Source organism: Myxocyprinus asiaticus, chromosome 1 (genome assembly GCF_019703515.2).
Source record: "Myxocyprinus asiaticus isolate MX2 ecotype Aquarium Trade chromosome 1, UBuf_Myxa_2, whole genome shotgun sequence".
Lineage (NCBI taxonomy): Eukaryota > Metazoa > Chordata > Actinopteri > Cypriniformes > Catostomidae > Myxocyprinus > Myxocyprinus asiaticus.
In genome coordinates, this window is record NC_059344.1 from 52,416,723 (window position 1) to 52,559,593 (window position 142,871).

Sequence of the window (142,871 nt, forward strand, 5' to 3'; positions counted from 1 at the left end):
CTAAACAACCTTTTGCCACTACAAAGAAACTTTTGTGCAATGAGAAGGTTCCATGGATGTTCCAAGGTTCCTCAAGGAAACATACATGCCAATTAAGAATCTTTATTTTCAAGAGTGTAATGTTTATATGCGACATGTGGACCCACTCGAGAATATTCTTTTTTTTTTTTTTCTTCCTCAATGCATGGTGACATCTCTCTGAATTCTTTTCCCATGACTGTCAAACATGCTGATCTAATTTGACCTTTAAATTTGATTTAAAACCACAAAGATGCACAAACGTATATATAACACATAAGTTATGAACTAATATGCCTTTTGACAGATGAAGCATAGCATTAAGGCCAAAAACCACAAGATCTAAACCACATGTGACCATGGAGGAAATCAGAATGGAGTCTTTCAAGAGTTAGATAAATATTAACATGGCATTGGGGCGACAGATGACTGGCTCTGTTTGGGTTCAGCATATTAGCATGCTGTTGTGGATGAAGTGTTATGCCAACACACCCAAGTGGTTCTATTTGGAACGGATGTTCTCGTCTACAAGTTGGGTAAATAAAGACATGGCATGAAAAAAATAAATAAACAAAGATGTTGTTACAAAGGGTGTATATAAAATTCACCAATGCAACTTATTACTAATTACAGATGCCAGTGTACTGTATAGTCATTGGTTTCCACCTAAAATCACAAAACAGTGAAACAGATGGGTTTGAGACCAAAACAGGTTTAATTAACATCTGTTTTATTTATAAAGGATCATTTTCTTTCAACATTTACAAGTCCTATGGCAGCAGTACCATGGTACAGTTATTATATTAGATGGCAATGGATCTTTGATATATATTAGCTACTGAATTATTACCATATTTAAATACCAATATATTTAGATGGTACTACAAAATACTTCAAAGAATATCTTGGTAATGTCATGGTACAGTATATGTCTAAACAGTGTTGCCTGATTACAGTAGATTTGTGTGGATAAATTCAAACAGGTTTGGCTAATGCACATCTCAGATGTTTTCATTCAGCTACTGTGAAGTCTGCCACAATGTCGACCCAGCCAACACAAATGCCCTACATGCTTTAGTCTCTAAACCTGACCATCAATAAAAACAGCTTCCCAAAGAAGCTAAAGGCTGTTAGGTTTGTGTGTGTGAAAGTGTGTTAATTCAGTAAGGCGTGCTTATGCTGCTCCAGACTTAAAACTGAAGTGTACACTGTTGTCAAAGGCCATCTTTCGAGACCTCATGTGAATGCGTGGAATGCAGTCTCTTGTTTTTGGAAGAGAGACAAAGAGATAAAGCTACAAAGAATAAGACAGACAACAAAGAGAAAAAGTGCAGGCAATTACATGAAATGGAGACAAAGAGATGATAAATATTTCCACACAAAAAATCAGTACCAATTTTGCAAAAGCACCTTTGAATTCCTGCATTTGTTTAACCTTGTTCTTTATCTATATTATTAAGAAAAACCATTAGATTTTCTCTGGCAATTGAGGATTAAATACCATGGCCACACTTGAATCCCAAGGATGAGGGATGTTGGGTTCTGACATCCTCAGTCACCATGCACTTTCATTGTACGGCAAAAGGTTGCAATGAAAGTCAATGGTGACTGAGGCTATCAGTTCCGGGTTCAATACAAATTAAGCTAAATCGACAGCATTTGTAGCATAATGTTGATTACCACAAAAATTAATTCGACTCATTCGTCCTTTTCTTAAAAAAGCACAAATCGAGGTTTCTACGCTGACTACCACCCCTGGAGTTGTGAGTTCGAATGCAGGGCGTGCTGAGGGACTCCAGCCAGGTCTCCTAATCAACCAAATTGGCCAGGTTGCTAGGGAGGGTAGAGTCACATGGGGTAACCTCCTCGTGGTCGCAATTAGGGGTTCTAACTCTCAATGGGGCACGTGGTAAGTTGTGCGTGGATCGTGGAGAATAGCATGAGCCTCCCGTGCTGCGAGTCTCCGCGGTGTCATGCACAGCAAGCCACGTGATAAGATGCGCGGAATGACTGTCTCAGAAGCGGAAGCAACTGAGACTTGTCCTCCGCCACGCGCCACCACGAGGACCTACTAAGTAGTGGGAATTGGGCATTCCAAATTGGGAGAAAAGGGGATAAAACTTTTTTCTTTTTTTTTTATTGAGGTTACAGTGAGATACTTACAATGGAAGTGAATGGAGACAATGAAATTGAATGAGGCCAATTTTTGGAGTGTTTCAACCACTGATATATAATATAGAACTGGATTGCTCATGACATCATATGAGTGAAGCCACTGCGCCACCATATTGCTATGCCCAAACTTTCCAATGTCCCTATTGACATCTTATTTCAGCGAGTTACCATAAGTCATTCAATCACCGATTTTATATCTGAAATCTGCATGTACATCCCTACAACGCAAACGTCCAACACATGTAATTATTTATTTATTTTAAGTCTGGAATTTCTCCTGTTTCTTGAAAGCCCGAGCGAGTTAAGTCTATATCAAACAGTATCCACCTCTAACAAACTTCATCAGCAAACAAATCAGCTGAATGTAAACAAGTTCAGTGAAACCGAGGTAAGATCCAAACAGACATTTTCAGACTTATTTATTGTGAACATCGAAGTGTTTGTTCAGAGTTACTTGTTTTATGTTTAAATCAAAAAGTGCCTTGTTATCAATTGAATAACAACACATGCTCTCTCTCTCCCAGTATCGCACGTGCAGCAGTCACAGAAATTGAGGGAGACACGCAAAGCAAAGTTGGTTCAAATGAAACTGATACGCTAGATTTAAATTGCAAACAAACTCATATTTATGACATGTATCTATGTATGACTACAGAGAGCACTTCAATATGAAAACAAGCAAATCCCGGGCATTTAAGGTGATTTAGAGATCCCAGTCTGCCTTTTTTAAAGACACTTTCGGGGGTAAGGACATATTATCACCCTAAACAAGCAGATATTACAGCTTTTCCTACTTACTTTACAACTTGCGGACAGTGCTGCCGCTTCCTTTGGTGGTTGTTGTGCTGCACTGATAAACTGAACACCGGGGCAGGTGAATCCTCTGACATCGTGATCCACGTATATCTTCACTCTCGTAATGAATATTATCCATAACAAGCAAATTAAACATTAAACATGATTGTCACCAGAGGGCAAAATGCAACTGTATCCGCAGGTTGGAGATGGTGAAATGGGGCGTTTTCACTTGTCAGTAATTGATGCTCTATAAGAGTTTGGGCATACCAAGATGACCGCTCAAACACTTCCGGTGGCTTCAACTCCTGCTGGCAGTTTACCGGTGTGTCAGCAATCCAGTTCTATATCTACAGTATATCAGTAGTTTAAACACATTTTATAAAAGCACTTACATTACTTCTTCTGTTAAAACTTTTGTATTATTTGAGCTGTAAAGTTGTTTAAATTGTCATTTTTACAGTTGTTTTAGGGTATGTTGACATTACACCATCATAGTAACGAAGTTGTAAAATTGGCAACTTTACACAGAAAAGATTTGAAAGTGATTTATGTCTTGTGGTTATACTTTTGAAAAAGACTATTTGAAAGTTAAAAAATTGGCCCCATTCACTTCCATTGTAATTTTTGTGGTAATCAACATTATGCCACAAATGCTTTCAGTTGAGCTTAACTTGTATTGAGCCTGGAACATTCCTTTAATATTCTGCCTAACATCTACTTTTGTGTTCCATAAAAGACAGAAAGTCATATGGGTTTGGAACAACATGAGGGTGAGTAAATGATGACAGAGTTTTCATTTTGTATGACAATAACTGTTACAACTTAATATGTGCGACAATGCAACCGCAGTGATGCATTTGAAAATCTGCTCTTTCTGAAAAAAAGATTTGCTCCATAAATCTGCCCACTTGCAGTATTCTGTAGATAAGATGTTAAACAATCCCACCTGCACCTGCACAAACCATGTGCTCCAACTTCACTGAAAAGCATAACATGAGAATAAGACCTGTGTTTGATCTGCTGATGCATTGCACTGTAATCTTGAAATGGGGGAATCCTCTCTGGATTAGTCTTCTGAGTACATAGTAACTGTTTATGTAGTTTGATCTTGGTTTAGTCTGAGATTTAGAATGTCATACATTGTCATCTGTTTGTTCCACGCTTTAAGGTGCTGTAAGTGATTTTAGCCATTCTGGAACTTCCATTAGACTGAGCTGTTGAATTAGACACACCCCCTCCGTCCTCCAAAGATTGTACCGTTGAGACGGTCACTGAGCAGCTATTGTCAAACACAACAGTAGCAATATAGTGCCATTAACTGGCAAATGTTATGAATCTGAACATGGCATGAAACCTGAATGATCCACTTCAACTACTATGAGAATGTGCAAAATGACTGACAGGCAGACAGCACATCAATGTCTTCTGATTGGATGATCAAAGAATGTGACCGCAGAGAGACCGGTGAGGTAATTTAGGACAATTATTTCAGTGATATCTTTCAGAGAGTATGTATATTTTCTCCATATCATTCCATAAAAATATATATATACATACAGTATATATATATATTTTCGCTTGCAGCACCTTTAAGCATCATACAGATGCTCTTACATATCTTCATTTCATGAATAAATAACACTTTAGTTGTGAAAAGTTTTCAAAATTATTTATTTTGATAAATGTAATATTTATACAGTGACATGTATGATACATCCATACAAGGATTTAAAATCACTGACATCCACAAATGTCATTCAGCAAAATCATAATCATACATATTCATTCCTCAGTAGACCTATATCAATGCTCTTATCAAAATGATGTAATAATATAAAATGATATACAATTACATTAGTATCTGAACATTGCTATTATGTTGAGAAATTAATGAGGTGCAATATCACTAAGGTGCTGAGACGTTTTTGTTACTACTCTTTGGTTGTTAGTGCAATAAAATAAATGAACACTCCCACTTTTATAGAATCTACAGATACAGGGCCCTATTTTAAGAGTGCTAGCGCTAAATGCAATGCTAAACACAACGCTATGCCATAAGTCGTAAGTGCAAAGCCAATAGTCAAGCCATGAAGTTTTGGTATTTTCCTGCAAGCGTGCGCTAAATCTATGCGCAAGTGGGTTTGGCGAAATTCCCCGCTCGACGCGCAAATGGGTTGGATTAAGTTCAATTTAATTCTGAGGTTCTTCTCAGGGTTTTCCACCATCTGCGTCCTATTTTATAGTCCATTCCTTAAAGCACCAGCGATATAAACAAAGACAGTCCATTCATGGACAAATGGACTAACGGACCAGTTATTTTGTTTCCTAACCGTTCTCCAGCGCTAGGAGTTACAATTTAGCTCGAAGAGACCCAACTACATATTTGTCACAACAATACTCAGCCCACCAAGATGGCCGTTCCAGAACATTCTTGCCCTGCATGACTGTGGACCACAGGTTTTTGTAGAGCTAAAACACATGAGAAGCAGACAAAATAACTTAAGTCATTAGTTACACCAAAAGACAAAAATATGGTCAATCCATGTGACTCACTATCAAAGAACATCTCTCCAATTCAAATACAAAACAATAGCAGTCAGACAACAAACATAAAGAGACCTTTCATAAACAAGACATCTCTTTTATCAGAACCTCAAGTGAGTCAGAAAATGGACTCCAGAGTGCCAGAGTAAAGAGCATTTTTCCAGTAAATTTCCACTCACCTAGAAATTAAGCATCTCACCCTGCAGGTGAAAAAGTAAAAAGGTCTTTGTGTCAGTGGAGTGTGTATAGGTGTGGGTGACTGTTCTGTCTAGCCTTTTTAATTGACAACAACAAAAAAAGGCCTGGCTGTTTTTTTAACTCAAAAAATTATGGTCTGCCAGACAAGAAATCAACAGTGTTTTGTGAATATGCTTAAATGGTTTGAGGAATGACTCAGTAACCATAATGTCTAGTCAGAATCATGTTTCTAACGAGGATAAAAATATTACACACCCTTAAGGTTATTGTCTAGTAAAGTGGATTGCTAATAAGAAAGGTTTTGCTTTAATTAACTGTGGTCTGCAGTAATGTTTTGCTTTGCGACAATAGTGGAAATTAATGCACTACTCAAAGGCCTAATAATTGTTGATTTTATGAGATGATGTTGAGTTTGCCCCATTATGTGACACACAGCTGTAATACTTTCCTGTAAACATTGCATCATCACTGCCTGCCAGTATCATAGGCTAACTTTTAAAACCCCAATTCCGAAAAAGTTGGGACTGTATGGAAAATATTAATAAAAACAAAGAGTGATTTGTAAATTCTATTCACCCTTTGCTATATTGAAAGCACTACAACACATTATTTGATGTTTTACCATATGAATTTAATTTTATATATACAGGTGCATCTCAATAAATTAGAATGTCGTGGAAAAGTTCATTTATTCCGGTAATTCAACTCAAATTGTGAAACTCGTGTATTAAATAAATTCAATGCACACAGACTGAAGTAGTTTAAGTCTTTGGTTCTTTTAATTGTGATGATTTTGGCTCACATTTAACAAAAACCCACCAATTCACTATCTCAAAAAATTAGAATATGGTGACATGCCAATCAGCTAATCAACTCAAAACACCTGCAAAGGTTTCCTGAGCCTTCAAAATGGTCTCTCAGTTTGGTTCACTAGGCTACACAATCATGGGGAAGACTGCTGATCTGACAGTTGTCCAGAAGACAATCATTGACACCCTTCACAAGGAGGGTAAGCCACAAACATTCATTGCCAAAGAAGCTGGCTGTATCCAAGCATGTTAACAGAAAGTTGAGTGGAAGGAAAAAGTGTGGAAGAAAAATATGCACAACCAACCGAGAGAACCGCAGCCTTATGAGGATTGTCAAGCAAAATCGATTCAAGAATTTGGGTGAACTTCACAAGGAATGGACTGAGGCTGGGGTCCAGGCATCAAGAGCCACCACACACAGACGTGTCAAGGAATTTGGCTACAGTTGTCGTATTCCTCTTGTTAAGCCACTCCTGAACCACAGACAATGCCAGAGGCGTCTTACCTAGGCTAAGGAGAAGAAGAACTGGACTGTTGCCCAGTGGTCCAAAGTCCTCTTTTCAGATGAGAGCAAGTTTTGTATTTCATTTGGAAACCAAGGTCCTAGAGTCTGGAGGAAGGGTGGAGAAGCTCATAGCCCAAGTTGCTTGAAGTCCAGTGTTAAGTTTCCACAGTCTGTGATGATTTGGGGTGCAATGTCATCTGCTGGTGTTGGTCCATTGTGTTTTTTGAAAACCAAAGTCACTGCACCCGTTTACCAAGAAATTTTGGAGCACTTCATGCTTCCTTCTGCTGACCAGCTTTTTAAAGATGCTGATTTCATTTTCCAGCAGGAATTGGCACCTGCCCACACTGCCAAAAGCACCAAAAGTTGGTTAAATGACCATGGTGTTGGTGTGCTTGACTGGCCAGCAAACTCACCAGACCTGAACCCCATAGAGAATCTATGGGGTATTGTCAAGAGGAAAATGAGAAAAAAAGAGACCAAAAAATGCAGATGAGCTGAAGGCCACTGTCAAAGAAACCTGGGCTTCCATACCACCTCAGCAGTGCCACAAACTGATCACCTCCATGCCACGCCGAATTGAGGCAGTAATTAAAGCAAAAGGAGCCCCTACCAAGTATTGAGTACATATACAGTAAATGAACATACTTTCTAGAAGGCCAACAATTCACTAAAAATGTTTTTTTTATTGGTCTTATGATGTATTCTAATTTTCTGAGATAGTGAATTGGTGGGTTTTTGTTAAATGTGAGCCAAAATCATCACAATTAAAAGAACCAAAGACTTAAACTACTTCAGTCTGTGTGCACTGAATTTATTTAATACACGAGTTTCACAATTTGAGTTGAATTACTGAAATAAATTAACTTTTCCACGACATTCTAATTTATTGAGATGCACCTGTATATATATATATATATATATATATATATATATATATATATATATATACATATAAATATATATACACTCATTTCAAATTAGACGAATGCAACATGCTCCAAAAAAGTTGGGACAGCCGACTGTTCACCATGGTGTAACATCACCATTTCCTCTAATGACATGTATTAAGCATTTGGGCACTGAAGACACAAGTTATTTTAGTTTAGAAAGTGCAATTTTCCCCCATTCATCCATTATACAGGTCTTCAGCTGCTCAGCTGTACAGGATCTATGTTGCCGTATGGTGTGCTTCCTAATGTGACACATTCTTAATTGGAGACAGGTCAGGACTGCAGGCAGGGCAATCTAGCACCTGAGATCTCTGCTTACACATCTATGCACTTGTAATCTGGTCAATATGTTGTTTGGTGTTGTCCTGCTGAAAAATGTAGGGACGTCCCTGGAAAAGATGGTGTCTTGATGGCAGCATATGCTGCTCCAAAATTTGAACATATTTTTCTTAATGGTGCCTTCATAAATGTGAAAGTTACCCATGCTATGACACCCCATTCCACGACAGAAACTGGCTTTTGGACCTGACGCTGATAACAGCTTGGTTGGCCCTTTTCCTCTTGGGCCTCTTTCCTCTTTTTTCCAAAAACTATTTGAAATGTGGACTCATCAGACCAGAACACACAGTTCCACTGTTCTACTTTCCATCTCAGATGAGACCGAACCCAGAGAAGTTGGCGGCGCTTTTGGACAGTGTTATGTTTGGCTTCTGCTTTGTATAGTAAAGCCTGAACTTGCATCTGTGGATGCAGTGGCGAATGGTATTGACTAACAAAGATTTACCGAACTATTCCCGAGCCCATGTCATGATATCCAGTACAGACAAAATACCGTTTTTAAGACAGTGGCGTCTAAGGGAGATCACACGTATTTAGAAATGGTTTTCTAGCAGGACAACTTTAAACCACATACTGCAGGTGCTAGATTGGCCTGCCTGCAGTCTTGGCCTGTCTGCAACTGAGAATGTGTGGCACATTACAAAGTGTAATTAGAAGAAATGGTGGTGTTTCACAGTGGTAAACCCTCAAAATCTTTTTTGGAGCGTGTTGCAATCATCTGATTTAGAATGAGTATATATTTTCAAAATAACAATTCAATTCACAAGGTAAAACATCAAATTATGTGTTGTAGTGATTTCAATATAGCACAGGTGAATAGAATTTACAAATCACTCCTTTTTGTTTTTATTAGCATTTTCCATACAGTCCCAACTTTTTCGGAATTGGGGTTAAAATAAACTGGCAGGAAAATACTCTCATTATTTTTCAAATCTGTATGATTTAAAAGGTCCATCAAGTAAATTTTTTTGCTTCTAAAAATTTTACACCTTAAGAAAAGAGTGGTACTGTGACACACCACAAGACTAAGCTGATTAAAAGTAACTGCAAAAATGGCTCAGGAAAGTAAAGTTAGTTCTGAGAAAAAGTGTTTTTAGTAAAAAATTTTTACTATGCCACTTGTCTTGATATTTGTCATCTAATGCAGTGAAATTCACAAAGTGGCTTAACTTACGGTAAGTGTCAAAATACATTAGAGGAACAATGTAAATTACTTTTGCAGACATATTCAGGAGTCACAACGGAAAGCTGGTGAGTCCCTTTTGTGTGCACATGTGCACTTATGTATGTGTTCTCTTACCTCACCATCAGCTTTGCCAGTGGGAGAGTTCAGGATGAAGTCAGGAGGAGCCACCACATCAACCAGTGCCACAGCATCATCCTTCAGCTACACAGGGAGAGTGACATGACACTTGCTATTACAAAGTGTTTCTGATATTTGCATCATAATGCATTTGTTTCTTTGGGGCTGTTTACACACAATGCATTCTTGCATTCTACTGCGCTATATTTATTTACATTTGTAAGGTCTTTGACTCTTGCTCTGTTTTTTCAGCATCTAGCCTCATCAGCGCCATATTGTTACAACACCATGTCTAGTTTCAAGAAGCTCAACTTTTAAAAAAATGTCTCTCTCGAGACCCCTGCATTCTATTCTATTCCAGCGTACTGTGTCTAGTCATTTTTGAACACAGGAATGCATCCTGTGTGAAAGCCCCCTTAGAGTGTCTGTTAGGACTATAGATATCACAATGCTAACCTGGCCAAAGAGACTGAGTATGGCAGTCTGTATTATGTCAACCGGCTCCCAACCAGAAAAATGACCTCCTAAACACAAGCAAACCATAATATATTTCAACTCATGTGTCTTATATATCCAAAACCAGCAGAGGTGTATAGAAAACCAAGGAAACCAGTGTAGCGAACAGTGAATTACCTTGATACAGGATGGCAATGTGGTTGGTGAGTGCCCACAGGCCATAAAGAGTACAGAGATGCTTCAAGACTGATCCGAGAGCAGCTGGAGTCTGTTCATCCTGACACAGGTCATGGAAGAAATGCAGCACTGTGTACTCAATATAGGCAATAGCCAGTGATCGGCAGTAATAGACCTAAAAAAGAGAGAAACAGGATAACACACAGACAGAGCTTTTTAGTTTTTGAAATAATTTATACAAGAAACCAGGACACAAACTTAAACAAGGCATGCCTAGAAAGAAAGTGCACACATTTACAGCGTCTCCCAAAGTCATGGGGAAATTGTAGACAGTTTAACCCACATTTTCACAAGCCAGGATATGACAGTAAAATAACAGACATGACACACAGATGGAACAATTATTGGGATAGTTATATAGAAAAACTTGGAAAAAAAACAAAAAAAACAACAACTTCGCAACCTTAGCAATTTACTTATGTTTGTGTCTGGTTGCTAGCTGGTGACGCTTTGTGTTTAGTGGTCGCTGGTTTAATATTGTGTGTCTTGTGTTTAACCCAACTAATATGACATATTTCCAAATGAAACGGAATATTCAACGATAAAAAAAAAAACATTTGGAAGGGCTTTATTTTATCCAGCAGGAATTGACTGGATTGTGAAAAGTTGACATTCCATGCCAAAAAAGGGGCTAGACATTAATGCAAGTTTGAAGTCGATTGTGGAGTACCATATTTTCAAATGCTAATGTTTCTTTTCAAATCTATCGATATTTGCCATTATTGTCGTACCATTTATTACATTTAGATTAACCAGAATGAAATTAATGTGTTAACTATCGAGCGCAACAGTGCTCGGCCACTTTTTCAGCGGCCTGGATTCCGGAAGTATTTTTCCCTTCCATTTTTCCCATAAGGATTTCCTAAAAGAATTCTAAGCCATGAACCAAACCAACCAACTCAGAGGTGAATCATAACAATACAAACTTTTATTTGAAGCAAAAAAGTATTTGAAAATCTGACCACAAAAAAAAAAAAAAAAAAAGGACAAGACTATATATTTAGTCTTTAATGAGGGAATGAACTACAGTATAATCCCATGAAGCATTGCGAATGACATAATCAAATGAAAAACTTTTGATTTAAAGCTGCTATTTATAAGTGAAGAAACATTCCATTTTAAGACTTTTACAAAATATTAAGATTTTTACAAATGTAAAAGTAGTTTGAGGGTGAAGGTTGTGTTTTTCACAGTGCATCAAAAGAGTCGCTGCTGAGCTCATTTGGCGGGCTTTGTTGGCCAGGATTCTCTGATTGGTGGATCTTTATCTGCTTGATCACAGGTAGAATAGTTCTTAATCAGGAATTCTGCTACTAAACACAATTTTTTAGTTAAGTTAAAACAACTTGGACTGATGGCTCCAACAGAAGCTGATACCATCCATTAACAGCCTCGTAGCTCACAATAGGTCTGTCTTAAAAGGTTTATGGTTATCGTTAGCTGTTGTTAAAAAATCTATTTGCCTATGGAGAAAATGAATGGGACTTTTCCTTCTGGAACCAGACAGTTGCGCTCTATTGGCAAGATTTTGAAAAGGCTGCATTACCAACAGCAGTTGCCCAAAACTATCTATAACTCGGATGCACAAGTAAATGTCTAAACCTTCTGGACATTACTGCCTGCTGTATGGCGAGTGGATAGTGCCACTTTAAAGGCTTCCTGGGAGAAGGAGAAGGAGCAGTCTACCCTTCCGTCGTTGTCAGACCGTGTCGAATTTTGAATGGGATTGATTGGGACTGCTGACGTAAGACTGGAGGCGACTTCACGGCGAGTGCACGTAAGGAACATCTACCGGCGGCGACATGACGGTGGCGTATATCAGAAATGTATAAAAAAAAATTATACGTGTACTAAGTACGTTGTCTCCAGGTACATCACCTTAAAACACATCTGACACACACACGCCGTCTCAGGTACGTTGCCTTAAAACACTTCTGACACACACACGTCATCTCAGGTATGCCGTCTTAAAACACGTCTGACACACACACGTCGTCTCAGGTACATCGCCTTAAAACACGTCTGACGCACACACGTCGTCTCAGGTACGTCGCCTTAAAACACGTCTGACGCACACACGTCGTCTCGGGTACGTCGCCTTAAAACACGTCTGACGCACACACGTCGTCTCAGGTACGTCGCCTTAAAACACTTCTGACGCACACACGTCGTCTCAGGTACGTCGCCTTAAAACACGTCTGACGCACACACGTCGTCTCAGGTACGTCGCCTTAAAACACGTCTGACGCACACACGTCGTCTCAGGTACGTCGCCTTAAAACACGTCTGACACACACACGTCGTCTCAGGTATGTCGTCATAAAACACGTCTGACACACACACACGTCGTCTCAGGTACGTCGCCTTAAAACACGTCTGACACACACACGTCGTCTCAGGTACGTCGCCTTAAAACACGTCTGACACACACACGTCGTCTCAGGTACGTCGCCTTAAAACACGTCTGACACACACACGTCGTCTCAGGTACGTCGCCTTAAAACACGTCTGACACACACACACGTCGTCTCAGGTAAGTCGCCTTAAAACATGTCTGACACACACACGTCGTCTCAGGTACGTCGCCTTAAAACACGTCTGACACACACACGTCGTCTCAGGTACGTCGCCTTAAAACACGTCTGACACACACACGTCGTCTCAGGTACGTCACCTTAAAACACGTCTGACACACACATCCTCTCCAGGTAAAAAAAAAAAGTTGTCTCCAGGCAGCTACATCAGTGTGCATTTAGCAAGTTTGCATTAGTAGATTTATTTGTTATAGGCTATTGCTTTTTAGTTATTTCCCAACAAGTGGCAATAGTGCATACTAATAATGGCGTTGAGCCTTTTTATTTAATATCAAATGTTAACTCCAACTTTGGCATCTCTAACTACACATATCGCAATAAATACATTGGACTCTTGAATAAGATGGCATCTTGCTTACTAAACTTGTAGGTTAGATCATTCATAATTTTACTAGTCTGCATTTGCACACAGGAGGCGTGAAGTCTGCCTTTCATCGTGGAATTTAAGAACAGATGACCAGCACTCTTTACTGAGCAAGAGGGAAGACTTTGTGATGTAATGTCAGCTGTGATAGTTGTTGTATGTAAATCCAAATTCTGAATTGAAATCCTTTGGATGTATTTCAGGTTTGTTCATCTGTAACAATTTTGTATTTCATCTGTGTGTAAGTGCTGGTAAAGAAATACTGTGGTATATGATAATATTGTAACAAATTTATCAGCAACCAATCTGATTTGTCATTTTAAAATTTTATTAGGTATCTGTGGAATTCAGTACAATTACAACAATCCCTTTGGTGTCCAAATATATGGGTCAGCTTGATCATTTCTCAACCCAGTTCTTCAGAATTTCCAAAAACAAAGGAGGAACAGGGGCACAGAATAGTGTTCTGTTTGTTTCTCACCAAACCCAATCATATGACTTCAGATTATACAGAAGGAGTCACATGGAATTATTTGATGATGCTTTTGAAGCTTCAGAAGATGCAGGCACCACTGACTATCATTGTATGGACAGAAACCAGCAGGACAAACTGGCCAAAATTAACCTTTTGAGTTCAGAAAGAAAATAATCATAAGGGGTTTGAACAACATGAGGTTGAGTAAATAATGACTGAACTTTTCATTTTTGGGCGAACTATCCCTTTAACCCTTGGTTTATATGCTCTGGAATGTTAATATACACATGATTCATACCGTTTTAATTTCAAGGCTTGTTCTAACTTTAGAACAACTTTAGTAAATTTACCGCATTTCTCAGAAGCATCAGTGTTGTCATTTATGCAGTAGGCACAACTGTGACATCCAAGATTATTTTGTAGCTTTCCTGTAGCAAAGCTTCTGTTTTAGGACCATTTGTTTGTTTTCTTGTACTGGTTCCTGGTATTTTGGGGCCCTCACAGATGCTGTTGTAGAATTAATTTCAGCCAATGAATAGATTGACAAACTTGACTTTTGTGGAAATAACACTGTGGGATATTCTGTGTGATGCTATTTAAAGAAAGTGTTAGAGGTACAGGACTAAGTCTGAAAATCAAAGTGCTAACTTGTGTGTTCATTCTGCTGAACACTGCTCATTTGACACATTTTCCAGAATGCCACCATCGAAAAGAAAACGTGAATGCATTTAGAGAACACTTGCTGCTTACCTGAATGAAGATCCCTCAAAACTCGTGAAGGAGTACATGGTAAGTTATTTAAATAAAAATTGCATGTTTCCCTAAAACAAACTCCCCCTTTCCCCACTGGTCTGTTGTTAACTTTCTTTTTGTATTTTACCTTTTTTTTTTTTTTTTTTTTGGATGTTTCCCATGATGAAGCCCTAACCTCTATGCGCAAGACCACCCTTGGAATCTATGTGGTCTCTTTGTGGACTTATGAAGTGTGTTCTCATTGACTTCTGGCTTTCTCTAAGTGCAACTTGAAATAATTGAAGAAAAGAAATCAGCAGTTCCTTTCTTTTGCAATCTGCCTCCTTTAAATTGGAAAAAAGCAGCTAACAATGCATCAGTTGTTCAAAAAAAAGACCAATATTTAAAGGACATGGTAACGTGGTCATACTTGAAACAAATATACTGTAACACAGCCAACAAGTATTTCAAGTTGCACTATATGAGTATTTTAAAATCCTTTCACTTAAAGGCAAGATGCTTTTATTTTTACTTTTTTTTTTTTTGTAATAAGGAGAATTACTTTTGGATTTTGAAGTCTGAAGGTAGTCTTTTATAGAGTAAAGATTAAAGATTTTGTAAAACTATTTTCCCTAAATGCATGCTAAACCTACTCATACATGTTCACTGAATGCATTATTCATTGAATAAACCCTCAAAGGATCCAGAATGTGGAAGTACTGCAGCAGCAGTTAACATACCACTTTTTACAGTTAAAATAGCAAAAAGAATCACTCATAATTTTCATTCTTAACTTTATTATTGAAGCTGAGCAAGAGAAGCTGTTTAAGAACAGTGCCTTAAAGTGATGACATTTAAAAACAACAAAATACTGAGTCAACAAGTTAGCCATTGTGTTTATCCTAAGGAAGCCAAAAATGATATCTTTGTGAGACATGGAAAAGTCTTGTATAATAAGTCTCAAAATATATGTTCCACAGAAGAAAGAAAGTCATACAGGTTTGGAACGACTTGAAGAGTAAATGATGACAGAATCTTCTTGTTTGGGTGAACTATCCCTTTAAGTAAAAGTACAAAAGTATTAGCGTCATATACTTAAAACATCAAGAGTAAAAATTCAGAATGGCACATTCCAGAATATTATATATTACTGGATTATAATTATTGAATTTATGTGTTCATTTTTAAAGTTGTTGCTAGTAATGGTGGGCTCATTTTAATTACTGTATATTACTTCAGCTCTGCTGAAGATGTATAATTCGCAATGTCACCTGTGACTATGTATTTACCAGATCAAATCAATCAAATCACTTTTATTGTCACACAACCATATACACAAGTGCAATAGTGTGTGAAATTCTTGGGTGCAGTTCCTAGCAACATAGCAGTCATGACAGTGATGGGACATACACCAATTTACAATAAACATCAGATTTACAACACAATTTAAAATCTAATATACACATAATTACACACAACACAATATACAAATAATAACATACAATGTACAGTATACAATACACACAATATAGATACACATTATTCACATTATTCATTATTCAACTTGATAGTAAGTTGCCAGTGTGTTGTTAAGAGAGAATATAATATAATAATAATATAATTTATGACAGTCCGGTGTGAGATATAAGAGTAAGAGTAATAAAGTGCAGTGCTGATGTATTTTGATCGTGGGAGATCAAGAGTTCAAAAGTCTGATTGCTTGGGGGATGAAGCTATCATGTAGTCGGCTGGTGTGGGTCTTGATGCTGCGATACCGCCTGCCTGATGGTAGCAGTGAGAATAGCCCATGGCCCGGGTGGCTGGAGTCTCTGATGATCCTCCGAGCTTTTTTCACACACCGCCTGGTATATATGTCCTGGAGGGAGGGAAGCTCATCTCCGATGATGTGTCTGCCAGTTCGTACCACCCTTTGCAGTGCTGTGCGGTTGTGGGCGGTGCTATTGCCGTACCAGGCGGAGATGCAGCCAGTCAGGATGCTCTCTACAGTGCAGGTGTAGAACCGTGTGAGGATGTGGCGGTTCATTCCAAACTTCCTCAGCCGTCTCAGGAAGAAGAGGTGCTGATGAGCCTTCTTCACAACGGCTTCAGTGTGGATGGACCATGTGAGTTCCTCAGTGATGTGGACACCCAGGAACTTGAAGCTGCTGACTCTCTCCACTGGTGCTCCATTGATGGTGATGGGACTGTGTTCTCTATCTCTTCTCCTGAAGTCCACCACAAGCTCCTTTGTCTTACTGACGTTGAGGGAGAGGTTGTGCTCCTGACACCAGTGTGTCAGAGTGTGCACCTCCTCTCTGTAGGCTGTTTCACCATTGTCAGTGATCAGACCTACCACCGTCGTATCATCAGCAAACTTAATGATGGCATTGGAGCTGTGTGTTGCAAGAGTGGGAATACAGGAGTGGGCTGAGAACTCAGCCCTGCGGGGCTCCATTGTTGAGGGTCAGTGATAAGGAGATGTTGCTGCCCATTCTAACCACCTGGCGTCTGCTTGACAGGAAGTCCAGTATCCAGCGAGCTGTTTAAGCCCAGAGCCCGGAGTTTCTCATCAAGCTTGGAGGGCACTATGGTGTTACTAGATGTGACAATAGCACATCAGTTTGCCTTCAGGAATTTCTAGCAGAAAGACTTTAACACGTGGTTGAAATTGTGAAAGGGTCTAGTATCTAAAACTAACCAAATTGCGACTGAAAACTAAAAATAAAATGTCAATAAGTTCTGGCTACAAATAAGACAGGAACTCCAGCCTCCTGAATGAAATAAAAGTCCATGACCCAGCAGTCAATAAATTTACACTTTCTGAGTTTTGTCACTCTATTTACAACCTCATCTAAACCCTTTGGTAGAAAGCTCTGACACTAGCTTTGCATTAGGTTGATGTACCTATCAACGACTTTATATAGCGGCGACGTACTTATCCACGACGCTGGAGTCACACGTCTATTGAGGCGACGTATCCTCTCACGTAAAAGTACACGACTGTCTCCTTCGGTAGGTAATCGTGGCACTATCCACTCACCATACCCCACCTCCCCCCGGACACCGGATCTTCTCGATTGCTTCTCGTTCTTGCTCTCCCACCAAGCCATTCCTCCTTTCCAGTCAAGACATACCTTACAAACAGGGTTCTATACACTCATCCCCATGAGCAGACCTACCCTATGTCCAAGGCCTCTTCTCTCTTAGAAAAAACACAAGCTATCTGTAGAGCCGAGGAGGGCGGGGCCGGGCTGGAATGACGCATGCCCGGTCCCCAATCAGCCTGATGGGGCGTGCGAGGGATAAAGGCGGCTGGGGACGACAGTTCGAGAGAGAGAGAATTGCAGGCAGCTGTACTGTGTGTTTATGGTTGTGTGTTTTTTGGTTAAGTTGTTTATTAAACTATTATTTATATTCTTAAGCCGGTTCTCGCCTCCTCCTTTCCACTGAACCCCCTTACACTGGTGCCGAAACCCGGGAAGGAGGAGGGATTCCCGTCACAGAGTCCTCGACACTGCCGTCCACCCAGGGGAGCGCCGCTGCCATCCGATGGGGGACGGAGTAGCCCGACCACCCGGATGCGGGGAATGGCCGCCGTCCGCGAGGCGAGTGGGGACAGGACTCCCCGACCGCCTGGAGCGAGGGAGCCACTGCCAGGGGCGGAGGAGTGTCCCCACGGGACGCCAGGAACGCGGAGGGGCGTTCTGTCCGCTGGGGGTCGGAGGTCTGACTCCAGTCCGCCCGGGGAGAAGCGGCTGCTGTCCGCCTGAGAGGGTGGAGGAGTGATCGAGGACCACACGACGGCGCATCAGAGAACCGGTGAGTTTCTTTTTCTCTCTCTCCTCTCTCTCTCTCTCGCTCCGTCTTGGCCTTTCGCCTATTTTGTTTTGTTGTTGTTTCTCCCCTCCTGTCTCCACCCAGGTCGAGGAAGGCGGGGATGACCCGCCGGCAGTCGGGGCGCAAGGCACGCCCCCCGGAGAGGAAGGGGGGATGTACGTCATGCCGGGGGCTCCCCGGCCTGAGGCAATGCCGGGAGGAGTGTAGAGCCGAGGAGGGCTGGGCTGGGCTGGAATGACGCACGCCCGGTCCCCAATCAGCCTGATGGGGCGCGCGAGGGATAAAGGGTCCGGGGACGACAGTTCGAGAGAGAGAGAATTGCAGGCAGCTGTACTGTGTGTTTATGGTTGTGTGTTTTTTGGTTAAGTTGTTTATTAAACTATTATTTATATTCTTAAGCCAGTTCTCGCCTCCTCCTTTCCACTGAACCCCCTTACACTGGTGCCTCCTGCAATTCTCTCTTTCTCGAACTGTCGTCCCCGGCTGCCTTTATCCCTCGCGCGCCCCATCAGGCTGATTGGGGACCAGGCGTGTGTCATTCCAGCCCGGCCCCGCCCTCCTCGTCTCTACACTATCAAACTCTGCCTTCCACCTGTCCAGTGCCCTTCCTTAAACCAATCATCCAACAAATTAAGCAGGAGAGTGACGTGAGAGGGGAGCCGTGAGAAGCCTAGCTTGGCCTGGTTTCGTTCCCCATATCAATCCCTCTCCAGCAGGCAATAGCTACTTTGCTATTTGTTAACATAAACCACCTCAGAAGATAAGTACAGTAAGTTATTATATTTTGAAGGAAGATCAAAACAAACATTTGTATTCTTTGGAATAACTTGCACTTATGAATCGTGCACATTGTTTTCTTTTTCCTTTCTATACTTATTTTACCCTCCAAAGCTGTGTTTGTCAGACAAGTGAGAGAAAGTTTTACTTGAGCACCAAAGCTGAGGGTGGGGACGCACCCTGGACAGTCTCCAAACTCTACTTATTATGTCATTTTGCCTTTTAACTGACTGCATGTTTTGGGAGGGATTATACCCTCATAGCACACACTCACATACTATATGTTCATGTGGTATAATGCCTGTATTCATTCTGTTCTATTACAATGTTAAGAGATTTTTATTTGGTCCAAATGTGCTACTTTCACATCAGAAACGTGATGCAAATAGCTTTGACACATTCTGACCCCATGGAGCAATTCCACTGATGTCAAACCTTTAAGAAAGTAGATATGTGTGTAAATGAATCTGATATAGAAGAAAGGCTTTAAATCCTTTAAGAGGTAAAGGTTATACTGCGGACCTTTGAAATGCCCAGTGTGATGTAGATTTGTAGCTCAGTGTAGCAGCTATTAAGAAAAGGGATACTGTATGTTTGAGCCAAATGTCTGTTCAGTGTTTAAGACATGCTGGAGGAACTGCAGTACTTTTTTTTATATGAGATGTAAATCATAGACTAGGCGGCACTATACAGAAGGTAGTAATGGGAAACGTAGAGTGCATTAAGTCCGTAATTCTTCCGGACACTAAAACATTAACAAAAAAAATTCCATACTCCCATGAATAACAATCCACATAATTCTTGAATGAACATTTATATATCATAACTATAATTTGAAGTCAGCAGTCTTTAATTTAACGTAGAGTAAATATAATTTGAAGTCAACAGTCTTTAACTTAATGTTACTGAACGTAACATAACATGATTTAACTTAACATAAAGTAACTTACCGTAATGTAACTGAACATAACACAAGTTAACGTAATGTAAATTACCTTGACATAACTTACCGTAACACAATATAATTTAACATGACTTTACGTAACGTAACTTAACGTAACTGAACGCAATTTAATGTAACTGAACGTAACTGAAAAATGCCAAAAGCCTTAAGGGACAATGCCTTTAAAATAACATTAAAACACTGAACATCTAAGAGTTTATATTTGTCTAGGCTGAATTCAGGAAAATTGGGCCAGGTTTTTTACATGAGAAGACTGTATGCCAAACAGGATCCCAATTTACTTGAATTCCGCTGCTGTACATAGTGTGTATAAGGTAGCATGGTATTTTACAAACCTATATGCTAGAGCTGTCAATTGGGCAGAGAAACTAAATTCAAAATTGTACCTTAATTTTCTAAATTCTAATTAAATTTGAATTTTAAAGACAGCTGATTTTTTAAATTGACGTTATTTCCTTAGTCCACAAGGGGGCGCATTGAATACATATAACCATCCAGCACCGTGTTATATTATTGCAAAGAACATTCCTGGTTGTTAAAAAAAACATTCCATTTAAACTAATGTGCATAAAATAAAAAATAAAAAGTTTTAGTCAGTTCATATTCTCAAATTTTTAGTCAAAAGTAAAACGAGGGGGGGAAAACGCTTCAATAGGCATTTCTGTGTTAACATGGTGTTACACTTGCACTGGTGCCACAGTATATACTACCACAGACTCAAACTTCATAACAGCGATATACCACAGTGTTTTTCATTAATTACAGCTGTATGTAGAGTAGAATTATTCACAGATAGCAGTGGTATTCGGCTGAACTCGGTGGTAAAGCGGCTCATGATCCCTGGTCAGGGGCTGTTCAATCAGACAGAACACAACAAAAAGGAACAGAACGCAAAGATCTGGAGACACACATTTCCAACTTGTACTCTTTTACAGACAAACCCATATCTTAATCTGAGAAATGCTGATAAGAGAGCAAGATGCAATGGCCAAAGACCTCCACCTGCTGTAAGGGGCTGTTCACACCGAACACTTATGTGTTCCATTTAGTTTTCCATTTAAACGCACTAGACGAACATCTTTGTTTCGCTTTGTATTAGTTTATTCAGCATCTTGTGCAGGAGCACTGTTTTTTAGATGCCATGTCAAGTTAAAAATAACTTTAAAATGCATCTCGAGACACCTGGGATCTGTTAAACTGTATTTTGTTGTGCTTCATCTAGCCTTTTTTAGCACAAGAATGCGATCGGTCTGAAATCACTGCCAGTGCGAATGCGCAGTTTTAACATGCGAATGTACGTTTTTCTTAAATTCGACGAATATTCACATTTTTATTTGACAGCCCTACTATATGCATACCTAGTCTCCTACTAAGCTGCCAATATATACCATAAACATAGCTATGTGTAATTTCCAGGATTCCTGCTGTGTGATCATTAAAGGCTTGATTCAAACATACTTGGCTGTTGTTTCGAGCCTCAAGTCTCCCAGTCCAGACAATTTCTCATGAAGGGGCTTCCTTTGGCTCTCACCCAGTAAGAAACACACCAGCCACTTATACACTGCCAGAAGCGCACTGAGGACAAAATTATATAATTTCATTAAAAATACAGACAGATGATGCAAGATACTGAACAAAAATTATATGACAGAATAGATGAATAATTGGATGTCCTGTCCAATTAAATGGCTAACTCTAAAATGTTTTTTAAAAAAAGGCTTGGTGCTGAAACACCAGCACACACAGATTTAATCTTGGATTATGTATTTGGGTGGGGACCATGACTAAAGAACAAAGTGTCTCATGTTTTGATGGTTCCATGTTGTAGAAGTGACCCAAACTCTGTGTTCACAGAGAGAATAACTTATGTGCATTCATGCTATATTAAAAGCATGAGCAAAAAAAAAAAAAAAAGTTGCCAAAAATGTAGGTACTTACAATGGAAGGGAATGGGACCAGTCCATAAACATTCAAATATGCACTGTTTCATAAGTATAGCAACAAGACCTAAACATTTTATGTGTAACATGATTTTAGTGTGATAAAATTGCTTACTAACCTTATCTGTGTAAAGTTACTGTATATGCAATATTGCAACTTTTTGTCTTGACAACGATTTTAAAATACTAAAATCATGTTAACATGTATAATGCTTATGTCTTGTGGCTATACTTTTGAAACCATACGTATTTTAATGTTTATGGACTGGCCCAATTCACTTCCATTGTACCAGATGCCTTACTGTAACTGCGATTGTTGCTTATATATATATATATATATATATATATATATATATATATATATATATATATATATATATATATATATAAACATGGGACGAGTTGAAACATTTTTTTTTTTTTTTTATGGTAATCGACATTGTGCCACAAATGCTGTCCATTAAGCTTAACTTGTATTGAAAACAGTACATTTGTTTAAATGTTAACATCTTTTAAGATTTATCAACAAAAATGAAGGCCAGAAAAAAGCTTTCCCATCTTCTCACGGAACTAGTAAATCAGAAAATGACCAAATTTCATCCTCCCTAAGTACATTTTTTTCTCCCCCACAACACTCTTGTCAAAACAAGACCACACAGAGAGTGAAACTCTGTTTAATGCAAAGATCTTCACAATGCTCAATCCAGCAAAGTAATTTCTGAAGAAATAAGCACATATGATTTTGACATATGAGGGGAAACTAGTCCCTGGATTTCTTCTGTAATGGTGAGCATTGGTAAATGGTGGAATATGAAACTGTAAAACAGCTAATAGACAGCATAATAACAGCATAGTAACCTTTAATTTAGGACTTTGGTCTAGTGTGTTACCAAGACATTATGTCGACATTGAGCAGCCTAGTGTGTTGTTAAGTTGGCATGTTGCGGATCGATTGCAGTTGAATTTATTACAGGCAAAGAATGAGAGTATTTAAACTTTTGATGTGAGATACTCTGTGTAACAATATTAAACCTGACCTAGCTTTTAAAAGCTCCCTAGGCACGTTAGTCACATGACGTGGTATATGACAAAGTCAGTTAAACCCCAAAAAGTCCAGTCCCTCTCCTCGTCAAATTAAAACGATGCCTCTCAGTGAGTTGAGTCACCAGCTGAGGAATGATGTCAGTAAAGAGAGCAGATGTTCTGCAGATGTGCAGCTTGCTTCAGGATGTAAACTCTCCCACTGGAGCCGTCTGTAGCATCAAGGAGCACTTTTAACAGTAAACCACACCACAACACAGCACGACACAGATTCTCGCAATCTCTGTGTATGGTGGTGTAATGCTCATTACATTACAGTAAAATATGTTTAGGAGAGAGAAGATTACACCCAAACATTATGGATTACACAAAATCAGAACTGCAAAGTGCAATATGAAATATATATGTGGAACAGTTTGTTTATCTGGCTTCTACTGAACGTCAATGTATTCGGAAACTTCCAGTAAACTCTTCACTGATTGAAAAAACTAATTAAAATACCGGGACTATATCAATACCGTTTATAACAATGGGCTCACTCGGTACATATAAATCTAACCATACATCCATATTATATGTATATACAATATACTGTATATACTGTATATATACACTGGTGGCCAAAAGTTTGGAATAATGTACAGATTTTGCTGTTTCAGAAGGAAATTGGTACTTTAACTCACCAAAGTGGCATTCAACTGATCACAAAGTATAGTCAGGACATTACTGATGTAAAAAACAGCACCATCACTATTTGAAAAAAGTCATTTTTAATCAAATCTAGATAGGCCCCATTTCCAGCAGCCATCACTCCAACACCTTATCCTTGAGTAATCATGCTAAATTGCTAATTTGGTACTAGAAAATCACTTACCATTATATCAAACACAATATTTGGTTTGTTAAATGAAGCTTAACATTGTCTTTGTGTTTGTTTTTGAGTTGTCACAATATGCAATAGACTGGCATGTCTTATGGTCAATATTAGGTCAAAAATGGCACAAAAGAAAAGAAACAGCTTTCTCTAGAAACTCATCAGTCAATCATTGTTTTGAGGAATGAAGGATACAGTGCTTGAAATTGCCAAAAAACTGAAGATTTCATACAAAGGTGTACACTACAGTCTTCAAAGACAAAGGACAACTGGCTCTAACAAGGACAGAAAGAGATGTGGAAGGCCAGCTGTACAACTAAACAAGAGGATAAGTACATCAGAGTCTCTAGTTTGAGAAATAGATGCCTCACATGTCCACAGCTGACAGCTTCATTGAATTCTACCTGCTCAACACCAGTTTCATGTACAACAGTAAAGAGAAACCTCAGGGGTGCAGGCCTTATGGGAAGAATTGCAAAGAAAAAGACACTTTTGAATGAGAAACACAAAAAGAAAAGGTTAGAGTGGGTAAAGAAACACAGACATTGGACAACAGATAATTTGAAAAGAGTGTTATGGATCTTAACCCCATTGAGCTTTTGTGGGATCAGCTAGACTGTAAGGTGCGTGAGAAGTGCCCGACAAGACAGCCACATCTATGGCAAGTGCTACAGGAAGCGTGGGGTGAAATGTCACCTGAGTATCTGGACAAACTGACAGCTAGAATGCCAAGGATCTGCAAAGCTGTCATTGCTGCACATGGAAGATTTTATGAAGAGTTCAACTACTTTGAAGTAGTTTAAGAAGTTCTGAACATTTTTTTCAAATTGTAATACTAGTTTTTCACATTATCAATGTCCTGATTATACATTGTGATCAGTTGAATGCCACTTTGGTGAATAAAAATTACCAATTTCTTTCCATAAGAGCAAAATCTGTACATTATCCCAAACTTTTGGCCGCCAGTGTGTGTTTATATATATATATATATATATATATATATATATATATATATATATATATATATATACAATATTATATTAATATGTTTTCATATCAATATATTGCGGAATAAATAAAAATATATATTATATAATATTCACATACCGCCAAGGTCTACTTTTACAAGGAACTGTACAATACACAGTTTTAATCAAATCTTAAGAATAATAATCTGAAACTGACTGATGAAAGTGCCGTAAGTGATTCAAATTTAACCGTCTACTCATGACAACATTGCACATGCGCATCTTCTAATGACTTTTTGGAAAATTTACCATAATAAAGTTTATCCAGGATACCGAATGGTTTTGTTTTTTCTCCAGAACTTCATGTGGTGACACAAGTCACACTACGTCACCAAAATGGAAATATGAGGAACAAAATCTAATATTGTTTCTTCATGCTTTTGTAACAGGTGCAGTTCCACAGACAGATAGAGACTGACTCATTTGGTATATGAGGCCACAATGACCAGTGCTACTTGTCACAAATATGCAAAGAAAAATATCCCAGCTATATAAAGACATTTTTAAATAATAATAATAATGCAAATTACAATTTCATGGCTGGTACATTTTCTCAGTTCACCCACAATTGGCAGGTGTGATAAAAAGTTAATTTTAGATCCTGTGTGCAGCACAAGAGAATAGAGTTAACAGAGGTAAAGTCAGTGCTAGATGACTGATGTGGTTGGTGTGCGTGTAGTTGTGAATTATGCACGTATGTGTCCTCGTTATGGAGAATCGAATGTTAATGTTGCATACCGGCAGAGTTCATGCCCTCTTCCATTGAGGCAGCTATGAACTTGCTCTGCAGAATGCTGCTCATGTCGTCTAAGAAGTTTAAAGTCTTAAGAGGGGATTCAATCTTTCCTTTACCTTGAGAAGCAGAGAGGGAGAGGAATTGAGGAAGAGAAAGAAAAAAATAGAGAGAGGAATAAAAAGAGATACTAAATCCTCTATCACATCATACACAAACAGAATCCTTAATATTCTGTACAGTACACCTCTACAAACACACTTTCCAATGAATGTTATGGATGTCACAGTCAATTCTAAACCAATGTCATTCTATTCCTTACTTTGCTGTACTTCTTACTATTTTTAAATCAATAATGGATTAAAATGGGTTCTCAATGTCAGATAAAGACCCCTAGTCTGTACAGACCTTGCTGATTTTGCTGAAGCCAGCTGAGCAGATAGTTGCTAGTCTGCTGGAGGAGGACATTGTTATCTCCCTCATATGTGCAGTTTGGGTCATTGTCATTGCGCATGTCTCCCAGGCGGTTCACTAAAGATGAAAAGATAAACACATGAGTTCATGGTGAAGGATTTGATGAAGTGCTCCAGTGCGTAAACTGCTGACAGGTATGGAATCAGACACCATGGATGCAACAAAATATGGAACATGGGAAGTGTCAAAAGACAAGTAGTTTAAAAAGCATGCACTGTGGGTTTTATTGATGAAGAACTTCTCTGTAGTATACTATCAAGAAGCACTTTATGTTAGATGCTAGAATTACATACTAGTGACATCATAAAGTGATGACCGGTTCATTAAAGCAAACCATTTAAAGAAACTGCTTCGCGGAAATGAATCGGACTGTGAGATTAGGTACTGTGAGTTGTTATAACAAGCCATAACAAAACAGATAAAACATGAAATAATTTATTTATTTAATTATTTATTTTGGTGGTTACACCCTATCAAAGGCCATTTACATTTCTCATCTTGCATTTTGAAGTTTTTCAATCTGATAATTGAAGTTTTTCAATCTGTTAGCTACATATAACAAAAAAAGTCTGGATTCTGCTTCAGCATACACATCCGTCAACAAATAATCACCATATTTTCCAAGATAAATTCTGTTAAAGCTCATCATGTGCAGTTAACTGATTTTTTATCATTTCACACTAAAATAAAAAAAGGCAGGCCATGACTCATGACAAAAGAATCATGACTCAGTCATTAGTATTACTGATGTAGTGATAGACTATTTGTTTTTAAATAATTTCATGGGAGAGTGTCAGTATTCTGTACCTTTAGGTGATATTCCAACACTGGAATCTCCACTTTGGGCCCAAACTGTCTGCTTGTGGCAGAAAAGCGCACAGCCACAGTCACAGCCAGATTCAGATTGACCAGTGCCATCCTTGTAATGCCCTCCTTGCCTCCTGACAAAGCCCCTAAAGACACCCCAAACTGCTTATTTGGGTCCTGCGAGTGTGTGTTGTGTGGAAAAAGACAGGGTGGGAAAAAAAAAAAAAAACAGATGAAGGCATTTGGAGACTAATAGCAGAGAGGAGACAAGACAAAACTAGAAAAAAAAAAAAAAAAAAAAAAAAAGATAATGTGAAAAAATAAAGATGGGGCAATGATAGTTCATTCATTCATAAGAAACACTCCAAACTAACAAAGCGACAATGGTAAATCAGTCATCAGTAAAGAGCTCTAAACCTCACTCTCTTGCCTGTTTGTTTTCAGAAAACCCCATTTATGTCTTTCTGTCAGTAAAAATGGCTGACCTCCTGGCTTTGCCTATGATTAAAAACTCTCTGTTTGTTTGAAATGAAAGCAAAGGGATTCCTCCTCTTACATCTTGCATAGCACAGCATAGCAGCTGGAATAACAGCCACTGCACCACTACTTTCTCTTCATAGGGAGCAAAGACATTATGGACATACACCAAAACAGCCCAGTTTCTCCTTTGATAAAGGGATAGTTCACCCAAAAATCTAAAATCTCTCATTATTTACTTACCCTGATTAAATCCCAGATGTGTATGACTTTCTTTCTTCTGCAGAATACAAACAAAGATTTCTAGAAGAATATCCCAGCCCTGTAGGTCCATACAATGCAAGTAAATAGTGGCCAGAACTCTGAAGGTCCATTAATTCAATTCAATTCAATATTTATATATACAGCACATTTAAAAACAATCAAAGTTGACCAAAGTGCTGTACAAAAAAAAAAATAATAACTACAGGAGATAAAACAGACAACAAAGTAAATAACAAATACTATGATAAAAGAAAACAGTTCACAATGATCAAGGAATATTGAAGGCCAGAGAGAATAAGTATGTCTTTAGAGCAGACTTGAAGGCTGAAATAGAAGGGGCTAATCTGATATGGAGAGGTAGACTATCCCAGAGTTCCGGACCCGTGATCACAAAGGCGCGATCACTTTGTTTTTTAAGTCTAGATCTAGGCACAGAGAGTAAACCAAGATCGCAAGATCGCAAGGTCTCAGAGTTCTCGAGGGAATATGTGGATGGAGCAAATCGGTCAGTCAGATACTGAGGGGCCAAATTATTGAGGGCTTTGTAAACATACAATAACATTTTAAAATCGATTCTGTACTTAGGAAGCTAGTGCATAGTGATTAAAATAGGTGTAACTGGCTCGTACTTGCAAGTCCCTGTGAGAAATCTGGCAGCTGTGTTTTGTACCAGCTGTAAACGGGAGAGGGAAGACTGAGAGACACCGTAGTAAAGATAGTTGCAATAATCTAAACGAGATGTTACAAAAGCGTGAATCACAGTTTGAAAGTTACTTGTAGATAAAAAGGGTTTTACTTTAGTGAGAAGGTGAAGATGAAAAAAGCATGACTTTACAACAGTACTAATCTGTTTATCAAATTTTAGATTATTATCAAACAGAACACCAAGGTTTTATATGGGGCAAGAGAACCAAGGTCAAGGTCAACAATACAGTTTTCCTTAGGCCCAAATAAAATAATTTCAGTTTTATTTTAGTTTAGGTTTAGGAAGTTACTTGAAAGCCATAGCTTGAGTTCTTTTAAACAGGAAAACAGTGGATGTAAGGCTGTGTTTAAATGAAAAGACCCACCGTACTTATTAAAAATAGAAGCCAGAGGGAGCATATACAGGGAAAACAACACAGGACCAAGGATTGATCCCTGCGGGACTCAATTGAGAGGTATGCTAGAGGAGGAGTGATGACCAATGCAAACAGTGAACCACCTGTTAGTCAAATAGGAGCGGAACCACTGTAATACTGTGCCACTGTCATGGATCCATCTGACCCTCCTGCCACATACACACAACCCTCCCTCTCTCTTGAATACTGATCACCTGCACCTGCCTCTCATCACCGCGTCAATCAGCTCCTCTACTTAAACCCCATTCTCCCTTCACTCGTTGTCTGGTCTCAACTCAGAATACAGACTCACATACCTGCGACTTACCTGCAATTTGTCCTCGATTCCTCTCAACCGTAACTCCAACAATCTCTCCAAGCCACCACTCCTATGTCTACCTTCCACTGTGTGTTTGTTACCCCAAGGATTATCACTACCTGCATCAACACGAGCCATCATAAGGTTTCAGTTCATCACATCTGCACAAATCTGCTTATTCACCACTCACCTGTTTTCACTGTTTGTGTTGTGTGTCAATAAATACCTGCCTTCGGGTTCAACACCATCATCGAGTCTGGGTTTCTGTGACAGCCATGAAGGCCCACTGATATTTCCAGACAGGTCAACAGGACCTCATGGTCGACCAAAATTCATGTTCAGAAGCATATTGTTTAAGTCTTGTGGCTATACTTTGAAACAATGAGTATTTTAATATTTACAGATTAGCCTTATTTACTTCCGTTGAAAGTGCTGCAATGTAAGCCAGACTTTTGCTTTTTATAAAGAAAAGGAGGGACAAGCCGAAACTAATTTTTGTGGTAGTCAACATTATTCCACAAATGATATTGTTTGAGCTTAACTTGAATTGAACCCAAACATTTTCCTTTTAAATTAGATATTTATGGAAGTATTGAAGGTTATCTGACAGTTTTGAATAAAACTTAAAGGTGTGAAATATATATTATATCTGTGAAACTGTAATTGGGCTTACTTTAAAAGGTGAAAAATAGCGCCCATCTGGCGTAACATCTGTTTTGTTTACGTTTTCCCGAGGAATCCTCACATTGTGAAACACTGCAAAACTGATAAAAGCAGGGGGGAGGGGATTCAATTACAAATTTAATTGGTACAAAAGTCATCGTTTGGGTTCAATGATTATGATGTAAAATGTGATACAAATTTCATGAATATAGTAAGAAAAGAGTACAAAATCATTCTAAAATGTAGGATTTCCCTTTGATTTTACCGCCATCTACTGGTCACCTGCTTTAATTGCAACAGCTCATTTTCAATCCACAGTCCAGGAGTTAACTCAACCAATTATCCAGACCATTCTGACCCAGTTTCTTCCTCATATCTCCAACCATCACTCCTGGCATGGCCAACAAAGACTTTGGATCCCAGCATGAGTGGCCGTCTTCCCCAAGTTCCCCACCCAGAACTTTGCTGCTTCAAAGTCTGGACTGTTTAGCACAAACTCCTGCAGAATCTGAAATAACACAAATGAGCAAGTATTATTTTCCATACATAAGCGTAAAATAAAACAAAATAAAAAATAATAAAAAAATGAAGCAGCTTTTATAATGGCACAACTTTGTAAAGGCAACAGCTTATAACAAACCAGTCCCTTACATATTCCATCGCTGATATACATTGTAATTAAGCCTGAAATGTGTTAAGAGCTCTGCATCTTGACACATTTCTAAAAGGGAACTGGACACAGTATAGAATCTGGCACAGCATAATGTATAGTGCATGGGGAGTGTTAAGAGTAAATATAGCTGCAAGCAGAGATGACGGGCCCAAGCACAACTGGTCCAATTCCACCCGGTGACTTTCGGTAAACAATGCAAGAGGGACACATGCATTTGACATTATTCTGAACAATTTTGAAGCAATTTGAGTAAATAAAAGAGGACTATTTTAAAGTCTGTTGTAAGAGCCACACTTCCTGCTGCCAGGTGGTGGCGCTATGACCGTGACCCAAAATAGTCAAATCCATGTGATTAGCCCCCAAGACTAAACATATATATTTTGATCTAAATCACACATTGCACACAGAAGATATGCAACACTTCCTGTTTCTCATTTTTCATCATGAATTTAATCCCTCACCATGGCAACACTGTTCGATATATCAAAATCTGTTCGCAATTTAGGGCATAATATTGTCTAAATGTGGTGACAGTCTCATGAATCACATAGGAGTAGTATTTAAATGTTCAGAGAATTCAGATAATCTATCTATCTATCTACAGTTGAAGTCAGAAGTTTACATGCACTCAGGTTGAATTCATTAAAAAAAAAAAATTTCCAATAGGAGGTGTACTGAATTGTTGGTGTACCTGTGGAGGTATTTTAAGGCCTACCTTTAAACTCGGTGCCTCTGTGCTTGACATCATGGGAAAATCAAAAGAAATCAGCCAAGACCTCAGGAAAAAAAACTGTGGACCTCCACAAGTCTGGTTCATCCTTGGGACAAATTTCCAAATGCCTGAAGGTACCACATTCATCTGTGCAAACAATAGTACGCAAGTATAAACACCATGAGACCATGCAGCCATCATACCGCTTAGGAAGGTGACGCATTCTTTCTCCTAGAGATGAACGTAGTTTGGTGTGCGAAAAGTGCAGATCAATCCCAGAACAAGAGCAAAGGACCTTGTGAAGATGCTGGAGGAAACAGGTAGACAAGTATCTATATCCACAGTAAAACGTGTCCTATATCAACATAACCTAAAAGGCTGCTCAGCAAGGAAGAAGCCACTGCTCCAAAATCACCATAAAAAGCCAGACTACAGTTTGCAAGTGCACATAGGGACAAAGATCTTACTTTTTGGAGAAATGTCCTCCGGTCTAATGAAACAAAAATTGAACTGTTAGGCCATAATGATCATTGTTATGTTTGGAGGACAAAGGGTGAGGCTTGGAAGCTGAAGAACACCATCCCAACCATGAAGTATGGGGGTGGCAGCATCATGTTTTGGGGTGCTTTGCTGCAGGAGGGACTGGTGCACTTCACAAAATAGATGGCATCATGAGGAAGGAAAATTATGTGGATATATTGAAGCAAAATCTCAAGACATCAGCCAGGAAGTTAAAGCTCATCGCAGATTGGTCTTCCAAATGGACAATGACCCCAAGCATATCTCTAAAGTTGTGGCAAAATGGCTTAAGAACAACAAAGTCAAGGTATTGGAGTGGCCATCACAAAGCCCTGACCTCAGTCCGATAGAACATTTGTGGGCAGAACTAAAAAAGCGTGGCAAGGAGGCAAGCAAGGAGGCCTACAAACCTGCCTCAGTTACACCAGTTCTGGGTGATCTGAGGACAAGTCTCAGTTGCCTCTGCTTCAGAGACAGTCAATCCATGCATCTTATCACGTGGCTCGCTGTGCATGACACTGCGGAGACTCACAGCACGGGAGGCTCATGCTACTCTCCACGATCCACGCACAATTTACCACGCGCCCCACTGAGAACGAGAACCCCTAATCGTAACCATGAGGAGGTTACCCCATGTGACTCTACCCTCCCTAGCAACCGGGCCAATTTGGTTGCTAAGGAGACCTGGCTGGAGTCACTCAGCACACCCTGGATTCGAACTTGCGACTCCAGGGGTGGTAGCCAGCGTCAATACTCGCTGAGCTACCCAGGCACCCCCACCACTACTATTCTTAATTTCAATCAGTTGCAATCAGTTCTCTGCACAGTTATACAAACATCTAAACCTCTTGCACCACCATCCACCCCTTACCTTTTTTTAATGACAGAGTCATTAAAATTCAGAGGTGTCTTTCTCAAGAGGGCTCTTACTGGCTGTAAAAGCAGAATCCTTCATTAATTTTTCTGCGTGCAAAACTCGGGATGGTTTTTTTTTCTTACACGGGAAAGATTTGAACTCAAAAAAGTGTTTGAATCTATTAATTTCCAGGATTGTACATCATACAAATGGAAATTCAATTGTGTTTGTGTTTTATTGCAAAATGTGTTTGTTAATTAGTTATATTTTATGCAGTAATCACAAACGACTGTGATTGGTGCAGCCTAAAAATTGCTGAGAAAAGGAACAGTTGTCACATGACAACACTCCCCACATGCATTTATTCGCTGCCTCAGAAGAGGTCGGACAATAATTTACATATTAATAATGATACTGAGACATTTTAATAGTCATTTAAATGAAAATAAAAACATAGTATAAAGTTAAAGTATTTTCTATGTGGTAAAATTGCCCAAATATTGGTCGGGACAATTACGATCTTCTGAAAGTAGGTAGGGACATGTTGTATCCATGGTAACAGTAGAATTTTATTATGGCAAAACCTTGCTTACTGTAGTAAATCCCTTAACGGTTTCTCTTAGCTAAGTGTATAAGGGATTATATGCAACATCCTCATGTAATTTTGTTAGGTAAGGGAAAATCACACTTTAAGTGTTATATTAAGGGAAAAACTTAAGGTGTTTTATGCAGCCAGGCATTGGGACTTACTTGTTATTTTCTTATTAAATAATATATTAATACAATAAATCTTTATTCTTTTTAGGCAATGGTGTGAGGATTCAATGGTTACATAGGCTGGCCGTTCTCTGTTTAGAAAGTGGCATCAACCACGTGATAATTTCGAGCTATCCAGCGGAATTATCTTGTATAATTTATGGCAGAAAATATATAATATGTTTGCTGAAAATTAAAATAGTTGCTGGCTCCAACTGCTAACAACACTTGCATTGTAACCAGTTATTTTAGAAGTTATTATAATATTTCTAATCTTGTAAACATCTTATATAATGTTGTGCAATAAAATGTTGTCACTTCACATGTGGTTTGAGAGGTGTTTTTAACATTAGTTTTGTTTAGATCCCAAATTTGATATCTTACTCTCCCACCTTTATTGCATTTTATGAAAAAAAAGACTTGTCCTGTCCTTAGAAAAAGCTTTTATATAAATTATCTTTTTGTATTATTGTTCTCAAATTCATATTGTGTTTTTATGCCAGTTCCTGCCAAGTTTACTCAGATAATTGTGCAGATGTGGTCTTTTGGGAATCATTCACCAATGGAGTTTGGCTGTCCTCCACTGGACATTTCTGGTACTGCGTTTGAATAAAAACTGCCACCAAAAGGTCATTTTTTGATATACTGACCTAAATTTTGGATCAGATCTGGGTTAGACATGCGGCTTTGATTTTCTAATATTTTTACATTTCAGTTTATATTTTTAGTATATTTTATTTATATAAAAAAATAAAAAGTTTGTGCAGTACATTTTCATTACAATAAACTTAAACTTCTTTATTTCACTTTAAAAACTATTTAAACTTGCACAATAAACTGCCAAGTATCTTCTTTAAAAAGAGGCTTAGGTCTGTACTCCTTAGCATTCATGAGTTACAACCGTTTAAGTTTACACCCAAATATAGGGAGAAAGGAATAATAACAATGAATGTGTTGCCATAGCAACACTATTTAAGATATCAAATATCCCTTTACAATTTTACACCAGCAGTGTCTTGGCATTATTCTAAATAATTTTGAAGCAATTCATGTAAACACAAGAGGGCTATTTCACAGTCTGTTAAAATTGCCTTACTTCCTACTGCCAGTTGGTGGCGCTATGACCGTGACCCATAATAGCTGCATAAATGTGATCAGCCCCATTACTAAACATACAGCTGAATTTTCATCAAAATCATACAATTCACACAAAAGATATAAGGAACTTCCTGTTTCACATGTTTGCCCTTAATTTATTGCCTCGCCATGGCACCACCATTCAGTATATCAAAAATCCATTCATAAATTAGCATCTTCAATGTCTTGGCATAAGGTTGCCTAAATTAAGTGAGAGTCACGTGACTCTCCTAGGAGGAGTATTCAAAAGTTCAGGGCCTGCAATTTTCAAAAAATGCACATTCTATCCAAAATATCCGACTTCCTGTTTGGCGGAGCTAATGACTGTAATTTTGAAAGTTGTCCAGGCTTGATGAGAACAATATATGTAGCAAGTTTGGTGACAGTAGAAGAAACTGACCCTACCACTTTTGTCAAAAGGTGGCGCTACAGATCTCCCCAGCCACACGCATGTATTCACTGTTTCCCAGGCCTAATGGCCGACAACTCTGATGTGTGTACAAAATATCATGAAAATTCAAGCAAGCCAAGTACCTCAAAAACATGATACATGGAAAGGAATAATGACATTTAATGCGTTGCCATGGCAACTCTATTTAAGATATCAAGAATCCCTTCAGAATTTTAAATCTGCACTGTCTTGACATTACTCTAAAAAACAATTGAAGCAATTCAAGTAAACATAAGACGGATATTTCAAAGTCTGTTTAAAGTGCAACACTTCCTTCCGCCAGTTGGTGGCGCTATGACCGTGGCCCACAATAGCCACATCAATGTGATCAGCCCACAAGGCCAAACATATGTCTCAATTTTGTTGTAAATCACACGATGCACGCAGAATATATGAGACACTTCCTGTTTCCCATTTTTTGACGTTATTTTGTCACATCGCCATGGCAACACCGTTCGATATATCAAAAATCCGTTCGCATTTTAGCATCATCAATGTCTTGGCATGATGTCGCCTACATTTGTTACCTGCAAACTTTCAAGTGTTTTCACGCATGTTAAGTACCCCAAAAGTACCGACAACCTTGAAAAGAAGAAGAAGAAGAATTAGAAGAACAATAGAGCCTCTGCACTTTCAGTGCTTGGGCCCTAATAATAATAATCCTTAGAAGAACAAAAGGTCCTCCACACTTTCAGTGCTTGGGCCCTAATAATCCTTAGAAGAACAATAGAGCCTCCGCACTTTCAGTGCTTGGGCCCTAATAATAATAATAATAATAATAAATATAGCCACAAGCGACTATTGTCGGGGGCCAATCACATATGGTGAGATGACCAAAATAATTAAATTTGACAGAAAAGATCCTGTGGATGCTGTGGACAACTATTTTGATGTAACATTTCACCTGCTTTGAGCAGAGTTGCAAAAATAGGATTTTCTTAAGTTATAGTGCCCCCTAGTATAAAAAAAATTAATGAAACTCGTTATGGTACCTCAGAGTGCTCCCTTGTCCATGTGTACAAATTTTGTTAAGCTTGAAAATTGTACTCACAAGATACGGGCTAATTAGTCATTATAGGCCATGCCCAATCCATATTTAATTATATCTTTGGAACGATTCGACGCATCAAAATTCTTTTGATTGCTTTTTTCAGGAGTGTCTGTAGATGATATATACCACATTTTGTGAAAATCGGGCAAACGGCCTAGGACGAGTTCGAAAAAGTAGGTTTTTCAAATAAATCGAAATTGTAAAAAGGTGCTGAAATTTGATTGGCTGTTGATGTCCATTTTTGTTAATTTGTCGAATCTATTTTTTAAGAATATGTTAGCATTTGAACCAAAGAAGAAGCATATTTAATTTGAACTTTGTCGCTCAAACGGCTGCAAAGTTATGACGGTTTTTTAGTTGTAGCACCCTGTAGAGATGGAATTGTACGAAACTTTTCTGACATCTTCTAAACGTCCTGTTGACTATGTGTACTGAGTTGGGTTACATTTGGAGTTTGCGTTGAGTAGTTATTGATCAATTACTCAAATCACGTTAAACCGAAAGAATTGTATTGTTAATATCTTCGGAACAATTTGACGTATCGAAATTCTTTTTGATAACTTTTTGTCAGGGGGGTCTGTAGATGATGTATACTAAATTGCATGCTGATCGTACTAACAGTCTAGGTGGAGTTCAAAAAAGTTGTTTTTTAAAAAATTCTAAATGGCAAAAGAAATTATCGATGGAAATGAAATCGGAGATAAATATTTTGTGGGGCTTGACTCAAGGAATGAGCAAAAAAATTCTTTTGATTTTAGCCCTTATGGTTGCAGATATATGAGTCAAAATGTAAAAGTGTTTATTATAGCGCCACCTAGGGTCAGATGGGTGTGCGTTTGTGCAAATGAGTAGTGGGGGGGGGGGGTGGGATTTGGGATCATCCTGCCAAGTTTAGTGTCTCCACGACTTACAGTCTCTGACACCCAGACAATTTTAGGGTGGAAAAAAACAATAAGAAAAAGAAAATCAGTACAATTACAATAGGGTTCCAGCAGCTTTACTGCTTGGCCCCCTAAATATAGCCACAAGCGACTATTGTCGGGGGGCAAGCACATATGGCGAGATGACCAAAACAAACAAATTTGACAGAAAAGATCCTGTGGATGCTGTGGACAGCTATTTTGGTGTGACATTTCACCTTCACAGTTACAAAAATAAGATTGTCTTAAGTTATAGCGCCCCCAGCATAAAAAATGAATGAAACTCATTATGTTACCTCAGAGTGTTCTCTTGTCCATGTGTACAAACTTTGTTAAGTTCGAAAATTGCACTCACAAGATACAAGCTAATTAGTCATTATAGGCCACACCCAAAACATATTTGCTTATATCTTTGGAACGATTCGACACATCAAAATTCTTTTGATTAATTTTTTGTCAGGAGGGTCTGTAAATGATATATACCACATTTTGTGAAAATCGGGCAAACAGTCTAGGACAAGTTCGGAAAATTAGGTTTTTCGAATAAATTGAAATTGTAAAAAAAAGTTAATTGCGCAATTGGAAAATAAAGTGACCATATCATTGTTGTGCACTAGTGGATTCAAAGAACCTACACATTTCTATTGTAGCCTATACGGTTCCAGAGTTATGAGCAAAAACATGAATTAGCTAATTATACCGCCACCGTGTGGCCAATTGTCACAAAATTTGATATGCAGTTTTGAGATGACACCCTGCTTGTGTATGGCAATTTCCATAACCCTTGGCCATTCCCAATATGAGTTATATGGTGCTGAACTTTGATTGGCCGGTGACGGCCATTTTTGTTAATTTGTCAAATCTATTATTTAAGAACATGTTAGCATTTGAACCAAAGAAGATGCATATTTAATTTGAACTTTGTCGCTCAAACGGCTGCAAAGTTATGACAGTTTTTTAGTTGTAGTGCCCCCTAAGGGCAGAATTGTACGAAACTTTGCTGACGTCTTCTAAACATCCTGTTGACTGCGTGCTCCGAGTTTGGTTACATTTGGAGTTTGCGGTGAGTAGATATTGATCAATTACTCAAATCGCATGAAATCAAAGGAAATGTATTGTTAATATATTCTAATCGATTTGATGTATTGAAATTCTTTTGATAGATTTTTGCAGGAGGGTCTGTAGATGATGTATACCAAATTGCATGCTGATCAGACTAACGGTCTAGGAGAAGTTTGAAAAAGTAGGTTTTTCAAAAAATTCCCCCCTAATAATCCTTAGAAGAATAGGGCCTCCGCACTTTCAGTGCTTGGGCCCTGATAATCAAGTACCTGAGTGCTGGGGTCATATCTGGCTGTTGTCCTCAGTGCTCTTGTGTTACTGCCATGGCTAAGCTCTGTCAATGCAAAGCATCCAAATCCCTAAACAGACAGAGACAACACTACCATGCTGTCAGTGGCTCATGTGGTTTTCCATGACTAATGTCTTCATGGGAACAAAGGCACCTCACTGGTTTACATCATGCCATATACACACAAATACTGTATATTTATATGTGTGTGCGTGTGTGTGTGTGTGTGTGTGTGTGTGTGTGTGTGTGTGTGTGTGTGTGTGTGTGTGTGTGTAAATTTATTTTTAAAAAAAGTCCAAGTGTCCTAAGGTAATGTTTACCACAGACCTTATTTTACTCATAAATCCAAAACTGTCATTATAAAAATCCATAGGAAAAAACCCAATGCTTATTCTCTTCCGAACCTGAACAGCCTTGTTATTCGAGTCATTCTGGCACACACACCAAGGGCTCTGTTTGTATCTGTAAAAATGACTTTGTACGGCAGGGGACGCCGCTGTGCAGCTCTACAAAAAAGATGGAAAAACATACCGTTTTGTACGAATTTACTTTCTTTACTTCTTTCAGCCTGGTAACATTATTTTACCATAACATGGCACCTGATAACACTAACAAGGGGTCTCTGCAAACAAATTTACCTTAATAACCTTCACCTCATATATGAAGGGAAGACAGAGATGACAAACAATCATTTTACAGTAAATCTAAAGACACTTAGTCTGGATTATTTATTATTTTAAGTAGAATATAACTGGAGTTTTGAATTTTATACTGAATGAGGAAAATTAAAAATATTTGTTTGAAAATGTGTTAGAGAGCTCACTTTAGGAGTCTTTAGAACACAACACACATCCTGTTTGGATGGTTCCTCTGCAGTCAGGTTAGAGGTTATTGACTTTCTGGCCAAAGCAAATGTAGACTTGCATGAAATCACTTTCCCTGCGTCAATACATAGGGCTATACAAGAGCTATAAAAAAATACAAATATATGCAAAAAAATATGTATATACAGGTGCATCTCAATAAATTAGAATGTCGTGGAAAAGTTCATTTATTTCAGTAATTCAACTCAAATTGTGAAACTCATGTTTTAAATAAATACAATGCACACAGACTGAAGTAGTTTAAGTCTCTGGTTCTTTTAATTGTGATGATTTTGGCTCACATTTAACAAAAACCCACCAATTCACTATCTCAGAAAATTAGAATATGGTGACATGCCAATCAGCTAATCAACTCAAAATACCTGCAAAGATTTCCTGAGCCTTCAAAATGGTCTCTCAGTTTGGTTCACTAGGCTACACAGTCATGGGGAAGACTGCTGATCTGACAGTTGTCCAGAAGACAATCATTGACACCCTTCACAAGGAGGGTAAGCCACAAACATTCATTGCCAAAGAAGCTGGCTGTTCACAGAGTGCTGTATCCAAGCATGTTAACAGAAAGTTGAGTGGAAGAAAAAGATGCACAACCAACCGAGAGAACCGCAGCCTTATGAGGATTGTCAAGCAAAATCGATTCAAGAATTTGGGTGAACTTCACAAGGAATGGACTGAGGCTGGGGTCAAGGCATCAAGAGCCACCACACACAGACATGTCAAGGAATTTGGCTACAGTTGTCGTATTCCTCTTGTCAAGCCACTCCTGAACCACAGACAATGTCAGAGGCGTCTTACCTGGGCTAAGGAGAAGAAGAACTGGACTGTTGCCCAGTGGTCCAAAGTCCTCTTTTCAGATGAGAGCAAGTTTTGTATTTCATTTGGAAACCAAGGTCCTAGAGTCTGGAGGAAGGGTGGAGAAGCTCATAGCCCAAGTTGCTTGAAATCCAGTGTTAAGTTTCCACAGTCTGTGATGATTTGGGGTGCAATGTCATCTGCTGGTGTTGGTCCATTGTGTTTTTTGAAAACCAAAGTCACTGCACCCGTTTACCAAGTAATTTTGGAGCACTTCATGCTTCCTTCTGCTGACCAGCTTTTTAAAGATGCTGATTTCATTTTCCAGCAGGATTTGGCACCTGCCCACACTGCCAAAAGCACCAAAAGTTGGTTAAATGACCATGGTGTTGGTGTGCTTGACTGGCCAGCAAACTCACCAGACCTGAACCCCATAGAGAATCTATGGGGTATTGTCAAGAGGAAAATGAGAAACAAGAGACCAAAAAATGCAGATGAGCTGAAGGCCACTGTCAAAGAAACCTGGGCTTCCATACCACCTTGCAGTGCCACAAACTGATCACCTCCATGCCACGCCAAACTGAGGCAGTAATTAAAGCAAAAGGAGCCCCTACCAAGTGTTGAGTACATACACAGTAAATGAACATACTTTCCAGAAGGCCAACAATTCACTAAAAATGTTTTTTTTATTGGTCTTATGATGTATTCTAATTTTTTGAGATAGTGAATTGGTGGGTTTTTGTTAAATGTGAGCCAAAATCATCACAATTAAAAGAACCAAAGACTTAAACTACTTCAGTCTGTGTGCATTGAATTTATTTAATACACGAGTTTCACAATTTGAGTTGAATTACTGAAATAAATGAACTTTTCCACGACATTCTAATTCATTGAGATGCACCTGTATGTGTATATATATATATATATATATATATATATATATATATATATATATATATATATATATACACATATATATATATATATATATATATATATATATATATATATATATATATATATATATATACATATTTTTTTGCATATATTTGTATTATATATATATATATATATATATATATATATATATATATATATATATATATATATATTCTTAAAAGAGTCTCCTAAAATTTTGAGCATCTTCTCAGTCATTTATATGGCTCTCATCACAAGTGGCACTAGTGATTCATTAAGTAGTGTTTCTTCTATACAGTACAAACTGACTGAAGCATATTTGATTGGATTAATGGCAGGTAGCCCAAGAAGGAAATGACCTCAATTACAGAGCTTTAATATGTTTAGGATTTATGATGGTTAGGAAAGGCTCAAGATTATGGATAATGTATTTTGAAAAAAATTGTCTACATTGGAAACTTTTGACTTCATTGAAAACAAATCTGACTTCTAAAATATTAATGGTAATGTGTTTGTGTCTATGGTTAAATGCATGACTTAAAAAAAAAAAAATTCTCTAGTACTTTAATGGTGGACTTAATGGTGGTATTGCAAAAGTGTTTCAGTTCATTTGAGTGGGAGAGATTTTTTTTTTTCCTGTTTTATTCTTGCAAACACTCACTCACTCTCACACACACACACACAAAATGATTCATGTTCAGTTGGTGCTAGCTGTAAGCAGTCATTGAATATTAATATTCATGATTAACTAATATTAAAACTAATATTTTTCTATTAATCTCCTCTTCACATTCTGAAAGTGTAAGTGAAACTGTAGAATTATAGTAAAAAATGACTTATTGATCTGTTTCTCACCCACACCGTATCGCTTCTGAAGATATGGATTTAAATAGTGGACTCTTATGGATTACTTTTTATGCTGCCTTTATGTGATTTTTGAAGCTTCAAAGTTCTGATCACCATTCACTTGCATTGTAAGGAACTACAGAGCTGAGATATTCTTTTAAAAATCGTTGTGTTCAGCAGAAGAAAGAAAATCATACACATCTGGGATAGCATGAGGGTGAGTAAATGAGATAATTTTCATTTTTGATTGAACAATTTTTTTTATATTTACTTAACATTTAGTAAACTACAAACCTTATTGATGAAGTAATGAAAATTGAAGGTGGTAAAGAACTACTATAAGAATAACAAACTGCTAATAAAATTATGTTCTTAGCAGACATTTTCTTACCAACAATAACAAAAGAGCACATACTGTTTTACATGATTAGCAATTATCAATACAGTATACAACAAAAACTAAGGCTAACCAAAGGCCTAAAAAAAAAAAAAAAGCTTAGGAGATCACAAAAAGAGAGAGAAAAAAAGAATCCCATAACATAATCCCATAATTTTAGATTGTATTCCTAACATGTGTTTTTACACAGACCCAGACTGGACCTTAATATCCATCATCACACCACTCTTTCTCACGCGGCCCTCTCATCATTTATCTTCCGCTGGGCTCTTTCGATCCCTCTCATCCTCTCTGTTTTGTTCCATGGGGAGTAATGGTACAGTGGATAATTTTGTGACCCACTTTTTGCCCCTCTCTCTCTCAGGCCCAAAATAGTGAACTCACATACACTAAACAAAACAACAGGAATTCAGCATGCATGAGTAAGCAATAAATCTGTCAAAGCTTTATGCATACTCTGTGAGCTAATGTGTTGCTCAAAGATATCTTAACACAACAACACACAACAAATACTGTAGTATCCTTTATCAATAAACTGTCAAGCAGACAGACAAAAAGACACAAACTCTACACTCAAAAAAGGATTTTTGCTGCATGTTTAATTTATTTAATTAAAATGAACTAGAAGCAACACAATTCTATAAAATTTGGTCACAACTTCATTTCATTGCGTTCTTTCCATTTAAATTTGCATAACTGATGTTTACTTAATGCATTAGAGTTGGGACCACATGAATACTTTTTGTGGTGTTAAGGTAGCATTGAGAGTTCCTACACTAATATATATATATATATATATATATATATATATATATATATATATATATATATATATAATTTCACTGAACTTAAACCAAGGAAAATTTTTGCACCCAATTAAATTACATTTTTCCAACAAAAAATAGAATTGGTTTGAACTGACTTATTCTAATTGTACAAACTCAAATTAGATCTTCTAGTTAAGAGCTAATTAACTGTCTAAGATGATTCAACTAGATTAATTTCATCAACCATTAATATATGCCAGGTGAATAAATATAATGACAGTAACTGTTAATAAAGCTAAACAGCACTCAAATCAAACAACACCAAATGTGAGAGTCCATCCTCAACCTAAGAACAAGTGCCAATCTTCACCGAATTGGTAACTCCACAAAAACCTCCAGCCTAACAAATGTTTGTTTTTTAAATGCCAATATAACACAACATTAAATATGAACAAATCTCCTCCTATTCTTATCTTACTCAAAAATGCACAAAATAACACTTAGTTTCAACATTTGTTCACCCTATCCAGTCAACTGCAAAGCATGCTGGGAACTGGAAATCTCCTGCCCAGTTTCATCAATGCTACAAAATGTATTCATGTAATGCTAACTCAGATTGATTGAATGAACTTCATTTATACAAATTTAATTGAACAGAACATAATGAAATCAAATTAAGAAATTTTTTTCTAGAATTGTGCTGCTTTTTTAATTGAACTGAACAACCTACACAAATCCTTTTTTTCTGAGTGTAGCATGCTTTGCATGGGACACAACAGGGAAAGTAAATGATAAAATTAAGTGTTATTTTAAGCCTTTTTGTGCAAGATGAATATAATGGGGATACTTGTTGGTGTTTAATGTTTTGTTATGTTGAGATTTAGAAGAGCTTCTGTTACGTTGGTGTTTTGGTGGTTACCATTACGGTGAAGAGTGGAGCTTGATCTTAGGTTGAGAACAAGCACATAAAACACATAATTCAGTTATTGAGGAATTGCTATGCTAAGTACTAACCATAGCCTATGACTGGTAAATATTGATATCATCTTGGGTAAGTTTTCTACAGTTCTGTACCTAAAGCACCCAATTCAGACACTGATTCACAAATTCAGATATGTTCTATGTGTGTAAAGCATATAAAGAGAATAGACTAGTATTAGTTAACTCACCAGAAACCATGATTCATCTTATAACAATTTAAAACATAATCTGCTTGCACAATAAACAATAAAATAAAATTCATTCACATCTGTCGACTGAAAAGTAAGTCATGTTTTAATAAAAATGTTATTTAATAAAATTAGTCATAAGCATATGTCCAGTAGGCCTACGTTTGGTTTGTTATGAAAGAAACTTACATTTTGCCCCAGGCTCGTTCAAGTCCTCAACACACGCATGCTCATTATTTCAGGATCAACTCTTTCATCGGCTTTTTTAGCATAACACGACCGAAAATACTGAGGCTACTAGTCGTCTGCATTTAATGTCGTTTTAGTATGTTGTTGCTGACACATAAGTTAATGAATTTCAGATTTCTTGAAAATGTCCATCTCAGTTAGCTACACATGTGGTAACTACTCATAAAATCTTATTAAAGTCAAATTAAAAAAATAGAAAACACAACTAGAAAACGAATATATTATTAAAATGTATATTAGTAACATCAAGTAAAAATGCCTACTTAAGTCTTGAGACCTTCATTTGTGAATATTTTTTAACTAATTAAAAAATAACATAGAAAAAAACATCTGTATGCTATGTATAAATGTTTTATTCGGCTACTCCCATTAACGTCTCAACACATAAATCCTCGTTAATACTCAGCAAACTTCGGCAGTTAGTGGGAACGGCTCATTCGGTTCTTTTTGAGTCGGACAGTTCGACGCTCTGCATGCATAGTCAGTACAAGTACTTCAGCTGCGTGTCTTGCGTCAATCAACCCGGAACTAAAGTTAGATTCAGTTTGATTTTGTGAATCAGCTCGACTGGTTACTTGCTGAGAATTGGCTCAAAAGAATGATTTGCTCAAGAATCACTAGCATGTATTTATCATGCTAATATGCATTATCACTAGTAGCCAGTATTTAGAGAAATAAAAGAAATTAAATGTTGTTGTTGTGTTATTGGGCTTTTCCACTGCACGTTACAGTTCGACTCAACTCTGCTCGCTTTTTGGGGGTTTTCCACTGTGGATAGTACCCGGTACCTGGTACTTTTTTGAGTACCACCTCGGTCGAGGTTCCAAGCAAGCTGAGCCGATACTAAATGTGACGTCAACCCTGCAGATCACTGATTGGTCAGAGAGAATCATCACTACCAGCGTCACTGGATTTGCGACACGGGACAACAACCCGCTAGTTTTAAAGTTAGCAACAGCGATAACAATATAATTTGTTCACGCGACTTTCGAATTGTAAAAAGAAATGGCTGTGCGCAAAACCACGCTGTGGTCAATAAACGAGGTGCAGACGTTCCTCTCGTTAGCGACGAACGAAATGACGTGAAATTAAAAGTCTTTCAGGAAGTGTCTCAGCTGTTGGCTGCACACCGCTACCACCGGACCTACCAACAGTGTAGGGAAAAGTTAAAAAACCTTAAAAGTGACTACAGAACCATCAAGGACCACAACAGCAGGAGTGGTTCAAACAGAAGAAAGTGGAAATGGTTCGACCAAATCGACGCTGTCTATGGCAATAGACCGGTGAGCAATGGGAGGGAGAGTGCCCTGGACTCACCGTTGTTGGAGTCCACGATGGAGGATGGTACGTTTTGTTACGTTAACTCTATATTCTGCTTGAAAGCTTCACTTTATTTAGCTGACCAGCTACTGGAAAGCTTGCTTCTAAAACAACCAGGCCAATTTAACTGTTACATTTGTGTAAAATCACCATGCAACAGCTGCTTTATGCAGCATGAGCTAGTAGCTAACAGCTAGCGGTCGTTAAATTGTTTATGGTCAGTAATGTTTGTGTTGCGTTTAAGATGATGTCACGGCAGTAGAGGCGGCGCAACTATGACGATCAGTTTATAATCCCACCCACGTTGAGGAAGTGCTAAACTGCAGTGGAAAAGCAAGCTCAGAAAAGTAAAGTGAGCAGAGTTGAGTCGAGTCGAACAGTAACGTGCAGTGGAAAAGTGCCATTAGGTTTCATCTACAGGACATATTTGAGTTGAGATTGCATAATAATTTTAAATTCAGAAAACTCATCTCAAACATGTGGGACCACTGTCCACTATTAAATCAAGTTAAGCCAAAGAGGTTTTTTTTGAGTGATTATCATCAGTTGTATATTTTATACTTAAATGCCCCAGTTACAACTTTAAACTTTGTAATAAATAAATAAGTTCAAGACAGCTTTTAGATTTTAAGATTAGTATTTTCAGTTTAGACATGCACTCATTAGATGATGGGAGAGGTTGGTCTACATACTGTACAAAGCAAAATATTGGAGAACTATGCTATAATCATCTTGTTAATGTACTGTTTATGTACTACATTTCCTTCTCTCTCTCTCTCTCTCTCTCTCTCTCTCTCTCTCTCTCTCTCTCTCACACACACACACACACTTAGTGCACATGTCATGTTAATAGATGTAGAAACAGAGAAATGCTTCGTGATATAAGCTTTGTCTTGCTGTTGTAAATGTTTTCAACATTTTTATCAGAATGCATCAATATGTAAACAATGCAAAATAATGTTGTTCGCTATGAACTTCTTGCGTATTGCAAAACCTCCAGGCGACCAAAGGCTTTATCATTTCCCCGTTTCGATGACTGCAGCGCTTTGAGCCCATACGTACTGGGTGTGGCCGCTCTGTCAATCAAGACTTGCTCAATCCCGTAAACTCCGCCCCTCCCGTTTATGCTCTCTCCAGTAGCAGATTGACTGTCAACTCATCGCTCCGCTGCCTTGAGCGCAACTTTACTCAGTCACTGGATTTAACGTCACTTTTGGAGTACAAAAACTTACTTCCCCGCTGGCAAACAAAACTGGAGCAGCTTCCTTGGATAAAATGAACGTTTAGAAGGGGTGCCTGTTGTTAAATAATTAGTGTTTGATGGCTGCTGGGGATGGAGCCCAGCTGCCGGCGACCGTAGCGGCCAGCAGGAGTGTTGAGAAAGCGCTCGAGGAGGCTGCGTCCAGCGGCGCGCTCATCCTCTCCAACCGTAAACTAAAGGAGTTCCCCCGCACCGCTAGGAACTATGACCTGTCCGACATTACACATGCAGGTAAGGGATTTCAATAAGGCGGTCAGGGGATCCGCGAAGGGGGAAGGGAATGTGTTTCAGCACATTTAATATCCTTTGTTTGAGCGTCTTCACCTGCGCCCAAATCTGCATCATCACGCCGACCCAGAAAAAGCGGATCTTTCACTTTCCTTACCGATATAGGAAGCTTATCGCCTCCTAAGTTATTTACGGCCCTCGCTATCTTTTCTAAAGAACTGTATCAATGATCATGCACGAGCTTTAGGGACTCTGTTGTCTTTTTAAAGTTATGTTATTGAGTTTTGAGGTTGGTTTGACTGGAGTTTGCGTTGTTAATTGAATACATCTGTGCTGCACTTCTCTTCCTGTTGTCGAAGTGGAAACTAAACCCAAACTGAGCCATCTTACCACAGCGCTACTACAGCAAGCGACACTGTAAAAACTTCACCTTGTATCTCAACGCAGTAAAAATCGAGCGTGACTGCTGATATAAAATGTTATTGTTGTTGTCAGCTAATTTGAGGACATTCTCATTTGTATGGAGGATGTGCTAATTCATGCTGTTAAGATCCATCTTGCCAGCAGCACTAATATGACCATCTGCTCCTCTTTCATACAGAGTGGGTATAAAGCAGTTTGTCTTTGAGCCATACAAACCCCAACACGCACATGGCCTGTATTTAGAAGAAGAGTCTGGTGGATTCTACCATGCAGTTTGGGTTGGAGCCATTCAATCCACATCTGCATGTGGCGTTTCATGCTATTTAGACTCATTTCAGTTCCTGTATCGCTTTTTGCAACTTTTTGTGATGCCACTGTTGCAGCTGGCTTAAACTTGTACGTTAAGTTCCCGTAGTCTTGAATATTTGGTGACATCCCTGTTAATAATGATGATTCTGAATAATCTTGGCTTAAGATGATGCCAACAATGTAATATATGCCATGCACTTGACCGTACACCATGCCCTGTCTTAGTTTTGATAGTTTAACCCCTATTTTTTCTGTTGACATTATGAAATACTTTCCACATTTCACTAACACTTTACAATAAGGTTCCATTTGTTAACATTAGTTAATTACATTAGTTAACATGAATGTGATGAGGAGGAGGGAGAGAGAGAGAGATGCACACGGCCGCATTGCATGTGTGTCTGTTTATGGTAGTTTTAAGTTAAGTTTCTGATTAAACATTACATTGACTGTTCAGCCAGTTCCCGCCGCCTCCTTGCCTGTCCTTGAACTGTTACATTGGTGCCGAAACCTGGGAGGGAGGAGGGATGTGCTGTCGCGGAGTCCTCGCCGCTGCCATCCTCCAGGGGAGCCTGGGGATGGAGGGGTCGCTGCTGGCCGCCGAGAGCCGGAGGAACCGCTGCCATCCTCCAAAGAAGGGGAGGAGCGGTTCCGTCCACCAGGGGCCGGAGAACTCGCTGCCATCCGGTAGGGGAGGAGTGAGCTGGCGTCCACCAGGGGGCAGAGGAGCGGTTGAGGACCGGGCAACAGCACGTCCGGGAGCTGGCGAGCAAGTTCTTTCTCTCTCTCTCTCTCTCTCTCTCTCTCTGTCGCTCTGCCTCGCTCTTTCCCTCTCCCCTTTCCCTCCCCTCGTCTCTCCCAGGGCTCCAAAATGCGGGGAAGACCTGCCGGCAGGCACGGCCAGAAGGGCAACGCCCCCCCTCCAGGAAGAGAGGGGAATGCGTCACACGGCCGGCCCTGGATCGGGCTAATCAGCCGGGAGGGGGATAAAGACGAGCCGAAGGCGGCAGTTTGAGAGTGGCCACGTTGCATGTGTGTCTGTGTTTGTTTATGTTTGTTTTAAGTTACGTTTCTGATTAAATTTTATGTTGACCGTCCTTGAACTGTTACAATGAACTAACAATGAGCAATACTTTTACAGCATTTATTAATATTGGTTAATGTTAATTTCAACATATTAATACATTGTTCATTGTTAGTTCATGATACCTAATGCATTTACTAATGTTAACAAATGGAACCTTATTGTAAATTGTTACCCACTTTTCTGCATGAACGACCATGTTGCCTTGGCAAATGTACTGGGCAGCGTATCCCAAAATCACCATAAGCCTAAGTAGATCGTAGAAACCATTGGTGCCAATGGTCTCTATGATCAACTTAATCTTGAGAATGCTTTTGGGAAACGCAGACCTGTACTGTACATCTGACTCTCCAAAATCCAAGCGTCAGTTTGAGATCATTCTGAGGGCACGGAACAATCCAAGAGAACCAGGCCAGAAACCGTCATATGTACTTGCTACAAATCCAAGCATAGTCCTGGTTTAAAAAAATAATTTCATAGACAGACACACCTACCTTCAGGTGGAGAATGATTACTAGGTGTTGCTCGTATATTATTGCAAGAATTGGTGGTTGCAGTTAAAAGTCTCTATTTTAATTATAGCTTGTATGGAATAAAGCTCCATTTAATGGTAGGAGGTGGATGACAGTGTGTCATCACACTGTTGCTCAAAGCATCTATAAAGACAAGGATTGATGGGCCGTGGTTTGTTCTTTCACTCACACCACAATCTACACACACAGTCCCTTTCTGTCCAGAAGATTGCTCTCCAGTATGGACTAACTTTCTCTTAGGAAGGGCAGGGGTTCAGTTCTGAAGGGTGTGTGGTGTTGAAATTCCCATGATAGGGAACAAAGCCCTGTCTCATCAGATTCATCCAGACCCCTTTAAAACAGACCACTGCACAAACTCATAACCTGAGCAATAATACAGCCACTGTTGACTTGACTCTATAACAATAACACAAGCTAGACTGTGCCTCAGTAGGCCTGTCACGATAATTACATTATTGACTTATCGAACGATATATGGACATGACCTCGATCATTTTTGCTGACCTCGATATTGCCCGTAGTGTTTACATGCATGTGTGTTTACATAAGAATGAATGTCACCAACATTTTAACCAGCCGCGCTGCTTCTGGGTTGGGGCTCAGGCAGCTCCTCCACACACACAGAGTGGACAGCGACTGATGAAGATTACGTGTTACTCGAGACTAATAGGTGTTTTTCCCGACGACTGCATAATTCCAGTCAGAAAGTTTGGAAGAATAAGTCCAAATGGACTTGGTTTCAAAGCCGCATTCCACAGCTCCGGTGTGGGAACATTTTGGCTTTAAGCCGAATGAAAGAGGAGAGCCCATTAATGTGAACAAGCCCGTATGTGTAAAAGTAGTAGTTATCATGACAGGCCTATGCCTCAGCACTTTAGGATGAGATGATGTCCCATTCTGCATCTGTTTTCTGAGTCCCAGTGAAATGAAACAGAAATTCAGCTAGGTGAAAGAGGTACTGAAAGATTGACAGAGAGAAAGCTAAAGAAACCACTGTAGAAGCAACTTAGTGGAATTCTGTGAGAAAAAATATCAGGACATAGACATGAAGATAAACCTCTAAAAATAAAAGTGCAGTCATTGTGTTTTTGTGTGTGGTAGATGAAAATATTTGTTTCCTTCCAGATCCCACACATTTGTGACCGTGCCTGGGGCACGAACGTGTGACCTCTAACACAGTCTTTCATTCTGTGGGACACACACTCCATTCCACAACTAAGCCTCGCGGCAGCTGAGAGACAGAGGGAAAGGAGAGAAGCCTTTTTTTCCAATAAAATGGGCTTGTGTGCCGATTCCATTGTTGTGATATTCCCGACCCTCCTCTTCCCCCCCAACTGAAGTCCCATTCGGCAAGACCCCTCCTCCATTCTCTGAGGCATGCTTCTCTCTCTCCCCCTATGTCTCCTCATTTCTCCCTGTGTTCTCTATTAGTCCATTCTCTTTCTCCTCATGGCCTGTGAAGATTGCTGGTTATCCAGGTCATCGAAGAACATCTTCAATTAATTTAAAGTCATCTGGGCGAAATAGTTTTCTAGAGATGACCCAGAGGATATTATACAAGACACTCTCACCCAGAGATTTTTCACAATGGTCACTCCATTGATCATTTACTGTCCATCAGTAAGGTTTCCTGTCCAATATTAGCCCATAGGCATGGCTGTGTCTATAGTGGTGGAAGTCTGGACTGTCTGGATGTTGGCCTAGTAACTGTCTAGGTTTTGTCAAACATTCACTGCACTATTTGTCTGTCTCATTCGAAGGATTGTGTTCGATTTGGTTGCCTGTTTGTTCAAGTTCAGTGTTTGTAACAAGCAAACAATCTCTTTAATATCATGCAGCATTCATTTAAGCAGTAACTAAGATTTTTTGGTTTCTTTACTGTTGTTGCTTGTCACACTGTACGATATGATCCCAGTGAAATCTTGGGTAAAAGCCATGGCACACTGTGCCACATTATGTCAAACTGTATGATACACATGGTTTTAACTCATCTGACCGTCAAAGGAGCATTCACAATGTAGCACTGCGACGCAAAGTTTCTGATACTGCCAGAACTTCATTGGAGGCTAGTATTCATCGCAAAGGCAATTAATCAGCTTTTGGTGAACATGTCACACTAAGCAATCAAAGACTGCCGATTTTGCCCTACGACAAGAAACATTTTTCACGGTTCATTCCCCAAAAATTGTCTTCGATGGCAAAATCATGGCCAAAATCGTACAGTGTGTGAACCCAGTTTAAGCCACGACAGTTTAATTGTGCTTTACAGTTATTTTTTACAAAGAATAAGAAGTGTTCTTTGGCATAATGTGAAGCAGACATCCTGTTTTATACAACGATAGCAATAGCGTTATGTTAAAAGTCACTAATGTTTGATAAAGAGTTAAATGATTATGAGAGATAATGAGATCGATAATCAGTTTGATTAATATTTTTAATCGATATTTTCCACTTTATCGGTTATTGCTTTTTTAATATTGGGTTTACCAATAAATTTGGACAAAGACTTTACATTTTGAATATTAATTAGACTAAGTGAGGAGCTTTGAACAAGTGCATATTGCAACTAAAACTAGTTAAATTAATTCTTTGTTGATTGTGCACAATATTAAAACAGAAAACAACAATAATTGAAAATCAGTTATGCATATGTTATCGGACACTTAAACACACAAGTAATCAATATCATATCGGTCATTAAAAACCAATATCGGTCGATCTTTAATTATAACTATAGGAATTTAGTGCAGTTCTTCTACCAAGTAATATTGTTAATTATTCTACTGTATTTTTTGGAATATATAAGTCATGTTTTTTCCATCATCCAAAAGGTCCTGTGACCCATAGTCCAAAGCGACCTACTACCACAACTACCATAGGTAATACAGTACAGTTAGTGTTACTACAGTAAATCCATAGTACATTTTTGTAAGCGTTGTGATCTGTGAATTGAAAAGCCTTCTAATTTATGTTTTCTTTGTCAGTGCCATTTAGAATGTGGGTGCTGTTTGTTTTTAACTATAGTTTCATCACCGAGACATAAGAGTTTTGCAACAGACAATTCTGTACATCATTCAAATGTGTTTTGCAATCCCCACCGCACATCTCACTGGTTCACAAGTGCATTTAAAATAGTCTGTGCGGTTGAGACTTGTCCGCAAATTACCGCACCTGCTCTGCCCTCGTGCTGCAATGATTAAGCCGTGTTGATAATTGACCCATGTAGCGCTGTTTCATTACGCTTTTGAAGCGAACAAAATGCACTCCAAAAAATACAGATGACAGGGGAAGGCTCAATTATATTCATGAGGAAAGCGCTAACTGATTGTTCAGAAATTAGCTTGCGGGCCACTTGAAATGAAGCGAGTTTGACGTGTGTTATGCGGTGACGTCACTATGAGTAAATGCGTGTATTTGTGTGTGTGTGGTGGGGTCTCTTTTGCAGTGTACAAAATGCACAGCTGACTGGGGCTGGCAAGCGTTATGTTGCATCAAGAATATTAAATGAACCATGTGAAATCTCAAAAACGGTGCTCATAATCCAGCAGTGGCACAATGCCGCTTCAAAATGCAAATAGGGGAAACACTGTACTGTATATACATTATTGATGTTGGCCGGTCAAACACACACACAGACACACCAAAACACACAAGCTTACACACAAACAGATGAAAACATCAGTCATAGAGACGGTAGTGGCATTTTAATGTTATTTAATGAGTATTTTGCCTTTACAAATTATTTTCTGCAGACAGTTTAAATGTTTTGTCCGTCATAACGAGGGGTGCACCAATCCGATACCTGGATCGGTATTAGCTCTGATACTGACATTTTTAGATGGATCATGGATCGGCATGATGAGCCTGATCCAAATCCGATATTGTGTGTTAGTCGTGTTTGTTTTTGTTAAGCTCCAAAAAATGACATAAAAGAACCATAAAAGCACCATTAAAGTAGTCCATATGACTCGTGCATTTTATTCAAAGTCTCTGGAAGACATTATTTTTGAATAAGTAAGGGATAGGCTAGGTGTGCGTTAAACTATTTTAAATGCATGACGTGGAGGCAAAGAACCACCAGACGGGCATGTTTGAGTTTTTCTGTATCTGCTGATCTCCTGGGATTTTCATGCGCAACAGTCTAGAATGTATGGAGAATGGTGCGAAAAAAAGAAAAGAAAACAGTGAGTAGCTGTTCTGTGGATGAAAGTGCCTTGTTGATAAGAGAGGTCAATGGAGAATGGCAAGACTGGTTCGAGCTGACAGAAAAGCTATGGTAACTCAGATAACCCCTCTGTACAGTTGTAGTGATCAGAATAGCATCTCAGAATGCACAGTGTGTCGAACCTTGAGGCAGATGGGCTACAACTGCAGAAGACCACATTGGGTTCCACTTCTGTCAGCCAAGAACAAAAAAACAAGGCTGCAGTGGGCCTATCATTTGTGTACCTCAGCAGAAATTCAGATTTGTCAGACCAGGCGATGTTTTTTCCAATCGTCTACTGTCCAGTTTTGGTGAGCCTGTGCCCACTGCAGCCTCAGTTTCCTGTTCTAAGCTGACAATAGTGGTACCCGGAGGGGTCATCTGCCGCTGTAGCCCATCCGCCTCAATGTTCGACGTGTTGTATGTTCAGAAATGCTTTTCTGCATAAAACTGTTGTAACGTATGGTTATTTGGGTTAGTGTCACCTTCCTGTCAGCTTGGACGAGTCTGGCCATTCTCCTCTGACATTAACAAACCTTTTTGCCCACAGAACTGCCGCTCGCTGGATGTTTTTGTTTTTCGCACCATTCTCTTTACACTCTAGAGACTAGGGTTGCTCCGATACCAAAAGTATCAGCCCTGGTACCTCGGTATCGATACTAAATCTATATCTAAAAACTATAATCAACAAATAAAAAGCCTCAGATTTGTTATGAAATTACACAGAAAATGACTTGATTAAAAGAACTGCATAAAATCTCACAGATACAAATTATGCGTTTTCTGTTTGTATTTTCTGGATTCCATGTTAAATGATTTAATTAAATTTTGTGATCAAATGGTGTTTAATACAGTTTAAAAAAAAAAAAAAAAAAAAATTCTATTTTTTACAAAAAAATGAAGATTTAAATTTAAAACACAACAGAGCTTCACAGTATTAATGCCGATCTGATTACCTGTGGCACAAGGCTGCTTGCATTTGTGATATTGTTATGGATAATAATAATAATAATAATAATAATAATAATACAACCATTTAATATTACATAATTGTTATTATTGCTACTTTTTTAATATTACATTTTTATACAGTAGTTATATTTTTCTGTCTTCGATTTCACGCATCCATTTGAATAGAACTTTCATGTTAGCGGGACTTTTATTTTGACAGACCTTTGAGTTCTTCCTGTTTTTAGGGGTTAGTTATATCAAGCTTCCCATTAATGCTGGGATACTCCCATTGCAACTCTCGAGCTCAAATCTCCACGCTGCACCCGAGGAGTTCATTTAAGTGTTAACAGCCATTTATAATCTAAACACACTGCATGAAAATTAAGTACCAGCAGTGTGTGTTGCGTTTGTTGAGTGTGTGTGCATGAGTGCGCCCGTGTGTGTGTGCGTGTGCGCGTGTGTGGGATCATATGACAGAGCAGAGCGGCACCTCTTGTTCATTCTGTAGCATGCAGCACATGCGACTGTATATTATTTAATAAAATTGCATCCTTCTGCTGTTTAAAGATCACACTTGGCCAGATCCAGAGGTTTTTATTTTATTTTCAAATTGTCATTGATTTCATTGCAAAACTGTCACATCTTATATCATTTTGCTAATGACAGCATACTGTAATATGGTACCGAAATTAGCAACAAGATGATATCGTATCATTTAAATTTTTTTGGTATTGCGGTAATCCCAGGAGATCAACAGTTACATAAATACTCAAACCAGTCCTTCTGGCACCAACAATCATGCCACAGTCTAAATCACTGAGATCTGATTTCTCCATTCTGATGGTTGATGTGAACATTAACTGAAGCTCCTGACCCATATCTGCATGATTTTATACATTACACTGCTGCCACACAATTGGCTGATTAGATAATCTCATGAGTAAATAGATGTACAGGTGTAAGTGGCCGGTGAATGTATTCACAGATGTGGCTTATTTGTCTTTTTTTTTTTTTGGTGAAACAAACATAATATGAAAAACTATTATAGACGATTATAGATGCTTTTGATTAAAACAAGCCCGAAAACACTGCGATACGATTTGTAGATCCTAAGCCTTGTTTGTTTCGCTCGCAACAACGTGATTTTGACCAGGTGTGACTTAAATTCAGGTGCGACTTCGGGCCGGTTGCATTAAACTGTTTTAGACTAGTCTAACAAATGAGTTGTCTAACAATGTTTCAGTCAATTTTATAAAAACTTAGATCTGTCTAATTTAAGACCAAAACACAAGGCTGTGTCCACATTCTGAATTCTGAATACATTTGAAAATGGCCACGTTGCCATTTTTAAAAAGTTGCTTGTCCACACTGAAACTTTTAAAAATGCTGAAATCCCCTTCGCATGTGAAAAATCACCATTCCATGTAGGGTCTGAAACGCGATTATACTGGTGTCCCAGAATACAAAGTTGTACAAAAGTAACATTTATTTTTAACAATGCTAATTGGCCACCATCTTGATTGATTTGGGTTGAATGGATCACATGACACCAAATATGCCATAGTTTTCAGATATCTCTGTTTTCCCTGTACATACTACAATGTGAAGACAACGTTTTCAAATGTATCATCTTGGGAGAGCGTTTTCAAAATGTTTGGACATTTAACCGTTCGGGCACGCAGCCGCATTTCCGCGTTCAATTAAAGCGCTTGCTCCCATGATAAATGTGGTTATGTGCATGTGTTGTTTCGCGACTCAGTGTGTATTTCCACCTTGTTTACATGCAAGATTTCACTCATTCTCATTCATATGGACTCCATGAAAACACTGAGCATGCATTTACCTCTGGTTCAAGAAAATCTCCAGGTTTTCTCATACACTTGAGTCAATCACCTGCGTGGATGTTTTTTCCATCTGTGCGGGAGCAATATTAGAAGTGTGCGGTCGCGCATGCTCGCAACTAAGAGGGAACAGTGGATGTGGCGTAAGACTGCAAATCCCTAGATTAACTTTTGTTTACATCTATGTTTAAATTTAAGTTCAGTGTCTTAATTTTCCCACATTGCAGTGTCATACTGAAGACAGCTGTGAGCTTGTTTTATGCAACATGTTTTCTCTGGCGTCTTTAGTCGATCAGACTAGGCCTAATTGTTAGACACAGTCTTAAGTTTATGTTAAAGTTAATGTTTATGCAACCGGCCCTTTATTTCCGGAAAATACGGTAACTGTCGGCTGTGTGCGGTTACCAAGCTAGATGGCAACTTTATAGCCTATATTACTGTATGTAGCAGATTTACTGTTTATATTACATGTGTTTATAGTCATTTTACAGCGGTTTTGAACGCGGCTCATTCAATTTGAATTTAAAGTCGGAAGTCTCGGAACTATCTGTTTTATGACTGAAAATTCCATACAGTTGTGAAGAAGAATATAGTTATTTGTCTTTAATAGGTAAACACTTCACAACTAGGGCTGCTTGCATCACCGTAACAACCGCCCGGTGGTAGAGTGCCACTGGCGGTTAAGCACGTTACGTTAACATATTAACCTAGCCTACATTAAAGACCTTACGAAAACTTGAAATAAATTCCTGAAATGATGCCATTTAATGAGTATAATAAAGTATTAGATCTTTAATAACTGTGTTGGGGATTATTTAACATAGGGACACATTCATTTTCTGTTTTTAGAGACGTCTTGATTTTGCGCATTGTTATGGTAACGGTAACGGCATATTCGCAAGATACGCATTTAGCACGCAACTCTAGCCAAACGCACACCTCAACTAGGTGTGTTAACTACACGTCCATTCATTCCCAACTGAAGTTACAATTACTAAATTCCTTCACAAACTAATGCACAGGAGAGTTTATTCGTGATAATATGTCAACAAACAACATGAAAGAAAGGGCTCGTGCCGTTTAATGTGCTCTATCTAGAACTCAAGCTCCGTTGTGCATTTCCTGCCTTCATAGATTCATAGATTTAAGTTATAATATTATATTAATGTTGTTGATATAGCTGATTAAGCTCATATATAGGCTATACATACAGTATAAGGCGCATTTGAAAAAAGCTCTGAAGTATACTGGGGCTCATGCATGAGGCAGTCCTCACAATACTCTCTCTACAAGTTCAGCTGTTCAAACTCCGTTGTGCGTTAGCTTCATTGCAGATGTAAGTTGTAATAATATTTTTATTGTTGATGGTGTGTCCTCACAGTCCTAAAACTGGATTGTTTGAATAAACAAGGTTTTATTCAACAAGATTTTTTATTCTTCTAAAACATTGTTAGTACATTGGTAATATCTTGCAATGTTGTTTATTTTTCATCATATTTTCGTCAACAATGTTTGAATTAAAATTGTTAAAATTATCCTCATAATCCTGTCTTTGTAAACTGAATCTTTTTCTGTGTAATTTTGTTGATGAGATTAACAATGTATTCAGTGCAGCTGGAAACATTCATAACTCGGCAAAAATTTAAAGCACCTATAATTGAAAAACTTCCAGCAAAGGTAGGACAAATTATTTAATTACTATCCCACTGTGTAGTAATATTTAGTTATGTTGAATATTGGAGTTTAACAATATTAACAGAATCTGACCCGTAACCGCCGCGGTGGTAAAAAATTGCCACCGGAACAACCCTATTCACAACTGATAACAATAAATTCTACAATAAAATTTTCTAGTGTATCTATGTTTCAGGATTAGAATATATTATTTTTCTATTTAAAAGGTTTGGTAGGGTATTTTTCTTCCTGTTTTGTAGGCCGTGTGCTTGCTTTATTTGCCAGTATGCCAGGGCATCTTAAATTATCTTAAGTTCTGTTTAGGACTTAAACAGTTTGAAATGATTTGCTGGTGTGTGAGTCCAGTCCACACCCACTCGCTGAAGTCATAGAACGATAACAAGGAAGTAGAACTGACAATGACTGCCTTTCCCAGACAATCAAATACCAGACCCTATATATAGTATACAATGATCACTTCATGGGACAGTTGACTTGTGTGTGACTTATTTAAGCGCATTATCCAACATTTCAGACAAATAGCCTAAATCTTTTTACAATGCCAGTGAAAAATGTACTGCGAAATATACTATAATAAATTGTCAAGTCATTTTTATTTGTATAGCGCTTTTCACATCACACAGTTTCAAAGCAGCTTTACAGGAAATCATGCAAAAAACAAAACAAAAATGAAACTGTAATATCTATAAAGTCTTAGTGATCATTGTGTAGTTTAATTAAATATGATTGTAAATTGTGTATAGAAATTAAATAATTAAATAATAATTTTATGTAGAACCCCTGTGAGCAAACTGAAGGGGATTGTGGCAAGGAACACAAAACTCCATAAGATGTTGGTTAATGGAAAAAATAACCTTGGGAGAAACCAGGCTCACTGTGGGTGCCAGTTCCCCTCTGGCTAAACAACATGAATATAATGCCAATATTAGTTATTTGTGTGCAGTGCAAGTTGTGGTTTTAAATGTGTAAATTAAGTAAGCGTTAAGGTCCATTGTTTAAATGTTTTTTTTTTTTTAATTATTCAATATATATTTTTTAACTTTAAGATTAATGACTAATGTCTTTTGAAGTCAATCCTGGACTGCCAAATTGTATCATTCAAATAGATCCAAGTGCATGAAAGCGTTTCCTGTGCTTTTGAATATTAAATATTCGACTACACATATTTTGCCTATGCAAATTGACTTCTTAGATTGGGAAGTGGGAGTGGATTTATTCTGAAACTCAGCTACACATAATTTTAAGTTGTGTTTTTAGAGTGTTGGTTGGTTGGTTGTCTGTTTTATGTCATGCTCTTCAGTGTTAACAGGGCCAGCTGTGTTTTTTAAGAGTGTGTGCTTCCTTTAAATAAGTGTCAGCTGGTAGAGATTTTGAAGTGTGTGTGTACAATATGTGCATGGTCATTGTATTTACTTAACATGATTAAAGAAATAGTTTACCCAAAAATGAAAATTCTGCCATAATTTACTCCCACTAATGTCATTCCAGACGCTTGACTTTCTTTCTTATTCAGAACACAAAATGAGAATTTTTCATGAAAATCCTGATCAGTTTTTTCAATAAAATGGCAGTTGATAGTAACTCACTAATCATGAAAATAGTCCATGCAGCTTGTGCGTCATATACCAAGTCTTCTGAAAGGATACGATAGGTTTTGGTGAGAAGCAACACAGAATTTCCAAATTGTTTTCTAATGAAATTCTTGACATCCGTTGCTTGTTCATGAGTGCATGAGATAAGCTTGTTCACGCAAAAACTCCAGTTGTTTTTAGTACTAAACAGCTCAAGTTCACAAATGAACACTGTGAATGAGCATCTTTCATTCATTAAGATTTTAGTTTTTTTTGTGTTTGCATAAGAAAGACATCAGGGTGAATAAATGATCACAACATTTTAATTTTTGCGTAAACTGTTAATATGTATATGCAAAAAATAAACATAATGAATTGTGTTTACTGAGGGTAAGAAATGGTGTTTGACTGGACCAGCTGTGATAGAGACACACAGTTGCACAGTGTTGTTCTGTTTCCCCTTGCAGTTGCATTTCCACTACACAACTACCGGATGTGGGCTCTTCAACTTCTGCTTCTCTTCAGCAACAAACTCTCAGTGCTCCTCCCTCTCTTTCTCTCTCTCCCTCTTCTGCTCCTTTCACTCACACTTTTAATGCACAACTGATGGTCTGACATCTCAAATTTCAAGAGAGTTTTAGATGAGCACAACTAGAAACCCTTGACCTATAATTTGTCTATCAATTCATCTTTCAATAAATATAATTTATAATAGGGACATTTTGCTACCAATCATTAAAACTAAAATCCACATGGATGCTGTGTTCCAGTTCTCAGTTTTTGTGCTGGAGAGAAAGAGTCAGAGATAGCGACAGACTCTCAGGAAGTCATCTATGATTTAGTATTTCTCCTCTGTCAGAGTTGTCACATGGCATATGCTATTCAAAAAAGCAAAAAAACTTACTGTTGTCTTTCTGGATGACTTGTGTTGGCAGGGCTGGAACTTTCCACCATTGATGCAGTACTGCACAAATACATGCCTTGTTATTGCAGTTTGTTGTCAGATGAGTGCATTCACAATATGTTTTGCAAATGTGACTAGAGGTCATGTACAGTGCATTCATAAATTAATCAGACCTCTTAATTTTTTCACATTTTGTTATGTTGCAGCCTTATGCTAAAAAGTTTTAAATAATTTTTTTCACATCAATCTACACTCCATACCCTATAATGACAATGCAAAAAACATTTTTGATAACTTTGCAAATTTATTCAAAAGAAAAAAACTGAAATATCATTTGACAAGTATTCAGACCCTTAAATCTTTTTGGGTATGATGCGACAAGCTTTGCACTCCTGGATTTGGGGATTTTCTGCCACTCTTCACTGCAGATCCTATCAAGCTCTGTCAGGTTGGATGGGGACTATCGGTGGACAGCCATTTTCAGGTCTCTCCAGAGATGTTCAGTTGGGTTTAAGCTCTGGCTGGGCCACTCAAGGACATTCACAGAGTTGTCCCTAAGCCACTCTTGGCTGTGTGCTTAGGGTCATTGTCCTGTTGGAAGGTGAACCTTCAGCCCAGTCTGAGGTCCCGAGCACTCTGGACCAGGTTTTCATTAAGGATATATTTTGCTGCGTTCAGCATTCCTTCAACCCTGACCAGTCCCCCAGTTTCTGCCGTTGAAATACATCCCTACTGCATAATGCTACCACCACCATGCTTCGCCGTTAGGATGGTATTGTGCAGGTGATGAGCGGTGCCTGGTTTCCTCCAGATATGATGCTTGGAATTGAGGACAAACAGTTCAATCTTCATTTCATCAGACCAGAGAATCTTGTTTCTCACAGTCTGAGAGTCCTTTAGATGTTTTTTTGCAAGTTCCAAGTGGCTTTCATGCATCTTGTACTGAGGAGAGGCTTCCCTCTGGCCACTCTGCCATAAAGCCCTGATCGGTGAAGTGTTGCATTGATAGTTGTCCTTCTGCAATTTTCTCCAATCTCCACATGTGACCATTGGGTTCTTGGTCACCTGTCTTACCAAGGCCTTGGGAACTTTCAATGCAGCCAAAAAAAAATGTGTAGCCTTACCCAGATCTGTGCCTCGAAACAATTATGTCTCTTAGCTCTGCAGGCAGTTCCTTTTGACCTCATGGTTTGGTTTTTGCTCTGATATGCATTTTCAGCTATCATTTATAAAAAATTCTGTTATTAAGTTATCAAAAATCTGTTTTTTTTTCTTTGTCATTATGGGGTATGGAATGTAGATTGATGTGAAAAAAAAATTGAAAGCATTTTAGCATAAGGCTGCAACAAATAATGTGACAAAAATGAATATGAATGAGTATGAATACTTAAGTATCTCTGGAGTCAAGTAACTATCTGCTAGCTATCTCAGGGATTATAAACAAATTTGTAAACATTTGTAGTATTATTTTATTAGTAGTCAACCGATATAGGTTTTTAATGGCCAATGGCAAATCCTAGATAGCAGGGTGGCAAATGCAATGCCTAATATATATATATATATATATATATATATATATATATATATATATATATATATATATATATATATATATACACACACCAATCAGCCACAACATTAAAACCACCTGCCTAATATTGTGTAGGTTCCCCTCGTGCCGCCAAAACAGTGCCAACCCCCATCTCATAATAACATTCTGAGATGCTGTTCTGCTCATCACAATTGTACAGAGCGGTTGTCTGGTTACCGTAGGCTTTGTCAGTTCAAACCAGTCTGGCCATTCTCTGTTGACCTCTCTCATAAACAAAGTGTTTCCAACTGCAGAACTGCCCCTCACTGGATATTTTTTATTCTTGGCACCATTCTGAGTAAATTCTAGAGACTGTTGTACGTGAAAATCCCAGGAGATCAGCAGTTACAGAAATATTCAAACCAGCCCCTCTGGCACAACAATCATCCATGCAATTATCTAATCAGCCAGTCGTGTGGCAGCAGTGCATAAAATCATGCAGATACAGGTCAGGAGCTTCAGTTAAAGTTCACAACAATCATCAGAATGGGGAAAGAATGTGATCTCAGTGATTTGGACCATGGCATGATTGTTGCCTTTAAGCAGCTTGGAAAAGTCCAGAAAATGATGTCAAGCCTTTGGGCAATTAACCAATTAGCTTCTGATAAACCCCATGGGACCATGCAGCCATCATACTGCTCTGGAGGGAGATGCATTCTGTCTCCTAGAGATGAACGTAGTTTGGTGTGAAAAGTGCAGATAAATCCCAGAACAACAGCAAAGGACCTTGTGAAGATGCTGGAGGAAACAGGTAGACAAGTATCTATATCCACAGTAAAACGAGTCCTATATCAACATAACCTGAAAGGCTGCTCGGCAAGGAAGAAGCCACTGCTCCAAAATCACCATAAAAAAGCCAGACTACAGTTTGCAAGTGCACATGGGGACAAAGATCTTACTTTTGGAGAAATGTCCTCTGGTCTGATGAAACAAAAATTGAACTGTTTGGCCATAATGACCATTGTTATGTTTGGAGGAAAAAGGGTGAGGCTTGCAAGCCGAAGAACACCATCCCAGCCGTGAAGCATGGGGATGGCAGCATCATGTTGTGGGGGTGCATTGCTGCAGGAGGGACTAGTGCACTTCACAAAATAGATGGAATCACGAGGAAGGAAAATTATGTGGATATATTGAAGCACAATCTCAAGACATCAGCCAGAAAGTTAAAGCTCGGTCTCATATGGGTCTTTCAGATGGACAATGACCCCAAGCATACCTCCAGAGTTGTGGCAAAATGGCTTAAGGACAACAAAAGTCAAGGTATTGGAGTGGCCATCACAAAGCCTTAACTTCAATCCGATAGAAAATATGTGGGCAGAACTGAAAAAACTTTTGCGAGCAAGGAGGCCTACAAACCTGACTCAGTTACACCAGTTCTGTCTGGAGGAATGGGCCAAAATTCCAGCAACTTATTGTGAGAAGCTTGTGGAAGGCTATCCAAAACGTTTGAGCCAAGTTAAACAATTTAAAGGCAATGCTACCAAATATTAACAAAGTGTATGCAAACTTCTGACCCACTGGGAAATGTGATGAAAGAAATAAAAGCTGAAATAAATAATCCTCTCTACTATTATTCTGACATTTCACATTCTTAAAATAAAGTAGTGATCCTAACTGACCCAAGACAGGGAACGGTTTCTATGATTAAATGTCAGGAATTGTGAAAAACGTATTAGTTTAAATGTATTTGGCTAAGGTGTATGTAAACTTCTGACTTCAACTGATATATATATATATATGGAATATAACAATTTACTAATGTTAAAAACCGTTACAAAAATAAGAAGGTCTGCACTCTGAAAATATCTCTAAAAAAATACTTTTATTGGTTAAAATGTTTTAATGTTAAAAACTGAAAATGTTAGTTCTCCATTGACTAGGGTGTCACTAAATTTGAGAATTGATACAAGGAGGAACTAACATGTTGACCAATGCCTAGCATTTCAAATTGGCCTTTATTACAGTCTGTAATTAATAGCCTATATTACATTTTTTGAGATTCTTTCAAAAAATTACCCATTGAATTGCTGAACTCTGGTGGAGTGAACTGATGGAAAAAATGAGAAAACATATCCAGGTCCAAACATTTGAATGCTCTCTGAACCATGAATATCATAGTCCATTCATAGTGCAAATGTACACATGCTAAGCTAACATCAACCACAGATGCACATGGAGTCATATGTCTCTGCACACATGGTCATGTTTAATGACATACAGTTTATTTGACGTCTCAGCATATCTGATCTGGAATCAGCTCTCTCCTCTTTCCATAATATCACACTCATTTTGATCTGATTGCAATTTAGCTGTATCAGTCCACGAGGTTTGATTAACACCAGCCCCTGAGAAGTTACGTAACCTAAAGCTCTCCTGCTGGGTGCTTTTTAGCGTGTCCAGAAGGCAGAATCACCATTTCCCATTAGGCTTTAGAGAGGCTACATGGGGTGATTAACTGTGTGTTGTGTGCATGTGTGTGGTTGAGAGGATGGTGAATGTTTGGTTGAGAGTGATAGAGACCGCACCAGGCCTCTTATCTTGAGACAGAAAAAGTGAACATTGAGGATTATCATCACGCACTGAAAGTTACTATCGTTTTACTGAGTTTGGGCTAAGATTCACTGCAGCAGAAGCCAACTAGATTTTTAGATTTTCGGAATATAATGAGTGGAACCTGCCCGTGTGACAGGTGACACCACGATGCTGGGTGGTGTGGTTGTTTGCCAGGGCTTTGCTATGCATTTGCTTGGGTGTTCTGAATGTTTTTTTTATTTTTTTTATCGTGTTGATCTGCAGTTATTTGGGTGTTTTACATAATTTTTATGGCATTGCCAAGTGGTTGCATGCTTAACCCCATGTGTCTATGATGTTGTGGCTAGAGCTCGACCAGTAGTGGATTTTACCGATAACAGTACCTGCCGATAACCGATTAATCAACTGAAAGTTTTTAAAATGTATACTGAATAAAAGAAATAACACTCAAAGTAAAATAGTGTTTAATATTATTACAAAAATAAACAGTATTGACTGAACCATGAAAATGTATTGTACTTTTTTAAATGAAATATATATATAAATATTAATATATATGAATTAATATTCAGATTTTAAAGTCAGCTTATTTTTAAATTGGCGTTGTTTCCTTAGTCCACAAGAGTGCACAATAAATACATAAACCATTCAGCACTTATATTATTGCATAGAACATTCCTATCCTGGCTGTTAAAAAAAAGCATTTCATTTTCAAATAATGTGCATAAAATAAATAAATAAAAAGTTTTAGTTGGTCCATATCCTCAAATGTTAAGTCAAAAGTAAAATGAGGGGGGTTTGTTACACTTGCGCTGATTCCTGCTACTCCTGACTCGAGCTTCATAATAACAGTGAAATACCATATTTTTTTTTATTCAGTACAGTTGTAGTAGAGTAGCAGTATTCACAGATAGCAGTGGTATTCAGCTGAACTGGCTCAGACTATAAGCCCAGGCCAGGGGCTGTTCAAACAGACGGAACTCAACAGACTGGAACCGAACGCGACGATCTCGAGACACATTTCCAAGTTGAACATTTTTCCTGACTAAGCATTTAAACAACTCATTGCTTGATCTGAAAAATGCTTATAAGAGAGCAAGACGCAATGGCCAAAGACCTCCACCAACTGTAAGGGGCTGTTTACACGAACACTTTTGCAACCATCTATTTGTTTTTCTATGCAAACGCGCTAGACAAACGTTTTTGTTTGCCTTTGTTTTTGTTTATCCAGCATCTCGTGCAGGATCGCTGTTTTTTAGATGATGTGTCTAATTAAAAAGAACCATAAAAGCATATTGAGACACCAGCTTTCTGTTAAACTGTATTTGTTGTGCTGTGTCTAGCCTTTTTTTAGCGCAAGAATGTGATCGATCTGAAGTCATCGTATTACAGTGAGGATAACATTTTTTAATTGAAATCAGATGCGTTTCTGATTTGTTTATACGTTTCTCTCGGCTGCATGAAGATATTCATTTGCTTTCTCACATCACTAGCTTTAAATATGCAACTTAGCTGGCTAATGAATGCATAAATGTGACCAGCTGGATATAAACTAATGCAAATAAATGATAATAGTTGGTAACAATTGTGACATGTAAACATTTGGGGAGGACTTGCCTGTCTTTTTGTCACATTGTTCTAACCGCTTGAGGTTAGCAATGTTAGCGTCCTCTCAGCCTTGTTGGCAAACATACTGCTGTTCTCTACTAATGCATCATCTAGTCAACAAATCATCTAGTGTACTGTATACAAACCTTTTCGTTGTTTTAAATCCGCATCTGAAGTGTTCCGTTTCATGCAGAGTGTAGTCTCACGTGTCAAATCAAACACCACAAGGCATCAGTGAAGTGATTATTTCGCCTCTAGTGGCCGCTCTAATACTGTATAACGACAGCGGACCCTTCTCAGCCACTCCAGCACCGGACGCAATGGTGAAAAACTATCGGTGTGGATTTTTGCTGATAACCGATAGTTCCAGAAATCTGTTATCGGTGCCGATTAATCAGCAAAACCGACATATCGGTCAACCTGTAGTTGTGGCATCTAGACATGCCTTGGGTTCCTCATTTTATTTCTATTTTTCCCTATTTTATCATCTGTAGGTGAAAATCTTAAGTCTGATTGCTTACCTGAGCACACCTATCAAAGGAATATTCTGGGTTTAAAGCAAGTCTCATTTTCTTTAAAAATCAAACTGTGAGGCACTTACCAGTGAATGGGGCCAATCTTACATTAATAACCATTGTTTTAAAATTATAGCCACTAGACGTAAACTGTATGCTTGTTAACATGATGCTAGTGTGACAAAATCACATACTAACCATGTCTGTGTAAAGTTATAGCCAATTTTACAACTTCGTTGCCATAACGCAACACCGTAAACCCTAAAACGACCGTGAAAATGACGATTTAAACAACTGTACAGCCTAAACAGGGCTCAACACTAAGGATTTTTTCTACTGACCCGGTTGGGCCAGTGCTTCAGATTTTTACTGGCCCTGCCAAAATTTTCACTGGCCCCAACACAAAAATGATAAATAGCTGTTTTTACCATCATGGCTTTAAAAATGTGTCCAAAGAAAATTATTTTTTACATATATTATGTTTTTAAGACAATATCCCCCCAAACTGAATCACAATTATAATTTGCAAGATATGATTTATGTCTTATGTAATCCCATATAAGCGCTTTACAGATATAAATTAATAAATACATCATATTAACCTCAGCCATCCTGCCATTTACACATGCGTTTTTAAGTGAAGAGTTCTGTTGTGCAGATGATGGGTTTTCGGTCACTTGTTTAGTCATGCTGTCATGCAACTTTTGGCCATGTGTAGTGTATTCAAAGTTAAAGATGTGATTATTGGCTGAATGTAATAAATATATGAATCCCTGAGAAGAGACTTGCTACCAAATCGGTTGTGATGTGTAATATACATTAGGGAGATATTAGGCCTAATCTGTGAGTTAAGAATTTGTATATAACATGAAATCTGACAACCTAAAGACCAACACAGACTGATGCACAAAAACAAAAATACCTGTACGCTCCAGAAATGAGACATGTAACTGGTGTTTCATGAGGATGATATGACATAGACTGTTTTGAATATTCATCTTCACCCTGCAGCTAAACATCTCTGATAATAATAGCCTAATAGCCATAGTGATCTTGCTTCTTTTCATATCAAACACCATTATAATGTCGAATTAATGATTACATTTTGAAACTAACCTAATTAAATCTATACTTACATTTTGGATACTGAGCAGCTCGTGATTTCCAGACACGTGTATAACTGGGGTTTAACAAAGTTTATTACATTTCATTTGGTGCTTCAATTCTAAAGGCGATTTGATGAGATAAAATTTGCTTCTTCTTTTTTTTTTTTTTACAGTGGGAATAAAACTAGCGCTCTGTCCCTTTACGAGAGTGCATGCATGTTAAACAGTCTACGCTGCACGGAGAGAGATGATGATGAGACATATACATGGAGAGACATGGATTTTCAGTCCTATAGAACGAAACTGTTGATTTCTTGTGTTCCAATGTGTGGATTACTGCTTTTCAACAACATGTAAAAATGAAAAATGTGGGGAATTCACGCACTGTGAACACGGAATGTGCGGGGATACTTAAAATGTTGCACGAGATGTGCTATCCCGCTACAGATTTCATTAAGTGGGGTTTTTTTCCTTCTATTTTCTACACATTGGTAATAGCTGCTGCTAAGACACTTGGAGAAGAGCGAGGACAATGCTAGGAGAGTGCGCTCGGTGTCTGCACGCGACTGTGCCTTGGCGCGTCCAGTATATTATGCGCTCGCGCATCATTGCGAGCTAAATAGAATCACGCTCGCTCGTCGGTTAGAATACTTGGTTCACTCAGTGTAATTGTTGTGCTCTCTCACTTGTTTTTTTCTTGCATTAATGTTATAAATGCAGCACTGGCCAAATTGGGCAAGTGACAGTTCTAGGAACTGGCCCGAATCTCTCTCACACTGGCCCCGGGCCATCGGGCAGTCCTTATTGTCGAGCCCTGCTAAATATAACACAAGTTTTAAAATAATAATTAATGTGCTTTTATAAACTATACGTTTTTTTTAAGGAAAGGAGGGATGAGTCAAAATGACTTTTTGTGGTAATGTGGTAAGATAAACAAATGCTGTTGATTGGGCTTAGCTTGTAATGAACCCGGAATATTCCTTTAATACTGTAAACTGCAATGGCAATGCAGTTTGGGCAATGGTAATATTGAATCTTGGCTAAGAAAACACCAATAGTAAGTAAGCCATTTGTTCAAACTTAAAAGCAGAAAATCGTTTGTAACAGTTTATCAAGTTCTCAAAAAAGAATTTCAGATAACAGATGCAAACTTTCTCACAAAAGAACAAATAGCAACAATTTATACAGAAACTGTTGCTTTGATTCAACTCTGTCCTACAGAAATGAGTGAATTATACAATAAATTAAAAACTACATGCCAGTCTCTTTGGATGGCTAATTGACAGCATTGCTTTTGTTTTGACACATGATGATTTGGTTGTTATGGTAACTGAACACATCCGCTAACCACCGGCTGGTTGTGTGAGATGGATTTCACCACACTTTCATGTTTCTTAGCTCTTGTGTAAAAGATACTTGCGGTGTAGAGCTTAGACTTCAAGCATCTTGAGTCACTTCTGAGGTTCCTCCACAGCAATGAGATCAAGAACAGCAAAACATAATCAGATTACACATAAGAGGAGCAGAATCTAAGGGCAAACTGCCAGTGTTTCCTTCATTAACCTGCCTATTAAGTTGTTTTAATATGGTATATATAGGGCTGTCACGATTATGAAATTTGGCTGACGACTAATTGTCAAACAATAATTGTGATTATGACGTATTGCTCTCTATCTCTATTTTTATCAAACTTATGGACGATTCACGATTACATTTTTTTCAATTTCTAAATGTACTCCAACATGATTCAAATTGTATGTTCTTTATTAGAATGCAAGGCACCCTGGGTCGAGAAATCCAAGTTCTTTTCATTATAGGAAACAAAGGTGTGCAAGAAAAATTTAGCAATGCACCACAGGGGTAAGTTGTCAACTGTGTGTAAATGTAAAATAAATTAAAATCTAATAAACCCAGATGCTCAGAAATAATAGAATAAGAAAACTGCTAAAAAATTCTTAGCCAGTGCAGTTATTCATTTTATCTAAACCAAGTCTATCTAGAAAGTTATCTAGAAATCAATAGCTATAAATGATCAAGTTTATCTAGAAAGTACTCATTGTATATCAAACAATTTGTTAGTATATTCATAAACACCTGTAGATAGAGAAGGGCCCTCTAGCAGTTCACGCTGAGCAGAGCAGCAATATGAAATCATTTATTACAATACAACTAGCAAAGTTTGTCAAAATAATTGCTTGCCAAATGTTGGCCATAGATGCAGTAGATTTGAGACACATCACAGAACAAAGCAATAATTAGTGATCTATCTGAATCATCATGGCAAAAGGAGCGGCAGATGTTTGATTCTCCCATATATAGTCTATCCATGATTTGAAATGAAGTGCCCATAACTGTCACATAACTAAAGCTTTATTATGGATAAAAAGAAAAGAAAAAGGAGACCGTTCATCAACATGCGCACGCCGAGGTGAATACATGCATGATGGACCAAGGTGAGCAACAATCACACTGTGTACAATTGTACTGGGAATATTACCGCTGTCTTTTATATCAGTCTCTGTCAGTGGCGGGCCTTGCATTTTAAGCCTTTAGTGTGATTCATGCCATTAAGAAAACACAGTTTCACAATGAATAAGACCCTATGCCTTTGGGCATCATGCATTATGTTGCAGCTAACTAGTAATACCAACTGACATTTTAAAACACGTCCACGCACGAAAGCCAGAACTTGAAATGACACTTAATGCTCAAGCAAGCCTAATTTTAACTGCAGCGTGACTGTTTTGTAGGGCTGCAACTAACTAATATTTTGATAATCGACTAATCTAACGATTATTAGAACGATTATTCCACTATTCGGGCGATTATTGCAACGATGAATCATTAGCTGTAAACCGACTATTCAGCTTGTGCCCTGACTTTAAAGGTTGTATTAAACGTGCTTGCTAACAATAAAGAGGACAAAATTATCTTTTAAAAATACCTCTAAATGACATTCACTGAATTAAAGGGGGAAAAAAACTTTTTAAGTTTAATTCAGTAAAACTTTCACTACAAAAAAATCCTATTGTTATCACGTGTTTTTGTCTAGTTTTACATTTAAAATGGTCTAAAAATCCTTAAAACAAGACACATTTACTCGAAGTAACATATAAGATGTTTAGACTTGCTTCAAGAGAATGTATCTTAAATATAAGTGTATTTTGTATATAAGTGTATTTTTTTACTTGGTTATAATTCTGCGAGTGCAGTAAAGACAAAATACATTTGTATTCAAGATCTATTCTCTAAAAACAAGTCTAAATATCTTATATGCTGTTTCTCAGGTGAATGCATCTTTTTTTTTTAAAGGATTTTTAGATATTTTAAAATATTTGTATTTTTAATATTATATTCAACATTCTCAGATTAAATTTTTTTTTTTATTATTCTGCAGTATAGCTGCTAAAGTAAATGTATGTTGTTTTAAAGGAGTTTTAGATATTTTTGATTTGCCAAAACAAATCAAAAATGTATTTTGTTGCAGTGTATAATGGGGCGAAGACTACCCTCTCTCACCTTTCTGCTCACTTCAATCCATCATTAACTCGCAAAACAACAAACTCTTATTAATAAAGCTGTGTTTTGCCATATCATAATATGTCACTGTGCATTTCTTATTATGATTCAATAAGTTGCCATTGCGTTATAATCTAGCTGCATTAAGCGCGCACACTCGAGGGACGAGCGTCCCCACAACAGCGTGTACCTCAGCCGGGTGCAGTTTCAATCTCTCCCCCTTACATCAGGACACTTTGCGCAACTCATAGAAAAGGCGCTGACTGCGCAGAGAAATGCCAGTTTCCTTATTATTTTAACTTTAATAAAGCTATAAAGCATTAAATATAACTGCATTAAAGATGTAACGCCGGGGGGTGGTTCCTTTAAAGACGCTTGACACGCAAGTTTTGCTTAAGCTGAGCATCAGCTCCGGCTCTGCTTATTCCACAACAAGAGTGCTTCTGTATTTACTTATTTTGTATTTTTGCTTTAAAATTCCCTCATACTTTGCGATCTACATCACCTGAAGCTATTTGGAAAGTTTAGAGTGCATCTGGACTGTGAGATGTGTTTTCTTCCTCTCCTCAGTCAGGTGCGAGCTGCAGTGCTGCTTTTGTGTGCAATCATTAGAGTTTCATATGATCTTATATTACGTTAAGATCAAACGACTATTCGATATTTTTTTGTTGTCGATAACGTCGACTAATCATTTCAGCCCAACTGTTTTGTAAAATGAACGTCTCCTGAACAGACATTCAAAAATCATAATTTTTCATATGAATCTACCAAGGAGGTCTATAATACCTGGAAAAATCTATCTAATAATATTTGCGATTTAAATGTTGCTGGCAATAAGTTTCGTCAGGGTACACGGTTATGCTGCGTTCCATTCAAGTTGGATGTGGGATATTCCTACTTGATATCTCCAACCATAAATGCATTCCATTCCCCCGATTTTCGGAACTGCAACGCTCCCGTTAGCTTAGCAGGGGTTTGACTCTCATTAGAGATGTCTCCTAGCAACCCAGCTGATAAACAATGCTGCAGCACTAGCATTTGTGCTTCAGGTGTACGATTATCAAAAGAGATAATTTACCATGTTTTATACTCCTGTTTCTGCAGGCGTTTGTTAAACAAGCTTTAATATCATGTACTGTGGAAACAAACTCATTTATCGATATTACTTAATAAAGTGAATGTTCATCACTTACTTTGTATAACTCCCTGAGTGTTGACATGTTTGTGTGATATCATGCACCTGCATCTCAGCGAAATCGGAGTTGAGAATTTCTGCACTAGCCTACAAGTTGTAATTCTGACTTCAAGATGCATTCCATTTGTATTTTTCCTAGGAAGATGTAAAATCCGACTTTCCGAGTTAAATGGAACACAGCACTGCTTTTCAAAACTTGATCAGACACTGAATTCTCAAGCAGCCTAATTTACACTTAGAAAACTCCTGATGTTGCTATAACAATGTAAAAAGCACTTACCAATTTACTTGAAGTGAAAATCGGTCCTCCTTTCCTGTTTAATAAATTAAGCAATCACACGGTCATGCAGAAAATCTCCTGTTTTTAAATCCATAAGGATCTCTTTCTCAATGGTGATGACAGCTGACTCATCAGACAGCTTGATCTTACACTTTTCGCTCTTGAGTTATGTACATCACTTAAAGCGTGATTGCGTCACTCAAGCCCATCTAGAAGGCCTCGATCGGGACATATCCTAAAGATCACACCCACCAAGAACAAATAAATCAATCTGATTGGCTGATGAATCTGACAGTCTGACTTTAGTTGCTCATTCATTTGCACTGTTAAGGGATTCTGTGGAAATTCTGAAGGCCTGATGGGGTGGAGCTCAGACTCGCACTGCTTCAGGCATGCGATTTTTGAAACAGTTGTCACACTTTGCTTGTAAGCATCAAGGAATAAATTCTGACTGGATAAACTTTTCGTTTTTCTCTATTTGTTTGTAGATTAATTGAGTGGAAAGCGATTAAAAATACATAGGCAAAAAGGTGATTGAGAATGAAAGGATGAATATTTTATATGAATATAAAATATTTATTTATTTGGCATGTTAGGCCAGCAGAGAAGGCTTTGCTGGCCCTGAGAATTCGCCACTGGTCTCTGTGTTGTTAACCTGTCACATTCATTTGGAGCACACCACACATGTGCACTCGTGCAGCTGATCAGATCGAGAGTGGCATTAAGACAAGCACTATGAATTCTTTTTCTCTACCTTATTCAGCCTTTGGTGGATTTACAACGTATCTAACTAAATCTCGATTAAAAAACAAACAAAACGTGTCAAAACACAAATTCAAATTAATCAGGACAATCACCTAACACTATTATGATGATTAATTGTCTGTTTTAGGGCCATGATGATTAATTGTCTCTTTAAGGCTTTCACAATTAACTGTCATATAAATTGTCAAATTTTTTAAGGTCTGCTTTTTTCTGCATGTGTGCTTCATACACCTTAAGTCATTTTTATTTAACTTGAAATATATAAATTAAATAATAAATTAGGGATAAATGATTTTCTTTTAAGGCTTTAGAAACTTATGAATGACATGAAAAATAACGTTTTAAATATCAAAGTATTCCTGAATACTTAATATGTCTCTCTTTTTGGTCAGCTTTAGTTTTGGTCAGTTTTACATTTACACTGTTGTTTTTGAACTTGTACAGTATTTTTATATTATTATTATTTAAATAAAATATAATTTTTATATATATTTTATATTATTTTATAAAATATTTCTGTGCCAATTTCTTAATTTTCACACATTATTTTAATGGTCTTTGATTAAACCCACGAGCCCTTATTTGTCATGAAGCAAAACCTATAAGAATTTGTTTCATCATTTCATCAATCCACAGATATAGAGTAAGCATGCATGCATCTCCTCCTGTGTCACTTGGTGTCATTAACAGTGTGTGTATGAACCAGGAAGTGCTTTGAAGTGAAACCGGAGCGCTTTGCATTCACTATCACAGTTTATGCTTGCTCATTTATATTTTTGCGGGAGTTTGGCGTGAGCCTCTGCTGACAGCGCGTGCATCAGAGCACTTGGAAAGCGATTCACACGCTTCTTCGGACAGGAGCAGGTTGATGTCCGCTGTGCGGCTCAGTTATGCTCGGACTCGGAGTTCAACTGAATGACACAAACACGCCATTTGTGGCATTTATACAGTATATTCACTTCAAATTCCCCTTTTTGGGCATTAAAATGTGATTGGAATGATATTGCCCAATAATAGCGGTTAGATCAAATAACCACGATCAGACGGTCATTTAATAATCGCAACAGGCTTAGGTATATAGCAACAGATCCTCAAGTTGTTTGCTGTTGATACAAAGCTTTGGTTTCTTCGCACCTCTGCCACATTTTGCCTGCCAGCTTGGGGAGATTGCAAAGATGGTACCACACACACACACACACACACACACACACACACACACACACACACACACACACTCACTCACTAGTGGCCTTTCTCCAGTGCACAAAAGGCTGCTTAGAGTAAACATTCCTTCTGTATTTACTTCATTAAAGGTGAACTTGTTGCACTGCCCGATTTAGAAAACATGACCACACAGAAAGTCGGCATGTTGTTTCCGAGAGTTCTATTACCCTAGGATTGGCCACATTATTAACGAATCACTGAAGAGTGCCATCTCCAATCAGATGTTTTTGCATCGCCTCCAGTGTCTTTACCTTCTCTTGTGGTGCAACCAGAAGTGCGTTGCGTCAGCAGAAAGACCCTGGTTTGGATCCCGTGTTGAAACCAGGAACTAAACGCTTTCGCATAATCAGTGATGAGCGCAATTCGGAGGTTGCATTTTTCCCTGTAACAGATGTTTCCTCCACTAAATGGTTAGGTTTGGTGTTTGGATTGGGGAATACAGATTATAAAATATGCGTTCATTTTCACTCTATTACAGCCTGTACAGCTGAAAACAACTCTCTTCACAACATGCTTTTGGCACCCCTCTGTGGACAGTACACCTGGAAAATGGAGCTCACACTTGCCCATACGCCTGACAAAACTCACCGTTTTGGCCACTGGGGGCAGTGTTTCTCATATTGTTAAGCACAGACCAATTTTAGAGAGCAGGAAGTGCCTGCCAATGTCTGTCGAAAGAGTAGGAAAAACCTGCTGCAGGCAGCCACCAATCATTAGCGTCCAAACAGAGACAGCAGCCAATCAATAAACGAGTAACAAAAGACAACAGTAAACGGATGCAATTTCAGTGTTAGATGTTGAGTTCGTATGATAAAATAATTATAGAATATTTTTTTTTTTTTTCTCCACTTTTCTCCCCGATTTGGAATTCCCAATTCCCAATGCGCTCTAAATCCTCGTGGTGGCTTAGTGACTCGCCTCAATCCGGGTGGCGGAGGACGAATTTCAGTTGCCTCCGCGTCTGAGACCGTCAATCCGTGCATCTTATCACGTGGCTTGTTGATCGCGTTACTGCGGAGACGTAGCGCGTGTGGAGGCTCCCGCTATTCTCCGCAGCATCCACGCAAACTCACCACGTGCCCCACCGAGAGCGAGAACCACATTATAGTGACCACGAGGAGGTTACTCAATGTGACTCTACCCTACCTAGCAACCGGGCCAATTTGGTTGCTTAGGAGACCTGGCTGGAGTCACTCAGCACGCCCTGGATTCGAACTCACGACTCCAGGGGTGGTAGTCAGCGTCAATACTCGCTGAGCTACCCGAGCCCCAATTATAGCATATTTCTTAAATCGTATGTATAAAGAATAGACTTAATATTATTGTCGTTATTATTGCAAATCTTGTATTCTGAATAAGATCATTTTAAATTACAGTGCACTACAAAATGTGAAACTGAACTTGTTCAATGTTCACATTTATCAATAACATATTCTAAAGTTAAATAAATGTATATGGACAACAAAATGCTGTCATCCTTCATTTAGACAGCAGGTATTATAGGCTATTCCTATGTTGTATGATATAAATGACATAAGAATTACAAAGAATTTCTGCCCAGTATTAATATACTTTATGATATGGTCTGAGAAAGACATGCAATGGTGATTAAAGGCATTCAAGAAAATCAAGAAAATGTCTTTGATAATTGAAAACAATGCTTTTGTTTTTGATTTAGGTTTAGTTCATTGTATACTTAGGCTTCATTTTACATCTCTCAAAAGGCAAAAAGTAGTATTTTGTCAATTTTAATTTATTACCAAAATAATGGGCCTCTGTCTGTCTTGTTATATGACTTGTTATCAGATTCAGGGAAAATGAAGACTGTTTATAATCCAGTGTAAATACTTCTGTGTTGGTTGTATTGTTTGGCTTTGTAGGGCAGTTTAGTAAATTATTGGTATGTTTAATGTTAATTTTTATTCTGTTGTTGGTCTAGTATTACTGTCGAACGTATTTGTGCATTTGAGTTGTATTGAAAGCTACACAAATGAGTGGCATCTGCATATAATATTTGTTAACTTCAAATTTTTTTTTTATTTTATTTATTGCACATATACAGTGAAATTCTTCTTTTTCACATATCCCAGCTAGGCTGGGGTCAGAGTGCAGGGTCAGCCATGATACAGCACCCCTGGAGCAGATAGGGTCAAGGGCCTTGCTCAAGGGCCCAACAGTGGCATCTTGACGGTGCTGGGGCTTGAACTCCCGACCTTCTGATCAGTAACCCAGAGCCTTAACCGCTGAGCTACCACTGCCCCTCTTCAGGAACTATGCGTACAGAAAGTTAGCATCTTCACTGTGTTTCTGTCGATTCATCTATCTTACACCACAATTAAGCTTGAAACAGTACACTACAGCAACTTATACAACTTTGGTAATCACATTATTCACCATAACTAGGCTGTTAATGGCATACATGACATTTAACTCAACCAAGATCTGCTTAATAAACTATCCATACGCAATTAAACAATTAGTTTATAAGTTTAATAGCAAGTATAAGAACTGTCAACAAGGTGATGGGCAAAAAATAACCATTCATTCAAAAGACATTTATAAATGTTGAATTGGTAGTGTTAAACTGTAGTCCTCATTTAAAGCTGTTACGCCAGTCATATGACAATCCCCAGTGATTTTATAAAAGGAAATAACTGAAGTAAACCAAAGACGACATTCCAGCTTGGTTTTATTTTAAAACATATTCAGTTTTACCTTTTTGCTAGCGCTTATTACTGGACTACAGATATGATTTTCATTTCACGTGAGTGTACATAAATGTAAACATGTTTTTCAAAAGTACTGTTTGTTTCTTTATGTGCAAGCAGTGTTGCTTAGGCAAAGCAATCTTTTTTACGGTCCTGGTCTAGGGCTAGTACATTTGTCAATTTTATTATATTTTGATAAAATACCACTAAGGAATCAAATGGCTTCTGGCACCGGCAAGGCTGAAGCCTAATGGATGAGCTTAATTTACGAAGAGCGGAGGCATGTTTGCGTGGAAAGGAATGACAATGACTTTATTTAAATACTCAAGACGCACTGCAATTTTAGTGCAGATTAGAGTTAAGTGCTAAAGTGCTAAAATAGATTGTGGGTGGTTAGTGAATAAGATGCAGGTTTTTTGTGCTGAAATATCACACGCAAATGTGGCGCAACTGTTTAGTGAATCTGCCCCATAATATATATATATATATATATATATATATATATATATATATAAAAAAATCTTAGTATTTTTTTTTTTTTTTACTGTGACTGCATGGCCCACACACAGAGACTGCAAGAGTGCAAAATGAATGGAATCCCAGCTGCAGTTTATTGTGCTACTCCAATCCCAATCAATGATATAAGAAAAAAAAAAAATCAAGATTTGGTACATAATGCGGGATTTTAAAGGTGAGACCATCGATCATAAGTACTGGGACACAATGAAACTGTGCTAAATTGTTTCTGTTTGTAAAGTGTTATCTTTCGTTTACACAACCAGAAGGTCTTTTTTTTCTTCCAGTAAAAGTTATGTTAAGTGACTGTTTCACGTCACACAATTCTAGCAGTGAAGAGTTGTTGATTATTGTTTTTTTTCTCCCGGAAAATGTCTGGCCTAAATTTTGGACATTTTACCTCAAACATCTTTGACATGTTAATTGCCATTATCTGTGTCAATTAAATTTTGCCTATAACATAATCGATTCTGGTAAAATTAAAATGTAAATTCATTCAAAATTCTAATTGTTAAATTCATAAGACCCAGACTACAATTGTAAAAGTGTAATGTGCTAAAAGAATGTGTGCATTGTGTATTTACTGTGTGTATAGATCCTGTCAGTCAATAAACATCTTTATGAAGATGAGCACAACAAAAGATGAAGCACAAACTTTATTTGCGACTTTATAAACAGATATACACAGCAGGTTGGTGTGGAAAATATATATATATATATGTTTTTTTCTTTTTCTTTTGAAAGAGACACTTTTGTAATACACAAGTAATACACATCACTACCATTTGTTCCACAAAAGTGTGCTCGCTGCCTTCTCTGTATCATCAGCTGACTGTCATTCCAACAGTCCATCTTTTCTAGATCAGACACAGGCAATTATTTTAATAAAAATAAAATATTTAAAGATGATCATACAGTGTTTTTAAAATAAATGTGATTTAACTGAGAGGGGAAGTGCGTTTTCTTCAGTATAAGTTCTGGAATGTCCATTGGCTTTCTCCAGCAACTCGAGCCATTGCCTTTGCCTCCGTCACGTGTTTCAGTTTGGGGTGCGGGTCGGGAGGCTGGTTCTGTTGACAGCATCATGATTACCAGCTCCCACCCTGGACACATATCACTGTGCATGCTCAGGTAGGGCTGCGTTCAGTATTTCACAGCAACAGTGAACGAGCCACCATTAACTTGTGATATGTTCGCATCTGTTTCTTATGTGCAGGATTCACAGATCCAGTAATATCACGTAAACTGCTCATACCGTCATCCAATGACAGGCCGTCTTACATCCTCTTTGAGTGGCACATGGGAGAGGGGGTGTGTCTTATAACTGAGTCGAAAGTTCATAGGTTGCTCTCACGAGTCAACAGTCCAATGGCATTTTTTTTTTTTAAACTCGATTCTCAATTGGTTAAAGAAAAGGAAAAGCAAAACGAAAAAGAAAAGCAATTGGCAAATACCTTTTTAAAATGCAATTTAAAAGGTGCTTTTAAAGTGCATTAAAAAGTGCATTTAAAAGACTCATTAATGTACTCAATTATTGCTACATTTTATGACATTTTAAAGATGAAATAAATATGATGTATTAATGCACAGTTGTATTGTTAAAATGACATTTTTAAACATTAAATAAACATTATTTTTATAATGTTTTTTTATTTGTCCATTTATAAATTGATTTATTCAAATTTTTATTTTCAAATAACGTAATAGATTGGTAATTTATTCCTTAATTATTTTTTAATTGGCACTCCTGGGCTTCAGCTGGTATGAATTGACAAACGGCAAAAGAAAAGGAAAAGTCAAACAATAAAGAAAAGCAATTGGCAAATGGATGAAGAAAAGCAATTGCCAAATGCTTTTTAAAATGCAATTTAAAAGGCGCATTTAAAAATGACTTTATTAATGTGCTGTTTTATTGCTAAATATAAGTACATTTTAAAACAAGAATTAAATAAACACATTTAAATGTGTCTATTTATTTGTCCATTTTTAAAGTGGTTTATTAACATTTAAATGTGTCCATTTATTTGTCCATTTATAAATTGGTTTATTCCCATTTTTATTTTCAAATTAGTAGATTGATAATTTATTCCTTAATTCTTTTGAAAATGGCACTCCTGGGCTTCCATACATTTACACAGCATCGTGTAAACTTGATCAAGTAAATCTCTAAATTGCGACGTACGTCTCCTGTTTCACTGAACTGTCGCTTCATTTTAAAAGCCACATGCGCGAACTTCACGAGAGAGAAAGCAGCGCACTGAAAAGTCAAATCCTGAACCTTTATTTCCCTTCGCCAAGTGGCTGAAGTCTGCGGTGTGGGAATATTATGGTTATTTAAAAGACCCACAAGGCATCATCAATATTGATGGTCAACCAATTTGTAAACTTTGTTGAAAAAAGTGTGATTGGAATTGGAGCTGATCAAGATATGAGCAGAAGTGCAGCTCCCTCCCTCTCCGTCGGCCTCTCGCTCACTCACGGGACATGTCTTTTGCACTCTGTATGGTGGAATTTAATTATCATCGTCACTCAACAAGATCACCCACGAGTGCAACAAAGGCATGAAACGCAATCACCAGTAAAGTGGTAGGTGTACTCTACTGCATCTAAACACTTTAAAGTTTTTAAATTGCCAGTCAGACACAAGTCAATCAGACACTTGTGGATGCGCGAGACAAACATCGTATCCTGAAAACGATTCTGTTTTTATCTCTAATGTTAATCTGTATATTGTGTGAAAATATGCAAAGAGCATAGAGATGTAGGCGCAAAACAGTCTTTTTCCTGTCTTTCCATTGTTATTATATTTCAATACAGCTTAAAAAAGGGGCCTGGGTAGCTCAGTGGTAAAGACGCTGGCTACCAACCCTGGGGTTCGCAAGCTCGAATCTCAGGGCGTGCTGAGTGACTCCAGCCAGGTCTCCTAAGCAAGCAAATTGGCCCGGTTGCTAGGGAGGGTAGAGTCACATGGGGTAACCTCCTCATGTTGGAGGACTACTATCGCATTGTGGTGCACCGTTTGAAGAGCTGGGAAAAAAATTTCATATTAATCATGATCTTCATTCAAACAATCCCAATATTAATTCTTAAAATCACAAGATCGATCTTTTTCTCTGTGCCAGCGCTGTGCAACTTGGTGAGTTGCTGTAATGCAGCTACATGCCTAAACGGTAAAATACACAGTGAATACAGTATCTTTTATGTCTAAAGTGAATGTAAACAGCGGGACAAAAAAGCTAAATTGTATCAAATTATGGGACTGCCACTGTGTGTATGTTGCTAATATTAATCAAACAACAATAACAAGAAAACAAATAAAACCACTCACTCCTCTTGGCTGGATAAGATTTTTGTAGCTTTAAAAAGTAGTAATGCATTACAATCATACAGTGAAGACCAGTATATTAAGTAGTTTTATGTTAGCCTACATTTCTTTATTTCAATTTCTACATGCTTTCTTGAATACTTAAAAATTATGTTAAAAACATAAAGCCTTATTTTCTTAATTTCTTTCCGGGAACGCGGAGGAGCATAAACAAGCCAGTTATGCACTCCGCAAAACTATCAGAGCAGCCAAATAGCCTTTTTTTTTTTTTTTTTTTGTTCTACCTCTTGTAACTTGTTTCTTTGTTCTTCTTTTATTACTGACCGCTAGGGCTGAAACGATTAATCGAAGGTATCGACAACATCAACAATAAAAAATTTCGACAAAATCTTTTGTTGTCGAATAGTCGTTTGATCTAATTTAACTTAACATGATATCACATTAAACTCTGATGGCACATGAGAGCAGCACTGCAGCTCGGGCCTGACTGAGGAGAGGAAGAATTACACAGCTCACAGTCCAGATGCACTCTAAACTTTCACAGCTTCAGGTGATGTAGATCACAAAGTATGAGGGAATTATAATGCAAAAATACAAAATAAGTAAATACAGGAGCACTCTTGTTGTGGAATAAGTGGAGCTGGAGCTGCCACTCCGCTGAAGCAAAACTTGCGTGTTGAGCATCTTTAAAGAACACGCCTCGGCGTTACATCTTTAATGCAGTTATATTGAATGCATTATAGCTTTATTAAAGTTCAAATAATACGGAAGCAGGTCATGTAAATAACTAAAAACTCAGAAACTGGCATTTCTCTGTGCGGTCAGCCCCTCTTCTGTGAGTTGCATGAATGTCCCGATCTTAGGGGGAGAGATTGAAACTGCACCCGGCTGATGCACACTCCCTGACGCTCGTCCCTCCCTGACACTTAATGCAGCTAGATTATAACGTGATTGCTCGCGGCTTATTGAATCATAATATATGCGTCATTGTGTGTTTATTATTGTGAAGAAAATTGGCAATATGCAGTTTTATTAATAAGAGAGAGTTTGTTTTTTTGTGAGTTAAAGATGGATTGAAGTGAGCAGAAAGGTGAGAGAGGGTAGTCTTCGCCCCATTATACACTGCAACAAAATACGTTTTTGATTTGTTTTTGTTTGGCTTGTTTTCCAATATAAATATCTAAAACTCCTTTAAAACAATGTACATTTACTTTGGCAGCTATACTGCAGAAGAAAAATTGTTATCTGAGAATGTTGAATATAATATTTAAAATACAAATATTATATCTTAAATTCCTTTAAAAAAAGATGCATTCACCTGAGAAACAGCATATAAGATATTTAGACTTGCTTTTAGAGGATTGATCTTGAATATAAGCATATTTTGTCTTTACTGCACTCGCAGAAGTATAACCAAGTGAAAAAATACACTTATATACAAAATACACTTATATTTTAGATGCATTCTCTTATAGCAAGTCTAAATATCTTATATGTTGCTTCTCTAGTAAATTTATCTTGTTTTAAGGATTTTTAGACAATTTTAAATGGAAAACAAGACAAAAACACGTGATAACAATAGGATTTTTTGCAGTAATTTTTTTTACTGAATTAAACTTAATAAAAAGTGTTTTTTTCCTTTAATTCAGTGAATGTCATTTAGAGGTACTTTTAAAAGATGATTTTGTCCTCTTTATTGTTAGTAAGCACGCTTAATACAAACTTTTAAGTCGGGCACAAGCTGAATAGTTGGTTAAGAGCTAATGATTAATTGTTGTAATAATCGCCAAATAGTCGAATAATCATTAGCTTAGTCGATTTATCAAAATATTCGTTAGTTGCAGCCCTACTGACCAATCTTAAATAATTACTTGAGAACTTGAAACAGTGTTTACTCAAATTAGTATTTTGTTTGGAAGTGGTTTTGAGAATCGTCAAATTACTTTCATATGCAAGCAAAATTAACGTTATAACTGAAATATACCCAAATTAATTGGAATTTTAAAAAATCAAATTGAATTGTGCGATTTTATTTTTTAAAGCGATCTGGTTAGCGATTTTCTTTTAAGATTATGATTTTCATCTGATGGATGCTAAAATCCCATAGATTTACATCGAATGAGGGACCCAAGCCATATCCAGAGACCAGAATATTGTAGAGATTTGAGAGTGGGCTCTTTTGACTCACCCTAGCAACCATGTGCTAAAAACCAGTCATAACACCTTAGAAACAGCATAGAAACGCCCTGGAAACCACCCACAACACCCCATCAGTTGTGTATATGCATCACCACTCACAGAGGAAAACAACAAAAGCGTGCTAATGCTCCAAATCTGCTTATTGATGTAATCAGTCTGCCCTTCATGGTGTTATTGTGAAGTTGATCATGTTAAATCTAGATTTTTTCTAAAAGCTTGTATAAATCACGCCTGTCCTGTTGGATTATAATATTTGAACTGTGTCTGATCCCATGCATGACTTATAGTTTAGAGCCTTGTTTGTAGACTAGTGCTTGGGAAAAACTTTGGTTTTATAGTGCAATAAGGAATAATGAAAAGGGCTTAACACACGGGTGTTTTGATCGATTTGGTTAGTGCACTTAGCACTCAAATCAAAATCAAATCAAATCACTTTTATTGTCACACAACCATATATACAAGTGCAATAGTGGCTGAAGTCTCTGATCCTCCGGGCTTTTTTCACACACCGCCTGGTATATATGTCCTGGAGGGAGGGAAGCTCACCTCCGGTGATGTGTCTGGCAGTTCGTACCATACTTTGCAGTGCTTTGCGGTTGTGGGCGGTGCTATTGCCATACCAGGCGCTGATGAGCCTTCTTCACAATGGCCTCAGTGTGGACGGACCATGTGAGTTCCTCAGTGATGTGGACACCGAGGAACTTGAAGCTGCTGACTCTCTCCACCGGTGCTCCATTGATGGTGATGGGTCTGTGTTCTCTGTCTTTTCTTCTGAAGTCCACCACAAGCTCCTTTGTCTTGCTGAAGTTTAGGGAGAGGTTGTGCTCCTGACACCATTGTGTCAGAGCGTGCACCACCTCTCTGTAGGCTGTTCCATCATTGTCTGTGATTGTCACCGTCGTATCATCAGCAAACTTGATGGCATTGCCACACAGTCATGTGTGTACAGGAAATACAGGAGTGGGCTGAGAACATAGCCCTGTGGGGCTCCAGTGTTGAGGGTCAGTGATGAGGAGATGTTGCTGCCCATTCTAACCACCTGGTGTCTGCTTGACAGGAAGTCCAGGATCCAGCTGCACAGCGAGCTGTTTAAGCCCAGAGCCCGGATTTTCACATCAAGCTTGGAGGGCACTATGGTGTTGAATGCTGAACTGTAGTCTACAAACAGACTACAATACAAACAGCATTCTCACATAAGTGTTCCTTTTTCCAGGTGGGAGAGAGCAGTGTGTAGTGTAGATGCAGTGGCATCAGTGGAGCGGTTGTTGCGGTAAGCAAACTGCAATGGGTCCAGTGAGGGAGGCAGCACAGAGCAGATGTAATCTCTGATTAGTCTCTCAAAGCATTTGCTGATGATGGGGGTCAGAGCAACAGGACGCCAGTCATTTAAGCAAGTGATTTTGGATTGCTTTGGTACAGGCACAATGGTGGACATTTTGAAGCATGTGGGGACCACAGACAAGGAGAGGGAAAGGTTGAAAATGTCCGTAAAAACACCAGCCAGTTGGTTTGTGCATGCTCTGATGACGCGGCACGGAATGCCATCTGGACCCGCGGCTTTACGGATATTCACCCATCGGAAGGATCGCGTTACATCCGCTACAGAGACGGAGAGTGAACTAACCTCTGTAGCTTTGGCTGCGAGAGCTCTCTCCGCGAGGGCGGTGTTATTTCCCTCGAAACAAGCATAAAAAGTATTTAACTTATCCGGGAGAGAGACAGTGGTGTTCAAGGCAGAGTTTTTATTCCCTTTAAAGTCTGTGATTATATTAATTCCCTGCCACATGCTTCTAGAGTTAGTGGTGTTAAACTGTCCTTAAACTGTTAAATCTTGTCCCTGTACTGGCATTTGTCTGCTCTGATAGTTTTGCGGAGTGCATAACTGGCTTGTTTATGCTCCTCCGCGTTCCTGGAATTAAAAGCGGAGGTCCGCGCATCAAGTGCCTCGCGAACATCGCTATTAATCCATGGTTTCTGGTTGGGGTAGATCCATATTGTTTTGGTCGGAACAACATCCTCTACGCACTTTCTGATGAAACGCGTTATGCTATCAGTGTAAACCTCGATGTTGTCATCAGAGGCGGACCGGAACATCTCCCAGTTCGCGTGAGCAAAACAGTCTTGTAGCATAGAATCTGATTGGTCTGACCAGCACTGGATCGTTCTGAGGGTGGGTGCTTCCTGTTTCAGTTTCTGCCTGTAAGCGGACCGAATGGTGGGCGGGGGAGGGATTTGTAGCCATCCCGGAAGGGAGAGTAGCAGTGGTCCAAAACTCGCCCCCTCGTGTGTTGAAACTGATGTGTTAGTGGTATTTTGGTGCGACTTGATTTGAAATTGGCTTTGTTAAAGTCCCTAGTCACAATGAACGCTGCCTCAGGGTGTGCGATTTCCTGCTCACTTATACTCCCATACAGTTCCTTGAGTGCCCGGTCTGTGTCGCTTGTGGCGGGATGTACACAGCAGTGATAATGACCGCTGTGAATTCCCTCGGTTGCCAGAATGGCCGACACAGTAGCATGAGAAATTCCAGATCAGGAGAGCAGAAAGACTTGATGTAATGTACGTTCCTCTGATCACACCAGGATTTGTTGCATTAGTGAGCATTAGAGCACTCTATAGCATTAGTGAGGTCAAATAATCAGCATTATTCTGACGTTAAATTCACTGATGTACTTTAAAAGCGCTCACTCGTGTGTTTGACTGACAGACATGCGCACACACACATCTCTCTGTGCTCTGTTGATTGTGTTGAGTCATTCTGGCCCGTGTGCATTTGTTCCGTCACCCCCTTGGCTCAGGCCGGTATTCAGTGTTTTCACTGCTATTGTCCTGCTGCTGTTACTCATTTACTTGCCCCCTTTCAAGATTTTTTCTCCTCTCCCCCCTCTCTCTGTCTCTTTCTCTCCCTTTTTTCCCCTCTGCCCCCATGTCAAGGCATGGTTTATTCTTGTTCCTCCTCCAGAGGAAGAGAAGGAATGGAAAGAAAAGCACCATTAAACTAGTCCATGCGACTTGTGTCCTATATATAAGTTTTCTGAAGCCATGCAAAAGTTTTAGTAAGAAAAAGGCAGAAATTTAAGTCATTGGCTGTGTCTGAAAGCTTTGGCAGGTGCTTTGATGTCTCGCTGCCGAGTCAGTCAATGACTTTCCAATTCAAAAGCTATCGAATCCGATTTAATTCGATTTATATGGGTATTTCAGTTATAATGTCCCTTTTGCTTACATATGAAAGACATTCTCTCCCTGCTAATGCTGATAATTTTATACAAGGGACCTTCTAACTAGGTACATTATGAAAATATACATTTTACTAATTCTATTTTATTATTTTTTCATCGACACATTTTTGCTTTTTAAAAATGAACAAAGCCATGATTTAATCAATAAATAACATTATATTTCATATATATATATATATATATATATATATATATATATTTTTTTTTTTTTTCTTTTTTTACATGTTTATTGTTTAAATGCATAATTTCTACTATTTAAAAGTATTTACATTGATTTGTTGAACATGTGCTGAAACCGGTACTGTCTCTTTAACAAAACCAGCACATGTTAATGAGAAATACTGAAATGGCTTTACCTCATCTGTGCTATGCATGATTAGAATTAAATGTTTTTTTTATCTTTATTTTTTATCAAGAACAGAAAGGGTATTAAAAGAGCAATATTTAATGACAAATGAGTTGGATCTTGTATTTGGACATGCATTACATGGAACAACTGTTACTCTCAACACAGTGAAAGGATTTCTCTAATTAATGATCCACACTATACTACACAGTCAATGGTGAGTGAAATCTAAACGTTTATTAGCCAGTTGCCAAATGTATACATTTTAGTTGCACAGCGCAAACTTTGGTTGCAAATGGGAGTGATTTTCTCTTGCTGTTGTGGAGGGTTGCGCATTGAGTAAGAAACTGACCTTGGGATTTAAGAATCGCTATCAAGATTGTTCAAATGAAGATCTCAATGCATCAGATCTATTTTCACCCACTCCTATAAAATCGTGACATGTCCTAGTGTGATTTATTAACCGTGTAAGACTGGAATCTTAGTCTGCATGAGCTGCATGCTTTTAAAGTGAATGTGTGAAGCTGATACATGCTGTGTGTTGTATGAGATGACAGAGCAGAGCACTCATCCACTGTGAAGAGAGTAGAACATGTAGACTATATATTTATTTAATTAAATCACAGCATTTGTGCTTTAATGATCACACTGGGCCATGTAGTGAACTGTTAATCTGGAAAAGTGAAGCTTCCCTCAAAAACATGTCAAAATAAAAGCTTGATTTAAAGTAAAATCACGATTCAAAATAAAAGCTAGACGCCTGAAATTGAAGAAATTGCAACAGAAATATAACTGCCTGCTGCTCGTTAGTTTGACGAGGCATGTTGCCTGTAGTTTATAGCTGGAGCACTGACTGCCCCCTTCTGCATCAAGGTGGTACATCAAGCTTGAATTGCTCTGATGATAGGAACAGTCCTTATAACAATTTACACAAGGGTCAAGGGCATGATTGTTATTTTTTTTTAATGCATCATTTTTCATATAATTAATTGCACTAAATGAAAGTGTTAAATCGACAGCCCTATGGAAAACAGAGGTTCACACATTCTGAGTATGGCTTTTTTTAATCTTTTATTGTCTTAAAGGTGCACTCAGTAATGTTTTCCTCAGTAAAAAAAAAGTTTTAATCCTAAAGAAATGAATTGTAATTTTGAAAAATATGTATAAAATCAACCACTCACATGAGATGAGGACTCTAGTCATTTTAGTAACCTTATAAAAGCTGTTTTATTCTACATGGGGCAGGGGCACCCTCATGGGGGCTGCCATTTTAGAATCACATGACCAGCTGAATACTACTCGCTTAATGTCAGTAACTGTCTTGTTATTGGACACTTTAACTCTTAGATTAAATTAATCATGGCTGATTGTGAATAGTGAATTTCTAAAATGGCATCTGTAACTGAAAACTTTTAATTTTGAATGATGCTGCATGCACACCACTAGGTGTCACTGTAAGTCCATGATGACACAAACAAAAAGTTACTAAGTGCACATTTAATGGCCTTTTCACGCAAGAAAGAAAGTCATTCAAGGTGAGTAAATGATTACAGAATTTTCAATTTTGTCTGCACTATTCCTTTAAACACAACTATGTGAAATCTATTCTTAGGCTGACTTCCCAATAAGAGTAGACACTGTAGATCTGTGATACATTCAAAACATTGCTCTCTTTTATTTGAGAGGTCCCACATGTCAGCTTCTGGCTCAACCAATGGTATGAGTTTTGGTGGAACTACCTGTTTGTCCAAACAAAGGCAGAGAAGTGAATATTTGGCAGTTTATATATATATATATATATATATATATATATATATATATATATATATATATATATATATATATATATATAAATCTGTTTAGAAACAGTGATTATTTTTGCAATCCTTTTTGGTACCACTAATACTTCAACTTTAACACAATACACACAGCAATGGAGAATTAAATACAAGTTTTGTTCAGATATCTGAGGTAATGGTGACTCATCAGGTCTTGTCTTGTGTTAACACACAGACACAGCATCATGTTTCATTTAATCTCAGTGGTGACTGTACAGCTCCTGGCTACCGGTACAAAGAGTAAAATCTTTGTGTGTGACCTCACCTGGCCTTCATGGAGACCATCAGCAAACTTCAACAAACTTCAGCTGTTGCACAAGTAGTCATCTGGCTAGCAAATGTTACATAGAGCTTGTGTGAAGCTCAAAGGAAAATTAGGCCTTGTTTATGTGTTGTTTTTGTGTGTGTCTGAAATTAAGCAAGTCTGTTCTTATCCTGCAGGCTAATCTGTGTAATCTCCTTCCATGGCCAGAGAAGGAATCAAGGGTGTGGAGAGGATATGTACCCGGGGTGTGTGTGTGTGTGCATTGATTAACACTCTCTCACACATAGCAGATGCAAAACCAGCTACAGTTACACTGAAGAGACCTAGCAGGCAGAAAAACGCTCAGATGCCTGAGAAAGAGAGAGAGATGCGGTTAGAGAGAGAGGAGGGGTCAGGCCACCTGCCACTTTTAAGAAGTCTGTTCATCACACACTGAAGATATTTAGAGTGAGACCCTTAGGGTAATATTGAAATACAGTGCTGCCTAATGGCTGGTGATTTTTGTCATACCATAATAATCTTTCATACGTGTCATTGAGGCTGGGCATAGCTTTAGACCTCACACAGGAGGTGTTTGTGAGCCCCTGTAGAGAAAGTGATATAATTTAGGCTTCTGTTTTCGGGAACTCTATGTAAACATTGTAAGAACATAAATTAAAGCACTAAGCAATGCCACTCGGGCAGAATTTTTTTTTTAAGGTGAAGTGTGTTATTTCTGTGCCACTAGATGCACTGGATGAAACGGGTTCCCCAAACACTCTGTCTGTTTTCCATTGGTCGGAAAAACACATAGTCCCACCTCAAACTCGCACCAATAGTTGAGCCAGAAGTTAACAAATCACACAACCGAAGCAAAAAGGAGCAATGCTCATGAAATTACAATAAATGGGGATGGAGGGTTTCAAGATTCAAAAAAGATATAAGCACCATAAAGGTATAAAAATGGTCCATACGACTTGTGAACTGTGGAGAACTTGGGTGAACTTTGGTGAACTTATGAGAACTTTGGGTGATTCTTTAAAGGTGAACTGTTAAATTTTTGGGTGAATTATTTTTTCATTATTCTCTCATAAATTCAGTCATAGAAAAAAGCAAATAAGATAATAGTATGATAATAAAAAATAAAAACAATCAATAAATAATAATAAATACTTCTATTGTAATAAAAATAAGAAAAAGTTCGCCCAAAATAAAAGTTCTCTTATCATTTACTCACCCTCATGCCATCTCAAACTCATATGACTGTCTTTTTTCTTGAAAGACAAACAAACATTTTTGAAGTATGTTTGAGGTGTTTTTGTCCATACAATGCAAGTCAATAGGGTACTGACTTTCAAGCTCAGAAAAGGGCATAAAGGCAGCATAAAAGTAATCCATACAACTCGAGGGGTTTAATCCATATCTTCTGAAGAGATATGATCGCTTAAAGTGAGAAACAATGCAAAAATGTGTTCCTTTTTCACCAAGACACTTCACTCATTCACGGATCCTTGCACTAGCAAATTCATGCAAGAACTTACAGTTGTTTTGCGAACACTTAAGTTCTCGCATTAACAATCAAGCACGTATTTGATTGCTTAAGAAGACATGCATTAAACCACTTGTAAAGGTTACTTTTATGCTGCCTTCATGTCCTTTTTTGGAGTTTAAAAGTTTTGGACCCCGTCAACTTATATAGTATAGACAAAAGACCTCATATCCTTTAGAATATCTTTGTTTGTCTTCTGCAAAAGAAAGGAAGTCATACAAGTTTGAGACGGCATGAGGTATATATGAGTAAATGATGAGAGAATTATTAGGTGTAAATATTTGATAACTATTCTTTAAGGACAGGCATGTATTAAGACGTAGTCTGGGATGTCAAATTATTAGATGGTGATTTCTCAGCTTTCATTATTAAAAAGTAAGGGTCCGGGATAATGGACAGTTAGCCAGCCACTATAGCAAAATAAGCCCCGACAGGGTGTTTAGGTCTTGTATCACCCTGAAGAGGTTTACTTTGCAATAATGACCGGCTGACTGTACATTATCCTATTTGTTACACCAAATAAATAAATAAATGGACGTAAAATATTGATTTACGTTGAAATTATGTTATTATTTGAGAATAAAGAGACCACAGAGGCTCTAGAAACAGCTGAATTTCACCTCAGGTTTGCGTCAGAGTTCTGCCGGTGTTTATTTGGCAAAAAATGTCAATCTGACTGCTCAGTATCCCATTTATTACAAGACTACTTGCTAAATAAATGGGCATGAAATATTACGTTGAAATTATTTTATTAGCTTGTAGAGATCTCAGTGAAAGATGACTCGCAATAACCGGATGACCAGTCTGTTATCACTATATCCTTTGATGTATAGGATTATCAGACTGCAGGATTATGCGGTTGACCAATCAGAATCGATTCAGAGAGCTGTGTTATAAATTAATGTACAGAATTATTAAAACTAAATATAAAATTATATTAAAATATATAAAACAAATTATTATTGCATGCAATTTTATATTATATCATATAGAAGTTAATAATATTTATGTACCAGACAAGTTTCAGAAGTCTTTCAGAGGCATTCAGACCTGTACATATCATTTTTTTTTTGTTTTTTTTCTCAATGGGCACACTGGCATTTCTCTTGACCTCTGCCACGTTAGGCTGGTATGAGTTCACAGCAGTGCAGAGCATTGTGGCAAATGTGGGCTGCCCCTGTGAATCTTTAGTTCCCACTGGGAACAGAGATGTGGGAAACACTTCCTTGCCAAATAAAACAGCTGAACAAAAGATTTTGAGAAGGAGATCAGATTGGACAATTAGACAGTGCAGAAATGAAGACTTACAGTCACCCTTACACTCACATTCACACACCCTGCTCAAAGCTTTCTCGGCCCTGAAATTAAAATCCTCCTCTTTTCAGAAATACATCCTGAACCTACATCCAGTGCCACAGAGGGAGTGTGTGTTTCAAGATTATAACTGAGAGAGCAACTTCTGTCTGGAATGACAATATGGAAGAGAATTGGAACAGTTTGGATCTATATTCAGACCAAAAGCTCACATCCTCAATTGCTGTCAAAAATGGACTTGGATGAAATCTGAATTCTTATAAAAAAAAGTCTTTGTTCACTTTGGGAAACATTGTGGCTGTGTGCGTGCTTCCTGTCCCTAGATAACAAAAACCAAACACCGCACAAACAGTATTTGAATGCATTTGCTAGACAATAAGTGCATTCCTGTTGCTTAGAATGCATCTATAGTCTGAATGTTCTGTTGCTATTGAAAGGGACTCAAACAGAATATAAACAGAGGGCAAATGACAAAAAAGGCGAGATCATATTCACTCTAGTTTGTTTTGGTTTGGGTGAATCTCACAAAATCTGCCAAGAACATAGCACATTCCTAATATATTTTTGAACTATGTAAATTATTCATACATCATTGTAGTATTTGTTGTGCTGCATTTATGCTGATTAAAAAAATTTATTCTGCTACATTATATTACAGTCATTTTGCACTGCAATAGAGCAAATTTATTTATGAGAGACAGGCCACTTATGTTAAAATGAATGGGAGAAATTGGAATGCCCAACCAAGGAGCTCTTGCGCCCAGTGGTCAACGGATGTTGAAAGGAAGTCCCGCCTTACAGGTAAAAGAGCCAATCACCTTTTAGATACAGACATCGCCTGTCAGTCAATTCGAGAGTGCGCATGCATGCGCATTAGCTATACAAGCCGGGAAAATTTAGTTTTTTAGCATAATATGAGGTAAAGAAGCACAAGTTATGATACCAGTTTCTTTCAGATTTTACTGCTGATTTAAAATATGCTCTTTGATCGCAATCTTGACAAAACGTTTTTGAGATTTTGGTGTTCCCCCATTCAAGTAGATAGGCACTGCACTGGCATGACTGGCCGATAGTGGACTGACTTGCTAGAAAGACTTTGCTGGATACATTGCAGTAATGATAATTTTTGGAGAAAAAGTGCTTAATTGTCATGAAAATAAGGTCACAAAAAATCTTGATGGTACAAAACTAGGCTTTATGTAAAAAAAAAAAAAAAAAAAAAAAAAGGGGGGGGGCCCTTTTGATTTTTGTGTGAAATATGACCCGGAGATGATGACATGAGATTAACCCGTTTATTCATTTAGTTTTTATTTGATTTCTATTACACTGAAGGTTGACCTCCTCAGTTATAAGGGGGATGTTTATTCTGTACACAAGTTATTTGCATCATCGTAGTTTTGTTTGTAAGCTCTTCCGTGTGATTTGCTCCTGAAGGCTGTCAGTCGTGTGTTAGTGTCAGAGATTGGTCATTTATTGTTCTGTAATAACTGATTGTTGGCTCTTTCTTTCAGACCTGTCAAAGAACCGGCTCTGTGAGGTGCCAGAGGAGGTGTGTCAGTTTGTCTCCCTGGAGACGCTTAGCCTGTACCACAACTGTGTGCGATCCCTCATGCCCAGCCTGTGCCAGCTACAAGCCCTCACCTACCTCAACATCGGGTACATACACACGTTTGTTTTTTTTTTATTGTGCCGTGGGATTCCCATTGACTTCTATTGTTTTAATACTAGCCAATGAGCTAATAATATTTTCAGCCCCCTAATCCCACTGATAAACCTAACACTCACACAAACCTTTGTGCATTTGTACTTTTTAATTAAAATATTATTTGGTGTTTCTTTAGCCATTTTCCTTTTTGGGGGATGTTGCCTGCGCATCTAACCCTACACCTAAAAGAAAAGCTTTTGCATTTTTACAATAAAAATATTATTATTATTTGAATGAGTGAAATTTCAGTTTCTCTGTTGCTGAAGAAATGAAAGGACTGTATAGAAATCTGTCATGGCATCTTTTAATTGGTGTTTAATTGCATTCATTTACATCATTGAAAAAACAATTCCCTCCATATGGTCTTTGTCTCTCTCTCTCTCTGTGTAGTCGAAACCATCTGTCCAATCTACAGCCATCAGTGTGTCAGCTCCCTCTACTGCGAGTGCTCATCGTCAGTAACAACAAGTTATCAGCCCTACCGGCCACTATACATACACTCACACACCTACGGCAACTGGTATGTACAACTCGCTAACGAATGTGACTATCTACATGACTACCTGTGGTATAAGTTATGATGGGTTCTCAGCATTGTGGTATTTGCAGTATTTCCAAAACCTTAATTAACTGGTCTTTAGTGACAGATTTTCACACATACACAGCTCTTACAGTATACTGTAATCTTTTTCTCTTGTTTTTTTTCTCTCGCTGTTTGTCTCTGCGTCAGGATGTGAGCTGTAATGAGCTGCAGTCACTGCCTGTTGAGCTGGGCCAGTTAGAATGTTTAAGGGATTTAAATTTAAAAAGAAACCAACTTACAACTTTACCCGAAGGTCTGTATCCCAAACAAATGATCGCACACTTCTCTTATTGTATTTTAGTTAATATTAGGGAATGTTACATAAGGGATTGTTGTGATACCTTTCAATATTAATAACATTAAAAAAAAAAAAGTCACAATCAAAGCATATGTTTATCATGTTCAACTAAACAGAGAAGCCTTATTTATTTGTGCAAGAGTAAGTGGTGTAAATCCGAAACTTTACTGTGACAATGCCAATCAAAATTCTAACCAGTTACCAGCATTTTAAAATTATATTTACACTCTTGAACGATGAAATAATTTTGTTGCTGTTTTCAATTACACTCTGTAAAAAAAAAAAAAAAAAAAAAAAAAAAGTAATTTGTTTTCGGTTTTGCGTTCCTTGAACTGTTTTTAAACCCTGCTCTAAAATAACCTAGAACACTGAATGAAATTGTTGTGCCAGCGGAGGTCTCACACCATCCCAATCAACAACCATCCCAAAAACTGCTCTGTAGTTTATACAAAAAGCGGGCACACTTTTCCAGTCCAAGCGTCTCTCTCTGTTGCAGCTGCATGATTTCAGTCATCTAATTTGCACTTCTCTTGTCTCAGAGTTGTCAGAGTTGCCACTCGTGCGGTTGGATGTGTCATGCAACCGCATATCTCATGTGCCTGTGTGTTACCGCCATCTGCGGCACCTCCAAACCATCATCCTCGACAACAACCCCCTCCAAATGCCCCCCGCCCAGATCTGCTCCAAAGGAAAGTTCCACATCTTCAAATATCTAAACATGGAGGCCTGCAAAAGAACTCAGGACCAGTTTGAGAAAGCGCTGCGGCCCACTGCCTTCAACTGCTGGTGAGAGAGATTGTCAAGGACGAGAGGTCTTTAGGGGGCTCACAATCAGTGCAGGGTGTTGATAAACTCTAATTACCTGATTCCAGGGAAACCCTTCTTATGCTTCTGCTTGTATGTGTGTGGTCTCTCCAGTCTCTTGGATCAGGACCTGTTCCCTGGTCAGTATGGTGCCCTTGACTCTGGGTTTAACAGTGTGGACAGCGGCAGCAAAAGATGGTCAGGAAATGAGGTATGAGGAGAGCTGGGTATTTTGGACCATTAAGGCTCCATTAAAGACTAATGCACCATTTCAGATGAAGTTTGATGCTTACCAATAGGCCCACATGGAATCTGCAACTGCAGGTTTTCACAAAATGGAATGGCTGTGATTCGCAAAGTTCTGTGCATTCCCTTGCCCTTGTGTCTTCTTTGATTAAAGACCCCTTTAAATTTAAAATATATGCTGATTGTACACCTATAAGTTGCCAAAATTAACTTTTGGCAGATATACACATTTAAAATTACAGTCTATCTCTTCTGGGAAACAGCCCCAAAATATTGATGACTCATCTTGCACTAGACAGTAGGGCTGGGCGATATGTAAAAAATATTTTATCGATAATCACCTTAAAAAATATTATGGTAATATGATTATATTGTCAACCCCCCTGCTGAGGGTTGGTGAATATTTTTGGTTTATTGATTTTGCTTTATTTAAAAATTTAATTCAGTTATTGAAACATGAAAAACATAAGACATTTCTAAATTCAAATTGAACTTTAAAATAAATGAAAAAAGCCATTTAAAATAAATTGATCAAAAAATCTTATTTAACCACCTCAATCCCAAATCCAAACATTTACCGTCTCCAACAGCTCCATTTGCCATCACACAAACATCTGTCAATGACAACAGGTGGAAAATTACTAATAGCCTACAGATTAAGAACTAAAGACAATTATAAATGTAAAAATAATAATAATCATAATAATAAAGCCTAATAAATTCCCTTGTGTTCCCAAAATAATGCTGCCAGATATGTTCTTATTGAATTTGTGTTTGTGTTGCATTTTGGTAGTACAGTTAATGCTGCCTAAAGAAAAAAAAATTGAACTCAATTTTAGGTTCAAGGTGAAAGTGCCTTGTATTATTTTATGATTTAATCACTTTCGTCTTTTGTTTCTTTAATAGAAGCATATATACAGTATTACTCAACCTGCAGAGCGGGGTTCACAATGCATGTTAACCGCGAACTGGTCCGTGGAAATAAAGTGAACTAAACTCACCGCACCTCCTGAGATGATCGGAGATCATTTGCAGCATTCTCATAGACGACATTATTCTTGCAAACAGTTTTCAGACAAATGAAACAGAGTACACGCACTTGTTCCACGAGACAGTCCTCTGAACAAACAGCGAATCAGACACGAGCGTTGACGGCTTTTGTCTGTTCTTAAAAATATAATAACGTGTGTTTCTTCAAGCGTGTGTCTTTGTGTCTAACAGCATTTCTTGTCATGTGTCAGTCTGAGACATCTTACAGGTCGCCTGCCTGTTGTGGGAAGATGAGCAAAATTACCAGCACATGAAATTCTTTCGGACGAGGAGCTTGCGAACTGGATTCAACCTTGTTACATTAGTTTCACACCCTGGGCTACTGTTTAATATATTTGGCGACTTCCCAGATCCATGGTTTTGCCATTTCTCGATATTGTTGATCATCATCTGTCAATTGAGTGTCACAATCGGCATCAGAATTTTTGTAAGATATCGCCGATATCCGATTACATCGTCCTATCACCCAGCCCTACTAGACAGATTTTTGTACTGTCATATGCTATCTAGAATGAAAATGACATTCCACCTTATTCCACTTGCAACCGACTAGCAAGTAACAAATCATGTTTCATGGCTGTGACGTAACAGTTATGAGACCTTTGATATGCCCTGCCCAAACTTCCTGTTTCAATAGGAAATGCGTCAAAAGAAAAAACTGCTAATCAAGTGATTTCATAGGGGCTTTCATGGGGCTAACTTGATTGTGTTTTCAGCTGCCAATAACAGTGTAGTACTCTCAACTCCATTTAACACATTTTACTGTCTGAAAAATGTAAGGGCAAAAAGTCAGCAGCTTCCATTTGGGCCTGCTTATCAAGAGTTTTCATTTCATTTGGATGATCTAAGCAGCTCTGCATGTGTGTATGACCTTCTTTTCTGCTCCAGTCTGCTGATGATTTCTCAGAGCGGTCGTTACGACTGACCGAGATTTCCCGTGAACATAAAAATTTTCAGGAGGAAGAGGAGAGAGAAACGTTACTAGACTCACCCAAAGGTAAACACACAGTGTTACATGTTCATTACCTCTCTGGATTTGAATTGTGGCTACTCAGAATACTCCTTATTCTATAACTTTTGGTCCTTTCTCTTCTATGTAGTGAATGGAGTACTAGAGCAAGTGGATTTCATAGATAACAGTGTAACAGAGGAAGAAGAGGAGAGATGTCGCCCTCCGCTTACAGAGTCATCTCAGGTCAGGAGGACTAAAGTTAACATGGGTTCATCTTACAATAAAGATGCACTATATATGATATGACAGTATTAGTCCTTTTGTAGAATAAACAAGATTTGTAGGCCATGGATAAGACCGAGTGTCTTCGTCTCATGTCAGAGTACAAAATATATATTTTTTAAAGTTCTAATAGTTTATTTAGGTGTAAAATGTTTCTTAGTGCACCTTTTGAATTCATTAATCCTTCCTTTTTTTGGCTTTTCTCCAAAACTACTTTTAAGACATTGAAAACACATAGAAGCCATAGGATATAAATGTTTGACCATGCTTATATGATATTCCCTCTGTCCATGAAAGGAAAAGAGTGAAAGTACCAGCAGCACTCCCTCCCAGAGCCCCGAATCTATATGCAGCAGGTGAGACTCTCACTCAGACAGACCCTTTTGTACAGGTTCAGGTCTTCTCTGCTATTTACAGAAAACAGGACACACTTTGCCAGTGTTAGAAATGTATTGTCAAGATGGAGGCTGCCTTGGAAGGACCATAATATTTTGTGGCAAGTTGCCAAAAAGGCCCCCAGAGTACAACTTTGAGGTACAAGGAATTGGTTTGCATTTTACTCACGTAAAATACCTTTGGATTGGCAAGATACATGTAATCTGATTTTTATAATTTGATTGGTTTTGGGTGCATGCGTCCACAGTCATGCAATTGCAGGCTCTTAAAAAGATCAGTAATCTGACTAGCCTGTTACACACAAAACATAGCACTCTACATAATGCTTTCACACTAGACAATGCAGGATTAACGAGGGTGATGTCATAACAAAGAGCGCAGAATTTGAATGCATTTGAATAAAGCTGGTAATGCTGTCGAGACCGAGACTATCTATTCTTGTGCTATGTAGTGTGTGTAGGGGCATGATATATTAAATGGAGGAGGAGAGGATGGCATCCCTCATGACAGCAGGCTGGAAAATTTCCAGTAGCTCTTCTGAGGGCACAGAGTGGAATAAACCATGACTAAAGTTGCTCCAAGATGCACTGTGAAGAAGATTTGTTCTTTATTGAGTTCAAAATACAAAGACAGAAAATGAAATGCAAGACAGTTAGAATTACAAAGATGAAACTAGAATTAGAAATTTTTTCCTGTTTGTGAGTTATTTGAAGGCCACAGTGACGTCGTTTAGTCAATATGTTAAATGCTCAAGTCAAACAGTTGCCATGAAACAGAGGCTGTTAATTAAAGTGAGTTGAATACCCCCTCCACTCTGGTTGTGCAAGGTCAGTCTGTGAGGGAGTGCTGGGAAAAGTCAACAGTTTGAAACATGCGAGCTTCCTCCCACAGCTTAGAGTTGAGTACCTTGTCAGATTCAAGTGTTACTCATCTACTTTGAGTGTGTCCCACAGACATGCATTATACAGTAAAAAGCAGATGATAAAAGTTGTTCTATGAGTTTGTTGACAGAACTGTTGGTGTAATTGTCTCAGACATTGTTATTTTAATTAGTGGTGCAAGCTAAGCAAGCGTCACTATTACTATATTTTGCATTTCGGCACGTAACTTATCCTGCACCTTTTGTTCCAAGGACAAGAATAATACTTAAAATTATGACCAGTTAAGGTTAATATTAATATTTTTGAATGGTGGACAAGAAAATGGGTATAAATCCCAAAAAAGTTACATCGAAGGAGAGACTCGAAACAAAGCAACGCCTTCGCAACCACATTGCAATGCACTCAAAACCTCTCGGAACACCTTAACAACTACATATTGATGCCCTGGCAACCACTAGTGTCATTTATTAACTAAATGTTGTTGCATTTTGGGGTAACTTTTCTTGAACATTTTTGGTGTGTAGTTCTGTAATGAGAATGGACTGAAAGACCTAAATTTCTCACTTGCTCTCTTCTTGTCAGGATATTTGTGATTGGAGATGGTTCAGATTCTGGCTCTCCATCCAGCCCCACTCTAGAGGAAAGGAGGAAGCCTGGAAACCTGCTCATCTGGCAGGAGAGAGAGAGAGCACAGCGGCAGAAAGACAGAGCTAGCACGTGAGTTTCGAGGGGGGGAAGGTATTGAAAATATTAAGGAAGTGTTGAAATGAAATTTGAGTGAATGGGTGAGAGTGCATCTTTGTCATAAAAAAAAATAAAGGGTGGTCAAACAAGCACGCAATAAATAAATAAGCCATGAGAGGCAATACATAAAACATGGATGATTTTACCATGTTTTTAAGCATGACACAAAGCAACAACACACAATACAAAACAACAACAACATATAAATGGAACAGCATGACAAATTGTGGCTCACCCCTCCCAGATGGAATAAACAATTATTACGCCAAGAAATATGGTACATTAACCTAATGGTAGGCTGTTTGCAGTTGCCAAGAGACATTGTATCTTGGAGCATTAATAAACAGGGTTCCCATGGGCATGGAAAATCTGGAAATATCAGGTAATTTTTAAATTGTGTTTTCCAGGCCTGGAAAAGTCTTGAAAATGTTTTTGAAGTAATTGATAAGTCATGGAAACGTCTATTGTAAATATAATTTTATCTAGTTTTTCTCTGCTCTGAAATATTTCATGAGCTAAATATTGAGTAAAACTGGCTCGCAAGCCATAAATAGGTGCGATTTGTCAGTTCTTTTCAATGAATCCATTAAAACGGTTCACAGATCGGTCTGATTATTCATTAGCAGGTCAAACTGATTTAAAAAAAATCTGTATCCAGTAAGCATAGATGCCTGGAAAGGTCATGGAAATGCGTTGGTCAAAAAGGTCGGGAACCCTGAAGATAGAATGTTGCAGTTACTGGTGTGCGTTTATGTATACGCAATATGTATTTTATGTCTATGATATTTAGATTGGTCAAACAGCTTTATGCTATACAAATTTGCAGGTCAATGTTCACATCAAAGTTCCTCGTGCCATCCCAGATGTGTAAGACTTTCTTTTTTCTGTTGAATACAAGTAGAGATTTTTATGAGAGTATCTTGGCTCTGCAGGTCCATAAAATGCAAGTGAACCTATTATATTACTTCTGGAGTCATGGATGTTCCCACTGGAGTTGTATGGATAACTTTTATGCTTTTTAAGACCATCAAAGTTCTGGTCACCATTCACTTGCATTGTATGGACCTACAGAACTGAGATATTCTTCTAAAAATATTTGTTAGTGTTTTGCAGAAGAAAGAAAGAAATACACATCTGGGATGGCATTATGATGAGAGAATTTTAATTTTTGGGTGAACTCTCCCTTTAAAACAGATTGCATCTTAGTTGAGTCTTAGTTCACATCCACACTAATCCAGTTGAAAACAGTTTTTGGTTTGCCATCAATGTTTTCCAAAGTATGCAGTTATGGAAACTGTTTTCGATGGAAGAAAATGCCATTCTAGTGTGAATGAGAGGCATAAACATAGTAAAATCTATGCGTTTCCAACAAAAAGTTTTAGTTTGGATGTTAGAGGCACTGTCTTGCTAATATACAGTAGGTCTTTATTGCATGGAATGGCATTTAAGTGCATAAAATGGCCTCTCTTATTACCTCTGTGATATTTCGTCATCAAAGTTGTAAAGGAAACCTTGGTTACCTGTTGTCGCATGCCATGATGACTTCATTACTGTCTTAAAGCACATTAAGAGTCTTGTATCATGAAGTGAAATACAGTCACACAAACAGTACAGCCAGAAAGAGAACATCAGAAGGGCTGTCCCATAATGCCTCTCTCTGTAGGTTCAAAGTCTGTGTTTCTCTTCTTTATTATGAAGCTGTTGACTAATAAGTGTTTGATCTCTTACAGTTTGCAGAAGATCACTGTAAAAACAGGAAGTAACTCGGCAACGACGGCCAAGCTCGGAGGAACAGGAAGTGTTTCAGGGTAAGAGTGGCGCTAATGGTCTGCATATGCGTTTTGTGTTCTGTGGTTGAATGCGCATGCCTGTGTGCGTGCTGAAGTTAATATTCTGTTGTGGTAATCTGAGTCTATTTGCCAAACAGAAAGTACAATCTGCCTTTGAAGTAGTGGCACTCAGGGGATCAAAACATATGTGGCATACATGAATGAACAGCCAAATCCAAAAAACCTTTTTAGAAAGTCAGTTCTTTTTGTAAAACATTCATTGTTTGGTTGTGGTGTCAGGATTTTGTGGTGTTGATTTCTAGTTGGTGAAACTCTCAAAGCAGTTTTTCTAGCTTTTTGCACTCTTTTTTTGTCCATCTCTGTCTCCCTCTAGTGGTGACAGCTCAGATAGCAGCTCTCCACCCAATGGCTTAAAACAGAGATGTGCTGTGAGTCTCTACATTTTTATGCTTTCCCTTTACCTCATTCTGTTTTCATCTTATTCATTTCACAATTTAAATACATAAAATTAATTGTAATTCTTTCTAATCATTGCTTATTTTCTCTCTCTTTTCCTCAGAGTCTAGATCAAGTATCTTCATCTTCTCATCCTGTGTCAGTGCAGCGCTCTATTAGTCGCCCAGGTACTCTTCAAACCAGCTTAAAAGATATTTCATCTGCTCTTTATCTTGCATAATATTTTAATAAAAAGTTAAGTAATGAAAATGTTTTGATTAAAAGCTTTTAAAGAGATAGTTCACCCAAAAATGAAAATTCTCTCATTTACTCACCCTCATGCCATCCCAGATGTGTATGACTTTTTCTTCTGCAGAACACAAATGAAGATTTTTAGAAGAATGTCTCAGCTCTGTGGGTCCATACAATGCAAGTGAATGGTGACCAGAACTTTGAATTTGCAAAAATCACAAAGTCAGCGTAAAAATAATCCATATGAATCCTGTGGTTAAATCCATGTCTTCTGAAGTGAAATGATATGTGTGGGCGAGAAACAGATCATCCTATAAATGTCTACTTTCACTACAATTCTTCTCTTTTGTTTTTTGGTCATTAGCATTCTTCATGTATATCGCCGCCTACTGGTCGGTGCTGATCAAAGGTGGAGATTTATAGTAAAAAACAGAACTTAAATATTGATCTGTTTCTCACCCACACTTATCATATCACTTCTAAATCATGGATTTATCCACTAGAGTCCCAAGTATTTTTATGCTTTATGTGATTTTTGGAGATTCAAAGTTCTGGTCACCATTCACTTGCATTACATAGCTGAGATATTCTTCTAAAAATCTTAATTTGTGTTCTGCAGAAGAAAGAAAGTCACACACATCCAGCATGGTATGAGTGTGAGTAAATGATGAGAGAATTTTCATTTTTGGGTGAACTATCCCTTTAAGGAACCCATAAAATGATAAATAAATGGTAAATAAAAACACAAAATGGAGTTTTGTTGCTTTTAGTCCATGCCTGCTAGCTTTAAAGCCACCTGGTAATTGACAAACTTTTTAAAAATACGCATTTCGAATGTGTGGTCTTTCTCTTTTGGGAAAATGGGTAAAAATATACAAATGTTTGTCCAATTAAATATCTCTAAAATGAGAACATCCCCTGATCCTAGATTATAAATACCTCTTGTTGCCAACTATCAATGGCAAGTTAGCAAATCATGGTTTGGCGATGTATCCTCAACTAAAGGCTATTGACATGGCTGTTTAAAAAAGAATTTCCACCCCTACATCCTGTTTCAGAAGGAAATGTGTCAACCATTTTGTCAAATCATTTCCTGGAGCCTTTAGGTCTTCTTATGACATTAAGTCTTGAATAAAAGTTTTTCTTTCTGGATGTACTGTAATTCAATATCTTGTTTATGTTTCTTTCCAGATGCGCCCGTGAAGCCCTGTTCTCCCACAGGTTCTGCTCCCAAACCCAACAGCTTCTTATTCCGTGCGTCCTCACGCTGCAACGTCAAGACAGGTACACGCGCGCACACACATGCATTTAAGATTTATAATCTAATTTTGGACAATAGTGTTTGTTAGAATTCAATGTTTCATTCTTGCTCTCAGGGTCGGGAAACAGTTTAGCTGAGTCTGGCCGCAGTGAATCTCGCTCCATGCTCAAATCCCCACGAGAGGAGAGAGTGGACATCTTACAACTGCAAAAGGTAAAGAGACCTCCTTTTTTTCATTTACCTCTCCACCTCTAGTTTCACCTTCCCTTCCTTCGTTTTTACTCCTTGTCTACCCTTCTTCTCACTTTTCAGTCATCATTTTTCTCTCTTTCAGTCTCTGGAGTCGCGTCTGAAGATCACTCTGCCTGAAGATCTGGGAGAGGCATTGTCCAATGGCACAGTCCTCTGCCAGCTGGCCAATCACGTGCGACCTCGTTCTGTGTCAATCATTCACATCCCCTCACCGGCAGTGGTGAGTAAATGTTTGGATCTTGTTCGCATTGTGGCTAAAACTTCATATGATACCTTATAAAACAAGCCCTAAACATGGATCATGATGTATGATGATGATTTATACAAGTTATTAACAAGCTCTTCCTAAGTTATATTGTAATCAGTGTGTGTGTGTGTGTGTGTGTGTGTGTGTGTGTGTGTGTGCATCTCTCTGATTCTATCTGATCAGCCAAAGCTGAGTGCTGCCAAGTGTCGCCTCAATGTTGAAAACTTCATTGCTGCATGTCGTAGACTAGGAGTCCCTGAGGTAAACAAAATGCTCTTATTTTATTCTTTGTTTCTTTTATTATCTTCTTTTTTGTTTGTCTTTCTGAGTTGTGCTGTTTGTAAATGAGAAAATCTTTTCATTGATTTTTTTGTGGTGGCTCCTGTGTTAATGTCACGAGTATTAATGTCTGATTCAGAAATGAACGTCTCTTACAAGGTGGTTCTTTTAATGAATTGGTCAAAAAGACGATTCTGTCTTGAACTCCTGAGGTACCTAAAGCACTGATAGAATTGTTAAAAAGGGAATGTGAATCAGAACCAGGGCCCCGATTCACGAAAATCCTCTTAATAAAAAATGAAGAAAGTTATTGGGATAAATTATAAGAAGTGTGTAAGAATGTTCCTATGTGCAATTCATGAAGAACATTCTTAAGAAGGTTTTTTGGGAATGAAAATATTCGTAACTTTTTTCTTAAGTTAGAAAATAGATTCTTAAAGGAATATTCCAGGTTCAATACAAGTTAAGCTCAATCGACAGCATTTGTGGCATAATGTTGATTACCACAAAAATAATTTCCCCCTATTTGTTAAAAAAATCTGGGTTACAGTGAGGCACTTACAATGGAAGTGAAGGGGGCCAATTCATAAACATTAAAATACAGTTTCAAAAGTTTAGCCACAACATGTAAACAATATGCATGTTAACATGATTTTAGTGTGATAAAATCCCTTACTAAACTTTTCTGTGTAAAGTTATATCCCATTTTACAACTTCGTTGCCATGACGACGTAACATCGTAAACTCTGTTATCCCTGTAAGCGACAATTAAAACAACTTTATTACATGGCTCTGTTGAATACCTGATTCTGATTGGTCAATGGCGCCACCTAGTGGTCTGATATTGCTCAGTAACAACCGCACATCTACGTATCAGACCGTTCATGTGGGTATTTGAGCCATCTTTACTACTTCTCGGATGTGCAATCTCGACAAGTAAGGTAATAAAGTGATTTCAACTCAAATCAATGTGCATGTGCATTTATTTATTTATTTAGCAAGTAGTGTTGTAATAAGATGCATAATGAGCAGTCAGATGTTCATTAATTACAAAATAAACACCAACAGAACTCCGACGCAAACTGCAGGTGGATTTCAGCTGTTCAGTGGTTTATTTCTTCTCACATAACTGCATAATTTCAGCACAAATCAATGTTTCATGTCATAATGTACAGTCAGCTGGTTGTTATCACAGAATAAACCCCTTCAGGGTGATACAAGACCCCTCCGCTTCTCATGATCACGTTGTCAGGGATTATTTTGCGATAACAACCAGATGACTGTACATTATCCCTTACTTACAGCGCAAATAATACACAAGTTTTAACAGAGAAATTAATTTAAAGTGCTTTTATAAAATTGTAAGCTTCCTATTTCTGCCTTTTAAACACTCCAAAAATTGTCCTCATTCAGTTCCATTGTAAGGTCCTCACTGTAACCTCGATTTTTATTTTATTTTTAAAAAAGGAGGTAGTTTCGAGGTAATCAACATTATGCCACAAATGCAGTCTATTGAACTTAAATTGAATCCGGAATATTCCTTTAATTTGTTATGTTAATCCAGCCCCAGAATCATTAAGTTCATTACGATTCCCATGCCTAGTTAATACTTTGTTGTTTTTCGAAATTGATTGTATGCTTCAAGCTAAATTTGCTTTTTTTGTGCTCATCGTTTTCTGTTATTTGTATCCTAAGTGATCCTGCTGCAATGTCTTGCCCTTTGTTCAACGCTGTGTCCAACCGTCTTTATTTGCCCTCTCTGCATTGTCCTCCTTCCTCTTTGTCTGTCTCTATCTTTCTCAGATGGAGTTGTGTTTAGCGTCTGATATCCTGTGCAGTAAGCTACCTGCAGTGCAGCGCTGTGTGAAGGCACTCCTGGCGAAAGCAGGAGGAGAGGAGGAGGTGAAGGAAGACGAGAACAGCACCTCTCCCTCTGTCTCTCCTGCTGTCACCTTCTCCACCGGCTTCCTGCTCTTCTACTCTCTTCTTATGGCTTTGCTCTATCTGTTATACTGTCACCTTATAGCATAAATGTGTATGTGCGTGTGTGAGTGAGAGTGCGAGTATTAATATGTACATTTATTCTTTATCTCTTCTCTCTACTGTTTACAGTCACACACTCACACAGTTGAAAAGACCTTCCCATACACCTTCTAAAGGGAGTTCCCCACGAAAAAGTTCCCCCCAAAATGAATAATCATCCACTTATGTTGTTTCAAACCCATATGACTTCCTTTCTTCAGTGGAACACAAAAGGAGATGTTAAACAGAGTGTTAGCCTCAGCCTCCTTCAGAGCTGCATGTTCTATGAACTAACTCAAAATAATCTTCACATGCACTTCACATACAGTCCATAAACCTATCAGAGCAAAGTCACAGCCTGCACATAGCTCTTGAATATGAGCCAAAAGTGGCATATCAGAGCAAACTCCTGACCAATAATTCATTTTAGATCATCCAAAAACACTTACGTGCCCCACAGATCTTAGTTTTGGAGACATATGATGTAGTTGTAGGTTTTAGGAGCCTGATGTTTCTAAAATTGGTGAAATATCACTGAAACACTGTAACAGAGAATATCTGATGCTGTTAAAGTTTCTTGATGGAATACTTACATTTTTTTCCTCCATAAAATAGCTTATAAATAGTCAGATGGTGACCACAGACTCGATTTTCTACAAAAGATGTGAACTTTATCTGGATGTAGACATGGTTTCCACTTTATGAAGGGCTTCCAAACTGCCTTAGCATCACTGTTGATTCCAGGGTAGTTTATATGTCTTTTTAAGATTTAGTTTTTACCTTCAGAGTTTTAACCCACTCCCCACCCCATTTTTCTCCCTTGAGAATGTCCTTTTCTCTTTAAGGGCTTTAAATCGCTTGTTTGCTCTGAAAGGTCATAATCTGAAGTGCCTCCACAGCAGAAAGTTCATATAAGATCACAGGTTCACTCCAGTCTCTATGTAGCATTTCCATTCGTTATCACAGCAGCAACACAATTGAGCTTGTAGCATCTGGGAATATGTTGACAGTGTGGTGATATTACTTATGAAATGAATTTGGTTTAATCCACGTGTTTTCCATATCTAAATGAATGGGGGTCACTGTTGTTCTGTTGTTTTTCCACTTTTTCCTTTCTTTCTTGTCTTGTCTGTGACCACCAGAGGGCAGTGCTGTTATAAAAGCTAACTGCTCCAACACTTTTTAATGGTACTTATATGATTCATAGCTGTTACCTTGTTACAGTTTGTTTGTTTGTTTTGGTCTTCTTGAGAGCGACTTAATTTAATTTATGTATGCAAACAGTTCAAGATTAATTTATTGTTTTATTTATGTTTGCTGTTCTATGTTCTGCTCAAGCTGCATTAGTGGAAACGTGGTGCCACTGAGCGCATTCCTAAAATGGACTACTGGCATTTATTCAGTTATTGATATTTCAGTTGGCCAGATTAATTAGGTAATACAATTGCATGCATGGTCATTTTGAGCTGGAAAAAATGAGCAAGACTTTGATTGGGCAATCGCCAACGAGGACAGTTGTGTTGTCTTTTTTAAGTCCACACGGTTCTACTATTAGTGGGAGCACATTGTGAATAAGCAGACATTGCCAAATTACAAATTACGTAATTTCTTTAACTGAAGATGAGACCGTTGTGAGTTATGGTTCTCTACAACACTCTTCAGCTGTCGTGTCCAGATTCTAAATGTGGCAGTAGTGGTTTTATGGTTCTGTAATGTGCCATGGCACCCAGCTTTCCCAGTGCTGTATGTTGATGTTGCTTTTGTATTCCGTGCCTACTTAATGTGATTTAGGAGCTTTGCAGATGGTTTACTAACGAGCCGCCTCTCATCTGGAGAGAACGATAAGAGGCGAGAGAGAGTATGTGTGAGAGAGAGAGAGAGAGAGAGAGAGACTGGGAAATGAGGGTAGGTGAGCGGATGTGTCATGACTGGTTGTTACCGACACACAATCCCTCACCCTAGGATGTCTAAAATATTTTACAGGGATAGTTCACCTAAAAATGAAAATTCTGGCTTTGTTTGCTCACCCTCATGTTGTTCCAAACCTATAGTATATGACTTTCTTCTGTGGAACACAAAAGGAGATGTTAGGCAGAAAGACACTTTCATTGCATCTTTTTCTATACAGAGAAAGTGAATGGTGACTGAGGCTGTCATTCTGCATCTCCTTTTGTGTTCCGCATATGGGTTTGGAACAACATGAGGGTGAGAAAATGATGACAGAATGTTCATTTGTGGGTGAACTATCCCTTTAAGGGAGTTTGTTCAGGTGCATATAAGTTGGTAAGTTACAATGTACATTGTCAATACTAAAGCTAATCATAATAGACATTTCATTTTAAATGTCCACTCTGATAATGGACATAATAGATCATAGCTTAGCGGGACTGTGTCTAACTTCTAGAGCCCTCTGCAATATGAAATAAGGACGTTGTGATATGTTACATGATGTGCATGGAAAGGCTTTCACAGGTGACAACTGATAATTCTACCAATTTTCTGATAAATACTCTAAATGAAACTCTTGACAGTTTAGTGGGCACTAGAACTATATGAATGTTTCCCTCCACATGTTACCTAGTGTAACCTAATGCAATGTGTTTTGTAATATTTATAAAATACTGTATATTTAAGAAGTTAATAAGTTTATATTGAAATGAAGATTTTTTTTTTTTTCTGTAAAGAAATTATTAAAAAGAAAAAAGGATACACTGATTTATACGTGTTGTCTGCTGCTTTACATGTGCTTTTGTCAAATGTTTATGACGGTGTTGCTCTCGCTCACGATTAATTCTGCTTTAGTTCTTTGTCTCTCCACTGAGGATGAAATCCTCACGTCATCTCATCTCTGTAGCTTGCGAGTCCAGCTATTCTCTGCCCTTTACCAAAAGGTAAGTGTTGATTGTTTGGATTGGGGAAAAGAGAGAAAGAAAGAACATAAATTGAAAACATATTTAAGATTCTGCAATTTGAGTACATTTGTGACACTGACCGTGTTGACGACTCCTTTGTACGAAAGGTCAGATTTCCTTGCTTCTATTAAAGCACACAAGGTACTCATTGGAACATTTTTAAATCATGCTGGGATAACATGGATCATCAGTTTTGCACCAATCCCATGCCAGCCCTAGTGCATGCTGTCATAAAAGCTTATCATTTATTTCCTAAATAATAATAAATTCTGCTTTTTATGTAAACTTTTCACCCAAATTTTTATTCTGATTTGTTCCTAAGAAGCATTTTCACTTTTGGTTTTAGATTTGAGACTCCACTGTGTTTATATTGGCTATGCAAGTATGTTTACACATACTGTATATTCAGTTCCTATAAATAGTATTCACCACATGAGTATTTGACATTACTGCATTATAGCATGAAACCACCTCCAAATCGATCCCGCTCTAGAGTACAGGCCTCGTTGTAACGCTCATTCCTTCAGTGATAAACGCGAGTCCGACCATCACCCCTGGTGAGACAAAACCGTGACTCGTCTGTGAAGAGCACTTTTTCCCAGTCCTGTCTGGTCCAGCAAAGGCGGGTTTGTGCCCATAGGCGATGCTGCCGGTGATGTCTTGTAAGGACCAGCCTTACAACAGGCCTACAAACCCTCAGTCCAGCCTCTCTCAGCCTATTGCAGACAGTCTGAGCACTGATGGAGTGATTGTGCGTTCCTGGTGTATCTCGGACAGTTGTTGTTGCCATCCTATACCTGTCCCGCAGGTGTGATATTCAGATGTACTGATCCTGTGCAGGTTTTGTTACACGTAAGGTAACTTGCCACTGCAAGGACGATCAGCTGTCCTTACTGTCTCCCTGTAGTGCTGTCTTAGGCGTCTCACAGTACGGACATTGCAATTTATTGCCCTGGCCACATCTGCAGTCCTCATGCCTCCATGCAGCATGCCTAAGGCACGTTCACGCAGATGAGCAGGGACCCTGGGCATCTTTCTTTTGGTGTTTCTCAGAGTCAGTAGAAAGGTCTCTTTAGTGTCCTAAGTTTTTATAACTGTGACCTTAATTGCCTATCATCTGTAAGCTGTTAGTGTCTTAACGAATATTCCACAGGTGCATGTTCATTAATTGTTTATGGTTCATTGAACAAGCATGGAAAACATTGTTTAAACCCTTTACAATAAAGATCTTTAAAGTTATTTGGATTTTACAAAATTACCTTTAAAATACAGTGCCTTGAAAAAGGGATGTTTAGTTTGCCACTTGGCACTGCAAAGTATTCTATGATGTCACAGGTTAAATAAAGTCCAGACATTTTACTAAATCAGTTAAACAATGAAAATAATTTAATGCATGAGTAGTCACCCTCCCAAGTTAATTCTACCACCTTTGGCAGCAAGCTATTAGTCTCGGTGGGTAGGTCTCTATCAGTGTTCAGCATATTGACAAAATAATTTTGCTCATTCTTCTTGGCAAAATTGTGCCAATCACAGTGCTTGGCATTTACACCCAACAGTTCCATTTTGGTTTCATCAGACCAAAGCACTAAACTCTACTGCAAAGTGGCTCTTGAGTAGGAGGAAAAAGTAACTCAGCCTGTAACATAACAGTGGCCCCAAAATATATTGGACACTTAAGACACACTTAAAGGAACAGCTCACCCAAAATGTAAATTCAGTCAAAATGTAATCACCCTCATGCCGATCAAAACCTGTATGACTTAATTTCATATGTGGAAAACAAAAGATGTTTTAATGAATATCTTCATCCATCTTGTCAATGCAATGGCAATGAACTGTGCCTCACATTAAAGCTTAAAGGCTATCTACAAGTTAAGCTCAATTGACAGCATTTGTGGCATAACCACAAAAAAGAATTCTTAAAAAAAATAAAAGCACAAATGGAGTTTACAGTGTGGCACATGTATTATTTGAGCCGTAAAGTTGGTTAAATCATATTTTTTTTTTACTGTCGTTTTAGGGTTTATGTTGTCAATGCAACAAAGTTGTAAAATTCAATATAATTTTTCACAGAAAAGGTTAGTAGTAAGCAATTTTATAACACTAAAATTATGTTAACACTCATATTGTTTACGTCTTGTGGCTATATTTTTGAAACGGTGAGTATTTTCCATTTACTGATTGGTCCAATTTACTTCCATTGTAAGTGCCTCATTGTAATGGAGGGAGGAGTCTATATATATATAATTGTGGTAATCAACATTATGCCACAAATGCTGTTGAGTTTTACTTGTATTGAACCCAGTGTTTTCTTTTAAAAAGGACCCAAAAGGATCATTATGCTCATGAAATCCAATAGATGTCCAGATTTTCACTTAAAAATGACTTCAATTTCAGGTTGTTTCTCGCAAAAACCTATCATGTGTCTTTAGAAGACTTGGAATATGGGGCACGATTCGCATGGACTACTTTTGGTTTACTTTTATTATTATTATTATTATTATTATTATTATTATTATTATTTATTATTATTTTAAGCTTTAAAATGAGTCACTATCACTGCAATTGCATTGAAAGACAAACCGAGAAAACACCTTTTGTGTTCCGCTTGAAGTCATACAGGTTTGAAATGAGTAAATTAGGACAGAATTTTCATTTTTGGGAGAAATATTCCTTGAAAAATATACAAATGTCATTGTTTTGAGCAAACTCAGCTTAGATGTGTTTTTTAATCTTTGCCAGTGTTATATGTGTAAGTGCACTAATTAGGATGCTATCCGAGGTGATTTTATTGTGCAATTATAAGAAGCATCTAAGCTGTGCACAATTCAGTTATACTCTAATTAAGCAATTATGTGCAGAGAGTTGGTTCTTTCAGAGCTACCGTGTCAAAGAAAGAGGGCAACTATTTATGTTCAGTTGTTTTCTGATTATAATTGTTATTTATTAATGAACTGGTAGGCTAATTTTTCATGTGCAGGAAATGCTTTTACACTTTGCTTTTATTGTGTTACAGCAATGAACTCAGGCTGAACTTGATATTAATGTGTGCTATATAGCCTTTGAGAATAACAGATTTTAAAATATACCACTCACCCATAATTTATACTTATTGTTTGGGTGGACTGAACTCAAAAATTGGAATGCATAATGGATTTTCAATAGGGTGAAGTGTTTGCTTCTTATGCTCAATGAGTACTTCACCGTTAGATAAAATTACTTCCTCTCTGTCAAGTGCTAGAACTGAATGGCTTCTTCTCTGAGAGGCAGTGCCTTAACACTTTTGCTTTACAATATAGTTGGCAATTCAAGGAAATGCATCGTGTGATCAAGTGCTGTGCTGCTCTGCATGCTTTGCTTGTTCTTCCTGTGTCTGAGCTGATGTTTGTTGTGACTGAGAGCAAAAGCTGTGTTCACAAAGACTATGTTCAGAATAGCATACTACTGTACTATTCTTACAATTTTCTGCAGTATTCAGTATGTATGCTGTGCACAGTATGAACATTTTCTGTGTGCAAAGAATACTCACATGACCTACTACATTAGCCAAAATGTGCAGTATATAACAGAAGGTAACACTTTACAAAAAGTTAGTTAAGAAGTAAGGTAGTTTTCCAATCTGAACATAGCTAATTTGTCTCAGCCGAAGTGCTGTCTCTAGTGGCATGCAGCCTCATATTGCCACTCTGTGTACATGCATTCATTTCTGTACCTGTGCCTGGATATCTTGCATGTTTTGTGTCCTTGAGGGATATGGGATGACAGATGGGTTCTTTAAATCTTTGTTAGTGTTTGCATGCCTCATGTGGCTCCTTATGTGCATGGAAAGCATTTCATATTAAGGTCTAGTGTCTTGCTTTTTAGAGTGCACTTCACCCTGTATGAAAATAGCATTCTCTCTCAGAAGCCTGTATTTGCAGATTTTTACAGTCTAACATTTGTTCTGGCAGGAAGTTTGATATGCCAAGATGTTTTTATTGTGTACTGCTTATTATTTTTGCCTACTTTTGGTAAACAAGCTAATATTGGAATGTATCTCCCCCGCCCCCCCCCCAAACCCCACTAGGACACGCTGTGTCCACCCCAGCTGATTTTGGAGGAAGAGGGGCTCACACGCATCGCTCAGACTGTTCAGGCACTGTTGGAGATACCTACGTCAGGTTCCCGTCGGTCGTCCCGTCAGGACCCCTCAGGGATGCCTCTCCAATCCATGACTCACAATCAAGATGCCACCTCGTAGTATTATCAAATGAATATTTCCAGCACATTTCAAACATAGATGCAGAAAGTCTTTCAAATGTTAGAAATTATTTTAAACCATCATGTATTATTAGGCTACCTAAAACATAAATGATATTCCATATCACCTGTTGCAAATGCATATACAGAGGTTTTTTTTTTTTTTTTACTGCTCTTTATATATATATATATATATTTTTTTTTTACATTTTTATTTATGCAACAATCAACAGTACACATAATCACACAATAACAGAAGACAGTACTGCACAAACAGGAGAAAAGAAAAAAAAGACACAAGAAACAACATACAATACTGTGTACATATATAAAAACAAAAACATGTATATAAATATTATCCAGAATCAGGAATCACCATCGACTCAACCTAATTCAACTATAAGTGCTTTTGAAGACCTTATGAAAGGTCGCCACATGACAGCAAATTCGAATCCAGAACCCCTCAAATTCAGTCTTATCTTCTCCAGACTTAAGAACTGCAGTACATCTCTTGCCTATTGCTTAAAAGAAGGAGGGGAAGCCTGCTTCCAGTTGAGCAAAATCAGTCTCCTCGCCAACAGAGAAGTAAAAGCAATACAATCGGTATCCCTTTTTGGAAGAGGGATCCTCTCATCAACAACACTCAAAATGGCTGTAAGAGGGCTTGGATTTATATTTTTATTAAATACTTCAGGGTATGTCTCAAAGATCATTGACCAGAAATTAAGCAGTTTGGGACAAAACCAAAACATATGGGCAAGTGTAGCAGGAGACTGCTTGCATCTCGTACATATGGGGTCAATAGAAGGATATATCTTTGCCAACCTGGTCTATGAGACTATGTCTGGCACAAATGGAAGACCCATGAACCCTATATACAGCCTCATGCCATTCTTTGTCAGTCAAGCAAATTTTAAGATCTAATTGCCAAGAGTATCTCTTTGTGTTGGCAGGGGCTTATAATAAAGATGCCAGTTTTATATACAGGCCAGAGATGGTACATCTCTGAGCTGGATTATCAGGAAAGAGCTGGTCAATTGGATTTGGTACAGGAAGGGAGAGAAAAGAGCAGAAATTCTTTTGCACAAAATCATGGACCTGTAAATATCTGAAAAAAATGGGTCTTGGGTATTTTGAATAGAGATTCTAATTGTGCAAATGAAATAAAGTTCCCATCAATAAAAAGATCTTTGAATGAAAGAATGCCTTTTTCTTGCCAAAGTAAGAATGCACGATCATTAAGAGGCTGTGCAAACATAGTTTCTAGCAACTGGTGCACAGATAGTACCTTTCTGCCATCCAAATATTTATGAATTTGGACCCAGATCTGAACAGAATTCCATAGTATAGGGTGTAGTGGGTGAGAGTTAAGGACCAACGGTAAGGGTGAGAATAGAAGAGCAGAGAGTGAGAAAGGTAGACAAGCTGTGGATTCAATATGGATCCAATCCAGTAAATGATTTGTTTCATGTGAAACCCACCAATATGTTAAAGCTCTCAAATTACAAGCCCAGTAATATAATTGGAAGTGTGGAAGAGCCACCCCTCCTAGCTCCTTGGGAATTTGTGAAAAACAGAACCATATTCTAGGGGGTTTCTTATTCCAGAGAAAAGATGATATTATCTTATTTAAATAAACAAATATATATATATATATATAGGTATCATTTAAAATAGATATAGAAATTTAGGAAGAGTGTTCATCTTTATTATATTGATCTTTCCAGCCATGGAGATAGGAAGTCTAGACCATTTTTCAAGGGCTGTCTTTGTATGGTCTTAAAGGGGAGCAAAATTTTGTTTGAACAGTTCAGAGATATTTCTTGGTACAACTACACCGAGATAGGTAAAATTGTCTGAGGCTAATTTAAATGGGTAAGCAGAGGAGGAGGAACATTTAGCAGCTTGATTTATAGGAAATAGCTCACTCTTTGAGAGGTTAAGTTTACATCCTGAGAGATTACTGAAGCGATCAAGCATGGCCATGACATAAGAAAGAGAGTTATGTAGATCCGAGATATACAGAAGTAAATCATCCACATACAATGATAACTTATGCTCTCTGCCCCCTCTAATAATTCCTTGGATAACTGCTGTTGATCTCAACAAAATAGCTAAAGGTTCAATCGCAATTGCAAAAAGTATGGGCGACATGGGTCATCCCTGTCTAGTTCCCCTTTGCAATGGGAAGAAAACTGAACTAAGGCCACTAGTAATGACGGATGAAGAGGGAAAAGTGTATAGAAGTTTTTCCCATGATAAAAACTTTGGGCCCACCCCAAATCTCTTTAGACAGCTGAAAGGATAGCTCCACTCAACTCTGTCAAAAGTTTTTTTAGCATCAAGAGATATAACTTCTGGTATATTCTTGTTTGTATCAGGGGAGTAAATAATATAAAATACTCTGTGAATATTAAAAAAAGAAAATCAATTCTTTATTAATCCGGACTGATCAGGTGCTATAGTAGAAGGTAAAACATTCTCTAGCCTTTGGGCTAAAACCTTTGCTAATATTTTGCAATCCACATTAAGCAAGGATATGGGACAAAACGATCCATAATTAAGAGGGTCTTTCCCCTTCTTCAGTAAAACTGAAATTGCTGCTTGGTAAAATGTCTTTGGTAGCCGTTCTGTAAGGAATGATTCCTCAAAAACTGCTAATAAAAGGGGCATCAATTTACACGTATCCTTAAACATTTTGAAAAATTCTACCATAAAACCATCGGGTCCTAGAATTTTGCATACTAGAAAGGGCTGAATTAAGTTCTTAGTTCAGGGGATTCTCTAGTTCTACTTTATCATCTACAAGAATTTGGGGCACTGCTATAGGATCTTAAAAAAGGGTCAAGTTTGGATGGGTCATATGTAATTTCAGATGAGTATAAAGAAGTATAAAACTGTTTGAAAACTAAATTGATCTCCAATTCCTCCTTTGTGATTTTACCGTCATCCTTACGGATAGATGTTATTATATTAGAAGGTGAGTACTGCCTTATTTGCTGTGCCAGAATTTTTTCCACTTATCTGAATGCTCATATAATTTCAATTGAGACTGAAGGATAAGACGTTCCTTTGTTCAGTTGTTAATTGGTCTATCTCTGTTTGCAGACTTGTTCTCTCAAAAATTTCTGATGATGGTTTAGTTGCATGTTTTGAATCTAATGGTTTAATCTGATTAATGAGATCATTCAAGCGCTGGTTTCTTTTCTTACTCTCCCAAGATGAAAATGAAATTATTTACCCCCTCAAGTAAGCTTTTAGAGTGTCCCAAAGTGTAGCTTTACTAATATCTGGAGTATCACTGAGAGATAAAAAGACATCAATTTTATTATTAAATGAGGTCCACAAAGGATAGATTAGAAAAAGTTGTATTATTAAAGCGCCATGTTCTCCAAATAGGTGTTTTAGGAAAGTCTAGCTTCAATACAACAGGGCTGTGGTCTGAAATAATGATTGATTCATATTTACAGTCTGCAATAGAAGCTAAAAGTTGATTGTTTATTAGAAAATAACCAATTCGTGAATATGAATGGTGTACTTGGGAAAAGAATGAGAACTGTTTGAGATTAGGATGTAAAAAACAGCAGGGGTTGGAGAATTTGTGTTTCCAAAAAGGTATTAATAACTATAGCAGATTTAGTTAATTATAAGGTGTTTTTTGATGACCGGTCCAAAATGGGTGTAACACACAATTAAATCCCCTCCTAAAATTAGCTTGTGTGTGGTAAAATTAGAAAGATCAGACAAACAAGATTTAATAAATGATACATCATCCCAGTTTGGAGCGTACATATTGGCTAGTGTCAGGGGAACATTATATAAAGAGCCAGTCACAATAACAAATCTTCCCCTTTTGTCAGCTTGCACTTTACTCATAATAAAAGGTGTATTCTTATTGATGAGAATCACAGTCCCTCTAGATTTCGATTGAAAGTCTGAATGGAATATCTGCCCGACCCAGGATTTGCGTAAATTATGATGAAACCAGATGAGTTTCTTGAAGAAATGCAATATTAGCATCAAGCCTTTTTAAAAGGGTAAGAATCTTGTTGCGTTTCACAGCCTGTTTGACCCCTTTCACATTCCAGCTTACAAAGTTTACCGCCAGTGATTTGCGCATCGGGTTATCCAGTAACTTTTAGAAAAAAAAAGAAAAGAAAAAAAATCTGAGGTGGCGACACCCATCTGAAATTTACCAATCAACTGTACATAATAAATTAAGTATACATACACACAGTTAGATATTAAACATATACCCTGATCCCTCCCCACCCACTCTGCAACTCCCTAAAGAGAAGCAAAAGAACACCCCACATCACTAACTCTCAGCATTTCCAAATGCATAGAACTTCCTCTAAGCGCTCAATTAAGAGTAATGTAAAAAAAAAAACAGCGTATATTCACTGTTGGATTGATATGTCGGTCCAACTCACGCAAAAACTTTATGTGACCCTTGGCGATTTTTAAAACAAATTGTCAAAAAGTAGCGTAGTTCTGCCAAGTGATGTAGACCGTCTCGTCCTGGACTGTTTAATCTTAAATTCCACGGTACTGAAAGTAGTATCCACTAAAGCTTAACTCAGTATACATGTCTCGGAGGCCTGTTAGTATATCCTTCCTCGCATCCCGGAGGCTTGGAGAATCATTTACCCAATGATTGTATCAATTTTCAGCTTGATATATTGCTCGAAGAACATCACTGCCTCTGATGGTGATTTAAACGAATGTCTGGTGTTGTCAAAAGTGAAATGCAGTTCTGCCAGATGATGTATGCCATAGGAGATCCCAGCCTGCTTGAGTTTCACAGGGTTAAAGGTAGCTCTTTTACGGCTCAGCTCTGCGCTCATATCTGGAAAAATATGAACTTGTGCACCATGATATGTCAGCTCACCGCGCTTCCTGGAGGCTTGGAGAATCTTGGCTTTATCAGAGATGTAAGCGGGCAATCATTGCTCCAAAATCAAACAAAGGGAGTCCAAAACAGACTACAAATCCAGGAAGCCTTGCTCACTAAAGGATCGAGCTCTCAACTCCCATTGGATGAGGCACACAACAGAACGTCCCTCAAACATGACATCATCAGGAGTTCAAATAATTCTGAAATGCTTAAAGATTTCACTTCCAGTGACTTCGTTCACCGAATAAAGACGTAGCTTTTGCTGCTCTCCGGTGCAACCTCGTGGCACAAGGGAGTAATGTCCGACTTGAAACTGTGGCCATACAATCTCCATCTCGCCGGACGAGTTGAGATTACTCTGTGTTCAACCAAACACTCTAACGGATCCGAAGGAGACCGCCGAGCAATTCGCATCTTCATCCGTTGGCCTACAGAAGTGAAGAGATTAAAGATTTCTCTTCCATCTGCAATCAAGTCGACATTTCTGAGTTCTCCGCCAGCCCGCCGAGAATCAACAGCCGTACCGCCCGCCGACAGCGCGAGGAAACGGCCTCCCATCATCACACGAGCCTCAAGGAACCGGGTCAAAGTTAAAGGACGGAGGAAAACACATTCTACCTGTGTCCTCATGCGATTCAAGTAAGAGGTTTACATCTGGGCAGAGATAGAATATTATAGCGTGTTATTCTTGTGTTTCAAGGTTTTTGCTTGTACAGTTTATGGACCGCCATGTCTGCTCATTATTAATGCTCAGGGTATTAATTATCACAAATTTGTTTTGCTGTATTGTGGTCCAACCAAATTGGATTGTTGTGCATTTTAGCCATCGCGGGTGAGACAGAAACTGAGTTCATCCATTAGAGTCAAATAATGCAGGACTTTTACGAGCCCCGCTCGTAAAACCGCGTCTCTGAGTGATGAACACGGCTGCTTCCTATCACAAAATCAGCTTTCGGGCTGTCACTTAATAATCTCTCTCTCTCTCTCTCTCTCTCTCTCTCTCTCTCTCACTAACCACACTGACACACACACACACACACCTTATGTGTTATAGGATTATTTTTATTTCCATATCTTATCATGTCACTGTTTAGTTTGTAGTTGTAAGTCGGAAGTTTATTGACTGCATTGTATTAATTATTAATTGATATTACTGCATAAATAAACTTTGTTTATATTACAAAGAGAAGTGTTTTGGTTTGTTTTGCATACACCTGTGTCATGCTGACGGGATGTCAGTGCTCGGATTCAAACCTTCATTCATAGTTTTTTTTTCCCGAAAATCGATATTCTTCGGATGTCGATTTTCCTAAGAAAACAATCTAATATAGAGACTGTTTTACTATTTGGTTATTAGTCCCTGATTTCAGGGTGGTGCCCCGTCAATGTTAATCTTTATTAATATTCTATTGATTTTTGATAATTGATAATAATCTTTGATGGTTGTTGAATTTGAATGATCAAAAAGCTAGTGTTAATTTTAATTAATGTTTCATCGATGTTAACAATTAACGATTATCTTTGATAATTGTTGATTTAAAGGATTTAAAAAAGCTAACATTGATTCTCATCAATGTTCTATTGATTTTAATAATTAATAATTATCTTTGATAATTATTAATTATTGCTAATAACCAAACCCGATCCTAAATGTAGCACACTACATTTACTGGAGCCCCATATGAGGTTTTAATGAGTTAGATCCAATTTATTAATTTAAATATTAATTAATAAATACAGAAATAATTATTAATTATTTCTGATAGTAACACTGATCTAAACAACCAGTAAAGCCCTACAGGATAAAAGTGTCTGCCAAATGTAAAAACATGTTTGGTGTGAACAACCCCTAACTCATCTGTTTGCGTGTATCTGAGCATGTGAGTGAAACAAGTTCGGAAGGCCTGTATGTTTTTTCATAAATTACAAACTCAAAGTCCTACTGACCTGAACCTGGCAGCTTCTAACATGAACTGCTCTGAGAGCACTGACAATGGCGTGTTCGCGCGTGTACCCAGAACAACATGTCACTTCAAGCGGTTTTTGCTGAGCTTTCCTACCGGGGTGGGGGCCCTCTCGACGTCCGGGGCCCCATGCAATTGTGTGGTTTGCGTGGTGGTTAAAATCACTACTGCCTGGACATGAATTCAGTAGGCTTGCCATTCTCCGTATCCGCGGCTTCTGTTTTCCAGATCTTGTTGTTGCTCTTGTAGCTTCTCTATCTGATCTTGTAGACTAGAGATTGTAGATTCCATTGTCTCTATGAAATTATGATGAGAGCTAAGCAATGTTTCCATATCTGTCAAAACAGCAGACATCGAGACTTGTTTAGCCTGAATGTAGCGGAGTTCCCCCATGACTTTTTGTTGCAGGGTATCAATTCTGGCCTTGGTCTCTGTCCGTAAAGTTTCAACCATCAGTCCAATTTCGGAGCGAAAAGATGCCATCTCCGTTTTTATAGTATCTGTCATCTGGTTCAGAGAGGACACCAATTCAGCTTTAACCAGCTGAAAAAGTGCATTGTCCTCTGGTGTCAGAGAAGTATCGGCATGGTTGCTAGTATTAGTCATACAAGCAGTAGCGGTAGCTTCCATGCTAGTTTGCTTCAGGCCGGGACTGTCGAGGCAAGTTTGCTTTGCCATTGATTTCTTAAAGTTCTTACCTGTCATTTCGGAATAAGTTGATTGTCCAAGAAGATAGAAATTGATAGAGGTAACCCTATCTCTTTCGAAATATATTTGAGCGTGTTTTAGTTAGATTAACATAAAATTGTGTAGAGTGCGATAAACTTGCGACTACATCATCCTGCCGCCAGGAAGCCTGTACAGAGGTTTTGATGTAAACTGAAGCACACAACACATGGACAAAATGAAGCACAATAAAACAAGTTTAACTTAAAACTGACATGTTTGTTTGGATGTTTATGCAAATAATAAATGCGATGCAAGACGTTGACTTGACGTTATCTAAATGAGTCTCGTTACTGAGGTAGATAGTTGGCAGCTCCTGTGTAATAATTTTGTTGGTGCTTTCTCATAATTGAAAATGAATTACCTTTGTAATCTCTGCTTTATTACAATGCAAATGTACTTGTTTTTTTCACAGGTAATTACTCTGGCAGATCAGCAAAGGTGGCAGTGTGTGGATACGCCGTAATCCTATGATAAGCTAACAAAAGCTCTCGGGCTCTGACTGTGACATTTTGCTAGAGCACATTTGGAGTGTTGGACAAACACTGTGGATCCCCATTGCACCCATACTTAGCCATACAAATATTACACCACACTGCTGAGATTTTCAGCTTAATTTGCATTCATGTGTCCAATACAAAATGTCAATTATAAGGTGAACTTAGAGATACATAAAATAAATAAATATTTGTGAGTTCTTTGAACTTCTTTTGGCTTAAAAATCCCTAAAATTAAGATTTTAAGTGCTACTAACTCAAACAGAAAAGTACAGAACTGAGGTTTTGGGGAATACATGTGAGCCCTTGCGCTTGAATAATTTAAGCATGTTTGTTTGGTAAAAAGGAACTTATTGGGATTTTTAATTAGTTGATAAGAATTCATAAAGATTTTAGCTCTTTTAGTATGATGTTAATTTACTGTAATTAGCTGTTTTGTGTAAAGTCACCATTAGGGTGATTAGTGTTCCCTTTGATGAAGTTGAATTCTATTCAAACCAAGTCATTTTTTCTTGCACATGTGAGTGTGCATAGAAGAAGTGCAGCTTTATCTGCACTTCTTTGGTGGAAATTAGCTTAATGATTGACCTTGATCATTATTTTCTTTTGAGCCAATTAAATTAGGTTGAAACAAATGTTAATTTTAAACAATGTGCTATTAGTTGTTAAATCTTATTTGGAGACATACACTGGTGGCCAAAAGTTTGGAATAATGTACAGATTTTGCTCTTATGGAAAGAAATTGGAACTTTTATTCATCAAAGCGGCATTCAACTGATTACCATGTATAGTCAGGACATTAATAATGTGAAAAATTACTATTACAATTTGAAAATATCTTAAAAAATGTCTTAAACTACTTCAAAGTGTTCTCTTCATAAAATCCTCCACGTGCAGCAATGACAGCTTTGCAGATCCTTGGCATTCTAGCTGTCAGTTTGTCCAGATACTCAGGTGACATTTCACCCCACACTTCCTGTAGCACTTGCCATAGTTGTGGCTGTCTTGTCGGGCACTTCTCACGCACCTTACAGTCTAGCTGATCACACAAAAGCTCAATGGGGTTAAGATCCATAATATTCTTTTCCAATTATCTGTTGTCCAATAGCTGTGTTTCTTTGCCCACTCTAACCTTTTCTTTTTGTTTTTCTGTCTCAAAAGTGGCTTTTTCTTTGCAATTCTTCCCATAAAGCCTGCACCCCTGAGTCTCCTCTTTACTATTGTACATGAAACTGGTGTTGAGCAGGTAGAATTCAATGAAGCTGTCAGCTGAGGACATGTGAGGCATCTATTTCTCAAACTAGAGACTCTGATGTACTTATCCTCTTGTTTAGTTGTACATCTGGCCTTCCACATCTCTTTCTGTTCAAGCATTGTATAGACTTCATTCCTCAAAACAATGACTGACTGACGAGTTTCTAGAGAAATAATACTGACCTTAAGACATGCCAGTCTATTGCATACTGTGGCAACTCAAAAACAAACACAAAGTCAATGTTAAGCTTCATTTAACGAACCAAATAGCTTTCAAATGTGTTTGATATAATGACAAGTGATTTTCTTGTACCGAATTAGCAATTTAGCATGATTACTCAAGGATAAGGTGTTGGCGTGATGGCTGCTGGAAATGGAGCCTGTCTAGATTTAATAAAAAATTTCTTTTTTCAAATAGTGATGGTGCTGTTTTTTACATCAGTAATGTCCTGACTATACTTTGTGATCAGTTGAATGCCACTTTGGTGAATTAAAGTACCAATTTCCTTACAAAACAGCAAAATCTGTACATTATACCAAATTTTTGGCCACCAGTGTACCTTTGTAAGTAAATAAAGTTGAATGAACTAACACATTTGGGTGTATTTCAAAGGTTTTCTAGTTGTGCTGACATAAAATGATAAGCTGAATTTACTTAAAAGATGTGATGCAAAAATGCTATGTATATATTTAAAGCTACACTATGTAACTTTTGGCCCTCTAGCGGTAAAAAAATAAAACTGCATGTGTCTTGCAGAAGGACACTGTTTTGGTTGTGGTTCGGCTCTGCTCCTCTGCGTGGATGAACGTGGTTGGAGGCAATGGTATACACATGAATACAGGACATCTTATCAGAGCGAATGGACAAATAAATAAATAAACAAAGAAAGGAAGGAAAATACAGATATCTAAAAACATGTCATCTGAGCAGATAAGTGCCATATCTTATGCTGTTGTTTTACTAATTGGAAACATTGATGTTTTGAAATAAATGATGTTACAAAAGTTAGTCAACATTCATTAACATTAGACACAATGATTGCTAGTCTGATAAGGTCAAACGTTATAAAGTTTTTATAACTGCAGGTTATTCTGGCCAAATAGACCACGGTAGTAACTAATTTATAGACTGTCATTGTTACCAACCAGTGATCAACATCATTTCAAGACTCTCATGTCCTTGGCAAGCCTAGGACTAAAGGATTCATGTAAATTATTGCCGTTATAAAGAAAAATACACATGTGTGCTAGCAAGTGAAAAGTTCAGCACCGATTACAGTATAATTATTGTATTTCACCACACACACACAACTAAACATAAACCATATCAGTAAAATCTTACATTTTGAGTAAGAAAAGCCATCTCTGGGTCACTTTTAAATCCTTTCAGATCTCCGAGTTGTCGCCACCTCTGAAAAGCCAAGCCGATGTTGATTCGGGTTTTTATTACGAACTCTGTCGCTTTCCATTTTTGCTTGTAGACTCTGCTCTGTTCAGGGTTTCTTTGTTTTTATAAAGTGATTCCCCGGAGGTTTGCTGTTTTGAATGATCAATGGTAAATTTTTCTTGTTCGTTGTGACAACAAATGTTCAGCTTTAGCTACTGCTACACTACGCGCGCTACACTAGCCGGATCTTATTTTCTGTGTGTATGGATATGACATCAACACGCACGGGCGAATGACGTACAGTATGTATGCAAGTTCCCGCGAAATCCGTCCCGACAGCTCTAATATATTTATAATATAATATCATTATTATAGGTTTATCAAAGTGTATTTGGGTAAAATAAGTATAACTAAATACATGGTTTGGAAGATGGATTTTTGTTGCACTCTCTCATTAATAACACTGTTATTTAACAACAACAAAAAAAAGTTACATAGTGTAGCTTTAAATAAATCCAACACTTTTTTTCAGTGATGAAGTACAGGTCTGTACAGGCCTTAAAATGAAGCCCGTACCCAAGACCGTGTGAACCAACCCAATCCGACGGATACTGTCAGTTTTAAGCCCGAAACTGACCTGGTCTATACTGTCAGATTTTAAGACCAAATCAGTCACTCTCTTTCTTCTGCAAGCAAGTACATATCTTGCAATAGGCTGTTTATGCAAGAATTGTAAGCAACATTCATAACAATGTAATTACACTATAACAAATGTATAAATACAGTATACAGAACAGGGGGCGGCTATGGCTCAGGTGGTAGAGCGGGTTGGCCACTAATCACAGGGTTGGTGGTTCAATTCCCAGCCCACATTACTCTACATGCCAAAGTGTCCTTGGGCAAGACACTGAACCCAAAGTGACAGGCTAGCGCCTTGCATGGTAGCTCTGCCGTCATTGGTGTGTGTGTGTGTGTGTGTGTGTGTGTGTGTGTGTGTGTGTGTGTGTGTGTGTGTGTGTGAATGCGCTATATAAGTGCAGACCATTTACCATAAGGCGCTGAAACTTTGCTGAGTGAAGAACTATCTGGAATCATAACCTGAACTTCATTAAAACACTGGATCTTTGTGACATGCACTAAAAACAAGCTAGATGCAGCTCAAATGACTGTCATAGACTGCAGATGCATTTTTACTCTGACTTGACTCAGACTCAAGCCAAGTCCATGACGTGTGATGCATTGCAAAAAACAAAACAGAAATTAATTAACACATCTCTGTCTGCATGCAGCTGTATTAGCCCCTGAACAACTCTAAACAGATAAACAGCACCTATTTATTATTGATTGACTATTTTCAAAGCATTGACGAGCTGCTTAAAATACATTCTTTTACAGCATTTGGCCACCATTCACAACATTCAACCATGCACAATAAAATATTAGGATATTTTGGGCAGTAAAATGTTTTGTTTATAATTTAGACTATAAAATGTATTATTCGATGACAGAGTTTGTGTATGAAGCTAAACTTCATGTTACGAAATGAATTTAGTCGGTAATGACATTTTTATTTTAAATGTTTAAATGTTATTTTTATTGTAAACCACTGGGTAACTTATGCACATCTTTTTTAGTCCATATCTGATACTTAAGGACAATTCATGACTATTATTCTCCATATTTTTTTGCGGTTAAAGAGCTCAGTTAAATTTTCTTTGGTTGGTATTTAAAGATTTCAGACTGATTGCAGACCGATTACTACCTGATTACAGGCAGGTATAGAGACTTTAGAACACAGTCTTAGGTCAAAACAGGAAACAAACTTCAAACAGGGCTTAAGAGTCGTAACTTCCATAAACTGAGGAGCAGGTCAGTATTTCTAGGCATAAGGTAAATTCAGAGTTCTCAAGGTCACTTATCTTGCAAATCCAGAGCAGATCGTTGACAAACAGGTAAGTCACACACTGATAAGTAATTCTCTACTGTAGCAGAGCAAAAGGTGAATCTAAGGAACCTTCAACAAAGCTATGTGTATTGTTTCGAAGGATGCATTATACCGAGCGTCCTCCTTTAAACAAGTCTCATTTTAACGAGATGGCCTTCGTAGGACGAACGGAAACGGAAACGTAACATGGTTGCTATGACAGCACGCCACACTTTAACAAGCGGGAGCACTTTGAGTGAGAAGGGAACAAATTCCCTTTGGAAGGGAATGTATGAGGTACATTTTAGGAGAGTTATAATGATGTAAAGAGAAAAGAAAATAGATTTTACAGGTGTACTTTTAGTCTAATATTTTATTTTAATTATATTTTAATATAATTATACATATTATATACTCTGCACCCATCTAATGAGGTACTTCAACTTGGGAATTAACATTACTTGCGTTTGAACATCATATTTACGGGCAAATTGTGGGTTGGCATTATTATTTTTTTTAGATATTTCCATTGATGCAAAGAATTGTGGGTTGTGAGTGCCCACGAAGGATACACCTCATGCATCCTCCGAATTCCCGTGAAAGGTGGTCGCATTCGAAGTGTCCTACTCACTTTTATGAAATGAGACGGCCTCGATGACATATGCAGATGAGAAATGCGTCCTCCGGAGGATGTAGCCTTCCAAACGAGACAGAGCCTGAGTGTGAGTGTGAGGTTTAAGTGCAAGTCCAAACGAGGTGATGATGAGCTGCAGGTGTGCGTGATCAAAACTCAGGCGAGTGAGAGCGGGTGACTGACGGTGAGGGAGAGCCCGGTGCACTCTTGACAAAAATATTACACTTCTTCCATTTAATTTACTATGATTCACTCCTTTGTTTTGGGTAATTACCATGACTCACTCTCTTTTTTCATGCATTTGAATTACTGTCAGATGTTAGCGTTCTTCTGATGTTTAATTTTCTGAAATAGATTAAAATAGTTTACTCAGTAACTACAGACCAATCAGGAACAATCCTGAAACATTGAGAAAAAAAAAAGAAGACACCTTCATACTCACATACTTCACAGCTAGGATGAAGTTTTGTTAGCATTCAATGTTTTGTTTTCCACAAGAATAACTTTTATCTGACAATTTACCCAAAAAGGGAACTCAGTCCACAGAATATTATTATAGCAGTTCTGTGGAACATGTGGCCTTTCAGTAAACATGGTATGAGCTGCAATATCTTTTTGAAGAGTAGTGATTTGCCTGTTGGTAACTCATGACTCATAACTTCAGTGTTTGTCATGGAGCCTTTTCTCACAACTGTATTGTTTATTTTTCTCAAATCTATGTGTAGTACCATTCTGTAGTTAAAAATAGCAAAATTGCTCTGGAAAAAAAAAAAAAAAAAAAAAAAAGCTCTGAAGTATAACTCCAACAAGCTGTTTGTTTTGGCAACACCATTAAAAGACTTACAATTCTAAAACCCTCAGATTGTATCGTTCAGATCTCTTGGTTGTTTATTGGCAATATGTAATTTTAGTTTAGTGTTACTTAGAGGCAAAATATGACACTCGTGCATCATAGAATGAAAATTAGGCCTATAAGTACCCTTAAGAAGCTATGAATGAGTACATTAATAATGAACCTTTAAGTCCTTTGGTATTTTTTTTAGCAGTGCTCAAACTCAGGTTGGCCACATGATGATTTACTCTGCAGGAGAACTTGCACTTTAGGGGTGACAAAGGCAAGTTGCCACTTGTTTTATTCCAATTATATATATATATATATATATATATATATATATATATATATATATATATATATTTTTAAGTCAATTTCTGAAAAAGCACATTTCCAGTATTATTGCAGAGAATGTTTTTTTTTTAAAAAGATTCATTGTTAACACATAGACCTTTTGTGAATATACTGTATATACACCTATAGCGTGGCATGTTTTCACGCTACATGGGATAAGTTGCCACACTGGGAACCTGCTGTTTATTGACAATGGGTTAAAAATATAGATTTAAATATCACCCTATGCCATTTGCCACAACATATCTGAACTAAGCTCTTCAGATGTATCAGCCAGATCTAACTATACAAACATATCAAATTATTGTTAATCAATTGGATAAAAACAAATGTGACAACCTGCCCCAACTAGACCTTTATAAAAAAAAAAAAAGCCTTGTTCTTAGTTCACAATTCAAGCTTTCATTTGAAATCTACCTTAATGATGTAGTAACTTATGTGCCAGAGAGATTTTATTGTGTTCGCTTGTTTAGCCAACAGCTATTGTGTCATTGAAAAATAAGCTTGTCTGAGGTGATACAAATTTTAATCTTTTAAAAAATGTAAAAACATTAAAAACAACATTACTAGCATTTTATACAAAAAAGGAAATTGGATTTAATGACTTTAATAATGTCATGTGGTGTAACCATCAAATAAAATGTGTCAGAATTCTTTCCTTGTAACTTAAATACATGAAAGTGTACGTACACAATGTAATCATTGATTTCAAAAGAGATTTTAAGGTGAAAAATATTATATACAGTCATTATTTTTGAGAATATAAAAAAGTTTTCTCAGGGTTACACCAATTTACCTGAACAAAATGTGCCTTTACATAAAACATTTCAAAACATTGTTATTTAATGATATAACAAAATAATAATAATAAAAAAAATACTTCACAAACAGTCTTGAGGGTCTAAAGGGGTCCTCTCTTTCTCTCTCTCTCTCTGTGTGTGTGTGTGTGTGTGTGTGTGTGTGTGTGTGTGTGTGTGTGTGTTACTGTCAGCGTTATCACTTTTTGAAGTAAAAAGCAGACCTTCACTTTATTGGTGAATGTCCATAAAGCGCATCTTCCAAACATCATCTTATTTTGCATTCAGCGATAACACGGAATGATATTCAATGAATGCTTATAATTAGCAGGATCAACACACAGGGCCTCTACTGTCTCCACTATCCACTAGCTTTTATATCGAGAGGAATTTGTGAAAATGAAATATTATAAATGCACACCTGATTATGAAAGCAGATTGTGTACAGAAAAAGATCATTCTGCACAAAATTATTGTAAAAACAATATGTAAATATGCAGTTAATTAGGTCGAATATTTAAGATTTAAAAAAAAAAATGTAGCCAGATAAATTACAAATTGTAAAGTTATGCACAAATATAATAAAGTTACAATGAGAAGCAGCACTATATGGTCACATTTCATCACTGTCACATGGACAGCGACTCTTAAGTAGCACTTAAAACGCATCCTTGGATGTAAATGTTAAGTGCAGTTATGGGAAACGCATGTAAAATATAACGAGCGTTCTTAAAATTGCTCGTAGAAAACGCTCTTAACCGCTAAGATCAGTCGTTAATTGGAAACACAGTCCTGCATGGTTATTCCACATAACATTTTTTACTTTAAGCCCCGGAAATCACGGCACTCTTCAGCTTATTGCAGCCCACTTTTGCATATCACGTCCCCGTTTCGCGGCCGGCTCACCGAGAAAAGTCCCGGTTCTCCCAATGGCCAGTCCGCCTCTGATTTCAGGCCTCCTTCTCTCCCCGGGCCCCAGTGCTGCTCCACACACTGCACTGCCTGTAGTTATGCCACTGCCATATAGTACTGTATGTTAGTATTTAAATATGGATGCAAATAGTATCTCAGACTATTTGCAACAGGGTGCAATTAGTATCTAACATTATTTGCACCAGGGTTGGGGTGCAAATAATATCTGCCACTATTTGCACTGGGGTGCAAAAAGAATCTGCCAAAAAAAAAATCTAAATGATTTTGAACTCAGTAAGTGAAAACATGCTTATCATAGAAGAGGTGTATTCAAGTAATTATTTTGTGTCAATTTAATTTGTAATGTAATTTTGAATGATTTAATAGATCTGGAAAAAAAAAAATTCATGTCATTGACTCTATTACAAAAAAATATGATTAAATGGGAATTGTAGTTTAGAGGAAACATTCACAAAAATTATTCTAATTCATTATATTGTAATACAAGTATGTATATTGCCAACAAACTTTGAGAAAATTCCTATCATACTATGTTTCCTGAGGGGTAATAACAATATACACTACCGGTCAAAAGTTTTGAAACTTTTTTTTTCTTCACATTTTAGAATAATAGTAAAGTCATCAAAACTATGGAATAACATAAATGGAACTATGGGAATTATGTTGTGACTAAACAAAATCCAAAATAAATCAAAACTGTGTAATATTTTAGCATCTTCAAAGTAGTCACCCTTCACCTAGAATTTGCAGACATGTACTCTTGACATTTTCTCAACCAACTTCTTGAGGTATCACACTGGGATGCTTTTTAAACAGTTTTGAAGGAGTTCCCATCTATGTTGGGCACTTATGGCACTTTTCCACTGCACGTTATGGTTCGACTTGATTCGACACTGCTCGCTTTACTATTCTGAGCTTGCTTTTCCACTGCAGTTTAGTGCAGCCTCAATGTAGGTGGAATTATAGGCTGATCGTCATAGTTGCATCGCCCCATCCAGCTCTCGTTGGATCCTCTCCTTGGCTACTAACGAGAGGAACGTCTGCACCTCGTTTATTGACCACGGCGTGGTTTTGCGCACAGTCATTTATTTTTACAATTCGAAAGTCGCGTGAACAAATGATACTGCTATCACTGTTGCTAACTTTTAAAACTAGCGGGTTGATGTCCCATGTCGCAAATCCAGTGACGCTGGTTGTGAGGATTTTGATGTCACATTTAGTATCGGCTTGGCTCGCTTGGAACCTCGACCGAGGTGGTACTAAAAAAAGTACCAGGTACCAGGTACTAGACACAGTGGAAAACCCCCAAAAAGCGAGCAGAGTCGAGTCGAGCCGTACCGTGCAGTGGAAAAGCCCCATTATTGGCTGCTTTTCTTTATTATTTGGTCCACGTCATCAATTAAATTTTTTTTATTTTTTTTATTACATTTTTGTTTTATAATGAAATAAATTAATATGGTATATACAATTACATACGCCTTCAGATCAAAAGATTTTTAAGATCATGAGAAACATTTCAGTCAATTGTTTCAAAAGTTTTGACCGGTAGTGTATATATGAACCTAAATATATTAGACTTTCAGCACACTGGTTTATGAAGCCACAGAATTTAGCTAAGATACTTCTTCTGTCTTGAGTAGAATGTACCTTTGCTGCTGATACTTGGGAGAAGCAGAAGCTTAGAAGTGACATATCTGAGCTGCTATTCAAAGGATTAAAGGTTTGATTCTGAGGTTGGGTGAGAAAAAACCAGCTATTGAGATAAAATCCTGTCCTGTCACTTTTGAGCTTTTGTGCAAGAGATTTCAAGTTTCTCAAATGGCAAACTGTCACTTATGTTTGGCTTTGGATTTCAAAAGTATATGATTTCAAATTTGGCACCAATGTAGCACAATATATTGCCATTTTATATTTTGCTGCAGAGACTGAAATTCTGACCATCATGTGCTATTTTTCATGCAGTCTCAAATGGTGCACTCACTGTTGAGTCTAAAAAGTGATCTGAACCATGTTAGAAAAATGAAATTAATTACAGGCAGCCTGTATCAATTATTAAAGTGCATCTTTAATATGGCGCTCACTACATCGCCTTGGCTCACCTGACCAACAGCATAAAGCTCAGACCTGTAACCCGCCTAGCATGGCAAAACGGTAGACTTTGGCAGGCATGGTGCCAGACTTGGGTTTGATGATGTTGTAATGGGAGGTTTGGGCCTTGCATGCAATCTGCAGAATAAGAGAACAGCAGTCTGCCAGAAATCAATATTGAAACATAAATTGCAGCTCAGGTTTGATTTATCAATTCTGTCAATATTTCCCTCCCAACAAATGTAATTAAAATCAGAGCTGAGTACCCTGCCTGCTGCACACTGAGGAATTACTGTTGTAATATCCAAGTGGTAGGTAGGATTATGTGAATACTATTACTTTTCATCAATTCGGAATGGAAATGTTTATTAGCAGTAACACCCATCTCCTTATCACTCAGAAGGCACTATAGTTTGGGACCAAATGTTGGTTTGTAGTTTCTGATAAACAATCTCCCATAAATCAAACAAAAATATTTGTTTGATAATTTTTCTAACAACAACTTGGGTAATGGGGTTGAATGAGCTTAATGAATGCAGTCAACACAATGATATTTGTAAAAACTGAAAAAATTGAATATGGTTATTACATTTCTTCCTGCCAAATAAATTGTGTAATGGGGAGAAATCATGCGGAAGACTTGCAGTCTTAACACTGATTTTATTTCACAGTATGCATAATGTAAGACATGGCTAAATATTATGTTTTTGGTAACTAAAATTAGTTAATAATTACATATTACTTTACTGCAAGAAGTCAAAATTATGACAGTGTTGTATGATTTTAATTGTTGGATACAGTCGAGAAAGTCATGACTTCTGAGGTTGAACAGACTAAAATCAAAAATTTTTAAATGAATAGTTCACCAACTTCATGAGGTTTGTCACGAAATGTGCAAGCATTTTGATGTTGTTGATGTTCGCACTATGTTGGATTCAGTGCTGTTTACATGAGCAACACACACACTTTGGTTCCAGCTGTAGAGCCCCCACAGCAGGGAGTTTGGGTGACGTCTCGGCAGCATACTCGCTCAGAAAAGCGACACCTCTCTCCCATTCCTGTTAGGATTTCCAATCAATTCTCCCCACTCGGTGATGCACCCACTGAGAATCATGTTGAAAGCGCCCTTGTTATAGGTGATTCTGTTGTAAGGAACGTGGAAATAGAGACTCCAGCAACTATCGTTAAATGCATTTCGGGTGCCGGAGCATCTGACATCAGATCAAATTTACAAGTGCTGGCTAATGCTAAACATAGATTTTCTAAGATTGTTATTCATGTCGGCACTAACGATGTCCGGCTTCGCCAGTCGGAGATCACTAAAGATAATGTTAAAGAGGTGTGTGAACTTACAAAAATGATGTCAGACACTGTAATATGCTCTGGCACCTTCCTGCTCATTGTGGTGATGAGGTTTATAGTTGATTAGTGTTACTGAATGGCTGGATGTCTAAGTGGTGTCTGGAGAATAGCATAGGATTTACAGACCCTCCAGGGAAGGTGCCGCTCTCCTCTCTAGTAATATGGCTCATAGTCTTAATAGTCATAATATTTGACCAACTAGGGCTCAGGTCATGAAGCAGACAAACTGGCTAATCCAAATGTCTGCTAGCTGCCTTGAGATGTCAAACAGGTCACATAAACTACAACACATAGAGAATGTATCACCTATATATCATATAGAGACTGTATATACAGTATAAGACCACCAGGGCCATATACTGATTTCCTTAGAGAATTTGCAGTTTTTCTGTCAGATAAAATAGTTGCTGTGGATAGAGATTTAATCGTCTGTGACTTCAACATCCACATAGATAACGAAGATGATACACTGGGATTAGCATTTATCGATATTCTCAACTCTGTTGGGGTTAGACAAAATGGGACAGGTCCAACCCATTGCCATAATCGTATGCTAGATCTAAATTTGTCAAATAAAATTGATGTCAATAATATAGAAATTCTGCCGCAGAGCGATCTCAGATCATTACCTCATCTCTTGTATGCTGTGCTTTGCAAAGTTCACTCAATCTGTGCAACGTTATTATTCAGGTAGAACTATTCTTTCAACTACTAAAGATGGCTTCACTAATAATCTTCCCAATTTGTCTCAAATAATCAGTATGCCAAAAAGTTTAGAAAAATTTGATGTTGTCACAGAAAATATAAATACAGTCTGCTCTAGCACTCTAGATAGTGTCATCCCCCTTCGATTAAAGAAAGTTAAAGAGAAAAACCCTGCACCATGGTACAATGATCACACTCATGCTCTCAAGAGAGCAGCTCGGAAAATGGAGCGTAAGTGGAAGAGTACTAAATTAGAGGTATTTCGCGGTGCATGGAAGGATAGTGTTTCTAACTACAGACAGGCTCTAAAAACTGCCAGGTCTGCATATTTGAGCAAACTCATTGAAAATAACCACAACAGTCCTAGGTGTTTATTCAGTACTGTGGCTAAATTGGTTAGGAATAAAACTTCGATTGAACAAGATATTCCATTGCAGCATAGTAGTAATGACTTTATGAATTTCTTTACTGATAAAATCGAAATCATCAGAAACGAAATTGGACTTACGCATCCGTCTGCCACAGCACCTCAGAAGACTCAAATTATTCCCTATGAGCAACTTCAATTCTTTGATATTATAGGTCAGGAAGAGCTAACAAAAATGATCAAAACATCAAAAGCAACAACATGTATGTTAGATTCAATACTGACTAAACTCCTAAAAGAGGTATTTCCTGTAATCTCAGAACCTCTTCTTAATTTTATTAACTCCTCATTATGCTTAGGGCATGTCCCAAGAAACTTTAAACTGGAAGTTATCAAACTGCTTATCAAGAAACCACAGCTTGATCCAGGAGAACTGACTAATTATAGACCGACTTCAAATCTCCCATTTATGTCGAAATTACTAGAAAAGGTACAGTAGTGTCCACCCAACTATCTTCATTCATTTTTATTTATTTTTTTACATATAAATGGTATATATGAAGAATTTCAGTCAGGATTTATGCCCCATCATAGTACAGAGACTGCACCTATCAGAGTTACAAATGGTTTGCTCCTATCATCTGATGGCGGCTGCATTAATCTTCTAGTGCTCTTAGATCTTAGTGCTGCCTTCGACACCATAGATCATGACATTCTCTTGAATAGACTTGTAAATGATGTTGGCATTTGTGGACAGACATTAGCTTGGTTTAGGTCCTATCTCTCTGAACACTACCACTTTGTCTGTGTAAATGAGGAACTATCAGATCAAATTAAAGTTAAGTATGGAGTGCCACAGGGATCAGTTTTAGGGCCTCTACTTTTCTGCTTATATATGCTTCCCCTGGGAGACATTATCAGAAACCATGGAATTAGCTTTCACGATACCCAACATTATATTTCTTTGAAACCTGACCAAATTTCTTAATTTTCCAAATTAACACTGTATAAATGATATCAAATATTGGATGGCTAGAAATGTCCTTCTACTCAACTCCAATAAACAGAGGTACTAATAATTGGAACAAAAACCTCAAATAATAAATAAGCCGCTAAAATCCATCATGTTCACTACGACCGCAAAACTTTGGCCTGTTAACAATACAGGTAATATCAAAATCCACAAAAGGAGGGAGATCATTTACTTATTTGGCTCCTAAACTATGTAATAGTCTTCCTATCAGTGTCCGGGACTCAGACACGCACTCTCTGTTTAAGTTTAGACTAAAGACTTATCTATTCAGCCAGGCATAAACCTAATTAATCCCCCATTTCATAGTTATGCCTTTAGTTAGGTCTGCCGGAACGGGAAACACTTCTCTTTTTCTTTAACTTTGCTTTAAATTGAATGGCATCCACGCTAATTTTATTCTATTTCTTTCCCTGTCTAAACCTCGGGATATATACACCGAGGTTACCAGTGCCTGCCAGATCCATCTCCGGTCCTGCCTGATGTCTGACTCCCACTGCCAAGTGTCGCTAAGTGATGATGACCAACTTCAGCCTGTTCCAGCCAGAGTTCACTTCAGTCTACTAAGACAGACTTCAAAGAGGTTGAATTTATGCAAACTCAAAGACATGGGATTCTTCATGAGCCACTGTCTGAAGCATGGGCTCAGGATAGAGTTCAACAAAATGACCTGCCATAGGCTTCCAGCCGGACTGCGATGCTTCTCACTGAATGGTACCTGTATCATCTTGGTCAAAGGAGGGACAACACTCTCTAAAAAAAAATTAAATACATAGAAAATGAATTAACTGCCAACAAAAGCCTACATTGGCCAAAATCAAAGGACAATGCATCTACGTGTATTTCCTCAGTTAATTGGGGTTGACTTCAAGGACTTTAACACTAAAATTATAGTTCATACAAAATCATTTTGTTTAACCATTGACCCACAACACTTACTTAGTTTACTAATTTAAACCACTAATCAAGCATCGTGATAGTTCAGGCAGGCCAAGATAGGCACGGGGGGGGGGGGGGTTCATGTAGAGCCTCCCTCTACTTCATTTAACTGCAGGAGAAGAACTGTCTTCTTTTGTATATTCCTTTAAGGGCACTAGGTTCATTAGCCTTTGTTAATAGTTTGGCTAGCACATCTAATAGTTCTCACAACAAAAACATGCAATTTGTGCTTCTAATGCTTTTAAAAAAGTTACAGTATGGGACAGCAAAGTTTACCATATTTGTGGACAGGGCCAGTGACATTTCTACTTCTTCTATGCTGTACGTATGTTCTGTTCTGTTGAATTAAATCCTAATGCAATATATTATGTTTCAATACAGGTTTGTCCCATTGTTCTCTGCTCATCTCAATTGGATTACACTCTGTTGGACTGGCTCTTACACTAATCTTTTTTATTCTACTCTTGTCTTGTGAAGCTAAAGAACAGACTATTGCCTCCAGTACTATGGACTCACCAATGATCTATTCACTTAAATATCATGGACATGCCTCAGAGCATACGGCTCAGTGGAAGACACTGTAGGTCATACAACAGAAACAGATCAATATTTAAGTCCTTTTTTACTATAAAATTTCCACTTTCACTTCCACAATCTTCTTTTTTGTTTTTGGTGATATGCATACTTTGAGCATATCACCACTGAATAGGGAAGGGAGGGGAATCTATAGTAAAAAGGATTTAAATATTGATTTGTTTCTCACCAACATCTGTCATATTGCTTCTGGAGATATGAATGTAACCACTGGAGCCTTATAGATTACTTTTATGCTGGCTTTATGTCATTTTTTGAGCTTCAAAGTTCTGACCACCAATCACTTACATTGAATGGACAAACAGAGCTGAAATAGTCTTCTAAAAATCTTTGCTTGTGTTCTGCAGAAGAAAGTAAGTCATACACATCTGGGATGGCATGAGGGTGAGTAAATGATAAGAGAATTTTCATTTTTGGGTGAACTATGCTGTGACGAGGAGGAGGGTGTGGCTGGGCCGTGGGGACGCGTGCCCAGACCTGAATTGTTCTAATTAGCCTGGAGGGGGATAAAGACGAGCCGGAGGTGTCTGTTCTGCTGGTTCCCGCCTCCTCCTTGCCCATTTTAAGAACCCTGTTACACATACCTTTTTTTCCTTTATCTAATTGAAATGTTTAAAATAAAACATACAGTATTTCTTGGAAATAATATTATAATTGGTAATAATTTTATAGATTTTTCCTTTGCTTTCTATCTGGTTAGTTTTTGTGCTATATCTCTTTAACTAACAAAAGCTAGGCCCCTGAATGACAATCCTTTACCCTGAAGTGACATCATTTTTGGTTGGAAACCAGCAGCATAAACATCATCAGTAAGTAATAGCAATGGATTTGATGATGTTTTGTGATATAAGGCTTAGAATAAATGGTGTGATTATGATCAATCTACAGCACTTCAGTGGTGTGGGGTCTCGACTCGGCTTGATTATAAAATACTGAATTATGTCCAGTTGTCCACTCAAGTTAGTACGTTTCTCTCCTGTGTTTTGGATAATTAGCATGACTCAGCCTCTTTTTTATGTTTGGATCACAGTCAAATGCTCCAGTGATCTGATCTGGAATTTCTCAATATAGTTTGGAACTGTTCTTTCAATGAGCATACAGTAGCCTATTCCTGAAAGTCTGGTAACCTTTTATAGAAATACTTGCTTAAATGACAAAACAGAGCAGAATCTCTCTGTTCTTGTTCATTCATTTGTGCATGTGCCTTTGTTGGATTTGCAATAAAGTTGAGTAGAGCCATTTAATTTCAGTGGGCAATTGCTTATTAGTGCTGGCTGGCTGCATCTGTTTGGTTGTCAATGTTTTGCAGGATCCTGAACATAAAAGTCAGTTAAAACAGTGCAGAATGTAAATTTCTAGGTTCCCTAACATTTTTCTTATTTGTAGCATCAGCCAAATCACGATGACTGTTAAAATAGTTAAAAATGTCCTCTTCTATTAAAGAGGAAGTAGGCGCTAATACTGAGATGATTCAGTTTTATTTTCTACTACACTGCTTGATTTCCTCCCCTGCATGGTTCTTTTACCTTTTCCTCCACAATTAATCACACACCATCTCCCATAGACTCCAGAGAGATGGACTCAGGACATGTAGGAAAGCAGGAAATGAAATGTAATTAAAACCAACACAATACAATGTACACGGGCCTAGTATAAGGACTGCCTGCTCAGCAGAATATACACTGAAAATGTCCACGACAGTCTGCAGGATACATTTCAAGTGAAAACAAAAAATTGAAGCGGAAAGGCTGCTCGTCAGTTTGGAACGATGAGTGTTTCTGCTGAAACTATAGTTTCAGTTCCTCCTTGCCCTAAAATGTAGCAGCCACAGCTGTCAGTGGAGCTTTATTGTGACATAGGAGGGAGTAAAGCAAGTCTGACTGCATGTTATGAGCTGCAAATCAAACAGAAGCCTCTCAAGGGTTTGTGATTCAATTGCAGTGAGTCTATTTCATGCAGGTAGGGTCAGTCTGCATGGTGCTACAATCCAGTAATGATTTGCTTGTCTGTGTTCCGATGGGGCTCTTGCAGGTTAGTGTCACTGACTACAGAGGGTTCCAAATTCACATTAAATGAATATTCCAAGTTAAAGACAAGTTAAGCTCACTCAACAGCATTTGTGGCATAATGTTGATTACCACAAAAATGTATGTCATCCCTCCTTTTCTTAAAAAAAGGCAACAATCTGTGTTACAGTCAGGCACTTTCAATAGAAGTTAATGGGGCCAATTCATAAACGTTAAAATACTTGTTTCAAAAGTATAGCCACAAGATGTAAACAATATGTGTGTTAACAAACATAAAATCGCTTATTAACCTTTTCTGTGTAAAGTTATTTCCAATTTTATAACTTTGTTGACATGACAACATAAAGATGTAAACCCTAAATGACCGTAAAATTGTTTTTAAACAACTTTACAGCTCATATAATACATGAGTTTTAACAGAAGGATGCAAGTGCTTTTATAAAATTATACGCTTCACATTTCTGCCTTTAAACCCTCCAAAAATTGGCCACATTCACTTCCATTGTCTCACTGTAACCTTGATTTTTGCCTCTTTTAAAGAAAATGAGGGCTGGGTCGAAATTAATTTTGTGGTATTCGACATTATGCCAAAAATGCTGTAGATTGAGCTCAACTTGTATTGAACCCAGAATATTCCTTTAAACTTAACTGAGTGAAGCCCAAATATTACACGTCCCATGCATTTACAATTTGGTTAAAGTACCTTATGAAGGCAAGATAATAGGCATCAAAATGGACTTTATTGCTTGCAAGGCCAAACTCTTCATTAAAGATCTTTATATTTCTACAGAGTAGGAGTATGTAGGATTCTCACAGGAAACATACGAGAATTTCATGCCTCTCCAAAAAAAAAAATAAAAAAAACTGCCTATGCTAACAGTTAATGCTGAGCTTAGGAAAAGCCACTGATTGGTAAGATTCAGTTGTCAGAGTGCTTTCTATCACATATCTTCTTCACAGATACTAAGAGGCAAAAAAGCACAAGATTATTATTATTATTATTATTATTATTATTATTATATATATATATTTTTTGCATGCCTGTTTAGCACAATCTTTAAACTCCCAAAGCTACGCAGAGGCCTGTTTACTGACTAATGCAGTAACAGTGTTGTCCTAAACTAGATTTCAGTGGTGGGTCTACAATTTCAGTGTAATCTACTCCCAGACTAAACCTAATATTTGTTTAGGAAACAAGCTATTTTACATAGTATCTGTTACTCCTAATTTACTCATGAAAATCAAACAAATACCATTCCCATTTAGATATACTTAGAAGAATGCTCTGGATTTAATAGTCCTACAAGTTAAGATCAATCGACAGCATTTGTGCATAATGTTGATTACCACCTAAATAATTTCCATTTATCCTTAATCCTTCTTTTACTAAATGAAAGCATTTACAATGGAAGTAAATGGTGTATTATTCACTGTTTTGGAATGCCGCCTATATGCACACACTGACAAGTCCTTTCTGTGATGAAGAGCATCTCGTTCCAGGGTGCGAGTCGCTTAAAGGAATAGTTCATCCAAAAAATTGAAATTCTCTCATCATTTACTCACATCTCTTACAGTGCATCCGGAAAGTATTCACAGCGTTTCACTTTTTCCACATTGTGTTGTTACAGCCTTATTCCAAAATGGATTAAATTCATTATTTTCCTCAAAATTCTACAAACAACACCTCATAAATGACAATGTGAAAGTAGTTTGTTTGAAATCTTTGCAAATGTATAAAAATAAATAAAAATAAAAACAAACAAACAAACAAAAAAACATATGTACATAAGTATTCACAGCCTTTGCTCAATACTTTGTTGAAGCACCTATGGCACCAATTACAGCCTCAAGTCTTTTTGAGTATGATGCTACAAGCTTGGCACACCTATTTTTGGGCAGTTTCTCCCATTCTTCTTTGCAGGACCTCTCAAGCTCCATCAGGTTGGATGGGGAGTGTCGGTGCACAGCCATTTTCAGATCTCTCCAGAGATGTTCAATCGGGTTAAAGTCTGGGCTCTGGCTGGGCCACTCAAGGACATTCACAGAGATGTCCTGGAGCCACTCCTTTGTTATCTTGGCTGTGTGCTTAGGGTCACTGTCCTGTTGGAAGATGAACCTTCACCCCAGTCTGAGGTCCAGAGCACTCTGGAGCAGGTTTTCATCAAGGATGTCCCTGTACATTGCTGCATTCATCTTTCCCTCGATCCTGACAAGTCTCCCAGTTCCTGCTGCTGAAAAACATCCCCACAGCATGATGCTGCCACCACCATGCTTCACTGTAGGGATGGTATTGGCCAGGTGATGAGCTGTGCCTGGTTTCCTCCAGACAAGACGCTTGCCATTCAGGCCAAAGAGTTCAATCTTTGTTTCTCATGGTCTGAGAGTCCTTCAGGTGCCTTTTGGCAAACTCCAGGGGGGCTTTCATGTGCCTTTTACTGAGGAGTGGCTTCCGTCTGGCCACTCTACCATACAGGCCTAATTGGTGGAGTGCTGCAGAGATGGTTGTTCTTCTGGAAGGTTCTCCTCTCTCCACAGAGAAATGCTGGAGCTCTGTCAGAGTGACCATCGGGTTCTTGGTCACCTCCCTGACTAAGGCCCTTCTCCCCCGATCGCTCAGTTTGGCCGGGCGGCCAGCTCTAGGAAGAGTCCTGGTGGTTCCAAACTTCTTCCATTTACGGATGATGGAGTCCACTGTGCTCATTGGGACCTTCAATGCTGCAGAAATTTTTCTGTACCCTTCCCCAGATCTGTGCCTCGATACAATCCTGTCTCAGAGGTCTGCAGCCAATTCCTTGGACTTCATGGCTTGGTTTGTGCTCTGACAAGCACTGTTAACTGTGGGACCTTATATAGACAGGTGTGTGCCTTTCCAAATCATGTCCAATCAACTGAATTTACCACAGGTGGACTCCAATCAAGTTGTAGAGACATCTCAAAGATGATCAGTGGAAACAGGATGCAACTGAGCTCAATTTTGAGTGTCATGGCAAAGGCTGTGAATACTTATGTACATGTGATTTTTTTCATTTTTTATTTTTAATAAATTTGCAAAGATTTCAAACAAACTTCTTTCACGTTGTCATTATGGGGTATTGTTTGTAGAATTTTGAGGAAAATAATGAATTTAATCAATTTTGGAATAAGGCTGTACCATAACAAAATGTGGAAAAAGTGAAGCACTGTGAATACTTTCCGGATGCACTGTATGTGAATGACTTTCTTCTGCTGAACACAAATATTTTTAGAAGAATATTTCAGCTCTGTAGGTCCATACATAGGTCCAAGTGAATGGTGGCCAGAACTTTGAAGCTCTAAAAAGGACATAAAGGCAGCATGAAAGTAATCTATAAGACTCCAGTGGTTAAATCCATATCTCCAGAAGCGATATGACAGATGTTGGTGAGAAACAGATCAATATTTAAGTCCTTTTTCACTATAAATTCTCCTCCCTGCAAGTGGCGATATGCACGAAGAATGTGAATAACCATAAAACAAAAGAAAAAGAATGTGGAAGTAAAAATGGAGATTTATAGAGAAAAAGGACTTAAATATTGATCTGTTTCTCAACCACAATCGCTTCACAAGACATGGATTTAAAACTTATTGATTACATTTTTGCTGACTTTCTGTGCTTTTTGGACCTTCAAAGTTGCTTGTATTGTATGGACCTACAGAACTGAGATATTCTTCTAAAAATCTTCATATGTATTATGCAGAAGAAAGACATCATATCTAGGATGGCATGAAGGT

At 37.9% G+C, this 142,871-nt stretch overlaps 2 protein-coding genes across 4 annotated transcripts; one reads left to right on the top strand and one right to left on the bottom strand.

Moving 5' to 3' along the window:
• Positions 1-4,888: 4,888 nt before the first annotated feature.
• On the bottom strand, positions 4,889-38,916 carry acox3 (acyl-CoA oxidase 3, pristanoyl). The gene is given in 16 exon segments (XM_051696500.1): positions 4,889-5,460; positions 9,640-9,726; positions 10,099-10,166; positions 10,276-10,450; positions 21,537-21,568; positions 21,571-21,639; positions 25,054-25,065; positions 25,700-25,813; positions 26,103-26,251; positions 26,253-26,330; positions 26,983-27,152; positions 29,809-29,899; positions 30,135-30,219; positions 30,222-30,297; positions 38,205-38,294; positions 38,863-38,916. Coding segments are annotated over 16 exon segments (1,470 nt in total). The 3' UTR covers positions 4,889-5,340.
• A 6,646-nt stretch (positions 38,917-45,562) lies between these two features.
• On the top strand, positions 45,563-114,997 carry lrch4 (leucine-rich repeats and calponin homology (CH) domain containing 4). 3 transcript variants are annotated; one of them, XM_051698311.1, is made up of 18 exons: positions 45,563-45,587; positions 93,692-93,836; positions 94,276-94,405; positions 94,616-94,721; positions 95,306-95,552; positions 95,685-95,781; positions 97,755-97,863; positions 97,967-98,061; positions 98,398-98,456; positions 99,960-100,094; positions 101,852-101,929; positions 102,285-102,339; positions 102,471-102,534; positions 103,790-103,882; positions 103,975-104,072; positions 104,194-104,331; positions 104,542-104,619; positions 106,441-111,689. In XM_051698311.1, the coding sequence occupies exons 1-18, from the start codon at positions 45,578-45,580 to the stop codon at positions 106,666-106,668; spliced, it is 1,965 nt and encodes a 654-aa protein (XP_051554271.1). In that variant the 5' UTR covers positions 45,563-45,577; the 3' UTR covers positions 106,669-111,689. The 3 variants fall into 3 exon arrangements, with proteins under 3 accessions (XP_051554271.1, XP_051554260.1, XP_051554251.1); XM_051698300.1 differs by lacking the exons at positions 45,563-45,587; positions 106,441-111,689 and adding exons at positions 46,696-47,055; positions 113,638-114,997; XM_051698291.1 differs by lacking the exon at positions 45,563-45,587 and adding an exon at positions 46,696-47,055.
• Positions 114,998-142,871: the final 27,874 nt, after the last annotated feature.

Coding starts and splice junctions, on each gene's coding strand:
- lrch4 (XM_051698291.1), top strand. CDS start 46,884: ATGGCTGCTGGGGATGGAGCCCAGCTGCCGGCGACCGTAGCGGCCAGC. Junction 95,553..95,684: donor CCCACTGCCTTCAACTGCTG/GTGAGAGAGATT, acceptor TGGTCTCTCCAG/TCTCTTGGATCAGGACCTGT. Junction 104,332..104,541: donor ACATCCCCTCACCGGCAGTG/GTGAGTAAATGT, acceptor CTATCTGATCAG/CCAAAGCTGAGTGCTGCCAA.